General features: G+C 30.9%; 1 protein-coding gene across 1 annotated transcript; it reads right to left on the bottom strand.

The window, feature by feature from the left end:
- Window positions 1-3,796: 3,796 nt before the first annotated feature.
- On the bottom strand, window positions 3,797-99,045 carry LOC142222165 (Y+L amino acid transporter 2). The gene is made up of 10 exons (XM_075292164.1): window positions 98,674-99,045; window positions 59,146-59,630; window positions 36,380-36,626; window positions 24,013-24,086; window positions 23,750-23,895; window positions 15,249-15,463; window positions 14,960-15,189; window positions 14,642-14,894; window positions 14,379-14,440; window positions 3,797-4,143 (listed from the first exon to the last, which is right to left on the bottom strand). The coding sequence occupies exons 2-10, from the start codon at window positions 59,416-59,418 to the stop codon at window positions 4,141-4,143; spliced, it is 1,503 nt and encodes a 500-aa protein (XP_075148279.1). The 5' UTR covers window positions 59,419-59,630; window positions 98,674-99,045; the 3' UTR covers window positions 3,797-4,140.
- Window positions 99,046-144,179: the final 45,134 nt, after the last annotated feature.

Consider the following 144,179-nt stretch of genomic DNA (forward strand, 5'->3'; position numbering starts at 1 on the left):
ACTGTTTTTACTTTGAAGTACCTGGCACAATTTGGATTTTGAAATTGGAATTAATTTGTACATAAATACCTTTATTAATATATCGCAAAAAGATAATAAAAACTCGATGAATGAGATGTGTATCCAATTTTAATTTTATTGATCCTAGATATAAAGCCAGGGAGGTCCGTAAAAATTGTCTTTATTTTAAAGAAGCCGCATCTTTGGCTCGGAATCAATACCAAAATCCTTAAGGAAAGGTCAAAATCTTTGGATCCAAGTAAACTTTTTTTTGAGTGTACGGAAATAAATAAATTACGACTATATAAAAATTGCAACTAACTGGAGCACAGGTACCAGTTCTGTGATAGGTCCGTCAGTGGCAATTAGCACCAATATCCCGTAGGGTTATTTTAACTACACATGAAGTTTTTTTGATCAATTTTTTTTTACTTTTTAACTTTTTGTTTCAGATTAAAAACGGAATAAGTGTTAATAAAATGGTACAAAATATTTAAATTTTGTCAAAAAAAAAAAAAAGCAAAAACCCATTATAAAAAATTGCGAATTTTTGAAAATAGTTGAGAAACGTTTGACATATAATAAAAAAGCATTATATTATAAAGTCGATTTCCGACTAAATAAAGTATATATATTCTTGATCAGGGAGAAATTCTCTGTTGTAATCCCGCTACTGCCTTCAATAATGTCGCTTTCGTCCTGAAATTTGGCACAGATTAGTTTTTTGTTTGCAGGCAGGTCAATTTCGAAAATTGTTCCTATAGGTCCATGTTTTGGTATAAGCCCCCATATAGACCGATTTCCCGATTTTGCTTCTTGGGCGTCTAGACACTGTATTTTCTATACGATTTGCCTGAAATTGAAAATCTAGAGGTATTTTAGGACCACAAATTGGTACGTAGAAAATGGTGTGTATCGGTCCATGTTTTGAAATAGCCCCCATATAGACCGATCTCCCGATTGTACTTCTTAAGCTTCTAGCAACTTGCCTGAAATTTGATATCTAGAGGTTTTTAGGACCATAAGTAGTTGTTCCGAATATATTGTGTATCTGTACAGATTTTTATATATTTCCTTATAGGCTCGCCCTCCGATTCGGGTTGTAGATTCTGTACACACAAAAAAATTTTTTTCTGATTCAATCACGAAATTAATTGATCCAATTAATTTTTTAATTGAAAGGTCTTCAATCACAGAAATGATAGTATCAATTAAAAAAAATTAATTGACAGTCAATTAAAAAATTAATTGATCCAATTAAATATTTAATTGATACTATTAATTCGTGTGATTGATTTTTATTTCAATTAAAATATTTGTTGAATCAATTAAGTTTTTAATTGAATATTTTTTAAAACTCAATTAAGATTTTAATTGGAAAAATTTTCGTGAAATTTTTTTCTGTGTAGGTTTTTCAGAACCACAAATTCCTCTAAATTCCTCTAAAATTCAAACAAAAATGGTTGTCATAAATCCAGAATCAGATCTGGTCTTCATACACCCAAAAAATTTTTTTCTGATTCAATCACGAAATTAATTGATCCAATTAATTTTTTAATTGAAATGTCTTTAATCACGAAAATGATAGTATCAATCACAGTTTTAATTGTGCATAGAAAAAATTCTTGATTAAAAAATTAATTGATTTTATTAGCAAATTTCAATTATTTTTTTAATTGATTCATTTAAAAATTTAATTGATGTTGATTGCAAAACTCAATTAATTTTTTTATTAAAAAAGGTAACTATTTTCAATTACTTTCTGAATTGGCTTAGAGTTTTTATTTCGATAAACAATTGATTGTTAGAAATACATTTTTAATTAAAAATTAAAAAAAAATTCATCATTTTTTTTTTACTGACTTAGTCTTCCGAGTTTGATTAAAAAGTTAATTTTATCAATTAATTTGTTAATTAAAAATTTTAAAATTTTCAATCATTGTTTCTTATCTTAATGTTTCTATCTTGATTAAAAAGTTAATTGTATTAATTAATTTATTAATTGGAAAAATTTTCAACCTCAATTAACTTTTTAATTGGAAATATTTTGGTGATGTTTTTTCTGCACACAAAAAAAATTCACGAACATTTTTCCAATTACAATTTTAATTGAATTTTAAAAAATATTCAATTAAAAATTTTATTGATTCACAAAATTTTTTAATTGAAACAAAAATCAATCACAAAAATAATAGTATCAATTAATTTTTTAATTGGATCAATTAACTTTTTAATTGACCTTCAATTAATTTTTTAATTGATACTATCATTTCTGTGATTGAAGACATTTCAATTAAAAATTAATTGGATCAATTAATTTCGTGATTGAATCAGAAAAAAAAATTTTGTGTGTGTGTAGGTAGAAGTTTAAATTTATCTTCGAACTGATCTGCTTAGGAGAATATCTGTCATCAACCGCCCCTGAAATTCTATATATGATCAAGTAACCTGCTACGACGAAGGGTTTTCAAAGCAAGCTATTACATTTGATTCATGGTGGTGGGTATTTAAGATTCGGCCCGGCCGAACTTTCTGCTGTATATACTTGTTTATTAAATATTTTGTTATGCCCAATTAAAACTGTGATTGATATTATAATATCGCGATTGAAGACATTTCAATTAAAAGTTAATTGAATCAATTAATTTGGTGATTGAATCACACACAAATTTTTTTCCTGATTTCATCACGAAATTAATTGATCCAATTAATTTTTTAATTGAAATGTCTTCAATCACAGAAATGATAGTATCAATTGAAAAATTAACTGAAAGTCTATTAAAAAATTAATTGATTCAATTAAAAAATTAATTGATACTTTTAATATTTGTAATTGATTTTTGTTTCCATTAAACAAATTGTTGAATCAATTAAATTTTTAATTGAATATTTTATAAAACTCAACTAAGATTTTAATTGGAGAAAATTTCGTGAAATTTGTTTCTATGCAGAAGAACAATGTTGTATACCATTACATGTACTACGGTATGCTAAATGTACTTCGTACAACAGCAGTCTCGAATCCGAATCATTGATGATAAATGCATTACAATCATTAGTGAAATTGTTTAAATTGTAGATTTTTGTTGTGAATTTCTAAAGAATTTAATTAAATCAATAAATTCTTTAATAGAACGTTATTTTTTTTTTAATTAAATTAAAACTTTGGTTGGAAAAATGTTTGTAATATTTTTTTTTTTTTTGTATAAATTCTTTCATATATCCTTTGGAGATTTTCTTTATGTATTGTTATCTCTTATATAAATTTCAAACATTATATTAGATTTAATTTAAATGAAAATTTTAACAAATACATTGATAATTATTATGGTTGATGAATTAATAACCACATAGGTTTCAATTGTGTTTTTATTTTATTCAATGATGCCAAATTTAAGGTATCTGTGGTAATTGAAAGATATGTTTATTTTTTTCGTTTGAAGACCAGATGAAGCTTTGATGGGGCTAGCTGAAGGTGTGTATATATTTTTTTATTTTGGAAAGATTTCTATGGTCCATTAAATAGGTGTATATTTCATTACAAATCCTTGTTTTTAGTATTTTTTTTTTTGTTTAAATGAATTAGTTTTTAATTTTATTTTCTGTTGAAATTGGCAGTTAAAATCAGCTTTCTGCTTAAGCTTTGAGATAAAAAATAATATTTTTTTTAAATTCAAAAACTCACCATTCTTGCTAGGATAGTTAACTAACTTTACTTAAAGTTTTTGGCTACCGTAGCTTTTAAATAAATAAAAGAAAATCATAAAGTTAGCAAATAAATAATTACACACAAACATTAATTTTTCTTAAGGATCAGATTTCTTTTTTTTCTTTTCTTTCAAATCATGAAAAATAATATTCATTATTTTTTCTATAAAACAATAAAAAATCTTAGTTTTTAACGTTAAAAAAAAAAAACTATATATAAATGCCATTTGTATTGAAAGCAGTTTATCTTCGTCATCTCCTTGTTTGAAATTTATTCGATTTTAGGATCCTTTAACTCTTAATCTCTCTGCTCTGCTGTTTTGTTCTGGATCTAGCTGTCGTTTATTTTTCATCTTCTTTTCTGTTTTTACACCTGAGCTGGTTTAGTCTTGCCAAGGACCATTAGAACTTTCTGTAGAAACCTTGTTAGACTTACTAAATTTGTTTAAATAAAAATAAAAAAATATATAAATTAGTATTAATATAGGGGTTCAAGTGTTATTTTTTCTAAGACTAGATAGAACATGCACCATTCCATTAGGATTACAAAAAAAATATATTTTTTTTAATTTTAACAGTAGTGTGGAAAAAATTTTGATTTTTTTTTGGCTTACACTAAGAGTTACAAAAATGTTTACTATTACGAAAATAAATCCCAGAATCACATATTTAAAACTCATGTTTTCTTTAAATAAAATATAATGCCCCATCTTTTGTGCTATCTGATAAAATAGTCTTGGTTTACGACACAAAAGCAAGAAAAATCAATAAGGTAAAATCCAGTGTATTCTGCAAAGTCTCTTGTAGAGTTTTGACTAATGGCGTTTTCTTTTCTTGTAAAAAATGCACACTTTTTTTTGCATTTTGCCCGGAAAATGTACTCTTTAGGTTCTTTTCTAAAAAAAACAGGCAAAAGTGCGAAAAGGCTTCGAATTCTGTTGTGAAAATAGCGCCACGCATAGAGGCAAATTACGGGCATTTTCAGCACTGCCAACAAATGAGAGTGCTGCGATTGCCCTGTTTCCTTCTTTGAATTCTTTTCTGCCCGCTGAAATGATAGCATTTTTTTAGGTTTCTGGTAACATTTTAAAAATGCGCATTCTGTACAGACAAAATGAAGGCAAAGCACTTTTTTCAGAAAAGAAAACACCATAAGTTTTGTTCTTTTTTACCCATTTTTGTTGTCTTTAAGTGTGTTTTACTAAAAGCTTCCCGTTTTATAGTAGACCGCCTAAAGGCGGGTTTGGGCATTGGAGGATTAAGCTTCGTAAAAAAATCTGTTAAGTTTCCAATAGATGGCGTTTATGAGTCCAATCGGGTTCCGCTAAATGGCTTTCGATAGACGTTATTTCACTGCAAAGGAATTTTTATATAAAAACTAGCGTAACCCGGCCCGCTTCGCTGCGCCTCCCGAAGCATATTTTCGTTTACTTAGTCAACCATATTCTTCGATCTGAAAACAAATTCGAAAAGATTTGAATTCTTTTAAAGGACAGGGTCAGGGGAAGTCTGGCACAAAAACTGAAGTACTGATTAATCACTCCGTGGTTTCCGCACACGTGTCCCGTACATTTCAAAAAAATCGGACTACTTGCTTTTTCATTTATATATGCAGATGTAAAACGGTCCGGCTTAACAAACGTCGGGTAGGGGGTGTTCCCTTTCAACCAAATGTTTATGTTTTATTTGTTCTGTATTCAAATGGTTGGACACGCTTCTATATTTCCTGTGAATCTCAAGCGTGATTTGTCAATGGGAGGTATACTTTTCCTCAACATACAATCCAATAAATCGGAAAAAGAAAAAGTACTTAAAAATTTACCATATTAACATTTTTAAATTGTTGGACACGGAGAACATGCCTTTCCTAAACATATACACCCTCTACGTTGCCTGCCAACTTCATGTAAATTTAAGCTTTTACTTAAAAAAGTCTGGCAGAAGCCTGTGGAAAAATCATAAAATTATGTACCGAGTTCCCATTTATCGACAATCCTCTACTTTCTATTTTCAAAAAATCCGGCAAAATGGCACCCCCCCCTCCTTCCCACCTCTCCGACCAGATAGCGTAAATTCACGTACCCTATATTTATTTCAAAAAACTACACTAATAGAAAAAATTGCGTTTCACAATCGTGAACGGACGTTGTCAAAATGAAACGGAAACGTTCACAAAAAATCAAAACGGAATGTTCACGATTTCGTCCACGGGCGTTCACGATTTCATGAACGGCATTCGTTTTTCTTTGTCATGGAATGTCTTAAAATAATCGTTAGACGTTGTTATGTCAACTCCGCCGTTGGTGCAATGTGCTGAGGCGACTGTTAACGTGTATCGTGCAGGCAACACAGGTTCGAGTCACGGTAGGGGAAATCTTTTTTTAATTTTGTTTATAAATTCGTAACCATTACGTTTTCAGATCATGAACGCTGCACGGATGAAAAAGACTGTTTTTCATATGTTTGGCTATAAACATTATATGTTTGGAACACAAATTTTTAAACACAATATTTTTGAGTGCAAGCATATAATGGTCATAAACTAGCATAACATGTTTGGGACATATATGTTAATATGTTAGAACATATTATGTTTGGGACATAAAATGTTTGTAAATATAATATGCTTGGATGCAAACATATATTAATTTAGAAATAGCCTATAAACATATATGTGTTTAGTAGCTTGGAGCGCTATTTAACAGGGAGCGATATTGAATTAAGTTGGTGGTTGTTGCTTGTTATTACAAAATTAACATTTTATTTTTCCTTGGGTAATTGATCAGCTACTTCTTTGATCCTTACAAATGTTTGGGAGTATATGTTACAGAAGCGATTTTTTGTAAGGGTGTGGTTGTTGTTTTGAAAATTTATGGTGTCATTTTTACGTTGTCAGATTGTCCCCATCTGTTCTCAGTTTGACAACACATGTGTGTTGATTCACTTTCATGAACGGATCGTTTCAAAATGACCACGCCGTTCATGATTTTTTCTATGGGTGTACCCACTTCACTATTCCCCTTCCCCAACCAGACATCGAAAAATCATGTTCCCTGCATAAATTCAATCATCTCTCAATTTCAAGTATATCGTTTAGATTTTGCTCTATTTTTTGTAAAGGAACGTCACTTTCTCCGCAAATTCCAAATTCCAAATCTGTAAACTTTCCTTCAAGTTTCATAGTATGGGGCAAATAGAATGTTCCCATTCAAATACCTACAAATTAAGTACATCCTTCCCCTACGGCCTCGGTAAATTTCAAGTAAACTTGAGAATTCACTTTTTTTTTAGTTTTAGAGGAGGCCTCCCCCCGTCCCAATATCGAAAAATGATATAGCGTATATTGTGTAAACGTCCCAGAAAATCTCAAACAAATTATAAGCCCAATTTTTAAACAGCAGGGCAAGGGGATACCCCTCTTCCCTTCCGAATACCACAAAATCAGATAACCATTGTAATAATATAACCTACCCCGCATCTTCTGTAAATTTCAAGTAAATTGGAAAACTTTAATTGTTTCATAGTATGTACTTGAGGAGAAAGAAGGTCTCCCTATGCCCTTGTATTTTCCCCCGAGCAAATATTAAAAAATTATATACCTCATATAAATTTCATAATCTCCCCCAAATTTCTCCGTAAAATTTCAGTAAGTCGACAAATTTTAGTTTTTTCACTGTATTTTAAAAAAGACGGACAAAGGGTGGCACCCTCCTCGACTAAATATCGAAAAAAGTAGCAGTTCTTTGCCTAGACGCCCCCTTGACCTTCCCTGAAAATTTCAACCAAATAGGATAGTTTTGTTTCGATTTTCAAAAAGTCGGACAAAGGGGAGGCCCCCTCCTCGACCAAATATCGAAAAATAAAGTAGCGGGTCTTTGTCTAGACATCACCCCAAACCTTCCTTGGAAAAATCACCCAAATCGGAGAACTTTGGTCCAATTTTGAAAAAGTAGGGCAAGGGGAATGTCCCCCTCCCCCATCAGATATCAAAAAATGAGGTACCCTTGTTTTGTTTTTTTTTTTACTGTACTTTAAAAAAAATCGTATAAAGGGGTGGTCCACCTCCTCGACCAAATATCGAAAAATAAAGTAGCGGGTTTTTGTCTAGGCATCACCCCAAACCTTCCTTGGAAAATGCACCCAAATCGGATAACTTTGGCCCAAATTAGAAAAAGTCGGGCAAGTGGGATGTCCCCCTCCCCCATCATATATCAAAAAATGAGGTACCCTTGTTTTGTTTTTTTTACTGTACTTTAAACAAAAATCGTATAAAGGGGTGGTCCACCTCCGTGACCAAATATCGAAAAATAAAGTAGCGGGTTTTTGTCTAGGCATCACCCCAAACCTTCCTTGGAAAATTCACCCAAATCGGAGAACTTTGGCCCAAATTAGAAAAAGTCGGGCAAGTGGGATGTCCCCCTCCCCCATCAGATATCAAAAAATGAGGTACCCTTGTTTTGTTTTTTTACTGTACTTTAAACAAAAATCGTATAAAGGGGTGGTCCACCTCCGCGACCAAATATCGAAAAATAAAGTAGCGGGTTTTTGTCTAGGCATCACCCCAAACCTTCCTTGGAAAATTCACCCAAATCGGAGAACTTTGGCCCAAATTAGAAAAAGTCGGGCAAGTGGGATGTCCCCTCCCCCATCAGATACTAAAAAATGAGGTACCCTATTTTCATCACATGAATACGTTCTCATGTGAAAAATTAAAATTATTTTATAACAAAAGCAACTGCGATGAATTCAAATTATAAATGTTTGTAATGTGCGCTGTATGCCGCTTTTCCGTTGAAACTTTTCTAGAATTTTCTTTGCTACAAACCTCACAGAGCCCAAGAGTTATTGCGTCAGGAAGGAAAACCCGACTTATTTTTATATATTAGATTTCATTCCAAAGCATTTTTCATCGAACATTTCATTCCAAAGTGGTTTAGGTAAACATTTTTATTGCAGTAAAGAGAAATCCATTATATTTCCAATATATCCGTTCAGATTCCGTTAGACCCTAGACAATAGCGGAGAGAAAATATGTTGTATTTTACAGTTTTGCTTCGTTGAGGGCGAAAACGCAAGCCAGGCGCAACAAAATCGATCCATTTCTGAAGCGGTTGGTGAGGGACAGTGTTTCAAGCAGTGATACTTTGGCCAACTAATGTCTTTTTGCTTTTTTGTGCCACTTTTTTGTCCGTATGTGCCACTTTTTATTTACATTTAATTATACTGTAATATTTTTAGTAAATTTTGATCCGAGAAATCTGAATGAAATTACAAATAAGATCGAAGTCTTAACAAATAATCCAGTTCAATACTACACAGAAAAAAAATTCACGAAAATTTTTCCAATTAAAGCCTTAATTGAGTTTTAAAAAATATTCAATTAAAAATTTAATTGATTCAACAAATTTTTAATTGAAACAAAAAGCAATCACACAAAAAATTAATAGTATCAATTAATTTTTTAATTGACTTTCAATTAATTTTTTAATTGATTCAATTAATTTTTTATTTCTGTGGTTGAAAACATTTCAATTAAAAATTAATTGGATCAATTAATTTCGTGATTGAAGACAAAAAAATATTTTTTCTGTGTATATTTTTGAGCAGTTTTCCCTTTTTTACTTTTTTTTAAACAAAATATATCACTTGCGTCAGCGTCAAGCGAAAATAGTCGTGGCCAAAAAGTGGTGAACGAAGAAAATGTGTAACATACGTATAGCGTTTTTTTTTCTTCCGCACCCTTAAAAAACCAATCACTAAACTGAAAGAAAAGCTACTTTAGTACAAAATGACTTATTATTAAAACCATCGAGAACCATCGGACCTTATTGGACTTATAAAACATGAGATAATAGCGCCATCTATTGGGGACATAATGGATTTTTTGTTTACTACACCCGAAATAATTGAATGAAATTTTCTATCAAAATTCCTTTGCAATGTATTTTCTATGAAAAATTATTTGGAATTACTTTCCTATTAAATTTTCTATGAGAATTTCTATGCAATAAAAAAATTATATGAAATTGTTTTTGCGTTGAAATTTTCTATAAAAATTCCTTTCCAATTAAATTTTTTTTGTAAAAATTTCTTCGTAAAGAAATTTTCCAATGAATTTTTCTATAACAATCTCTTGCAAAGAAAATTTCTATGAAAAAGTTTTTGCGATGATAAACATTACTTTGCAATTATTTTTAAAATAAAAATTCCTTTGCTAAGAAATTTCCTAATAAAGTATTCTATGAAAATCCCTTGCAACGAAAATAGCTATGAAAATGTTTTACGCATAAATTTTATATTAAAAAACTCATTTGCAATTATACTTTTAAGCAAATGCTTTTGCAATGAAATTTTCTATGAAGATGCCGGGATTTTCTTTTTCAATAAAAATTCCTTTGCAATGAAATTTTTTTTATGAAAATTCCTATGCAATGAAATTGTCTATGAAAATACCTTGAAAACCTTTTGTGCATAAATTTTCTTTTAAAAATTTATTTGCAATTATATTTTTTTATAAAAATTATTTTGCAATGAATTTTTCTATGTAAATGCCGGGATTTTCTCTTTCTATAAAAATTCCTTTGCAGTGAAATTTTCTGTGAAAATACCTTGCAACGAAAATTTTTGTGAAAAAACTTTTTCGATGAAGTTTTCTATAAAAATTCCTTTGCAATAATTTTTCATTGAAAATTCCTTTGCAAAAAATGTACCAATGAAATTTTCTATGAACATCCCTTGCAAAGAAAATTTTTATGGAAATATTTTTACGATGAAAATTTTGATAAAAATTCCTTTGTAATTAAATTTTTATGAAGATTCGTTTGCAAAAAAAAAATCTATGGAAATTCCTTGCAACAAAAATTTCTATGAAAAATGTTTTTCGATGAAATTTTCTGTGAAAATCCCTTGCAAGAAAAATGTCAGTGAACAATATTTTGCCATGAAATTTTTCTGCAACAATTTCTTTGCGATTAAATTTTTTATGAAAATTCCTTTGTAAAAAATTTTTTATGAAAATCCCTTGCAATGAAAATTTCTATAAAAAGCTTCTCGTTGAAATTTCTATGAATTTCTACGAAAATTTCTATGAAAAAGCTTCTCGTTAAAATTTTCTATAAAAATCTTTTATTCATAAATTTTCTTTAAAAAATTCATTTGCAATTATATTTTTTATGAAAATTCTTTTGCAATGAATTTTTCTATGTAAATGCCGGGATTTTCTTTTTCTATAAAAATTCCTTTTTCCATTTTCTATGAAAATACTTTGCAACGAAAATTTTTATGAAAAAGCTTTTTCGATTAAGTTTTCTATAAAAAATCCTTTGCAATAATTTTTCATTGAAAATTACTTTGCAAAAACGTACCAATGAAATTTTCTATGAAAATCCCTTGCAAAGAAAATTTTTATGGAAATGTTTTTACGATGAAAATTTCGATAAAAATTCCTTTGTAATTAAATTTTTATGAATATTCGTTTGCAAAAAAAAAAAATTCTTTGGAAATCCCTTGCAACAAAAATTTCTATGAAAAATGTTTTTCGATGAAATTTTCTGTGAAAATCCCTTGTAACAAAAATGTCAATGAACAATATTTTGCCATGAAATTGTCTACAACAATTTCTTTGCGATTAAATTTTTTATCAAAATTCCTTTGTAAAAAATTTTTTATGAAAATCCCTTGCAACGAAAAAGCTTCTCGTTAAAATGTTCTTAAAAAAATTCATTTCCAATTATATTTTTTATAAAAATTCTTTTGCAATGAAATTTTCTATGAATATGCGGGATTATCTTTTTCTATAAAAATTCCTTTGTAGTGAAATTTTCTGTGAAAATACCTTGCAACGAAAATTTTTATGAAAAAGCTTTTTTGATTAAGTTTTCTATAAAAATTCCTTTGCAATAATTTTTCTTTGAAAATTCCTTTGCAAAAAATGTATCAATGAAATTTTCTATGAAAATCCCTTGCAGATAACATTTTTATGGAAATGTTTTTACGATGAAAATTTCGATAAAAATTTCTTTGTAATTAAATTTTTATGAAGATTTGATTGCAAAAACCAAAAATTCTGTGGAAATCCCTTGCAACAAAAATTTCTATGAAAAATGTTTTTCGATGAAATTTTCTGTGAAAATCCCTTGCAACAAAAATGTCAATGAACAATATTTTGCCATGAAATTGTCTACAACAATTTCTTTGCGATTAAATTTTTTATCAAAATTCCTTTGTAAAAAATGTTTTTATGAAAATCCCTTGCAACGAAAATTTCTATAAAAAGCTTCTCGTTGAAATTTCTATGAATTTCTTCGAAAATTTCTATGAAAAAGCTTCTCGTTAAAATTTTCTATAAAAATCTTTTGTGCATAAATTTTCTTTAAAAAATTAATTTACAATTACATTTTTTATAAAAATTCTTTTGCAATGAAATTTTCTATGAATATGCGAGATTTTCTTTTTCTATAAAAATTCCTTTGCAGTGAAATTTTCTGTGAAAATACCTTGCAACGGAAATTTTTATGAAGAAGCTTTTTCGATGAAGTTTTCTATAAAAATTCCTTTGCAATAATTTTTCTTTGAAAAGTCCTTTGCAAAAAATGTACCAATGAAATTTTCTATGAAAATCCCTTGCAAAGAAAATTTTTATGGAAATGTTTTTACAATGAAAATTCGATAAATATTCCTTTGCAAATAAATTTTTATGAAGATTCGTTTGCAAAAAAAAAAAAACAAAAAACAATCTATGGAAATCCCTTGCAACAAAAATTTCTATGAAAAATGTTTTTCGATGAAATTTTCTGTGAAAATCCCTTGCAACAAAAATGTCAATGAACATTTTTTTCCGATGACATTTTTTACAACAATTTCTTTGCGATTAAATTTTTTATAAAAATTTCTTTGTAAAAAAAATTTTATGAAAATCCCTTGCAACGAAAATTTCTATGAAAAAGCTTCTCCTTAAAATTTTCTATAAAAATCTTTTGTGCATAAATTTTCTTTGAAATATTCATTTGCAATTATATTTTTTATAAAAATTCTTTCGCAATGAAATTTTCTATGAATATGCGGTATTTTCATTTTCTATAAAAATTCCTTTGCAGTGACATTTTCTGTGAAAATACCGTGCAACGAAAACTTCTACGACAAAGTTTTCTATAAAAATTCCTTTGAAATAATTTTTCGTGGAAAATTCCTTTGCAATAAATTTACCAATGAAATTTTCTATGAAAATCCCTTGCAAAGAAAATGTTATTTTTATATGAAAATTCCCTTGTAAAGATTTTTTTATGAAAATCCCTTGCAACGAAAATGTCTATGAAAAAGATTTTGCGGTGAAGATTTTTATGAAAATTCCTTTGCAATTATTTTTTTTTTTAGGAAAATTCCCTTGCAATGAAATTTTCTATGAAAAACCTTTGCAACGAAAATTTCTATGAAAAAGTTTTTCCGATTAAATTTTCTAAAAAAAATTCCTTTGCAATTAAATATTTTATGAAATATCCTTTGCAAAGAATTTTTTCAATGAATCTTTTTCCAAATAAAATTTTCTGTGAAAATCCCTTGCAACGAAATTTTTATGAAAATGTGTTTGCGATAAAATTTTCTATAAATATTATTTTGTAATTATTTTTTTTATGAATATTCCCTTGCAAAGAAAGTTTCCAATGAAATTTTCTATTAAAATCCTTTGCAACGAAAATTTCTATGAAAAAGTTTTTGTAATGAAATTTTCTATTAAAATTCCTTTGGAAAGAATATTTTTTATGAAAAATCCCTTTCAACGAAAATGTCTATGCGATGAAATTTTCTATAAATATTATTATGCAATTAAAGTTTTTATGGTTATTACCTTGCAAAGAAAGTTTAAAATACTTTGCAATGAAAATTTCTATGAAAAAGTTTTTGTGATGAAAATTGGTGCTGTTAATCCATTGGGATAGTAATTCGCATGGAAAATGGAATTTTCGTTTTATATTTTATCGAATGGAGTTTTTATCCAAAAAGTCATTTAAATTGGATTTTCATCAAAAATTTAATTGAAATGGAATTTTTATAAACAAAAGAAAATATCACATTAAAAAATATTAACAAAACCCTTTATTCAAATATTTTTTGTTTAATAAAAAAAAAAAAAAATTACAAAAATTAATGGTATACATTTTTTAATTTGATCAATTAAATTTATAATTAACATTAACATCATTTTTTTAAGTGAAGAAATTTCAATTAAAAATTATTTGTATCAATTAATTTCGTAATTGAAGACAAAAACTATTTTTTTCTGTGGTCAAAATTTCATTGCATAGGAATGTTCATCGAACATTTTATTACAGCGGAATTTTCGTCGAAAATTTTATTGAAGAGGAATTGTTATCAAAAATGTCATTGAAATGGAATTTATGTTTTAATTATATCGAATTGTAATATATAAATATTTCCTTGAATTTGTGATTCTGAAATCTATTTCAAACCGAAATCTTTTTGAACCGCAATTGTTTCTAATTTTCTAAATAATGAGACATGAATTTTTGTTCAACCAAATTTGTGCAAATGAAATTGGATCTAACGAAACAAGTGCTTCATTAAAAATTGATGGAGCAGGCATAAAAATTGGAAAAAGAAAACATAAAAATATTGTTTGTATAAAAATAAACAAAAATAAAGAAAATAAAAACCTTTGAGGAACTCTTTGGTCGTACAACCATCATCATTTTCTGTAATGCTTGAGTAAATCCACCTATAAAATTGAATAAAATTTAAATGAGAAATATCATAGAAACATAAGAGAAACATATAATAGGGTGGGGTTTAAAGGGGATGATAGAAATTTTTATTTGAGTAAAAAAAAGCTCATGGATATGTGAATGAAGTTTTCTTCAGTTATTGCTATAAAAAAACATCGAAGGATCTTGCTCCCTCTAGAGGATCATCAACTTACCCATAGTTTTCTGGAACCACATTGGTTTATTTTTCCACGCAATGAATACTAAGTAGACAGGTACACTTGATAAAATCATCAAAATACCATAACCCGTCTCCACGGGGCTGGCATACATGGGTACAATTGTAACAAAGAGGGTGGCCAAAAGGTAAACAATAGGGAAGATCATAGGGACACGAATGGGACGTGGCAAATTGGGTTGAGCCCAACGCAACCAGGGTAGACATAGGACCGCAACACCAATACTTAACTGGAATAGAAAGAAATTTTCATATAAACATGTTCAGATTCCTCTGAACTCCTCGCCTAACTTACCCAAGTAGCAAAACCAACATAATTGATCAAGGCAAAGATATCGGATACCGTCAAATATAACATGGACAATAGGGCCATGGCTAAAACAGCAGGTGTTGGTGTAAATCTTTGGATTTGAATCATGGTTAGAATTTCAGGCATTTGACCTTCGTTGGCGCCAGCATAGAACAAACGTGACGATGTCAAGAGAATACCATTGACAGCTCCAAAAGTAGAAAGGGCCACAAATACTGTAAATACAAAAGATGTGAGTCAATTTTATTTGAAATTTTTTGGTGGCACTTCTTACCAGGTATTGTCCATGCAATGACACCAAATGCTCTTTCCGCATAAGTTACAGCTACAGCTTGTGAGCCCAAAACCTCATCAGGCGATAGAATTGTATAGAATGAAATATTCGCGAAGACATATACAGCTGTTACTAAGATACATGAAATGGCAATAGCGCGGGGCAAATTTTTCACAGGGTCCTTTAATTCTTCAATAATGAAATTTAGGTAGTTCCTGTAAAACAAAGAGAAAAAATTGATTGATTTACAATGAAGTTTTGCATAATATTAGCGAGTTATTATATCTACTCCGGCGGAGTTACAAGCAGTGACTGACAGAATTATCCCTTGGTTGACGGTGATATATAAAGGATGTATAAACTTAGCATATATTCCTGAAAAGTGGAGGGAAACAATAGTCGTTTTCATACCTAAAGCAGGAAAAGCCTCTCACTCGAGTGCGAAGGATTTCCGACCAATCAGCTTATCATCATTTCTACTTAAGACTCTGGAGAGGACTAGCATCGATTCAAGTTTGTTCTCGAAACGACAGCATGCATACTCGAAGGGCAGATCTACTGAGACCGCATTACATGAACTAGTCAGCTTTATTGAAGGCTCACTATCTGTCAAAGAATACACAATCGTGGCTTTTCTAGACATCGAAGGGGCGTTCAATAATGTCCATCCGAGCTCGATATTAAATGGACTGACAACTCTGAATGTTGATCCATGTATACTTAGGCTATTAGACAAACTTCTAATGAAGTGACGTATTTCAGCCACACTAGGACAAGCAAACATACAAAGGTATGTGAACGGAGGCACTCCCCAAGGAGGAGTTCTATCACTTCTTCTTTGGAATGTTGCTATAAATAACCTTCTGGTTACCCTAGAAAAAGAAAGGATAAAAGTGGTGGCATACGCAGATGATGTGGCTCTAGCAGTCAGGGGAAAATTCCCATCCCCAATCAGAGATATTATTCAGAGGGCCCTCCGGATGACTGAGAAATGGGCGAAAGGCAATGGTCTTGGGGTAAATCCTTCAAAGACTGAACTAGCCATGTACTACCAAGATCGAAAAACTCCCACGGCTAGGCCTATTTCCTTAGGGGGCATTGAAATTCCCTTTGGTGAGTGTGTAAAATACCTTGGCGTTATTTTGGACAGGAAGCTGAACTTTAAGCTTAATATTGAAGAAAGGGCGAGCTGCAACAACGGCTATGCGGTTGCGCGAGCTATCGCTGTGGTCGGAAAAAAGTTACGGTCACAGTTCGGTCCTCAAACTAATGCCAGATGTGCCTAAGTACACGCAAAGAAAAAAAACGTTTGGAAAACGTGTACCGAAAACGTTTTTCTTTTGTTAGAGTTTTTTTGAATTGCTTCGAAAATTTTAAACTTTTATCATAAAAAAAATTCGTTTGTTACAAAATTTTTATTTTTTCAATAAAAAGGTTATTTTTGAAACAACAACACATCCATTTCGTTTATATCAAACACTGTTCTTTTCTGACTTTAGGTCTTTAATAAGACACATTTTACAGTTCAACATTTAATATACTACAATGTAATGTTGAACATTTTTTCGGAATCTTCCGAACATATCTGGAATATATGTAAAGAAAAAAAAAAAAACTTTGGTCGAAGTAGGGATCGAACCCACGACCCTTGGCATGCAAGTCGGACGTAGCAACCACTGCACCACGGTGCCAAACTAAATATTTGTTTCTCTTAAATGAACTTTGTTTATTCGGTTCGTGGGCGCCGCAAGCTATGCTATATAAATATAACTTATATGGATATTTATCTATTGATGGCCATAACAGGTACATAGGTCAGTGGTTAGTGTGTTGGCTTACAAAGTGCATGGTCCGCGGTTCGATTCTCCGTCCAGGCGAAAGGTAAAAAAAATTTAAAAATTTATAAAATCGTATAATTTCTTCTACATTGTTGGTATTACAGGAAAAGGTGTTAAGAACTAAAAACATCGTGGATGTGAGAAAGATGTGAGGGAAAATGCAATTAGAGGGAAATGCAATTTTTTTTTGAGTTTGTCCTTATGAAATTTTTTACATCCTGGAAAAGAATAAACGTTTATCACAAAAAGTATATACTTTTCTCCCAAATACACATCCTTACAGCGAAAAGCAAATGAGAAACGAACTTTGTTTGTCTAAAATTTCGTTTGGGAGGAAAGAATTATTTTTTTGCGTGTATGATTATGGACTGATATGGACCACTTTTGGCATGGTTGTTAAATATCATATACTACCACCACGTACCAAATTTCAAGCAGATCGGATGAATTTTGCTTCTCCAAAAGGCACCGGAGGTCAAATCTGGGGATCGGTTTATATGGGAGCTATGTATAATTATGGGCTGATAGGAACCAATTCCTGCATGGTTGTTGGATACCATATACTAACACCACGTACCAAATTTCAACTGAATCAGATGAATTTTGGTCTTCCAAGAGACTCCGGAGGTCAAATCTGGTGATCGGTTTATATGGGGGCTATATATAATTATGGACCGATATGGACCAATTTTGGCATGGTTGTCAGTGCTGCCGCTAGTGAAAAATTGAGTGAAGTAGATTTTGGAAAAAAGTGGAGTAGATTGAATAAAATTGAAGTTCATTTTATTATACCCTCCGCCATAGGATGGGGGTATATTAACTTTGTCATTCCGTTTGTAACACATTGAAATATTGCTGTAAGACCCCATAAAGTATATTCTGGGTCATGGTGAAATTCTGAGTCGATCTGAGCATGTCCGTCCGTCTGTTGAAATCACGCTAACTTCCGAACGAAATAAGCTATCGACTTGAAACTTGGCACAAGTATTTGTTATTGATGTAGGTCGGATGGTATTGCAAATGGGTCATATCGGTCCACTTTTACGTATAGTCCCCATATAAACGGAACCCCAAATTTGGCTTGCGGGGACTCTAAGAGAAGCTAATTTCATCCGATCCGGCTGAAATTTGGTACATGGTGTTAGTATATGGTCTCTAACAACCATCAGTGCTGCCGATCCATATTTTCCCGAAATTACAAATCCAAAGGTTTCTAAGGACCACAAACAGGTGTGCCGAATATGGTGTGTATGGTTTGCTATAGTCCCCATATAGCCCGATCTCCCGATATTACTTCTTAAGCTTCTAGAAACTGTAGTTTTTATTCAATTTCTTGAAATTTGAAATCTAGAGGTTTTTAAGGACCATAAATAAGTGTTCCGAATAAATAGTGTATCGGTATAGATTTTGATATATCCCTCTTATAAACCCGCTCTCCTAGTTGGGGTCTAAATTCTGTTGGGTTTTCAGAACCACAACTAGGTGTGCTGAATTTTGTGTATCGGTTCATATTTTTGGCATATCACCCATATAAACTGATTTGCCTATTTAACTCCTTGGGCTTATATAAATCGTAGTTTTTATCCGATTTGCCTGAAATTGTAACCTATTTAGTTTTTATCGCCCCATTTGGTAAGGCCTCCATATAGATCGATTTCACTTCTTGAGGGTATATAAGGCACACCGATCATGAAAGTTGCTTGAAAGTAAAATTTCCAAATCTATAGATTTTAGATTTCAAATTAAGACATTATTTAATCATTTCTATATATTATCATTCTATACATTATCAAGTAACCCGCTATATAGTATCAAGTAACACGCTACGACGAAGAGTTTTCAAAGGCAACTGTTATATTTGATTCATGGTGGTGGGTATATAAGATTCGGCCTAGCCGAACTTACTACTGTATATACTTGTTTAGATTTGTCTTTGGATTTGAGCCACTATTTTATGATTCCAATATGAAACTAATTATTTCCGTACAGAATTTTTAACAACATACACCCAGAGAAGGAATATGATCACCCCAGACATGTTTTAAGAGCAAAATGGTATTTTTGTACGGAAACATGTAACATTTTTATCGCAACCATGTTATTTTCTAAGAAATTATGTATCTGATTTCGGCAACCACGTACATCCTGGGCGAGAAAACAACATTTTTGCGACAATCATGTTCCATGTTGTCCGTCTAAAAATAACTTTATCATTAACTTTATCATTTCGTTTGTAACACATCAAAATATTGGTCTAAGAACCCATAAAATATATATATATTCTGGGTCAATCTAGCGATGTCAGTGGCTTTTCTCGTCATTTCTTAGTTCAGCCTCCTGTCCAACATAACCCCTAGGCATTTTGCACACTCGCCAACGGGAATTTCGATACCACCTAAGAAAATGGGCTTGATTGCGGGAAAACTTTCTGCAGAAACTGACAGCGACTGCATTCCTTTTATCGAGGAGCCAAACTAAATAAAAAAAATGTTCATAATTTCTTCTATTCAAAATTAGGTTTTCTACAGTAGGTTTACGACTTTTGCGAGATACGTATTATACCGTCGCAAAAGTCACAGTTTGTGACAGGCCAACCGTGGCCACCATATAAACCGATCCCCAAATTTTATTTCTTGAGCCTCCTGGATAAGCAAATTTCATCTGATCCGGCTAAAATTTGGCACTAATCTCGCAAACATTGGTCCATATCGGTCCATCTCTATATATAACCTCCATATAAACCGACCCTCATATTTCACATCGGGCTCTCTAATTACCGCGAAAAAAATGGTTCAAATCGGTTAGTTTATTTATAGACTTCTCTAATTATCCCGGTCAAGAACAATGTTACGAAGTATTAATATACCTTGTCATTGGCAAGTGTTACCACAACCTAAGCAATGCGATTGTGGATGACGGCCTTTAGTAGAAGCAATCCATGGTGGAGTGTACATAAGATTCGGCCTGGCCCAAATTACGGCCATATATATTAGCTTTTTAATTGATTACGTTTTCAACTCCATTCAATTTTGACAACCGTAAGATATATTTATATATGTAACTTCATTACACTTTGAGTATTAAACTTCACAATTCAATTAAAGAAAAACATTTATCTATATCATTAAAAAAATCCTGAAAATAGCATTCTAAGTTCCCGTAGCAAGCATAAAGAATATCATTCAATTACCAATTGAATTTGATTAACTTCAAATGCCACTTTCACGTCTTCTTTCCCAGAATCTAAAATTGACTACAGCCAACACCAAATCCTATTATTTTCCTACGTCAATTCCATGATTTCCTTAGAGGTGGACAAGTGGAAGCCATGGAGTAGTAGCAAGGCAACAAGTCGTATTAAAACAATCCCAGTTAACAATGTGCTCTGCAGTCCAGTTCAACGTTCAGAACCAAAAGTAAATTGTACGTGGTATAAAGAGTATTGTGTTATTCAATCCTAAGAGTACACTACAAAAAATTTTTGGGAGTCAATGACTGATTAGGTAAACCCAAAACCAAATTATCGATCTACTTGAGAATAATCAATATAGAAATCTAAATATCCATTCCTCGGAATTTAGAGTATACTAGGCTTCACTATTATGGGAATTATGCTTTAAAATATTTCAACGAAAAGGGATTTTGTGAGAGTATAATGTCCTGTGGTCTATACACCTGACATTATTTTGAAAACGTCGTACTTTTTTTTTGTACGACTGAATAACTAACAAAGCCTTGCAACCGTTTTTGTAGCAAACTTTTTGATATATCTAAATATTATATAAGCAACTATTTCTATATAAAATGTTGACAAAATTTTCTATAGAAACAAAATTTTGACAAAATTTTCTATGGAAATAAAATTTTTACAAAATTTTCTATAGAAATAAAATTTTGACAAAATTTTCTATAGAAATACAAATTTGACAAAATTTTCTATAGAAATAAAATTTTCTCAAAATTTTCTATAGAAATAAAATGTTTTGACAAAATTTTCTATAGAAATAAAATTTTTTGACAAAATTTTCTATAGAAATAAAATCTTGACAAAATTTTCTATAGAAATACAATTTCGACAACATTTTCTATAGAAATAAAATTTTGACAAAATTTTCTACAGAAATAAATTTTTTACAAATATGTCTATAAAAACAAAAGTTTGACAAAATTTTCTATAGAAATAAAATGTTTTGACAAAATTTGTTTTGATAAAATTTAGACAAAATTTTCTATGGAACTAACATTTTGACAAAATTTTCTATAGAAATAAAATTTTGACAAAATTTTCTATTGAAATAAAATTTTGACAAAATTTCCTATTGAATTAAATGTTTTAACAAATATTTCTATACAAATAAAGTTTTGACAAAATTTTCTATAGAAACTAAATTTTAACAAATTTTCTATAGAAATAATTTTTTTACAAATATATCTATAAACACAAAATTTTGACAAAATGTTCTATAGAAATAAAATGTTTTCACAAAATTTTCTATACAAATAAAATGTTTTGACAAAATTTTCTATTGAATTATATGTTTTGACAAATATTACTATACAAATAAAGTTTTGACAAAACTTTCTATAGAAATAAAATGTTGACAATTTTCGTTAAAAGTAAAATTTTTCAAAATTTTCTGTTGACATAAAATTTTGATAAAATAAAATAAATAAAATTTTGACAAAGTTTTCTATGGAAATAAAATTTTGACAAAATTTTCTATAGAAATAAAATTTTGACAACATTTTCTATATAAATAAAATATTCACAAAATTTTCTATAATAATAAAATTTTGATAAAATTTTCCTTAAAACAAGGAAATAAAATTTTGACAAAATTTTCTATAGGAATAAAATTTTGACAAAATGTTCTATAGGAATAAAATATTGGCAAAATTTTCTATAGAAAAAAAATTGACAAAATTTTCTATAGAAATAAAATTTTGAGAAAATTTTCTATAGAAAAAAATTGTTGACAAAATTTTCTATTGAAATAAATCTTGACAAAATTTTCTATAGAAATAAAATTTTGAGATAATTTTCTATAGAAATAAAATTTTGACAAAATTTTCTATAGAAATTTCTATAGAAATATAGAACAGGAAAAAATTTGACAAAATTTTCTATAGAAATAAAATTTTGACATAATTTTCTTTAGAAATAAAATGTTGACAAAATTTTCTATAGACATAAAATTTTGACAAAATTTTCTATAAAAATAAAATTTTGACAACATTTTCTATAGAGATAAAATATTGACAAAATTTTCTATAGAAATAAAATTTTGACAAAATTTTCTATAGAAATAAAATTTAGACAAAATTTCCTATAGAAATAAAATTTAGACAAAATTTCCTATAGAAATAAAATTTTGACAAAATTTTCTATAGAAATAAAATTTTGATAAAACTTTCCTTAAAACAAGGTTAGGTTAGGTGGCAGGCCGATGTATCAGGCTCACTTAGACTATTCAATCCATGGTGATACCACATTGGAGAACTTAAAACAAACATTTTGACAAAATTTTCTATAAAACTAAAATGTTCACAAAATTTTCTATAGAAATAAATTGTTTGACAAATATTTCTATTGAAATAAAATTTTGATGCGATTTTCTATAGAACTAAAATTTTGAAAAAAAAAAAATACTATAGAACTAAAATGTTGACAAAATTTTCTATAGAAATAAATTGTTTGGCAAATAGTTCTATAGAAATAAAATTTTGACAAAATTTTCTATAGAAATAAATAGAAATAAAATGTTCACAAAATTTTCTATAGAAATAAATTGTTTGACAAATATTTCTATTGAAATAAAATTTTGATACAATTTTCTATAGAACTAAATTTTTGAAAAAAAAATCTATAGAACTAAAATTTTGACAAATATCTCTATAGAAACAAAATTTTCTATAGAAATAAATTTGTTACAAATATAACTTATCTATGAACACAAAATTTTGAAAAAATTGTCTATAGAAATAAAATGTTCTGACAAAGTTTTCTATTGAATTAAATGTCTTGACAAATATTTCTATAGAAAAAAAAATGTTGACAAAATTTTCTATAGAAATAAAATTTTGAGAAAATTTTCTATAAAAAAAATTGATAAAATTTTCTATAGAAATAAAATTTTGGCAAAATTTTCAATAGAAATAAAATTTTGTCAAAATTTTCGATAGAAATAAAATTTTGACAAAATGTTCTATAGGAATAAAATATTGACAAAATTTTCTATAGAAACCAAAATTGACAAAATTTTCTATAGAAATAAAATTTTGACAAAATTTTCTATAGAAATAAAATTTTGAGATAATTTTCTATAGAAATAAATTTTTGACAAAATTTTCTATAGAAATAAAATTTTGACAAAATTTTCCATAGAAATAAAATTTTTACAAATATTTCTGTAGAACAAAAAAAAAAATTGACAAAATTTTCTATATTTCAAAATTTCCTATAGAAGTAAAATATTGACAAAATTTTCTATAGAAATAACATTTTGACAAAATTTTCTTTATAAATAAATGTCAAAGTTAATATACTCCCCCATACTATGGTGGAAGGCAAGTCATGAACGCGTAATTCCTTTACTACTTTCACTCTCATGTTAAATATCAATTTCATAATATCAAAATTTTTGTTTCTGTCAGTGTACTTACCATCCATTGTAGGCAAAAAGGCCAGAGTAAAATGATAACGCAAGAGATGTGACACGAGTATCTGTATTCTCAAATGTAAAATACTCGGTGTGACCCAAGTACAATTGGTAGATGCCAGATGCAATGATGATAAACAAGGCCAACAGCTATTAGCCAAGATTTAAAAATAAACAAAGATAAATAGCGAGAGAGAAAGAAAGAGAAATAAAAAAAAATCAGTTAAACAAATTCTGTATGGTATTTCAAGCTTAAATCAAACCTACTTTAGCGTATGTGAAAATATCCTGCACAGCGGTAGCCCATTTAACGTCCCAACAGTTAACAAAAGTCAGGACCACTGAAATGAAATACAATAAAAAAGTTAAGATTTTGTATTAGAAGTTAGATAAGAAAAACTTAATACCCAAGATGATAGTGATGCGAAGACAATGCTATAAATAAACATTAGTATTGGTTAAGATAAATTGAAGATTTAGGGAAGAATAACGAATATTAATGTTACGGAAATGAAAATGCTTGAAGAGTTAAACAATTGTTCACTCAAAAAAAGTTTACTTGGATTTAAAGATTTTGACCTTCCCTTAAGGATTTTGGTATTGACTCCGAGCCAAAGATGCGGCTTCTTTAAAATAATGAAACTTTTTAGCAACCTATCTGGCTTTAAATCTAGGACCAATAAAATTAAAATTAGGATACAGATCTTTTTTATCAAATTTTTATTCTCTTTTCGCGGTTTATTAATAAAGGTACTCAAGTACAAACAAATGCCAGATTAAAAATCCAAATTATAAGGGATACTTCAAAGTAAAAAATGTTTTCTTAATTCCAAAAAAAACTTTAAACCAAACACGCTAAATCCTCAAAATAAGTCTTAGCCTATATTTGAAGCGTTTTTATCTTAAATCGAAAGTTTCTAAAGTTAATTTAACGACAATTTCTTTAAATAAAAAATGTGTTCCTTTAATTTAAGGAAAATTAGCCTTTGGATCCAAGTAAACTTTTTTTTAAGTGTTGGAGCCAAAGAAGTAAAATGGGAGATCGATCTATATGGGAGCTATAACAAAACATGGATCGATTCTCGTCATATTCGCAATACCGATTTATAAACCAACCTATACTTTTTAAAATATTGAGGTGTCTACATGCTTAAATCCTGCATCGATATATCCTATCTTCGAACTTAAATTTCACCACGATAGGTTTATTATTGAAGGCTATAGGATGCTTTCAATAGACAGACACGCATATAGACCGACATCTTTATATCGTCTTAGAATTTCTCTCAGGTTGGCTGATAAGTCCCCGGTCTGACACATAGATGACGTCGCTAGTATTAAATGCATATTATTTTTATATAGTACCAATCTTCAAATGATTCGTGTCAAAATTTGACGTCTGTAAGTCAATTAGTTTGCGAGATAGAGCGTCTTTTGTGAAGCAACTTTTGTTATTGTGAAAAAAAAATGGAAAAAAGGAATTTCGTGTTTTGATAAAATACTGTTTTCTGAAGGGAAAAAATACGGTGGAAGCAAAAACTTGGCTTGATAATGAGTTTCCGGACTCTGCCCCAGGGAAATCAACAATAATTGATTGGTATGCAAAATTCAAGCGTGGTGAAATGAGCACGGAGGACGGTGAACGCAGTGGACGCCCGAAAGAGGTGGTTACCGACGAAAACATCAATAAAAATCCACAAAATGATTTTGAATGACTGTAAAATGAAGTTGATCGAGATAGCAGAGGCCTTAAAGATATCAAAGGAACGTGTTGGTCATATCATTCATCAATATTTGGATATGCGGAAGCTCTGTGCAAAATGGGTGCCGCGCGAGCTCACATTTGACCAAAAACAACAACGTGTTGATGATTCTGAGCGGTGTTTGCAGCTGTTAACTCGTAAAACACCCGAGTTTTTCCGTCGATATGTGACAATGGATGAAACATGGCTCCATCACTACACTCCTGAGACCAATCGACAGTCGGCTGAGTGGACAGCGACCGGTGAACCGTCTCCGAAGCGTGGAAAGGCTCAAAAGTTCGCTGGCAATGTAATGGCCTCTGTTTTTTGGGATGCGCATGGAATAATTTTTATCGATTATCTTGAGAAGGGAAAAACCATCAACAGTGACTATTATATGGCGTTATTGGAGCGTTTGAAGAAGAAAAAAGTGTTGTTCCACCCAGGGCTGTGGAGTCGGAGCCGGAGTCGGAGTCTTGGAGTCGGAGTCTGAAGATTTTGCTGGAGTCGGAGTCGGAGCCGGAGTCGTATAAATTTTGCTCGACTCCGACTCCGGCGAAACAAAATTTCAAAAATACTTCATATCAATAAAATTGTAACAAAAGAAATATTTTGACAAGTTAGATTCGATTGGTGTTTTTAATCGAACAACGAAAAACAAAGTACTGGATTTCAGGCCATTCAAATTGTATTTATACGGGAGAAATTTCACGGTGATTAATTTTTAACCCTATATACTCTTGATAAAGGCACAATTTAAGGCAATTGTAGAACCTAACGTTCTGAATTTTTGGCAGGCATGTTGAGTTCAAAGATTGGTCATACTGAACAATTTTGTGATATAGCATCTACATAAAAACCCATCTCCGATTTGCTTTAAGAAATCTGATTAGCCCGAAATTTTGATTTTTGTATATTTTTATACCCACCACCATAGAATGGTGACGGGGGTATAATAAGTTAGTCATTCCGTGTGTAACACATCGAAATATCGATTTCCGACTATATAAAGTATATACATTCTTGATCAGGGAGAAATTCTATGACGATATAACCAAGTCCGTCTGTCTGTTGTAATCACGCTACAGCCTTCTATAATGAAGCAATCGTGCTGAAATTTTGCACAAACTCGTCTTTTCTCTGCAGGCAGGTCAAGTTCGAAGATGGGATATATCGGTCCAGGTTTTGATATAGTCCCCATATAAACCGAACTCCCGATTTGGGGTCTTGGGCTTATAAAAACCGTAGTTTTTATCCAATTTGCCTGAAATTTGAAATTTAGAGGTATTTTTGAACCATAAAGAGGTGCGCCAAAAATGGTGAGTATCGGTCCATGTTTTCGTATAGCCCCCATATAGACCGATATCTAGATTTTATTACATGGTCTTTTAGAATCCGTAGTTTTTATCCAATTTGAAATCTAGAGGTATTTTAGGACCATAAAGAGGTATACCAAAAATGGTGAGTATCGGTTCATGTTTTGGTATGGCACCCATATAGACCGATCTCCCGGTTTCACTTCTCGGACTTCTAGAATCCGTAGTTTTTATCCAATTTGCACTAAATTTGAAATCTAGAATTATTTTACGAAGAGGTGCGCCGAAAATGGAGAGTATCGGTCAATGTTTTAGTATAGGCCCATATAGACCGACCTCCCGATTTTACTTTTTGGACTTGTCCAATTTGCCTGAAATTGAAATGATTTTATTGTTTGGGATTTTTGAAACCGTAGTTTTTATCCAATTGTCCTGAAATTTTAAATCTAAAAATATTTTAGGACCGTTAAGAGGTGTGCCGAAAACGGTGATTATCGGTCCATGTTTTAGTATAGCACCCTTAATACCGATCTATCGATTTAACTCCGTGGGTTTCTAGAAACCGTAGTTTTTATCGGATTTGCCTGAAATTGTATTGTAGACTCACAAAAACGTGTATCGGATATAAAGGGTGATTTGTTAAGAGCTTGATAACTTTTTTTTAAAAAAAAACGCATAAAATTTGCAAAATCTCATCGGTTCTTTATTTGAAACGTTAGATTGGTCCATGACATTTACTTTTTGAAGATAACTTCATTTAAATGTTGACCGCGGCTGCGTCTTAGGTGGTCCATTCGGAAAGTCCAATTTTGGGCAACTTTTTCGAGCATTTCGGCCGGAATAGCCCGAATTTCTTCGGAAATGTTGTCTTCCAAAGCTGGAATAGTTGCTGGCTTATTTCTGTAGACTTTAGACTTGACGTAGCCCCACAAAAAATAGTCTAAAGGCGTCAAATCGCATGATCTTGGTGGCCAACTTACCGGTCCTTTTCTTGAGATGAATTGTTCTCCGAAGTTTTCCCTCAAAATGGCCATAGAATCGCGAGCTGTGTGGCATGTAGCGCCATCTTGTTGAAACCACATGTCAACCAAGTTCAGTTCTTCCATTTTTGGCAACAAAAAGTTTGTTAGCATCGAACGATAGCGATCGCCATTCACCGTAACGTTGCGTCCAACAGCATCTTTGAAAAAATACGGTCCAATGATTCCACCAGCGTACAAACCACACCAAACAGTGCATTTTTCGAGATGCATGGGCAGTTCTTGAACGGCTTCTGGTTGCTCTTCACTCCAAATGCGGCAATTTTGCTTATTTACGTAGCCATTCAACCAGAAATGAGCCTCATCGCTGAACAAAATTTGTCGATAAAAAAGCGGATTTTCTGCCAACTTTTCTAGGGCCCATTCACTGAAAATTCGACGTTGTGGCTCGTTAGTAAGTCTATTCATGATGAAATGTCAAAGCATACTGAGCATCTTTCTCTTTGACACCATGTCTGAAATCCCACGTGATCTGTCAAATACTAATGCATGAAAATCCTAACCTCAAAAGAATCACCCTTTAGTTTTTATCGGCCCGTATGGTAAGGCCTCCATATAGACCAATTTCACTTCTTGAGTGTATAGAAGGCGCACTAATCATGAAAATTGCTTGAAACTAAATGTAAAATTTCCAGATTTTACTTCTCGTAATCATTTAAATAATGGGGGTGAAAATCTACAGATTTTAGATCTCCAATCAAGACGTTATTTCATCATTTGCTTGCACACTTAAAAGATATGTTAATGATTCCTCTAAAACTCACAAAACAAAAATGGTTCTTATAAATCCAAAATCTGATATAGTCTTCAAAGGTAAAATCTTTAAATTTACTTTCGGGAAGTGTACTAATTGAACGGTTCTGCTTGGGAGAATATCTGTCATCAAACCCCCCTGAAATTTTAAAGGAAACTATAATATTTGATTCATGGTGGTGGGTGATTCATGGGTGGGTATTCGGCCCGGCCGAACTTACTGCTGTAAATACTTGTTCTTTTTTATATAGATTTATTTTTTATAAAATGCCTACATAGACCAATACCAAGATTTTTTAAACATCTGGAAGCCTAATTATTTTTTGAAATTTTGTGTTTTTATAAATTCATATTCTGCACTCAAAAAAAGTGAACTCTCTATTTCACTAAAGCCAATTTAACTTTGTTTTAGTTCATGGAATTATTATATATGGAGAAAGTTTCGTTTACAATAATAATTTTTTGCGTACGTTAGTTAAATGAACTAAAAAACGGAAAAAATTATACACAAATGAAGTAAAAAGTTTAACTAAATTCGAACTTCTCACCAAATAGTTCATTGTTTCTTAAAATTTGTAAATTTTACTACAAATTCGTCCCTCATGAACTTCGTATGTCACTAAAGACATTCTTGCAATTTTGAACTCCATTTTTTTCTTTCAAACTACAAAATTTTCTTTAACAAGTGGAAAAAAATAATTATGTCTAATAAATTTTCTTGAATTTGTCGAAAAATATTGACTTATTTTTATACCCTTCACCACTACTGTGGTACAGGGTATAATAAGTTTGTGCATTTGTATGTAACGCCAAGAAGGAGTAATCATAGACCAACCTTTTAGTATACGGATCGGCTTAGAATTAAATTCTGAGTCGATTTAGCGATGTCCGTCTGTCTGTCTGTCCGTCTGTCTGTCTGTCCGTCTGTCTGTCTGTCTGTTGATGTATTTTTGTGTGCAAAGTAGAGCTCGCAGTTTTAGTCCGATTGTCCTAAAATTTGGTACAGGGTCCTGTTTCGGCTCAAAGACGATCCCTATTGATTTTGGAAAAAATCGGTTCAGATTTAGATATAGCTGCCATATATATTTTTCACCGATCTGGTCATAATTGGCGTGTATATCAACCGATCTTCCTCAAATTCCGTACATCCGAATATTTTATGAGTCTCGAAAAACTTGCAAAATATCAGCAAAATCGGTTCAGATTTAGATATAGCTCCCATATATAGCTTTCGCCCGATTTACACTCATTTGCCCACAGAGGCCAATTTTTTGCTCCGATTTAGTTGAAATTTTGCATAGGGAGTAGAATTAGCGTTGTAACTATGCTTGCCAAATTTGCTTGAAATCGGTTCAGATTTGGATATATCTCCCATATAAAGCTTTCGCCCGATTTACACTCATATGACCACAGAGGCCAATTTTTAACTCCGATTTAGTTGAAATTTTGGACAGGGAGTAGAATTAGCATTGTTGCTATGCGTGCCAAATTTGGTTGAAATCGGTTCATATTTAGATATATCTCCCATATATAGCTTTCGCCCGATTTACACTCATATGACCACAGAGGCCAATTTTTAACTCCGATTTAGTTGAAATTTTGCACAGGGAGTAGAATTAGCATTGTAGCTATGCGTGCCAAATTTGGTTGAAATCGGTTCAGATTTAGATATAGCTCCCATATATATGTTTTTCTGATTTAGACAAAAATGGTCAAAATACCAACATTTTCCTTGTAAAATCGCCACTGCTTAGCCGAAAAGTTGTAAAAATGACTCTAATTTTCCTAAACTTCTAATACATATATATCGAGCGATAAATCATAAATAAACTTTTTCGAAGTTTCCTTAAAATTGCTTCAGATTTAAACGTTTCCCATATTTTTTTACTAACATTGTGTTCCACCCTAGTACATTAGCCGACTTAAATTTTGAGTCTATAGATTTTGTTGAATTCTATCAAATTCTTCCAGATCGAGTGATATTTAAATTTATGTATTTGGGACAAACCTTTATATATAGCCCCAACACATTTGACGGATGGGATATGGTATCGAAAATTTAGATCTACAAAGTGGTGCAGGGTATAATATAGTCGGCCCCGCCCGACTTTAGACTTTCCTTACTGGTTTTGATATCGGCGTGAATTCAGCGTTTGTAATACTGTTTAGTTAAAATTTTCTAAAAATATTAAAAATTTTCTAAAATTAACTAAATGTTTTCTTCCTGGTGGGTTCACTGTTTTTTCAGTGTGGAGATTGTTGTTATCTACCCATACTTTGATCTCTATATAGTATTGTGTCGTATTTTAATGTATTGGCCTGAAATTAAAATTTTGAGTTCTTTACATTCCTAAAATGTCGTCGAGTCATATCAAAAATTAAAATTAGAGTTCTTTTGGACATATAAACACATAGGGCAACATAGAATACTTATATTTGTCTATTTTTGGAACACTACACCTTAAAATTATAATTGGAATACTGTTAAAATGATATTTAGGTGCACCACCTGGAGTCGACTCCGGAGTCGGAGTCGGAGTCGAGGCTTATAAGAAATGCTGGAGTCGGAGTCGGAGCCGGAGTCGAGCAAAATTGACTCGACTCCACAGCCCTGGTTCCACCAAGACAACGCACCGTGCCACAAGTCATTGAGAACGATGGCAAAAATTCATGGATTGGGCTTCGAATTGCTTCCCCACCCACCGTATTCTCCAGATCTGGCCCCCAGCGACTTTTTCTTGTTCTCAGGCCTCAAAAGGATGCTCGCAGGAAAAAATTTGGCTGCAATTAAGAGGTGATCGCCGAAACTGAGGCCTATTTTGAGGCAAAACCGAAGTAGTACTACCAAAATGGTATCAAAAAATTTGAAGGTCGTTATAATCGTTGTATCGTTCTTGAAGGGAACTATGTTGAATAATAAAAATGAATTTTGAAAAAAAAATGAGTTTTTCTTTGTTAGACCGGGGACTTGTCAGCCAACCTGTTAGTTTATATAGGAATTTAATATGTCGTTTTTTCCCTTCACCATAGTATGGGGGCTCCACAAAAATTTTCATTCCAGTGGTAAAACAACGAAATATTGGTCTCGGACTCCATATATTCTTTGCCGAGGTGAAACTCTGAGTCGATCTTTTAGTTATAGCTCCCATATAAACGCATTTCATGATTTCACTTTTGAAGTCTTCTAGAAGAGCAAATTTCATCCGACCCGGTTGAAATTTGGTTAGTGATTTCAGTATACCTCCATATTTCCGTCTTTCTGTTGTAATCACGGTAAAACCTTTAATAATAAATTTTTGTCTGCAAGCAGGCCTAGTTCGAAGATGGCTATATCGCCATTTTTTAATATAGCCTCCACCTAAACCGATCTCTAACAGGTTGGCTGATAAGTCCCCGGTCTGACACATAGATGGCGTTGCTAGTATTAAATGCATATTATTTTTATATAGTACCAACCTTCAAATGATTCGTGTCAAAATTTGACGTCTGTAAGTCAATTAGTTTGTGAGATAGAGCGTCTTTTGTGAAGCAACTTTTGTTATTGTGAAACAAATGGAAAAACAGGAATTTCGTGTTTTGATAAAATACTGTTTTCTGAAGGCAAAAAATACGGTGGAAGCAAAAACTTGGCTTGATAATGAGTTTCCGGACTCTGCCCCAGGGAAATCAACAATAATTGATTGGTATGCAAAATTCAAGCCTGGTGAAATGAGCACGGAGGACGGTGAACGCAGTGGACGCCCGGAAGAGGTGGTTACCGACGAAAACATCAAAAAAATCCACAAAATTATTTTGAATGACCGTAAAATGAAGTTGATCGAGATAGCAGAGACCTTAAAGCTATCAAAGAAATGTGTTGATCATTTCATTCATCAATATTTGGATATGCGGAAGCTCAGTGCAAAATGGGTGCCGCGCGAGCTCACATTTGACCAAAAACAACAGCGTGTTGATGATTCTGAGCGGTGTTTGCAGCTGTTAACTCGTAATACACCCGAGTTTTTCCGTCGATATGTGACAATGGATGAAACATGGCTCCATCACTACACTGCTAAGTCCAATCGTCAGTCGGCTGAGTGGACTGCGACCGGTGAACCGTCTCCGAAACGTGGAAAGACGCAAAAGTCCACTGGCAAAGTAATGGCCTCTGTTTTTTGGGATGCGCATGGAATAATTTTTATCGATTATCTTGAGAAGGGAAAAACCATCAACAGTGACTATTATATGGCGTTATTGGAGCGCTTGAAGGTCGAATTCGCGACAAAACGTCCCCATATGAAGAAGAAAAAAGTGTTGTTCCACCTAGACAACGCACCGTGCCACCAGTCATTGAGAACGAATGCAAAAATTCATGAATTGGGCTTCGAATTGCTTCCCCACACACCGTATTCTCAAGATCTGGCCCCAGCGACTATTTCTTGTTCTCACACCTCAAAAGGATGCTCGCAGGGAAAAAATTTGGCTGCAATGAAGAGGTGATCGCCGAAACTTAGGCCTATTTTGAGGCAAAACCGAAGGAGTACTACCAAAATGGTATCAAAAAATTGGAAGGTCGTTATAATCGTTGTATCGCTTTTGAAGGGAACTACATATGTTGAATAATAACAAGTATATACGGCCGTAAGTTCGGCCAGGCCGAATCTTATGTACCCTCCACCATGGATTGCGAAGAAACTTCTACGAAAGACTGTCATCGACAACGAATTACTTGGGTTGTGGTATTTTAAAACTTCTTAACATCGTTTTCTAAATTGTGAGTTAGTCCGTACGTGGTATGTATTAGACAATACGTAGAGAGCCAGAATTGAAATATGGGGGTCGCATATATGGGTGATATATGCAATTATGAACTTGATATGGACCAATTTTTGTGTGATTGGGGATCGATTTATCTGATGGCTATATATAACTATAGACCGATATGGACCTAGTTAGGCATGTTTGTTAACGGCCATATACTAGCACAATGTACAAAATTTCAACTGACTCGTATGAAATTTGCTCCTCCAAGAGGCTCCAAAACCAAATCTCGGGATCGGTTTATATGGGGGCTATATATGATTATGGACTGATATGGACCACTTTTGGCATGGTGGTTAAATATCATATACTACCACCACGTACCAAATTTCAACCAGATCGGATGAATTTTGCTTCTCCAAAAGGCACCAGAGGTCAAATCTGGGGATCGGTTTATATGGGGGCTATATATAGTTATGGACTGATATAAACCAATTCCTGCATGGTTGTTGGATACCATATACTAACACCACGTACCAAATTTCAACCGACACGGATGAATTTTGCTCTTCCAAGAGGCTCCGGAGGTCAAATCTGGGGATCGGTTTATATGAGGGCTATATATAATTATGGACCGATTTCGACCAATTGTTGCATGGGTGTTTGAGGCCATATATTAACACCACGTATCAAATTTCAACTGAATCAGATGAATTTTGGTCTTCCAAGAGGCTCCGGAGGTCAAATCTGGTGATCGGTTTATATGGGGGCTATATATAATTATGGACCGATGTGGACCACTTTTTGCATGGTCATTAGAGACCATATACTAACACCATGTACCAAATTTCAGCCAGATCGAAGGAAATTTGCTTCTCTTAGAGGCTCCGCAAGCCAAATCGGGGGATCGGTTTATATGGGGGCTATATGTAATTATGGACCGATGTGGACCAATTTTTGCATGGTTGTTAGAGACCACATACCAACACCATGTACCAAATTTCAGCCGGATCGGATGAAATTTGCTTCTCTTAGAGCGATCGCAAGCCAAATTTGGGGGTGCGTTTATATGGGGGCTATACGTAAAAGTGGACCGATATGGCCCAGTTGCAATACTATCCGACCTACATCGATAGCAAGTACTTGTGCCAAGTTTCAAGTCGATAGCTTGTTTCGTTCGGAAGTTAGCGTGATTTCAACAGACGGACGGACATGCTCAGATCGCCTCATAATTTCACCACGACCCAGAATATATATACTTTATGGGGTCTTAGAGCAATATTTCGATGTGTTACAAACGGAATGACAAAGTTAATATACCCCCATCCTATGGTGGAGGGTATAAAAAAGTGTTGTTCCACCAAGACAACGCACCGTGCCGCAAGTCATTGAGAGCGATGGCAAAAATTCATGAATTGGGCTTCGAATTGCTTCCCCACCCACCATATTCTCCAGATCTGGCCACCAGCGACTTTTTCTTGTTCTCAGACCAAAAGGATGCTCGTAGGGAAAAAATTTGGCTGCAATGAAGAGGTGATCGCCGAAACTGAGGCCTATTTTGAGGCAAAACCGAAGGAGTACTACCAAAATGGTATCAAAAAATTGGAAGGTCGTTATAATCATTACATCGCTCGTGAAGGGAACTATGTTTAATAATAACAAGTATGTACGGCCGTAAGTTCGACCAGGCCGAATCTTATGTACCCTCCACCATGGATTGCGTAGAAACTTCTACGAAAGACTGTCATCGACAACGAATTACTTGGGTTGTGGTATTTTAAAACTTCTTAATATCGTTTTCTAAATTGTGAGTTAGTCCGTACGTGGTATGTATTAGACAATACGTAGAGAGCCAGAATTGAAATATGAGGGTCCTAGTTAGGCATGGTTGTTAACGGTCATATACTAGCACAACTGACTCGTATGAAATTTGCTCCTCCAAGAGGCTCCAAAACCAAATCTCGGGATCGGTTTATATGGGGGCTATATATGATTATGGACTGATATGGACCACTTTTGGCATGGTTGTTAAATATCATATACTACCACCACGTACCAAATTTCAACCAGATCGGATGAATTTTGCTTCTCCAAAAGGCACCGGATCGGTATATATGGGGGCTATATATAATTATGGACTGATATGAACTAATTCCTGCATTGTTGTTGGATACCATATACTAACTTCAGGTACCAAATTTCAACCGAATCGGATGAATTTTGCTCTTCCAAGAGGTTCCGGAGGTCAAATCTGGGGATCGGTTTATATGAGGGCTATATATAATTATAGGAAGGTCGTATAATCGTTGTATCGTTGTATCTTGAAGGGAACTATGAATAATAAAAACTAATTTTGACAAAAAATGTGTTTTTCTTTGTTAGACCGGGGACTTATCAGCCAACCTGTTATGTTAGACAGACACGCAGGTAGACTGACATCGTTCTCTATGATTATAGTTAAGATACAAAAAGTCAACAAACTTAAAGACGATTTCATTAATTTTAAAGAAGCTGACCTCAAACAAAATTTTCTTTCATGTAAAGATACCCAATTTTTAAGTCGAATCACTTAAGGATAAAACGACTGCATTGAAAAGTTTATCGACTTTTGGACGAGGAAAGAAATATTATGTTAAAGAAATACATCTCCTATGTTAAGAAAAATTCGCATTCGTATTTTAAGGACGAGAAATATTGCCAATTCGTTTGCACTTGATCATCGAAATGATGTGTTTGACCAGTTTTTCCAAAAAAAAAAAAAATATTCCTATATTATAGGTGATGACATTTACGCTCAAAAATGGAATGGTAATGCATTTTGTCCATGCACATAACCCGTGCCATTATCGGAAGCACAAATTTCCAGAGAACATGGAACATTTATTTAAAATAAATAAACAATGCCTGCTGCCTGAAGATTCGATTAAATCTTAATGGGGTCATTGTCAATGCAACATAATTCAAAAAAATTGTATTTAAGAGATTATTTAACAAATTTTGTTTTTATTCTTTTTATGATTATTAAATTTTATTAATAACTTACATATACAACATACAGCCAATAATCTTGAAGCATCTTCGGGTGGTGTACATTCCGGAAAGAATGGTTTCAGCACATAGACACTAAATGTGAGAGCCACAATTGCCTGCGAACAAGGTCTCACGATCATGCATTCGATCCACAAACGTATGAAGGCCATAAATGGTCCAAATGTTTCCATAATATAAGCATAATCAGCACCAGACTTGGTAATCATTGTACCCAATTCGGCATAGCAGTAAGCACCAACCTAAGAAGAGGAAGAGAAGCAAAGAAAAACAGATTGAAAATTAGATCACAATGGAATGGTTCAACAATTTGCATACTAAAGATAGTAATTTAATTAAGTGAAGTCGGAGAGTGGGTAATGCACTATATCGGCTCATGGTCATACGGTTATCAGAAAAAAGTTAACGTAAACTTTAAACCTACTATTACCATACAAATTCATTCGATAAACTATCTGTAAATTGTTATGAATATGGGCATATATGTTCTTATAAACTGGTGGCTTTCGTTGCAAGTACAAATTTTTGTCCCAAAAATATTTTTTTGTCAAATATAAACATGCTTCCTAAATTGGGATACATAATTTCCGAGACATTTCCATGGTTGCTGCAAACGTGTTATATGTTCCCCGTACGGAATGCATCATACTCTTGAAACAGTTTTGAGAAGTAACTGCTTTAGATGCGTCTCCTACGCTCTTTCTCCTTTACATACCTCTACAATTGAAATTTCAAGCAAAGTTAATAAAAATTGCTGCTTCCATGGAAATTACATATCAAGAAGTCAAATTGGTATATATGGGTCCTACGTTAGGTTTGGAATGGTGACAGACCGATATTTTAGACTTATTATTGTAATACCACAGGTGGTGAATCAGGGATCCAGAGCGGTCCATTTTTTTCTCTCCGCACCGCTCCCGCTCCGGAGAAAAACTAAATAGCTCCGCTCCACGCTCTGCTCCGAGAAAAAAATCCGTTGTCATATGAATCTAAATCTGGCAAAAGAATCTAAATCTGGAACTATATCTAAATATTAAACAATTTTGACCAAATATGGTATACATAGTAAGAATGACAATTCTACTATCTATGCAACATTTCACGTAAATCTGAGTAAAACTATGGTCGCTGTGGTTATAAGAGAATTAAATATGTCTTTTTTCAATTCACCATAGTATGGGGGTTACACAAACTTTTTCATTCCATTGGTAAAGCAACGAAATATTGGTCTCGGAGCCACCGTGGTGCAATGGTTAGCATGCCACAACGTCGTGGGTTCGATTCCTGCTTCTACCGAACACCAAAAAAAGTTTTTCAGCGGTGGATTATCCCACCTCAGTAATGCTGGTGGCATTTCTGAGGGTTTCAAAGCTTCTCTAAGTGGTTTCACTGCAATGTGGAACGCCGATCGTACTCGGCTATAAAAAGGAGGTCCCTTATCATTGAGCTTAACATGGAATCGGGCAGCACTCAGTGATAAGAGAGAAGTTCATCAATGTGGTATCACAATGGACTGAATAGTCTAAGTGAGCTGATACACCGGGCTGCCACCTAACCTAACCTAAGGGTCGATGGTCGCCCCGCTTGTATTCATCGACAGTGGGATCTAAATAAATTCCCAATATTATCGGTAAAATGTCCTAAAGGCTGTATTGAAGCCCTAGGAAGGCAAACATTTGTGTAGTAGATCGTGGAAATTCCGATAGGACTCAGTACATTTGCATTCAGCACGCATCTATCACGAATGGCGTAAAAAGGTGGTTCGTCACTTCATTTGTACCGCAAAATAGCCATCAACTTCTGCGGATCAATCCGCTGCCATTTTGCGTCTAAGTCATTTTGAAAAGTAAGTTTGGCACAAACATATTTCAATGTGTTGATCATCTCAAGACGGCGCTTCGCCGGAAGCGTACTTTCAAACGGCCGACAAAGTCAATTCCAATAAATTTAAACTAATTCTAACATTTGATGTTTTTCAGGCGGTGATACCCGGCTTGCATAAAAAAAGGTCCTGGGTTCAATTTCATTTTCGATCGAACCCCAAAAAGTTAGGTATGGTGGTAGCCCAATATTGCAGGCTCATATAGACTGTTAAGCCCATTGTGGTACCACAGTGAAACTATTTAGCTTTGAAACAATCAGAAATGTCACCAGCATAACTGGGAGAGGATAATCCACCGCAGAAAAATTTTTTGGTTAGGTCGAAACTTCGATTGAACCCATGACCCTTTGCGCCACGGTTTCCCGAGGATTCCGGATGATGATATGAACTTTGCTCTATTCGATTAAATGGACAATATGTTCGTTTTTAACGACATCAATGTACCTTTGATAGAACAGCATTTTTCTATACCAACCTCCAAGAGTTGATCAAAATATTTTATTTTTTAATTTGATAGATTTTTGTTATAAATTTTTGGTAGATTATTTTTAACTCATGTGACGTTACACACAAAAAATTTTTTTTCTGATTCAATCACGAAATTAATTGATCCAATTAATTTTTTAATTGAAATGTCTTCAATCACGAAAATGATAGTATCAATCACAGTTTTAATTGGGCATAGAAAAAAGTCTTGATTAAAAAATTAATTGATTTCATTACCAAATTTCAATTAATTTTTTAATTGATTCAATTAAAAATTTAATTGATGTTGATTGCAAAACTCAATTAATTTATTAATTAAAAAAAGGTAACTATTTTCAATTACCTTTTGAATTGGCTTAGAATTTTTATTTGGATTAACAATTGATTGTTTGAAAAAAAATTTTAATTAAAAATTTAAAAAAATGTTAATCACTTTTTTAACTGACTTAGTCTTCCGAATATGATTAAAAGTTTATTGTATCAATTAACTTTTTAATTAAAAATTTTTAAAGTTTCAATCATTGACTTAATTAACTTAATGTTTCTATCTTGATTAAAAAGTTAATTGTACCAATTAATTTATCAATTGAAAAAAATTTCAACTTCAATTAACTTTTTAATTGGAAATATTTTGGTGATATTTTTTTCTGTGTACGTTACGTTAGGTGGCAGCCTATCAGGCTCACTTAGACTATTCAGTCCATTGTGTAACCACATTGGTGAACTTCTCCCTTATCACTGAGTGCTGCCCGATTCTATGTTAAGCTCAATGATAAGGGACCTCCTTTTTATAGCCGAGTCCGAACGGCGTTCCACATTGAAACCACTTAGAGAAGCTTTGAAACCCTCAGAAATGTCACCAGCATTACTGAGGTGGGATAATCCACCGCTGAAAAACTTTTTGGTGTTCGGTCGAAGAAGGGTCGAACCCACGACCTTGTGTATGCAAGGCGGGCATGCTAACCATTGCACCACGTAACGTAACATAACGTAACTCATGTGACGACAGTGGCCTCGGACCAGCATGCTTTACATATGGAATCACAAAATTAGTATAATGGAGGGTATTAAAAGTAAATAAAATGTTTTAATTATACCCTCCACCATAGGATGGGGGTATATTAACTTTGTCATTCCGTTTGTTACACATCGAAATATTGCTCTAAGACCCCATAAAGTATATATATTCTGGGTCGTGGTGAAATTCTGAGTCGATCTGAGCATGTCCGTCAGTCCGTCCGTCCGTCTATTGAAATCACGCTAACTTATGAATGAAACAAGCTATCGACTTGAAACTTGGCACAAGTAGTCGTTATTGATGTAGGTCGGATGGTACTGCAAATGGGCCATATCGGTCCACTTTTACGTATAGCCCCCATATAAACGGACCCCAAATTTGGCTTGCGATTGCTCTAAGAGAAGCAAATTTCATCCGATCCGGCTGAAATTTGGTACATGGTGTTAGTATATGGTCTCCAACAACCATGCAAAAATTGGTACACATAGGTCCATAATTATATATAGCCCCCATATAAACCGATCCCCCGATTTGGCTTTCGGAGCCTCTAAGAGAAGCCAATTTCATCCGATCCGGCTGAAATTTGGTACATGGTGTTAGTATATGGTCTCTAATGACCATGCAAAAATTGGTCCACATCGGTCCATAATTATATATAGCCCCAATATAAACCGATCACCAGATTTGACCTCCGGAGCCTCTTCGAGGAGCAAAAGTCATCCGATCCGATTGAAATTTGGAACGTGGTGTTAGTATATGGTCTCTAACAACCATGCAAGAATTGGTCCATATCGGTCCATAATTATATATAGCCCCCATATAAATCGATCCCCAGATTTGTCCTCTGGAGTCTCTTGCAGGAGCTAAATTCATCCGATCCGGCTGAAATTTGAACATGGTGTTAGAATGTGATCTCTAACAAACACGCAAGAATTGGTCCATATCGGTCCAAAATTATATATATAGCTCCCATATAAACCGTTCCCCAGATTTGATCTCCGGAGCCTCTTGGAGGAGCAAAATTCATCCGATCTGGTTGAAATTTGGTACGTGGTGCTAGTATATGATATTCAACAACCATGCCAAAAGTGGTCCATATCAGTCCATAATCATATATAGCCCCCATATAAACCGATCCCGAGGTTTGTTTTGGAGCCTCTTGGAGGAGCAAATTTCATCCGAGTCAGTTGAAATTTAGTACATTGTGCTAGTATATGGCCGTTAACAACCATACCTAACTAGGTCCATATCGGTCTATAGTTATATATAGCCCTCAGATAAATCGATCCCCAATCACACAAAATTTGGTCCATATCAAGTTCATAATTGTATGTAGCCCCCATATAAGCGACCCCCATATTTAAATTCTGGCTCTCTACGTACCGTGCAAAAGTCCATATCGATTCGTAATTATTTGTTGACCTATACATACCTTTTTTGTCTAATATATACAACGTATGGACTAACTCCCAATTTAGAAAACGATGTTAAGAAGTTTTAAGATGCCACAACCCAAGTAATTCGATTGTGAATGGCAGTCTTTCGTAGAAGTTTCTACGCAATCCATGGTGGAGGGTATATAAGATTCGACCTGGCCGAACTTACGGCCGTATATACTTGTTTTTTTTCTTATTATTTTCTAAGAAATCCCAAATACTGAAGTAAGCTTGAAATGTGACGAACTAATGCAATGTATGCTTAAATGAATCTTATTCAGGCTATTTCTTCTGATTCGATTTTGATCCACTCCCGAAGCCAAAGGGAACATTTTCATTGCTATTTTTGGTGACATTTTTTGTATTTAAACTTAGTATGGTATTGCAATTAACTGACTATTCAAGGAAGCCTAAAATAATCAACCCTCCTCAAATGAAAAAGCATTTTCTCCCCTGTTTTTGAGAAAGCTTTAAAAATATCCATAAAATGCAAATTCAATGACTTCATACGGTCATTATTAAATTTCTAAACGTTTCTTCACACCTACTCCATTCTTCCAATACAGAATTTTTCTCACCTTCATTAACATCTGCAGGCAGGAATTTTTGAAATATTTTACCCATTGAATGAATGCTTCAAAGAATACCAATCTCTCCCATTAAGAGTGATATGTTATTGACATATCGGTAATGGGAAACCGGAAATAGGATCATTGATAAATTATGGTCGGTAGTTTAACGTTCATATTTAAAATCAATAAAAATAGAAGAAAAAACACTGAGAAAATTCTTAACACGTTCCTGATATATTCTGTCTACCCCAGATGATATTTTGTACAGGCTATTTTGTCAATGATGATAGTGACAACGATGATGCCATGTCAATTCTTTCATAAACATTGACTTTTAATGTCAATGATTGTGATGGGGCCTATGAAGGAAAACAGAACCCATTCAATGGCATGTGCAAAAAAAAAAAAAACCAAGAACTTCACTCAAATTGCACTCTTACTTGAGGTTTGAATATTCCTTTAGTTGTTCGGTTGTCTGTTCTTTCCCCCATAAAAGGAGTGGGAGTCTAAGTATGACAACCATGTTGGGAATAGTAATAAGACGTCAGAAGTCTTCAGTTGTTTTGTATGGTAGTTATGACTTTCAATTCAATATCGACACCAAAGGAATTTCCAAGTAATTTCATTAGTGACAGTGGTGGCTGTTGTAGATAGACATGCCATATGGACCTGGCCACAAGTGCTTGGGTCTTGGAGCTTGAAAAATGTGATGCTATGCCGTACAAGATTTTCGTTTATAAAGACAGAAAATATTTATGTTAAATTGCTTTATTAAATTACAAAAAGATAAATGAGGAAATACATTTTACTAGGACACGGGAAAAGGAAGGAACATTTCTTAGATTGGGTTAGGTCATAATGGGGAGTCAGTTAATGATGCATCCACAGGAAAAACAGCTTGCCCGGATCTCAAGATGTGTTTGCACTAATGATTTGATTTGATCAGACAAAAATTCTGCCAACATTTTTCTAATTGAAATTTTAATTAAATTTAAAAAAAATATATTCAATTAAACATTTAATTGATTCAATAAATTTTTAAATTACAATAAAAATAAATCACAAAATTGATTATGTCAACTAATTTTTAATTGGACCAATTAATTTTTTAATTGACGATTGTGAATGTTACCATAATTTCTGTTACTGAAAAAATTTTAGTTAAACATTTTATTTCTATAGGAAATTTCGTCAAAATTTCATTTCTATAGGAAATTTTGTCAAAATTTCATTTCCATAGGAAATTATGGTCAAAATTTCATTTCCATAAGAAATTTTGTCAAAATTTGATTTCTATAAGAAATTTTCTCAAAATTTGATTTCTATATGACATTTTGTCAAAATTTCTTTTCTTTGGGATATTTTGTCAAAATTTCATTTGTTTAGGAAGATTTCACAAAACTTCATTTCTATAGGAAATTTTCTCAAAAATTAATTTCTATAGGAAATTTTGCCAACATTTCATTTCTATAGGAAATTTTGTCAAAATTTCAGTTCTATAGGAAATTTTGTCAAAATTTCAATTCTATAGGAAATTTTGTCAAAATTTCATTTCTATAGGAATTTTTGTCAAAATTTCATTTCTATATGAAATTTTGTCAACATTTCATTTCTATATGAAATTTTGTCCAAATTTCATTTCAATATGAAATTTTGTCCAAATTTCATTTCTATATGACATTTTGTCCAAATTTCATTCCTATAGGAAATTTTGTCAAAATTTCATTTCAATGGGAAATTTTCACAAAATTTCATTTATATAAGAAATTTTGTCAAAATTTCATTTCTATAGGAAATTTTGTCAAAATTTCATTGCTATAGAAAATTTCCTCTAAATTTCGTTTCTATAGGAAATTTTCTCTAAATTTCATTTCTATAAGAAATTTTCACAAAATTTCGCTTCTATAGGAAATTTTGTCAAAATTTCATTAGTATCGAAAATTTTGTCAAAATTTAATTTCTATAGTATATTTTTCAAGATTTCATTTTTATAGGAAATTTAGTCAAAATTTCATTTCTATAGGAATTTTTGTCAAAATTTCATTTCTATAGGAATTTTCCACAAACTTTCATTTCTATAAGAAATTTTGTCAAAATTTCAGTTCAATAGAAAACTTGGTCAAGATTTCATTTCAATAGGAAATTTGCACAAAATTTCATTTCTATAAGAAATTTTCTCTAAATTTTATTTCTATAGGAAATTTTGTCAAAATTTCATTTCTATATAACATTTTCTCAAAATTTTATTTTTATAAGAAATTATCTATAAATTTTATTTCTATAGGAAATTTTGTTAAAATTTCATTTCTATAGGAAATTTTGTCAAAATTTCATTTCTATAGAAAATTTTGTCCAAAATTTCATTTCTATAGGAAATTTTGTCAAAATTTCATTTCTATAAGAAATTTTCACAAAATTTCATATCTATAGGAAATTTTGTCCAAATTTCATTCCTATAGGAAATTTTGTGAAAATTTCATTTCAATGGGAAATTTTGTCAAAATTTCATTTCAATAGGAAATTTTGTCAAAATTTCATTTTTATAGGAAATTTTGTTGAAATTACAGTTCTATAGGAAATTTTGTCAAAATTTCATTTCTATAGGAATTTTTGTCAAAATTTCTATGGGAAATTTTGTCAAAATTTCATTTCCACAGGAAATTTTGTCAAAATTTAATTTCAATGGGAAATTTTGTCAAAATTTAATTTCAATAGGAAATTTTGTCAAAATTTCATTTCTATAGGAAATTTTGTCAAAATTTCAGTTCTATAGGAAATTTTGTCAAAATTTCAGTTCTATAGGAAATTTTGTCAAAATTTCATTTCTATAAAAAAGTTTCCCTAAATTTCATTTCTATAAGAAATGTTCACAAAATTTCACTACATAGGAAATTTTCACAAACTTTTATTTCATAGGAAATTTTCACATAATTTTATTTCTATATAAAATTTTCTCAAAATTTCATATCTATAAAAAATTTTGTCTAAATTTCATTTCTATAAGAAATGTTCACAAAATTTCACTACATAGGAAATTTTCACAAAATTTCATTTCATAAGAAATTTTCACAAAATTACATTTCCATAGGAAATTTTGTTAAAATTTCATTTCTATAGGAAATTTTGTCTAGATTTTATTTATATAGGAAATTTTGTCAAAATTGGTGTTCTATAGGAAATTGTGTCAAAATTTCAGTTCTATAGGTAATTTTGTCAACATTTCATTTCTATAGGAAATTATTGTCAAAATTTCATTTCTATATGAAATTTTATCCAAACTTCATTCATATAGGAAATTTTGTCAAAATTTCATTTCAATAGGAAATTTTGTCAAAATTTCATTTCAATAGGAAATTTTGTCAAAATTTCATTTCAATAGGAAATTTTGTCAAAATTTCAGTTCTATAGGAAATTTTGTCAAAATTTTAGTTCTATAGGAAATTTTGTCAAAATTTCATTTCTATAGGAATTTTTGTCAAAATTTCATTTCTATGGGAAATTTTGTCAAAATTTAATTTCCATTGGAAATTTTGTCAAAATTTCATTTCAATAGGAAATTTTGTCAAAATTTCAGTTCTATAGGAAATTTTGTCAAAATTGCATTTCAATAGGAAATTTTGTCAAAATTTCATTTCAATAGGAAATTTTGTCAAAATTTCATTTCAATAGGAAATTTTGTCAAAATTTCATTTCTATAAAAAATTTTGTCAAAATTTTATTTCTATAGGAAATTTTCTCTAAATTTCATTTCTATAAAAAATTTTCCCTAAATTTCATTTCTATAAGAAATGTTCACAAAATTTCACTACATAGGAAATTTTTCAAAATTTCATTTCTATACGAAATTTTGTAAAATTTCATTAGTATCGAAAATTTTGTCAAAATTTAATTTCTATAGTATATTTTTCAAGATTTCATTTTTATAGGAAATTTAGTCAAAATTTCATTTCTATAGGAATTTTTGTCAAAATTTCATTTCTATAGGAATTTTCCACAAACTTTCATTTCTATAAGAAATTTTGTCAAAATTTCATTTCAATAGGAAATTTTCACAAAATTTCATTTCTATAAGAAATTTTGTCCAAATTTTATTTCTATAGGAAATTTTGTTAAAATTTCATTTCTATAGGAAATTTTGTCAAAATTTCATTTCTATAGGAAATTTTGTCCAAAATTTCATTTCTATAGGAAATTTTGTCAAAATTTCATTTCTATAAGAAATTTTCACAAAATTTCATTTCTATAGGAAATTTTGTCAAAATTTCATTTCAATAGGAAATTTTGTCAAAATTTCAGTTCTATAGGAAATTTTGTCAAAATTTCATTTCAATAGGAAATTTTGTCAAAATTTCAGTTCTATAGGAAATTTTGTCAAAATTTTAGTTCTATAGGAAATTTTGTCAAAATTTCATTTCTATAGGAATTTTTGTCAAAATTTCATTTCTATGGGAAATTTTGTCAAAATTTAATTTCCATTGGAAATTTTGTCAAAATTTCATTTCTATAGGAAATTTTGTCCAAATTTCATTCCTATAGGAAATTTTGTCAAAATTTCATTTCATAGGAAATTTTCACAAAATTTCATTTCCATAGGAAATTTTGTTAAAATTTCATTTCTATAGGAAATTTTGTCTAAATTTTATTTATATAGGAAATTTTGTCAAAATTGGAGTTCTATAGGAAATTTTGTCAAAATTTCAGTTCTATAGGTAATTTTGTCAAAATTTCATTTCTATAGGAAATTATGTTCAAAATTTCATTTCTATATGAAATTTTGTCAAAATTTAATTTCCATTGGAAATTTTGTCAAAATTTCAGTTCTATCGGAAATTTTGTCAAAATTTCATTTCAATAGGAAATTTTGTCAAAATTTCATTTCAATAGGAAATTTTGTCAAAATTTCATTTCAATAGGAAATTTTGTCAAAATTTCATTTCAATAGGAAATTTTGTCAAAATTTCATTTCAATAGGAAATTTTGTCAAAATTTCATTTCAATAGGAAATTTTGTCAAAATTTCATTTCAATAGGTAATTTTGTCAAAATTTCATTTCAATAGGAAATTTTGTCAAAATTTCATTTCTATAGGAAATTTTGTCAAAATTTCATTTCTATAAAAAATTTTGTCAAAATTTTATTTCTATAGGAAATTTTCTCTAAATTTCATTTCTATAAAACATTTTCCCTAAATTTCATTTCTATAAGAAATGTTCACAAAATTTCACTACATAGGAAATTTTCACAGAATTTTATTTCATAGGAAATTTTCACATATTTTCATTTCTATATAAAATTTTCTCAAAATTTCATATCTATAAAAAATTTGGTCTAAATTTCATTTCTATAAGAAATGTTCACAAAATTTCACTACATAGGAAATTTTCACAAAATTTCATTTCATAGGAAATTTTCACAAAATTTCATTTCTATAGGAAATTATGGTCAAAATTTCATTTCTATATGAAATTTTGTACAAATTGGGAGCCACCGTGGTGCAATGGTTAGCATGCCCGCCTTGCATACACAAGGTCGTGTGTTCGATTCCTGCTACGACCGAACACCAAAAAGTTTTTCAGCGGTGGATTATCCCACCTCAGTAATGCTGGTGACATTTCTGAGGGTTTCAAAGCTTCTCTAAGTGGTTTCACTAGAATGTGGAACGCCGTTCGGACTCGGCTATAAAAAGGAGGTCCCTTGTCATTGAGTTTAACATGGAATCGGGCAGCACTCAGTGATAAGAGAGAAGTTCACCTCTGTGGTATCACAATGGACTGAATAGTCTAAGTGAGCCTGATACATCGGGCTGCCACATAACCTAACCTAACCTAACCTTGTACAAATTTCATTCCTATAGGAAATTTTGTCAAAATTTCATTTCAATAGGAAATTTTGTTAAAATTTCATTTCTATACGTACTTTTGTCAAAATTTTATTTCTATAAAAAATTTTGTCAAAACTTAATTTCTAAATTTCGTTTCTATAAGAAATTTTCACAAAATTTCATTTCTATAGGAAATTTTCACAAAATTTCATTTCTATAGAAAATTTTGTCAAAATTTCATTTCTGTAGGAAATTTTGTCAAAATTTTTTGTCTATAAAAAATTTTATCAAAATTTAATTTCTAAGGAAATTTTGTCAAAATTTCATTTTTATAAAAAATTTTGTCAAAGTTTAATTTCTATAGGAAATTGTGTCAAACTAAAGGGTGATACGGTCAAAATTTGGTCAATATAAACTTGACGTATTTCTTTCAATTTTGCATTTTAAAAACCGGAACACCCCTCATTTTGAAGGTGTGTGTGTAGAATGTTGCTCCTATTTTGATTTTGGAATTCACTCTTCAATTGTCAAAATGCAGTCCAAGCAAGAAGAGCAGCGTATCAAAATTTTGCTCGCGCATCGCGAAAATCCGAGCTACTCGCACGCAAAGCTGGCAAAATCGCTAAAAGTTGCCAAATCAACCGTTACAAATGTAATTAAAGTGTTTGGGGAACGTTTGTGGACAGCCAGGAAGTCTGGATCGGGGGGAAATCGAAAACCGGAAGCCTCTGAGACGACAAAGAGAGTTGCCGGTAGTTTCAAGCGACACCCTAACCTCTCTCCGAGATGCCGCAAATAAGCTGGGTGTATCGTCTACAACCGTCCATCGAGCCAAAAAACGAGCCGGACAATCGACTTACAAGAAGGTAGTGACCCCAAATCGCGATGATAAACAAAATACGACGGCCAAAGCACGATCCCGGAGGCTGTACACGACGATGCAGACGAAGTTTGACTGTGGTACGCTGCCAACAACGTGCAGGTGATTCCCAAGGTTAGGTTAGGTTAGGTTAGGTTAAAGTGGCAGCCCGATTAAATTTCAGGCTCACTTAGACTATTCAGTCCATTGTGATACCACATTTACCTAAAAGTACCTATTACATATGGGCACTTCTAGTCTTAACCACTGAACCTTCTCTATTATTTACTTTTGTGGAACCAACCAGATTGCTCCAAAAACATTAACAAACTGCTTAAGTTAACGTTTTCCAGGTCAGCCAGTAATCTAAAGCTATATGCTCCTAAAATTCGCTTACGCCCTACACAAAAAGCAGGACACTCACACAAGAGGTGTTTAATTGATTCCTTTTCCTCCACGTCATGACAGCTTATACAATAGTCATTATACTTCGCACCTATAGTTTTTGCAAATTCGCCTATCAGGCAGCGACCCGTTATAGCAGATATTAGGAGTGCTATCTGACGCCTTGAGAACACTAGCATATCTAGTGTGCGGTTTAAGTTTAAATGGGGCCATATTTGCTTGGTGTCGTTACAACCCTTGCAATTTTCCCATCGAATATTGGCCATCATAACAGCCTTCTCACGCAGTAAGAGCTTGCAGGTGGCCAGAGGCATACCAACAGATTCTAGTTCCCCTGGAATATGTAAGGTAGTTCCTAGCCTTGCTAACACATCTGCTTCACAGTTCCCCGGTATGTTCCTATGACCAGGCACCCATATTAGGTGAATATTGTACTGCTCAGCCATCTCGTTGAGAGATTTGCGGCAGTCTATGGCCGTTTTGAGTTAAGGAACACAGAGTCCAAGGATTTTATTGCAGGTTGACTGTCTGAGTATATATTAATGCCAATATTTGTTGGAACATTACTTCTCAGCCAATTCACCACCTCTCTTATTGCCAATATTTCAGCCTGAAAAACACTACAGTGATTAGGTAATCTTTTCGCTATTCGAATTTCCAGATCTTTAGAATATACTCCGAACCCCACTTGTCCATTCAATTTGGAGCCATCAGTATAGAAATCTATATATCTTTTATTCCCCGGGGTCTGTGTACACCACGCCTCACTGTTGGGAATTAGAGTTTCAAACTTTTTGTCGAAAAGTGGTTTTGCCAGGGTGTAATCCACTACGTTAGGCACATCTGGCATTACTTTGAGGACCGAACTATGACCGTACATTTTTTCCGACCACAGCGATAGCTCGCGCAACCTCACAGCCGTTGTTGCAGCTGACTGTTTGGCCAAAATGTCTAAAGGCAATAGATGTAGCATGACATTAAAGGAGTCTGTTCCTGTCTTACTAAATGCGCCTGAGATACATAAGCTCGCCATACGCTGAACTTTATCTAAACAAGTCGGTTTCTGAAGTGCCGGCCACCAGACTACAACACCATATAGCATTATAGGTCTAACCACTGCCGTGTATAGCCAATGCACAATTTTTGGTCTTAGTCCCCACTTTCTCCCTATTGCCTTTTTGCACGAGTACAAAGCTACCGTGGCTTTTCTCGCCCTCTCTTCAATATTAAGCCTAAAATTCAGCTTCCTGTCCAAAATAACGCCAAGGTATTTTGCACACTCACCAAAGGGAATTTCAGTACCCCCTAAGGAAATGGGCCTAACCGTGGGAGTTTTGCGATCTTTGCAGTACATGACTATTTCTGTCTTTGCTGGATTTACACCAAGACCATTATCTTTCGCCCATTTCTCAGTCATCCGGAGAGCTCTCTGTATAATATCTCTGATTGTGGATGGGAATCAGTGTTGCCAACTCCCCAAGGTCAAAAAGCACCAAAAAATATAATATTAATTCTAACATACCACCTTCCACCACAAAATCGAAAATGAAATGCTCTACTAAAAAAAAAAAAAAAAATCCTTCCGAAGACGTATTATAGAACTTTTGTGAATTGAATTTCAAGAAGTTAAGGTGGGTATTAAGATCGAGTTTAGCCGCTACAATTGTCATTTTCTTTCACAATTACTTTTCTTTAATAATAAATCATTTTAAGGAATACAAACTTTGTGAAAATTTGCTTTTGGCTATTCCCCATCAAGTTATAATAAACTTTGCAGCAAATATGCATAATTTTATGCCCATTTTTAGTGATATAGTTTTCACTTTAGCGGCAAAACTCAAACTTAGTACTCACCATTATGAATCGCTATTCAAGTATACACCTTGATCAGTTTTAATGCTTTCGTCCATTTCATTTTGATAAGTGATGTTTTTCAACTTTCAAAATATTTATATTTGGAAGGAGTCTATTGCTTATTTCAGTTGTGCGTGCTTTTGTGGATTTAATACAAACGTTTTTAATGACATCTTTACCAAATTCAAAAATTCGACACTCATCGCTCGACTTTCCTACAGAATACCCTAAATAACAATATTAATTAAAGAATAATCAATACCAACTTCATAACAATCAAATTCTATATTTGGCAATAATTTTCATTAGACTTTCCAGAGCCGAAGATCTTGAAAGTCTAATCAAAATTTTTGTATCAATTAAACTTAATACTGTTCAAAATAAAAAAAGCACCAAAAGCACTAAATGAAAATGCCAGAAAGCACCAAGTTGGTGCTTTTTTTGAAAAGGCACCAAAAAGGCAATTTGGTGCTTTTTAGAAATCAAAAAGCACTAAATTTGGTGCTAAAAGCACCAAATTGGCAACACTGATGGGAATTTTCCCCTGACTGCTAGCGCCACATCATCTGCGTATGCCACCACTTTTATCCTTTCTTTTTCTAGAGAAACCAGAAGGCTGTTTATAGCAACATTCCAAAGAAGAGGTGATAGAACTCCTCCTTGGGGAGTGCCTCTGTTCACGTACCTTTGTATGTTTGCTTGCCCTAGTGTGGCTGAAATACGTCTCTTTATTAGAAGTTCGTCTAACAGCCTAAGTATACCTGGATCAACATTCAGAGTCGTCAGTCCATTTAATATCGAGCTCGGATGGGCATTATTGAACGCCCCTTCGATGTCTAGAAACGCCACGATTGTGTATTCTTTGACAGATAGTGAGCTTTCAATAAAGCTGACCAGTTCATGCAATGCGGTCTCAGTAGACCTGCCCTTCGAGTATGCATGCTGTCGTTTCGAGAGCAAACTTGAATCCACGCTAGTTCTAAGATACATGTCTATCATCCTCTCCAGGGTCTTAAGTAGGAATGAGGATAAACTGATTGGTCGGAAATCCTTCGCACTCGAGTGAGAGGCTTTTCCTGCTTTAGGTATGAAGACGACTTTTGTTTCCCTCCACTTTTCTGGAATATATGCTAAGTTTACACATTGTTTATATATCACCGTCAACCAGGGGATAATTCTTTCAGCCACTGCCTGTAACTCCGCCGGAGTAATTCCATCAGGTCCGGGGGATTTGAATGGTCCAAAGCTATTTAAAGCCCATTTTATTCTAGATTCCGACACAATTTCCTCGATAGGAAGTGATCGCCGAGCCTCTGTTACACCGCCGGAACATGGTTCAACCGTCTGATTTCCAGGGAAGTGTGTGTCCAAAAGTACCTCCAACGTCTCCTCACTGGACGTTGTCCAATTTCCCTCCGATGTTTTGATGAAACCTGGAGCGGTGTTAGTGGATGCTAGTACCTTCCGTAGTCTGGAAGCCTCTGACGTATTCTCAATACTGCTACAGTAATCATCCCAAGAGTTTTGTTGATACCTTCTCAGTTCTAGTTTATATTCTCTCAGATTCATCTTGTAAGTGTCCCAATCCTCCGGAGCTCTTGTGGACTTTGCTTTGTTAAAGAGCTTCCTGCAGGATTTCCTCATATTATTCCCAAGGACAAGAACGCTCCCAACACGCCAGAGCTCCGCCCAATTGAGAAATACTGGGCTATTGTCAAGCGGAACCTAAAGAAGACCAAAAAAAAAAAATCCTAAGGACGAGCAGCAGTTCCAGGCAATCTGGCTTTCTGCGGCGAAGAAGGTGGACAAGGTGGATGTACAAAATCTGATGGCAGGTGTCAAGCGTGAGGCCCGGCAATTCGGATTTGGAAAAGCGAAAGCCTAACTGAATATTTTTCCTGAATTTTATACTAATTGAACTTGAAAAAGAAATTTAATTTGATTTTTTAAATAAACGATTTCACCGATTTACACGCGTTTTCCCTTGACCAAATTTTGACCGTATCACCCTTTAACATTTCTATAGGAAATTTTGTCAAAATTTCACTTCTATAGGAATTTTCCACAAAATTTCATTTCTGTTGGGATTTTTTACAACATTTCTTTTTTGTTGGGATTTTTCACAACATTTCATTTCTATAAGAAATTTTGTCAAAATTTCATTTCTATAGGAAATAGGAAATTTTCATAAAATTTCAATTTTATAGGAAAATTTGTCGAAATTTCATTTCTATAGGAAATTTTGTCAAAATTTCATTTCTATAGGAATTTTCCACAAAATTTCATTTCTGTTGGGAGTTTTCACAAAATTTCATTTTTGTTGGGATTTTTCACAAAATTTCATTTCTATAGGAAATTTTGTCAAAATTTCATTTCTATAGGAAATTTTGTAAAAATTTCAGTTCTATAGGGAATTTTGTCAAAATTTCAGTTCTATAGTCAGTTTGTCAAAATATAATATTCTTACTTTATATGAATCTTGGCAATTACATTTTCAACAATCACAGTTATCTCTTTCAGCAATAAAATTATTATTTAATTTTCAATATTAAGAAAACACCACCTGAGTTGTAAAGTCAAGCATATCGATTACAACACTAAACCCGTTTGAAGCTAATAATAAAATCGTAGGAATTTAAAATGCGTATTAAAAATTAAAAATGTAAATAAGAAAATAAATAATAGTAGGTAAAATGTTCAATGGGCACTAATAAATAGCAAGACGACGACTTTAAGTTCTATTCACCGACCAATGGCTATATGTACATAGGTTCTTTTCATAAGCAAATCGCCTCCGTATTATCCCCAATGTCATGGATTAGAAACGACTACAAGTTTTGCATCTGTAAGATTGCAATTACTTGAGACGTAGTGTTTACGCTCATGACCGGCACTAACAGCACTCCCTTTTCTTCAGAGTGTAAACGTGGTTTGATTCATTCTAGATGGGTGGTGGGCATATTTTGTCTATAAATATGAATTTTAATGTCACCTGTTGCTACAGAGTTTATATGATTGTCCACTACCTTGTCCAAAAGCTTTTAAAATGTATCTGCTATAGTAGAGAAAATTCAGTGTTTACAATAGTTTGAAAGGGTTTTTTTTTTCTAACACGAGATTGGAGGCATGACTGCGGAAATCATATGATTTTTTTGTTCTTGGGATTGTCGTATTGGATCCACTCTTCATCGCACCAAAAACGATGTAATGCAAAAAAATTTTTCATTGTTGCCTTTGGAGCAGATTTTCGTCAGCTTTCCTGCAAATGCTGTTTTTTGGGTACGAAACTTGACATATTGACAGCCAGAGCAAACTATCTTCCAAATCACACATATAGAATATGAAAGCTATGGAATTAGGTTATGACGTGTATATAGTTTCTTAATGCATTAAATATCAGTCATCCTGCTTATAGGAAACAGTAGATATTTCCAACTACAGTTCATTGTTTTCTGTAAATGAAGTTTATTTAAATCTGCTTGTGTGTGGACTACTGTCTGGTCTATAAATGTTAACCAAACACCTAACCTCTTTTTAAGCGTAAACTACGCTACTGTTTTTGGCCTGTAAATTACGCTATAGTTTTTGCCCCTTTCATTCAATATTTACACATGGCAATGTAGTCGTACGACAAAAAATAATAAATTGATGTAGGCAAACGAATAGAGGATAAACCCTTTTAAAGCTAAGCAAACAAAACCAGCGTCAGCTCTGGAGAAGCTTTTCGCATCGAAGTGGAATAAGAATATAGATAAAAATGCATCAAGAACAAGAAATTTCTATTGATACGACAATCAAGTATGTAAATAACAATTGCATAAGGCTACAAATTATTCAGAAAATTAGATTGTGCGGAAACTAGTTTCAATTTGTCTTGATAACACAATATAGCATTTGAGTTAAGGTATAAATTTACCTTATTTATGTAAATATGAAATATTATTTATGTAAATATGAAAATCTATAAAATTATCGGTATTCAATTACAACCAAGTATTTAAAATATTTACAATATATTCTGGAATAAGTTTATTTTCTAGAGTTTTTTAAACACCACCCACAGAAGTCACTTGAACGTTACTTGTACTTGCTGTAAAAATTCCCAATCGAAGACAGAAGACAGGTATTAGGAAATCAGTGAGGGAAGAAGTCAGGTATATTTTAGTCTACATCTATATTATTTCAATATAAATTTTTGCAAAATTTTATTTCTATAGAAAATTTGGCAAAATTTTATTTTTATAGAAACTTTTATCAAAATTTTATTTCTAAAGGAAATTTTGTCAAAATTTTATTTCTAAAGGAAATTTTGTCAAAATTTTATTTCTATGGAAAATTTTGTCAAAATTTTGTTTCTATAGAAAATTTTGTCAAAATCTTATTTCTATAGAAAATTATGTCAAAATTTTATTTCTATAGAAAATTTTTTCACAATTTTATTTCTATAGAAAATTTTGTCAAAATTTTATTTCTATAGAATTTTTTTTTTCAAAATTTTATTGCTATATAAAAAATTTTGTCAAAATTTTATTTCTATAGGAAATTTTGTCAAAATTTGATTTCTTTAGGAAATTTTGTCAAAATTTTATTTCTATAGGAAATGTTGTCAAAATTTTATTTCTATAGCAAATTTTATCAAAATTTTATTTCTATAGAAAATTTTGTCAACATTTTATTTCTATAGAAAATTTTTTCAAAATTTTATTTCTATAGAAAATTTTTTCAAAATTTTATTGCTATATAAAAAATTTTGTCAAAATTTTATTTCTATAGGAAATTTTGTCAAAATTTGATTTCTTTAGGACATTTTGTCAAAATTTTATTTCTATAGGAAATGTTGTCAAAATTTTATTTCTATAGCAAATTTTATCAAAATTTTATTTCTATAGAAAATTTTTACAAAATTGTATTTCTATATAAAATTTTGTCAACATTTTATTTCTATAGAAAATTTTTACAAAATTTTATTTCTATATAAAATTTTGTCAAAATTTTATATCTATAGAAAATTTTTTCAAAATTTTATTTCTATAGAAAATTTTGTCAAAATTTTATTTCTATAGAGAATTTAGTCATAATTTTATCTATATATAGAAAATTTTATCATACTTTATTTCTATAGAAAATTTTTTCAAAATTTTATTTCTATAGAAAATTTTGTCAAAATTTTATTTCTATAGAAAATTTTTACAAAATTTTATTTCTATAGAAAATTTTTTCAAAATTTTATTGCTATATAAAAAATTTTGTCAAAATTTTAATTCTATAGGAAGTTTTGTAAAAATTTGATTTCTTTAGGAAATTTTGTCAAAATTTTATTTCTATAGAAAATGTTGTCAAAATTTTATTTCTATAGCAAATTTTATCAAAATTTTATTTCCATAGAAAATTTTGTCAAAATTTTATTTCTACAAAAATTTTTGTCAAAATTTTATTTCTATAGAAAAATGTTTGTTAAAATTCCATTTCTATTAAAAAAATGTTTGTTAAAATTTCATTTCTATAGGAAACTTTTTCAAAATTTTATTTCTGTAGAAAATTTTGTCAAATTGTTATTTCTATAGAAAATTTTGTCAAAATTTTATTTCTATAGAAAATTTTGTCAAATTTTTATTTCTATAGAAAATTTTGTCAAAATTTTATTTCTATAGAAAATTTTGTCAGAATTTTATTTCTGTAGAATATTTTGTCAACACTTTTCTATATTTCTATAGGAAATTTTGTCAGAATTTTATTTCTATAGAAAATGTTGTCAAAATTTTATTTCTATAGAAAATTTTGTCAAAATTTTATTTCTATAGGAAATTTTGTCAAAATTTTATTTCTATAGGAAATGTTGTCAAAATTTTATTTCTAAAGGAAATTTTGTCAAAATCTTATTTCTATAGGAAATTTTGTCAAAATTTTATTTCTATAGAAAAATTTGTCAAAATTTTATTTCTATAGAAAATTTTGTCAAAATTTTATTTCTCTAGGAAATGTTGTCAAAATTTTATTTCTAAAAGAAATTTTGTCAAAATCTTATTTCCATAAGAAATTTTGTCAAAATTTTATTACAATAAAAAATTTAGTCAATATTTTATTTCTATAGAAAATTTTGTCAAAATTTTATTTCTGTAGAATATTTTGTCAACACTTTTCTATATTTCTATAGGAAATTTTGTCAGAATTTTATTTCTATAGAAAATGTTGTCAAAATTTTATTTCTATAGAAAATTTTGTCAAAATTTTATTTCTATAGGAAATTTTGTCAAAATTTTATTTCTATAGGAAATGTTGTCAAAATTTTATTTCTAAAGGAAAATTTGTCAAAATCTTATTTCTATAGGAAATTTTGTCAAAATCTTATTTCTATAGAAAAATTTGTCAAAATTTTATTTCTATAGAAAATTTTGTCAAAATTTTATTTCTCTTGGAAATGTTGTCAAAATTTTATTTCTAAAGGAAATTTTGTCAAAATCTTATTTCCATAAGAAATTTTGTCAAAATTTTATTTCTATAGAAAATTTTTTCAAAATTTTATTTCTATGGAAAATTTTGTCAAAATTTTATTTCTATAGAGAATTTAGTCATAATTTTATTTATATAGAAAATTTTATCATACTTTATTTCTATAGAAAATTTTGTCAAAATTTTATTTCTATAGAAAATTTTGTCAAAATTTTATTGCTATAGAAAATTTTTACAAAATTTTATTTCTATATCAAATTTTTTCAAAATTTTATTTCTATAGAAAATTTTTTCAAAATTTTATTGCTATATAAAAAATTTTGTCAAAATTTTATTTCTATAGAAAATTTTGTAAAAATTTGATTTCTTTAGGAAATTTTGTCAAGATTTTATTTCTATAGGAAATGTTGTCAAAATTTTATTTCTATAGCAAATTTTATCAAAATTTTATTTCTATAGAAAATTTTGTCAAAATTTTATTTCTACAAAAATTTTTGTCAAAATTTTATTTCTATAGAAAAATGTTTGTTAAAATTTCATTTCTATCAAAAAAATGTTTGTTAAAATTTCATTTCTATAGGAAACTTTTTCAAAATTTTATTTCTATAGAAAATTTTGTGAAATTGTTATTTCTATAGAAAATTTTGTCAAAATTTTATTTCTATAGAAAATTTTGTCAAATTTTTATTTCTATAGAAAATTTTGTCAAAATTTTATTTCTATAGAAAATTTTGTCAGAATTTTATTTCTTAGAAAATTTTGTTAAAATTTTATTTCTATAGAATTTTTTTTCAAAATTTTATTACAATAAAAAATTTAGTCAATATTTTATTTCTATAGAAAATTTTGTCAAAATTGTATTTCTGTAGAATATTTTGTCAACACTTTTCTATATTTCTATAGGAAATTTCTATAGGAAATTTTGTCAGAATTTTATTTCTATAGAAAATGTTGTCAAAATTTTATTTCTATAGAAAATTTTGTCAAAATTTTATTTCTATAGAAAATTTTGTCAAAATTTTATTTCTATAGGAAATGTTGTCAAAATTTTATTTCTAAAGGAAATTTTGTCAAAATCTTATTTCTATAGGAAATTTTGTCAAAATCTTATTTCTATAGAAAAATTTTTCAAAATTTTATTTCTATAGAAAATTTTGTCAAAATTTTATTTCTATAGGAAATGTTGTCAAAATTTTATTTCTAAAGGAAATTTTGTCAAAATCTTATTTCCATAGGAAATTTTGTCAAAATCTTATTTCTATAGAAAAATTTGTCAAAATTTTATTTCTATAGAAAAATTTGTAAAAATTTTATTTCTATAGAAAATGTTGTAAAACTTTTATTTCTATAGAAAATTTTGTCAAAATTTTATTTCTATAGAAAATTTTGTCAAAATTTTATTTCTATTGAAAATTTGATCAAAATTTTATTTCAATAGAAATTTTTGGCAAAATTTTATTTCAATAGAAATTTTTGGCAAAATTTTATTTCAATAGAAATTTTTGGGAAAATTTTATTTCTATAGGAAATTTTGCCAAACTTTTATTTCTATAGAAAATTTTGTCAAAATTGTATTTCTAAAGAAAATTTTGTCAAAATTTTATTTATATAAAAAATTTTGTCAAAATTTTATTTCTATAGAAAATTTTGTTAATATTTTATTTCTATAGAAAATTTTGTCAAATTTTTTTTATAGATAATTTTGTCAGAATTTTATTTCTATAAAAAATTTTGTTGAAATTTTATTTATGCCAAAAAAAAAAATTATGAATTTGAGGTGATTCTAAAATCTTTGGTCTACATAGTGGTGGAGGGTATAGTAAAACCGGTGCCGCTTGACTTTAGACTTTCCTTATTTGCAAAAATTTGGTTTCGGTTAATCGAAAACATTTTGTTCGTGTTTTGGTTTTTTGTTTTTTTTTTTTTTTTTTTGAAAACCAAAAATGTTTTACATTACAAAAAGGCCATATTTCACTTACCATTGAGAATAAGCCGGAGACAACCCAAACAATTAGGGCCAAATTCACACTGCCCGTATACATAAGGACACCGGTTGGTGAGACAAAAATACCGGAACCAATAATAGAGCCCACAATAACCGTACAGCCATTGATGAGACTCATTTTTGCCTTGAGTGTTACCTCACCACCACCATCCTCCGCTTCCACCTTGGCCGCTGATTCGCCATTACCATTAACAACGGAACTTTTTCTCGAAGAATTTTTCCGATTTAAAGATTCAGTCTCAGTCATGATGTGTGATGTGAAGTGTTCTGATTTAGATGGGTGTGCGCGATTATTCAATCTGATGTGTGAAGACTAGTCTTCCCTTTAATCTCTTGGAAAGATCACGCACTTAATAATTGAAACAAATTATTATTATTCACCACTGACCGTTTTGGTCTACACACCGAATCGGTCTCTATCTTCTTTACAGATTATGTAGATGATTGTGCTTTGTGTTCCTAAAACGAAAGAAAAAAATAACGCAAATTAGAAATGAAAAGATTAGCGTGTGAGCTAAACTAAGATGTCTGAAGAGTAAATATTTACTAAATGCTTAAATGAATGATTTTTGTATGGACGGCATGGAAATGTTTACTCTACACTGGAGGCTAACCATAATATCAAAGGGTAATAAAAATAGTACAAAAATTTTAACTTATTGCATAATGTTTGAGGGAAATTCTCGAACACTAAAATAATTTAAAAATTGATACAATAAATAAATTCCTTCGGCAGTACAGACATTTCTACATATTACTACTATTATTGTTATTTTTTTAATATTATATTTTATGCATTAAATTTCAATCATTGCCGAACTCGGCATGCCATATGATCACCCCTTTTAACCGCATATGACTCATTCCATAAAGTCAATGACAAATGTCGAAAACAAGCTAAAATTAAAACAAACATGAGCGATAATGACGTTCATTAAAAGATTTACAAGCATTTTATTTAAGAGAAAGTACAAATAATGCTGTATGAAATTACTTAGCGTAGTCAACTTTTTATAGCAATATTGCAATGAAAACTAAATTGATATTGTTCTACAAAAAGCTATTAAAAATGTAAACTAATATAAACTAAATATAACACTAGTTTACACTGAAAATGTACACTTTTCTTATGTGTTTTGATCTGCTGAATTAAACAAAAAAATGTTAAAAAAATTTTTAAGCAACAGTTTTTGAGGTATCCCGGTAATTTTAGTTTTTCGCTCTTTGTATACCCTCCACCATAGGATGGGAGTATATTAACTTTGTCATTCCGTTTGTAACACATCGAAATATTGCTCTAAGACCTTATAAAGTATATATATTCTGGGTCGTGGTGAAATTCTGAGTCGATCTGAGGATGCCCGTCCGTCTGTTGAAATCACGCTAACTTCCGAACGAAACAAGCTATCGACTTGAAATTTGGCACAAGTAGTTGTTATTGATGTAGGTCGGATGGTATTGCAAATGGGCCATATCGGTTCACTTTTACGTATAGCCCCCATATAAACGAACCCCCAGATTTGGCTTGCAGAGCTTCTAAGAGAAACACATTTCATCCGATCTGCCTGAAATTTGGTACGTGGTGTTAGTACACTGAAACAAAGCATGTCCGATTCCAAAGATTTTGTCTTTACTTTAAAAAATTTGGTATTGATTCCGAGCCAAAGAAGCGGAGAATACAAGTAAGGATACTTTTAAGACACAATTCTCTTTTAAATTTAGGTTTTGTGTACTTGCTTCTAGGAAGCAAATTTTAAATTTTTCGATTTCTCAGCTTTTTTTCTTCATATGCTATCAAAGTCCTTTAAAAACGAGTTAACGACAACTTTGTTTTCCAAATTAAGACTCGACTTCCAGTAGGAATTATTCTATGTTTCAAGTAAAAAACTTCTTTAAAATAAAGTTTTGAAAAACATGTCCTATATTTGAACGATTTTTTGCTTTATAGTCAGGAGGCAAAAAGACAACAAACTTAAAGACAATTTCATTAAATTTAAAGGATTTTTCTGAATTATTAAAGTCAAGTTGACCTTAGCCCAAACATTTTTATACCCTCCACCATAGGATGGGGGTATATTAACTTTGTCATTCCGTTTGTAACACATCGAAATATTGCTCTAAGACCCCATAAAGTATATATATTCTGGGTCGTGGTGAAATTCTGAGTCGATCTAAGCATGTCCGCCCGTCCGTCCGTCTGTTGAAATCACGTTAACTTCCGAACGAAACAAGCTATCGACTTGAAATTTGGCACAAGTAGCTGTTATTGAGGTCCACTTTTACGTATAGCCCCCATATAAACGGACCCCAAAATTTGGCGAGAAGAATTAGAGAAGCTAATTTCATCCGATCCGGCTGAAATTTTGTAAATGGTGTTAGTATATGGTTTCTAACAACCATGCAAAAATTGGTCCACATCTGTCCATAATTATATATAGCCCCCATATAAACCGATCCCCCGATTTGGCTTTCGGAGCCTCTAAGAGAAGCAAATTTCATCCGATCCGGCTGAAATTTGGTACATGGTGTAAGTATATGGTCCCTAACAACTGTGCAAAAATTGGTCCACATCGGTCCATAACTATATAGAGCCCCCATATAAACAGAGCCGCAGATTTGGCTTGCGGAGCTTCTAAGAGAAGAAAATTTCATCCGATCCGGCTGAAATGTGGTACATGGTGTAAGTATATGGTCCCTAACAACAAAATTGGTCCACATCGGTCCATAATTATATAGAGCCCCCATATAAACAGAGCCGCAGATTTTGGCTTGCGGTGCCTCTAAGATAAGCAAGTTTCATCCGATCCGGCTGAAACTTGTTACATGGTATAAGTATATGGTCTCTAACAACCATGCAAAAATTGGTTCACATCGGTACATAATTATATACAGCCCTCGTATAAACCGATCCCCAGATTTGGCTTGCGGAGCCTCATGGATGAGCAAAATTTATTCCATGCGGTTGCAATTTGGTACGTGGTGTTAGCAGATGGTCTCTGACAACCATGTAGCAATTGGTCCATATCGGTCCATAATTATATGTATGTGGTATATGGTCTCTGATTACCATGCAAAAATTGGTCCATACCGGTCTTAATTATATATAACCCCCATTTATATATAACTAGGTTAGGTTAGGTTAGGTGGCAGCCCGATGTATCAAGCTCACTTAGACTATTCAGTCCATTGTGATACCACATTGGTGAACTTCTCTCTTATCACTGAGTGCTGCCCGATTCCATGTTAAGCTCAATGACAAGGGACCTCCTTTTTATAGCCGAGTCCGAACGGCGTTCCATATTCCAGTGAAACCACTTAGAGAAGCTTTGAAACCCTCAGAAATGTCACCAGCATTACTGAGGTGGGATAATCCACCGCTGAAAAACTTTTTGGTGTTCGGTCGAAGCAGGAATCGAACCCATTGCACCATGCTAACCATTGCACCACGTTGTAATTATATGTAGCCCCCATATAAACCGATCCCCAGATTTTAATTCCGGAGCTCCTTGGAAGAGCAAAATTCACCCGATCCGGTTGAAATTTGGTACGTGGTGTTATAATATGGTCTCTGATAACCAAACAAAAATGGTCCATACCGGTCTTAATTATATATAAGCCCCATTTATATATAAATAACAACCATGCCAAAATTGGTCCATATCGGCCTATAGTTATATATAGCCGATCCCCAAAAATAATCTACCAAAATTTTATTTCTATAGAAAATTTTGTCAAAATTTTATTACTATAGAAAATGTCAAAATTTTATTACTTTAGAAAATTTTGTCAAAATTTTATTACTATAGAAAATTTCGCCAAAAATTTATTACTTTACAAAATTGTGTCAAGATTTTATTTCTATAGAAAATGTTGTCAAAATTTTATTTCTATACAAAATTTTGTCAAATTTTATTGCTATAGAAAATATTGTCAAAACTTTATTTCTATAGAAAATTTTGTCAAAATTTTATTTCTATAGAAAATTTTGTCAAACTGAATTTTGTCAAACGTATTTAATCGGCCTTTTTTGTTTTATATATATTTTATATATACCCTGTATGGACTAACTTACAATTGAGAACACGGTGTTAAGAATTTTACGATACCGTGCCATCGGCAAGTGTTACCGCTACCCAAGTAATTCGATTGTAGATGACAGTCTTTAGTAAAAGTTTCTATGCAATCCATGGTGGAGGGTACATAAGATTCGGCCTGGCCGAACTTACGGCTGTATATACTTGTTTTTCATTATTTTTGTTTCCCAGCAAAAAAATTGGAAGTTGTTGGCGCGTCTATAAAATCACTTCTAAAAAGCCAATCAATTTTTTATAGCTCGCTTTTTTCATATTTTTATTGGGTAATTTTAACTTTTTTGTTTCGAATCGGTTAAAAATAGAATAATAATTAATAAAAGGATACAAATTATCTAAATTTTGTCGAAAAAAAATGCTAAATCCATTTTAGAAAAATTTCGTATTTTTGAAAATATTTGAGGTCAAACGTTTCGGACAAGCGTTAGAATGCATTAAAACTCGTAATAAATTATAAAAATTATTTATTTCTTATTTAATAATATACAATTTTTTAATTAACATCCAAAACGCTGAATTCGGTTCACATCTTAAGAAGTGGTGCAAATTTAGTGCAACGGCTGTTGAAATGGTGGTCATCCGTCTTATGACAAGCCCATTCCAGCAAAAAAATTTGGAAGTTTTTCCAAAGGCACAACTTTGAAAGCACTTCCAGAAGATGCACTCCCAATGGGGCCACCGTGGTGCAATGGTTAGCATGCCCGCCGTGCATACACAAGGTCGTGGGTTCGATTCCTGCTACCACCGAACACCAAAAAGTTTTTCAGCGGTGGATTATCCCACCTCAGTAATGCTGGTGACATTTCTGAGGGTTTCAAAACTTCTCTAAGTGGTTTCACTGCAAGGTGGAACGCCGTTCGGACTCGGCTATAAAAAGGAGGTCCCTTGTCAATGAGCTTAACATGGAATCGGGCAGCACTCAGTGATAAGAGAGAAGTTCACCACTGTGGTATCACAATGGACTGAATAGTCTAAGTGAGCCTGATACATCGGGCTGCCACATAACCTAACTTAACCTACACTCAAAAAAAGTGAACCCTATATTTCACTAAAGCTGATTTAATTCTCTTTTAGTTCATGGAATTATTACGTTTTAAGAAAGTTTCCATGCCATTAACAATTTTTTGCGTACGTAAGATAACTTAACTAAAGCAGAAGAAAAAATTATACACAATTGAAGTATAAAGATGAACTAAATTCGTGTCTCCCACAAAATAGTTCAGAATTCCTTAATATTTGTAAATTTTACCAATAATGCGTCCATCATGAACTTCGTATGGCACTAAAGACATTTTTGCAATTTTGAACTCCAATTTTTTCCTTCAAACTACGAAATTTTCTTTAATAAGTGAAAAATAATAATTTTTTCTGATAAATCTTCTCAAATTTGTCGAAAATTTTTTACTTGTTTTTGCGAAATCGGAGCGACATCTGCGTTTATAATACTGTTTAGTTAAAATTTTCTACAATTAACTAAAATTTTCTTTCCTGGTGGGTTCACTGTTTTTTCAGTGTAATGATGTTCTTTATTTTAACTACCCAGGAAGTTCTTTTAATTCAATTTTGTATAACTTGGATTTTTTCTTTGATACTTTTAATGGGTAATTTATTTTTTTTTTTGTTTCAAATAGGTTCAAAACAGAGTAAGAATTCATAAAATGGTACAAATCATTTAAATTTTGTCGAAAAAAATGCTAAATCCAATCTGAAAAAATAGTGAATTTTTGAAAATATTTGAGGTTAAACGTTTTCGAGAAGCGTTAGAATCCATTAAAAATTATAAAAAATTATAAAAATTATTTATTTGACAAAATATCACAGAATTTTTAAATTTACATCCAAAACATTGAATTCGGATCACACCTAAAGAAGTGATGCAAATTCAGTGCAACGGCTGTTGAAATGAAGGACTTCCGTCCTTGTTAAATTCATGATAAATTCATCGCTTCTGCGTCAATTTTGCACCACTTCCGGATCCAAAAATTACATTTTCATTACCTTTTTGGCGACGGCTTTTTTTGCTGGGATGTTAAATTCATCGCTTCTGCGCCGATTTTGCACCACTTCCAGAACATTTTGATTACTTTTTTGCTGGAAATGCCATACACTTGAACTATACAATGAGTAAATATTGACTAATATGAAAGATAATGTAACCTAAATTCTTAAGTTTGGACAATATTTTTAATGAAAAAATTTCAGTTACAAAAATGAAAACAATGTTCTTTATTTTTTTTATTTTATGCCTACACGCTCACAAAAAATCGCTTCAGTAACATATACTCCCAAACATATTTTGCTTCAAGCATATACATTTTTGGCTATTGCCCAAACATTTATATGTTTGATCTCTTCCAATATATAATATGTTTGAAAGCATATTGGTCTAAACAATATATGTTTGGGTAGTCAATTTCCAAACATTTTGTATTTTTGCATCCAAATTCAATAATGTTGTCTTCCAAAAAACAATATGTTATTATGTGAACATATAATATGTTTGGAAGCATTTTGCACCCAAAAATATTATATGCATAAAAAAAAATCCTCCCAAACAATATTGTGCTCAAAATTTTATTTATTTATTTATATATTTACAATCGTAATGAATTATGAAAATAAACAGGTAATATAGGTGCTAACAACATAGGTTTTCGACCTGAATGCTCAAAATTTTGTTTCTGCCCAATTGTATATTCCCCCACATCTTTCTCACTTCCACGAGATTTTTTAGTTCTTAGCACCTTTTTCTGTAATACAAACATTGTAGAAGAAATTATTCAATTGTATGTTTTTTTTTATTTTTTAATTTTACCTTTTGCCGGACGGGGATTCGAACAGCGGACCACACAGTTTGTAAGGATTAAAGAAGTAGCTGATCAATTGCCCAAGGAAAAATAAAATGTTAATTTTGTAATAACAAGCAACAACCACCAACTTAATTCAATATCGCTCCCTGTTAAATAGCGCTCCAAGCTACTAAACACATATATGTTTATAGGCTATTTCTAAATTAATATATGTTTGCATCCAAGCATATTATATTTAAAAACATTTTATGTCCCAAACATAATATGTTCTAACATATTAACATATACGTCCCAAACATGTTATGCTAGATTATGAACATTATATGCTTGCACTCAAAAATATTGTGTTTAAAAATTTGTGTTCCAAACATATAATGTTTATAGCCAAACATATGAAAAACAGTCTTTTTCATCCGTGTATACGAATTTCAAGATGCATGAATTCTTGATAACTTTTACAAATATTAGGAAAATCTGAACTATTTCGTGGGAACAATTAAAATTTAACTTGGGTAAAACTTTTTTAGCTTTTTTAGTTACAAAAATGATAAAAATGAAGAAAATTTTCTCATATTAGGAAAATTTTATCCAAAACTTTATAATTTCCATGAAGTAAAATACATTTAAATTGGCTTTAGTGACCCCTTTTTCTGAGTGTACTTTATGGATCATGCAATAATTTCAAGCATTGTTTAACATTTGGGAAATTGAATGCGAAAAAATATTTATGTTATGTCTAGAATATTTTTAATTTCACAGTTTGCTTTCTCTGTAATTAATCTCTATTTTATTGAAATATTTTTTATAGGAAATACACATTTAAATAAAAAAACAAATCTAAACTTTCTTTTAGTATACTATAAACAGGTGGGTGTTATAATCCCTAGATATCACATTGCCTCTAGTTAATTATTCAACCAATTGGGGGCCACTTAATTCCTCCACTTCTCCTCCCCCTCAAAAAAATGAAGTGTGATTTATATATGCTAATTTGCCGTTTTTGTTGTCATTGTATAAAATAAAATTCACAGTACATTAATATTAAAAGAATAATTGGGGTAAGAATATTAATTAATTCCATCGTTTTTTGTTTCACTTTGTTCTGGTAATACAAGAGTATTACGAAAATCTCCACATATGGTCGATAAAAACGTGATATGATCGCTTCACACTATCATCATATGGCTTATAGTTGTGATTTGTTGATTCTATTGTTTTTTTTTTTGTTTTAGAAACAGATGTTTAATAATACTATAATAAATAATTTCAGTTTCCACATTACATGAATTCCCAACGATTGGTTTGCCCCTTCTATGAGACAGCACGTGAGAGATTAAAGTAACAGGTGGCTTTTTACCTGCTACGTTAATATTTCATTCATGAATTAATGACTAACATATTTCCTTATTATAGAATACACCCAGAAAAAAAGTGACCCCTTCTTAAAGTTAAAATGAACTCATTGAACTTCGTATAGCGCCAAAGACATTTTTATACCCTCCACCATAGGTATATTAACTTTGTCATTCCGTTTGTAACACATAGAAATATTGCTCTAAGACCCCATAAAGTATTTATATTCTGGGTCGTGGTGAAATTCTGAGTCTATCTAAGCATGTCGGTCCGTCTGTTGAAATCACGCTAACTTCCGAACGAAACAAGCTAAGAAGTTGTTATTGAAGTAGGTCAGATGGTATTGCAAATGGGTCATATTGGACCACTTTTACGTATAGCCTCCATATAAACCGACCCCCAGATTTGGCTTGCGGAGCCTCTTAGTGACGCAAATTTCATCCGATCCGGTTGAAATTTGGTACGTGGTGTTAGTATATGGTCTCTAACAACCATGCAAAAATTGGTCCATATCGGTTCATAATTATATATAGCCCCCATATAAAACGATCCGCAGATGTGACCTCCGGACCCTCTTGGAGGAGCAAATTTCATCCGATCTGGCTGAAATTTGGAAAGTGGTGTAAGTATATAGTCTCTAATAACCATGCAAAAATTGGTCCATATCGGTTCATAATTATATATAGCCCCCATAAAAACCTGTTCCCAGATTAGACCTCCGGAGCCTTTTAGAGAATCAAAATTAATCCGATCCGGTTGCAATTTGGGACGTGGTGTTAGTATATGGTCCTTAACAACCATGTAAAAATTGGTTCATATCGATCCCCAATCACACAAAAATTGGTCAATATCGTTCCAAATCATGGTTGCCACTCGAGCCAAAAATAATCTACCAAGATTTTATTTCTATAGAAAATTTTGCCAAAATTTTATTTCTATCGAAAATTTCGACAACATTTTTTTTTCTATAGAAAATATTATTTCTATCGAAAATTTCGACAAAATATTTTTTCTATAGAAATTTTTGTCAAAATTTTATTTCTATAGAAAATTTTGTCAAAATTTTATATCTATAGAAAATTTTGTCAAAATTTTATTTCTACAGGAAATTTTGTCAAAATTTTACTTCTAAAAAAATTTACCAAACTTGTATTTCTATAAAAAATTTTGTTTAAATTTTATTTCTATATAAAAGTTTATTTATTTCTATTTTATTTCTATAGAAAATTTCACCAAATTTTTATTTCTATAAAAAATTTTACCAAATTTTTATTTCTATAGAAAATTTTGTCAAATTTTATTTCTATAAAAAATTTTGTCAAAATTTTATTTCTTTAGAAAATGTTGTAAAAATTTTATTTCTATAGAAAATTTTGTCAACATTTTATTTCTATAGAAAATTTTGTGAAAATTGAAAAAATTGTCAAAATTTTATTTCTATAGAAACTTTTGTCAAAATTTTATTTCTATAGAAATCTTGTCAAAATTTTATATTTGTAGAAACTTTTGTCAACATTTTATTTCCATAGATAATTTTATCAAAATTTTATTTCTATAGAAAGTGTTGTCAAAATTTTAGTTCTATAGAAAATGTTGTCAAAATGTGATTTCTATAGAGAATTTTGTCAAAATTTTATTTCTATAGAAAATTTTGTAAAAATTTTATTTCTATAGAGAATTTTGTCAAAGTTTTATTTCTATAGAAAATTATTTATTTCTATAGAGAATTTTGTCAAAGTTTTATTTCTATAGAAAATTTTGTCAAAATTTTAGTTCTAAGAAAAATTTTGTCAAAATTTTATTTCTAAAGAAAATTTCGTCAAATTTTATCTTTAAACAAATTTTGTCAAAAGTTTATTTCTGTAGAAAATTTTGTCAAAATTTTAGTTCTATGAAAAATTTTTCAAAATTTTAGTTCTATGAAAAATTTTTCAAAATTTTATTTCTAAAGAAAATTTCGTCAAATTTTATTTCTATAGAAAATTTTGTCAAAAGTTTATTTCTATAGAAATCTTGTCAAAATTTTATATTTGTAGAAACTTTTGTCAACATTTTATTTCCATAGATAATTTTATCAAAATTTTATTTCTATAGAAAGTGTTGTCAAAATTTTAGTTCTATAGAAAATGTTGTCAAAATGTGATTTCTATAGAGAATTGTGCCAAAATTTTATTCTTAAAGAAAATTTTGTCAAAATTTGATTTCTCTAGAAAATTTTGTCAAAATTTTATTTATATAGAAAATTTTGTCAAAATTTTACTTCTTAAAAAAAATTTACCAAATTTGTATTTCTATAAACAATTTTGTTTAAATTTTATTTCTATCGAAAATTTCGGCAAATTTTTTTTTCTATAAAAACTTTTGTCAAAATTTTATTTCTATACAAAAGTTTATTTTATTTCTACAGACAATTTTACCAAATTTTTATTTCTGTAGAAAATTTTACCAAATCTTTATTTCTATAGAAAATTTTGTCAAATTTTATTTCTATAAAAATTTTTGTCAAAATTTTATTTCTTTAGAAAATGTTGTCAAAATTTTATTTCTACAGAAAATTTTGTCAACATTTTATTTCTATAGAAAATTTTGTCAAAATTGAAAAAAATTGTCAAAATTTTATTTTTATAGAAACTTTTGTCAAAATTTTATTTCCATAGAAAATCTTGTCAAAATTTTATATTTGTAGAAACTTTTGTCAACATTTTATTTCTATAGATAATTTTATCAAAATTTTATTTCTATAGAAAGTGATGTCAAAATTGTAGTTCTATACAAAATGTTGTCAAAATGTGGTTTCTATAGAGAATTTTGTCAAAATTTGATTTCTATTGAAAATTTTGTCAAAATTTGATTTCTATAGAGAATTTTGTCAAAGTTTTATTTCTATAGAAAATTTTTTATTTCTACAGAAAATTTTGTCAAAATTTTATTTCTATGAAAAATTTTGTCAAAATTTTAGTTCTATGAAAAACTTTGTCAAAATTTTATTTATAAAGAAAATTTTGTCAAGTTTTATTTCCATAGAAAATTTTGTAAAAAGTTTATTTCTGTAGAAAATTTTGTCAAAATTTTATTTCTATAGAAAATTTTGTCAACATTTTATTTCTATAGACAATTGTGCCAAAATTTTATTCTTAAAGAAAATTTTGTCAAAATTTGATTTCTATAGAAAATTTTGCCAAAATTTTATTTCTATATAAAAGTTTATCAAAATTTTATTTCTATAGACAATTTTACCAAATTTTTATTTCTATAGAAAATTTTACCAAATTTTTATTTCTATAGAATATTTTGTCAAATTGTATTTCTATAAAAAATTTTGTCAACATTTTATTTCTTTAGAAAATATTGTTAAAATTTTATTTCTATAGAAAATTTTGTCAACATTTTATTTCTATAGAAAATTTTGTCAAAATTGAAAAAAATTGTCAAAATTTTATTTCTATAGAAACTTTTTTCAAAATTTTATTTCTATAGAAAATCTTGTCAAAATTTTATATTTGTAGAAACTTTTGTCAACATTTTATTTCTATAGATAATTTTATCAAAATTTTATTTTTGTCAAAATTTTAGTTCTATAGAAAATGTCGTCAAAATGTGATTTCTATAGAGAATTTTGTCAAAATTTTATTTCTATAGAAAATTTTGTAAAAATTTGATTTCTATAGAGAATTTTGTCAAAGTTTTATTTCTATAGAAATTTTTTTATTTCTACAGAAAATTTTGTCAAAATTTTATTTCTATGAAAAATTTTGTCAAAATTTTAGTTCTATGAAAAATTTTGTCAAAATTTTATTTCTAAAGAAAATTTTGTCAAACTTTTATTTCTATAGAAAATTTTGTCAAAAGTTTATTTCTGTAGAAAATTTTGTCAAAATTTTATTTCTATAGAAAATTTTGTCAAAATTTTATTTACATAGAAAATGTTGTCAAAATTTTATTTCTATAGAAAATTTTGTCAATATTTTATTTCTATAGAAAATTTTGTCAAAATTTTATTTCTATAGAAAATTTTGACAAAATTTTATTTCTATAGAAAATTTTGTCAAAATTTTATTTCTGTAGAAAAGTTTGTCAAAATTTTATTACTATAAAAAAATTTGTCAAAATTGTATTTCTATAGAAAATTTTGTAAAAATGTTATTTCTATAGAAAATTTTGTCACAATTTTATTTTTATAGAAAATTTTCTAAGTGGTTTCACAGCAATGTGGAACGCCGTTCGGACTCGGCTATAAAAAGGAGGTCCCTTGTCATTGAGCTTAACATGGAATCGGGCAGCACTCAGTGATAAGAGAGAAGTTCACCAATGTGGTATCACAATGGACTGAATAGTCTAAGTGTGCCTGATACATCGGGCTGCCACCTAACCTTACCTTACCTTACCTTATTTCTATAGATAATTGTGCCAAAATTTTATTCTTAAAGAAAATTTTGTCAAAATTTGATTTCTATAGAAAATTTTGTCAAAATTTGATTTCTATAGAAAATTTTGTCAACATTTTATTTCTATAGACAATTTTGGCAATATTTTATTCCTATAGAAAATTTGGTCAAAATTTTATTTCTATAGAAAATGTTGTCAAAATTTGATTTCTTTAGAAAATTTTGTCAGAATTTTATTTCTATAGGAAATTTTGTCAAAATTTTATTTCCATACGAAATTTCGTTAAAATTTTATTTCTGTTTACTACTTTGTAGTACAACTTTGCAATAGCAAAATGTCAGAATTTACGCCATCTTGTTTGAGTGCGCCTCTCTTGATGCTTGTTACCATTAAGCCAAACGGTTCGGTTCGATATTTTACCATATAGTTGGAATTTTAGGTAATATGGTTTACCATTTGGCCTTGTTTGAAAATACTCCTGTTTTTGTTATATTAAAAATCGAATTAATCGTTTTTATATATTTCCCGTTCCTTGTTTTTATATTTTTTTACCAAGTTGTTCCAGTTTGAAATTCTATTTAATTGTTCGTATTTGATTTATGTCCTATCAATTCGGAAAATTTTGTTTCCGGAAACCACAAACATTTTGGATACTATGGAGTCAATGCCTTTTTAAGGTCAATAACCACTACAATTTAACATATATTCCAACAATTGTTTTTTTTTTCTATTAAATGGAGGCAATGATAGGAAATCTCAGAAATTTGTAACAAACATTACATCAGTTTCAATCAATGTAGAGACAGACATATATGAAGTATTCTTAGCGTACTGGTCAATCCAACGATGCTATGGTAAAGTAAATGTGAAAATTATAGCAGAAGTAGAAACAATTTTGCGTTGATTTAATAAATTTCTTAAACACTTTCTCCTGACAAAAACCTCCCTAGGCTAAATTGCTCTTAAGATGGTGTCGGTAAAGTGCGTATTTTTTAAATTGTATTAATTAAAGTGTAAAACAATATAGATTGTTTAAATCAATTTGTTAATAATTCGATTTAGATGTAATTGATGGGGAAATTGAATGATAGGAATGGTGGCTTACAGTGTTAATTGATATGGAATAAATTAAATTGAAATATGTACGTAGAAACTTATAACTTAAGAGTAAAAAGAATAGTTCATTGAGAAATATTACAGATAAAAGTTGGATGAAATCAACTAAAGTAAAACCTTTCATGAGTGGACATTCACGATTGCCTAATTTTTTTCACATTTGAGAAGTGGTCATTTATGAGAGTACTTTTACAGCCATTTTCATGTAGCTCCGTTAGGCTTTAACTGCCAGTTAACAGAAAGCAAATTGCAAATATCTTCTCTCCGGTTAACTTTAACTGAAGAATTTTCAGCAGTTAAGTTCCTAAGTGGCATATGAAATATATAAGCAACATGACAGATATGTCCATGGTAATGTATAAAAGTTCGTTAGTTAACGTAGCACTAACGGAGCTTTATGAAAATGGGGGTTAATGTGATAATATAGCAAGTGTCTCACGTAAATTGTTCAGTGTTGAGGGGTATAGTGTTTTCAGAGATTCCACGTTTGATAAGCTTCATTGTACATGACTCCTATATAGGATTTTAGTGGCAGGTTGATATTGAAAACTAAGTACATTGGAATACCGCATTAAGTAAAAACGGCAAGGACTCATTAAGGGAATTTTAATGTGTCTCTAAGCTTTAATCTTTGCTTTAAACATTTTTTCTTCGTTAAATTTGAAATTAGATTTTGTGAAATTGACGTCCCTCCATTAACGTCAATGCTTTAAAGCAAGGCATTTGTTATACCCTCCATCATAGGATGGGGGTATATTAACTTTGTCATTCCGTTTGTAACACATCGAAATATTGCTCTAAGACCCCATAAAGTATATATATTCTGGGTCGTGGTGAAATTCTGAGTCGATCTAAACATGTCCGTCCGTCCGTCCGTCTGTTGAAATCACGCTAATTTCCGAACGAAACAAGCTATCGACTTGAAACTTGGCACAAGTAGTTGTTATCGATGTAGGTCGGATGGTATTGAAAATGGGCCATATCGGTCCACTTTTACGTATAGCCCCCATATAAAGGGACCCTCAGATTTTGCTTGTGGAGCCTCTAACAGAAGCATATTTCATCCGATCCGGCTGAAATTTGGTACATGGTATTGGTATATGGTCTCTAACAACCATGCAAAAATTGGTCCACATCGGTCCATAATTATATATAGCCCCCATATAAACCGATCCCCAGATTTGGCTTGCGGAGCCTAAAAGAGAAGCAAATTTCATCCGATCCGGCTGAAATTTGGTACATGGTGTTGGTATATGGTCTCTAACAACCATGCAAAAATTGGTCCACATCGGTTCATAATTATATATAGCCCCCATATAAAGGGACCCTCAGATTTGGCTTGTGAAGCCTCTAACAGAAGCATATTTCATCCGATCCGGCTGAAATTTGGTACATGGTGTTGGTATATGGTCTCTAACAACCATGCAAAAATTGGTCCACATCGGTCCATAATTATATATAGCCCCCATATAAACCGATCCCCAGATTTGGCTTGCGGAGCCTAAAAGAGAAGCAAATTTCATCCAAGCCGGTTGTAATTTGGAACATGGTGTTAGTATATGATCTTTAACAACCGTGCCAGAATTGGTCCATATCGGTCCATAATTATATATAGCCCCCATATAAAACGTTCTCCAGATTTGACCTCCGGAGCCTCTTGGGAGGAGCAAAATTCATCCGATCCGGTTCAAATTAGGAACGTGGTGTTAGTATATGGTCGCTAACAACCATACCAAAATTAGTCCAATTCATAATCATGTGGCAACCATGAGCCAAAAATAATCTACCTAAATTTTATTTCTATAGAAAATTTAGTCAAAATTTTATTTCTATAGAAAATGTTGTTAAAATTTTATTTCTGTAGAAATTTTTGCCAAAATTTTCTTTCTATAGAAAATTTTGTCAACATTTTTATTTCTATAGAAAATTTTGTGAAAATTTTATTTCTATAGAAAATTTTGTTAAAATTTTATTTCTGTAGAAAATTTTGTCAAAATTTTATGTCTACTTTGTCAAACTGAATTATATACGTATTGGATCGATCTTTTTTGATTTAATATATACCACGTATGGACTTACATACAATTTAGAACATGGTGTTAGGAGGTTTTAAGATACCTTGCCATCGGCAAGCGTTATCGCAACTTAAGTAATTCGATTGTGGATGGCAGTGTTTAGAAGAAGTTTATACGCAATCCATGATGGAGGGTACATAAGCTTCGGCCTGGCCGAACTTACGGCCGTATATACTTGTTTTTTTTTTCATAAAGTAAATAAGAAACATTGACACAGAACCTATATGAGGCAGGACCCCAAAAATTATATGGAAAACGACACACCAAATTTGTATGATTTTTGAATAGCAACTTCATTTTATTTTTGGGGCCCGTTTGCAATAAATCCCAATTTCACTTTTAGAATGGGCTTTGTATTCTAGTTTTTTTGCATTCTGGGATTTGAAAATGGTGGAAACTATATACACATTTCTTGTTATGAATAGCTTTATAACGCATCTGAAAGCCCGACCAAAGGCCGACTTTCAGACTTTCTCCTACGGAAAGTGTCCAAAGTGGATTCCTAAGATATTCGTATTGAGTAACACATATTTCATTAATTTTTCTCTTAAAACTTCATATTTTTTATATCAGTTGGGGTGTATTGCCACATGGCCTTTTAAATCAAAAGAAGCAAGTATATACGGTCGTAAGTTCGGCCAGGCCGAATCTTATGTACCATCCACCATGGACTGCGTAGAAACTTCTGCGAAAGACTGTCATCCACAATCGAATTACCTGCGTAGTGGTAATACTTACCGATGGCAAGGTATCTTAAAACTTCCTAACATCGTTTTCTAAATTGTGAGTTAGTCCATACGTGGTATATATTAGACAAAAAAAGTTATGTATAGGTAAGGCTACAAATAATTACGAATCAATATTGACTTTTGCACGGTACGTGGAGAACCAGAATTGAAATATGGGGGTCGCTTATATGGGGGCTACAATTATGAACTTGATATGGACCAATTTTTGTGTGATTGGGGATCGATTTATCTGAGGGCTATATATAACTACACGCAAAAAAATAATTCTTTCCTTCCAAACGAAATTTTAGACAAACAAACTTCGTTTCACATTTGCTTTTCGTTGAAAGGAAGTGTATTTGGAAGAAAAGTATAAACTTTTTGTGATAAACGTTTATTCTTTTCCAGGATGTAAAAACAATTTCATAAATACTACCTCAAAAAAAATTTTTTCTAGCTAATTGAATTTTCCCTCACATCTTTCTCATTTCCACGAAGTTTTTTAGTTATTAACACCTTTTTCTGTAATACAAACAATGTAGAAGAAATTATACGATTTTATAAATTTTAAAATTTTTTTACCTTTCGCCTGGACGGAGAATCGAACCGCGGACCATGCAATTTGTAAGCCAACACACTATCCACTGAGCTACACAGTCTCACATAAGTTTACATACCCTTGAGGTTTTTACCTTATAACTAAACATGTTTCTTGTTGTTGTTTATAATCCAGACTAAAAACATCTTCTTGAAAATGGACAAATACTTTGTTTTTTCAAATTAATTTACAAAATCTAAAGCATATATATGCATATTTTATTATATTTTAATAATTAAAGAAAATACAATTTCTTAAACCGTATGTAAACTTGTGTAAGACTGTGTATGTAGCCGTTATTGTCATCAATAGACAATTACCCATATAAGTTATATTTATATAGTAGCTTGCGGCGCCCACGAGCCGATTAAACAAAGTTTATTTAACAGAAAAATACATTTAGTTGGGCACCGTGGAGCAGTGGTTGCTACGTCCGACTTGCATGCCAAGGGTCGTGGGTTCGATCCCTGCTTCGACCAAAGTTTTTTTTTTGGCGATAAAAATGTATACTTTTCGAACCAATTCAAAAAACTCTAACAAAAGAAAAACGTTTTCGGTACACGTTTTCCAAACGTTTTTTTCTTTGCGTGTATAGACCGATATGGACCTAGTTAGGCATGGTTGTTAACGGCCATATACTAGCACAATGTACCAAATTTCAACTGACTCGAATGAATTTTGCTCTTCCAATGGGGCTCCGGAGGTTAAATCTGGGGATCGGTTTATATGGGGGCTATATATAATTATGGACCGATGTGCACTAATTTTTGCATGGTTATTAGAAACCATATACTAACACCATGTACCAAATTTCAGCCGGATCGGATGAAATTTGCTTCTCTTAGAGGCTCCGCAAGCCAAATCGGGGGATCGGTTTATATGGGGGCTATATATAATTATGGACCGATGTGGACCAATTTTTGTATAGTTGTTAGAGACCATATGCTTACACCATGTACCAAATTTCAGCCGGATCGGATGAAATTTGCTTCTCTTAGAGGATCCGCCGGATCGGATGAAATTTGCTTCTCTTAGAGGATCCGCAAGCCAAATCTGGGGATCGGTTTATATACGGGCTATATATAATTATGGATCGATGTGGACCAATATTTGCATGATTTTTAGAGACCATATACTAACACCATGTACCAAATTTCAGCCGGATAGGATGAAATTTGCTTCTCTTAGAAGCTCCGCCAGATAAATCAGGGGGATCGGTTTATATGGGGCCTATATATAATTATGGGCCGATGTGGACCAATTTCTGCATGGTTATTACAGACCATATACTAACACCATGTACCAAATTTCAGCCGGATCGGATGAAATTTGCTTCTCTTAGAGGCTCCGCAAGCCAAATCGGGGATCGGTTTATATGGGGGCTATATATAATTATGGACCGATGTGGACCAGTTTTTGCATGGTTGTTAGAGATCATATACTAACACCATGTACCAAATTTCAGCCGGATAAGATGAAATTTGCTTCTCTTAGAGGATTCGCAAGCCTAATCTGGGGATCGGTTTATATACGGGCTATATATAATTATGGGTCGATGTGGACCAATTTTTGCATGGTTGTTAGAGATCATATACTAACACCATGTACCAAATTTCAGCCGGATAAGATGAAATTTGCTTCTCTTATAGGATTGGCAAGCCAAATCTGGGGGTCCGTTTATATGGGGGCTATACGTAAAAGTGGACCGATATGGACCATTTGCAATACCATCCGACCTACATCAATAACAACTACTTGTGCCAAATTTCAAGTCGATAGCTTGTTTCGTTCGGAAGTTAGCGTGATTTCAACAGACGGACATGCTGAGATCGACTCAGAATTTCACCACGACCCACTTTATGGGGTCTTAGAGCAATATTTCGATGTGTTAGAAACGGAATGACAAAGTTAATATACCCCCCATCCTATGGTGGAGGGTATAAAAACGAGCCCTAATTTTATTTTGGGTCGATTTTCATGCCTCAGTTACATTTTGATGGGGCACATTTTCATGTTTATAGTTTTCATATTCGTTATGAAGCATCACCCCACATTTGCGGCCCTTTTCATTTGGATTTCAGTGCTTATTTTCCCGGGGGCCAATTTTCATATCGTCGCCTGTTTCATTTGAGTTTTGGAACTCATTGTCCTATCGCGAGCATAAGTTTCTTTTCATGGATACTGGGCTTAGCCATCGATGTTAAGACATGACCGGGGTAATCATGAGGCTCTTTTCCCTTGGGATTTTCGTAGGGAATCCGCTTTTCATCACCAGTTACGATGCGATGCAAAAAACCTTTCTTTTGTTTCCTTTGGTACAGCTATTCGTAAACGGAAAATTCACGTAGTATGTCTCTTGACTTCAGCAAAAAAAAATGGAAGAAATGGAATTGGAAAAATATTTGATGTCAAATGTTAAAGACAAGCGTTGGAATGCATTAAAATAATAAAAAAAAAATATAAAAATGTTTTATTTGGCAAAATATTACAAAACACTGAATTCGGATTACACATTAAGCACCCAGCAAAAAAAAAACGTCACCAAAAAAGTAGTGAAAATGTTATTTTAGGATGCGGAAGTGGTGCAAAATTGGCGCAGAAGCGATGAATTTAAAATGGGCTTGTCATAGGACGGATGTCCACCTTTTCTACAGCCTTTGCACTGGGTGTGATCTGAATTCAGTGTTTTTAGGGTGTGATCTGAATTCAGTGTTTTGGATGTGAATTAAAAAATTTTGTGATATTTTTCCAAATAAATAATTTTTATAATTTTTTTATGATTTTTTGGATGTGAATTAAAAAATTTTGTGATATTTTTCCAAATAAATAATTTTTATAATTTTTAATGCATTCTAACGCTTGTCTGACACGTTTGACCTCAAATATTTTCAAAAATTCGCAATTTTTCTACAATGGATTTAGCATTTTTATCACCAATTTGATTTTACTAATTTCCATTTTATTAATTCTTATTCTGTTTTTAACTTATTTGAAACAAAAAAGGTTAAAATTACTTATTAAATATATGAAAAAAGTGAGTTATAAAAAATTGTATTAAAATAACTTCCGGTGTAGTTAAAATAAATAACATCTTTGGGAGGACATTTTTTTTGGAAGTGCTTTTAAAGTTGTGCCTGTAGAAGAACTTCCAAATTTTTTTTTGCTGGGAAATGATGCAAATTCTGTGTAACGGTGCAATTTTGCAATTTCCGGTTCCAAGAAAACATTTTCACTATTTTTTTGAAGACGTTTTTTTTTGCTGAGTAATGAAGAGTCTAGCGAGAATGCAATAGACAGACGGACTTGTTTATACCGCCTTAGAATATCTGTCAAATTCTTCATATAGTCGAAAATCTATATTTCGATGTGTTCCAAAGGGAATGACACACTAAAACTTCGGGAAGTATAACTAAGCCACATTTTAATAACATTCATTTGTAATCACAAAAAAAAAATAAATAAATTGTACAACTTTTATAAATTTTGTCGGAAAAAGTGATGCAAACTCAGTGCAATGGCTGTTGAAATGGAGGACTTCCGTCCTATGACAAGCCCATGTTAAATTCATCGCTGCTGCGTCAATTTTGCACCACTTCCGGATCCTAAAAGAACATTTTCACTGCTTTTTTGGCGACGCTTTTTTTGCTGGGTTATAATTCCCTGTTCCACGGTGTGGCGCAGGCTATACAAATTATTGAAGCAAAGATTATAAAGTTTATTTTGTTTAGTTTTTTTTTTTTAAATTTAAAGAAAAATATTTTTGAGGAAATTGTGGGGAATATTTTTGGGAAAGTAGGCAATTTTTTTTTTTGTCCTTGTATGGTAAAACGAAAATTTTCCCTGGCAACACTGTGTTGCCCCTCATCTGCGTACATTACTGACAATTGGAATATAGATACTATGATATTTTGGATATTTCTACCACTGCATTGCACAGAAAAAAAAATTCACGAAAATTTTTCCAATTAAAGTTGTAATTGAGTTTTAAAAAATATTCAATTAAAAATTTAATTGATTCAACAAATTTTTTAATTGAAACAAAAATCAATCACAAAAATTAATAGTATCAATTAATTTTTTAATTGACCTTCAATAAATTTTTTAATTGATACTATCATTTCTGTGTTTGAAGACATTTCAATCAAAAAATTAATTGGATCAATTAATTTCGTGATTGAACCAGAAAAATTTTTTTTTGTGTGTGTGGATTTCGATCAAATCTGGCCTTCTCTTTTCGGATCATTTCTGGTGTTGTTACTACTTTTTTCTTAAACTTTTTGGACGCAAATCAACGTTGCCAGTATCACGGTAACGAGCAATGCTACGAAAAACAAAAGATTTATTCACATTTAAATGCTGGAGGGCTCTAACGATGGCCACTTGTGGATTTTAATTCAAATACAAAGCAAATACACTATCATACTTGAATTGCATCACGAATACTTTGATTTCTGTATACAATACATCACTATATCTTTTTAAGGTTGTAAACAATAAAATGAACTATCACTGAAATAAATATGTCTGCTGTCAGGCGAGCGGTTTAGAAATGATAGCAAGCTGCAGTTGGATGCAATATATCATCACCACACTGCATACTTCAGGTTAAACTTTTTGCCGTCTTAACTTGATTCAAACCCATTTTTTCTAAAATACTCTCTGCCTATTCTTCTTAAAACAATTCGACTTTGACAATGAGTATCCATTTATCTTAGAAAACCTTATAAACGACTTATAAATTGACAATGCTTCAGTGTAATTACACATTCATTAGGTGTGCAGCGAAAACCTCCACATTTTTACTGAAACTTATGATGGAAATCAACGTAGTGTTGTTGTTCATATTCGTACGCACTAATTACGAGAGTCATCATCCTCAACTGATAATAGAATGACTTGCCTCTGGTACCAAATGAATGTGAAATTTAGTTCAAGAATTTCAAGATAATTGCAAATAACAATCATTTAAGATGAGGTAGGTCAGTTAAAAAAAAAAAAACAACAACAAAACAAAAAAAAAAAAAGATTCCGTAATGCTTACTTTCTCAAATTAGAAGAAGACATATCTACTACAAGTTTTTGTAGCTTTATTAAATGGAGCAAAAGACAACGTTATATGGCATTAATTTAGAGGTATTACCTTGATATCAGCATTTTATTATCTCAAGAAATATTTATGTTTAAAGTTTAAGTTTATCATATGAATCTAAGACTTAGGGAGGCGTCTTAAAATTATATGCAAATTTCTTTAAAACTTTTTTTTACGTGTTTCAATTTCCTTTCTCATTCCACCTTAATATTCATTTAATCAGTAATTTACTTTAATGAGAAATTACATGCAGTTATTTATGTTTATAAAGATCTTTGACATTTTCGAGAGATAAGTGCATACATGGAAATTTTGAGTGTATCTTTCCTGTTCGTTGACTTTCTACACTTATAGAAAGTAACAGCGGAAAGTTATGCTCTTGAAATTTTTAGCTAACAAACAATAATTTTGAATATTGCTAGAGGTGGTTTATGCGTTCCTGGGGACAAAAATAACACAGCAAAAAAATTTGGACGTTCTTCCAAAGGCACAATTTAAAAAAGCACTTCCAGAAGATGTACTTCCAATGATGTTCTTTATTTTAACTACCCAGGAAGTTCTTTTAATTCAATTTTTTTAAACCTTGGGTTTTTCATACTTTTAATGGGTAATTTTAACTTTTTTTGTTTCAAATAGGTTAAACACAGACTTAGAATTCATAAAATGGTACAAATCATTTAAATTTTGTCGGAAAAAATGCTAAATCCATTTTGAAAAAATTGCGAATTTTTGAAAATATTTGATGCCAAACGTTCCACACAAGCGTAAGAATGCATTAAAACTCATAAAAAAAATTTAAAAATTATTTATTTGTAAAATATCACAAAATTTCTTAATTCACATCCAAAACATTGAATTCGGATCACACCTAAAGAAGTGATGCAAACTCAGTGCAACGGCTGTTGAAATGGAGGACTTCCGTCCTATGACAAGCCCATGTTAAATTCATCGCTTCTGCGTAAATTTTGCACCACTTCCGAACATTTTCATTATTTTTTTGGCGACGCTTTTTTGCTGGGTATATGTATTTCGATCTGGGCAAAAATTGCCAAAATACCCACAGTTTCCATGAAAAATCGCCACTGCTAAGTCTAAAACATACAAATTGATTCCAATTTTCCTATACTTCTAATACAGATCTATCGACCGATAAATCATAAATACACTTTTGCGAAGTTGCCTCAAAATTGGTTCCGATTTAAATGTTTCCCATTATTTTATACCCTCCACCAAAGGATGGAGGGGGGGGTATATTAACTTTGTCATTCCGTTTGTAACACATCGAAATATTGCTCTAAGAACCCATAAAGTATATATATTCTGGGTCGTGGTGAAATTCTGAGTTGGGCTAAGCATGTCCGTCCTACCGTCCTTCCGTCCGTTCGTCCGTCCGTCTGTTGAAATCACGCTAACTTCCGAACGAAACAAGCTATCGACTTGAAACTTGGCACAAGTAGTTGTTATTGATGTAGGTCGGATGGTATTGCAAATGGACCATATCGGTCCACTTTTACGTATAGCCCCCATATAAACGGACCCACCAGATTTGGCTTGCGGAGCCTCTAAGAGAAGCATATTTCATTCGATCCGGCTGAAATATGGTACATGATGTTGGCATATGGGCTCTAACAACCATGCAAAAATTGGTCAACATCAGTTCATAATTTGGTCCACATCGATCCATAATTATATATAGCCCCCATATAAACCGATCCCCAGATTTAGCTTGCGGAGTCTGTAAGAGAACATGGTGTTAGTATATGGTCTCTAACAACAATGCCAGAACTGGTCCATATCGGTCCATAATTATATATAGCCCTCATATAAACCGTTCTCCAGATTTGACCTCCGGAGCCTCTTGGAGGAGAAAAATTCATCCGATCCGGTTCAAATTTGGAACATGGTGTTAGTATATGGGCGCTAACAACCATACTAAAATTGGTCAATATCGGTCTATAGTTATATATAGCCGATCCCCAATCACTCAAAAACTGGTCCACATCGGTTCATAATCATGGTCGCCACTCGAGCCAAAAATAATCTACCAAAATTTTATTTCTATAGAAAATTTTGTCAAAATTTTATTTCTATAGAAAATTTTGTTAAAATTTTATTTCTATAGAAAATGTTGTTAAAATTTTTATTTCTATAGACTATTTTGTCAAAATTTTATTTCTATAGAAATTTTTGTCAAACTGAATTATATACGTATTTAAAAAAAAAAGAAAATTTTGTTAAAATTTTTACTTCTATAGAAAATATTGTTAAAATTTTATTTCTATAGACAATTTTGTCAAAACTTTTTGTCTATTGAAAATTTTGTCAAAATTTTATTTATTATAGACAATTCTGTCAAAATTTTATTTATATAGAAAATTTTGTTAAAATTTTATTTCTTTAGAAAATGTTGTTAAAATTTTATTTCAATAGAAAATTGTGGCAAAATGTTATTTCCATAGAAATTTTTATCAAACTGAATTATATACGTATTTAATCGGCCTTTTTATACCCTCCACCATAGGATGGGGGTATATTAACTTTGTCATTCCGTTTGTAACATATCGAAATATTGCTCTAAGACCCCATAAATTATATATATTCTGGGTAGTGGTGAAATTCTGAGTCGATCTGAGCATGTCCGTCCGTCTGTCGAAATCACGCTAACTTCCGAACGAAAACAGGCTATCGACTTGAAACTTGGCACAAGTAGTTGTTATTGATGTAGGTCGGATGGTATTGCAAATGGGCCATATCGGTCCACTTTTACGTATAGCCCCCATATAAACGGGCCCCTCAAATTTTGCTTGCGATTGCTCTAAGAGAAGCAAATTTCATCCGATCCGGCTGAAATTTTGTACATGGTGTTAGTATATGGTCTCTAACAACCATGTAGAAATTGGTCCATATCGGTCCATAATTACATATCACCCCCATATAAACTGATCCCCCGATTTGGCTTGCGGAGCCTCTAAGAGAAGAAAATTTCATCCGATCCGGTTGAAATTTGGTACATGGTGTTAGTATATGGTCTCTAACAACCATGCAAAAATTGGTACACATCGGTTCATAATTATATATAAGCTCCATATAAACCGATCACCAGATTTGACCTCTGGAGCCTCTTGGAAGACAAAAGTTTTTCTTATTCAGTTGAAATTTGGTACGTGGTGTTAATATATGGCATCAAACACCCATGCAAAAATTGGTCGAAATCGGCCAATAATTATATATAGGCCCCATATAAACCGATCCCCATATTTGACCTCCGGAGCTCCTTGGAAGAGCAAAATTCATCCGATCTGGTTGAAATATGGTACGTGGTAGTATATGATATTTAACAACCTTGCCAAAAGTGGTCCATATCAGTCCATAATCATATATAGCCCCTATATAAACCGATCCCGAGATTTGGTTTTGGAGCCTCTTGGAGGAGCAAATTTCATCCGTGTCAGTTGAAATTTGGTACATTGTGCTAGTATATGGCCGTTAACAACCATGCCTAACTAGGTCCATATCAGTGTATAGTTATATATAGCCCTCAGATAAATCGAACCCCAATCACACAAAAATTGGTCCATATCAAGTTCATAATTCTATATAGCCCCGACATAAGCGACCCCCATATTTCAATTCTGGCTCTCTACGTACCGTGCAAAAGTCCATGTCGATTCGTAATTATTTGTAGACTTACTTATACATACCTTTTTTGTCTAATATATACCACGTATGGACTAACTCACAATTTAGAAAACGATGTTAAGAAGTTTTAAGATACCACAATCCAAGTAATTCGATTGTGGATGACAGTCTTTCGTAGAAGTTTCTACGCAATCCATGGTGGAGGGTACATAAGATTCGGCCTGGCCGAACTTACGGCCGTATATACTTGTTTTAATTTAATATATACCACGAGGTTATAAGATACCTTACCATCGACCGCTACCCAAGTAATTCGGATGGATGACAGTCTTTAGAAGAAGTTTCTACGCAATCCATGGTGGAGGGTACATAAGCTTTGTCCTGGCTGAACTTACGGCCGTATATTCTTGTTTAGTAATATTCTATTCCATCCCAGGACATTAGCCGAATTAAATTTTAAGTATATAGATTTTGTAGAAGTCTAAAAATTTTGTCTAGATTGGGTAAGATGTAAATATATGTATAGGGCAACATAAACCTTTGTATATAGCACCCAACACATTTGACGGATTTGATATGGTATCGAAAATGCGAATCTATAAAGTAGTGCAGGGTATAATATAGTCGGCCCCGTCCGACTTTAGACTTTCCTAACTTGTTTTTATTAAATTTAGGATACACATTTCGGAAATTTGCATCCCTTTGTTAAAGCTGTATGTCTTTGAACTAAGGCAAATTTGCCTTAAAGTAAAGAAACACATTTATGGAAATCATTCTTTATCGAATTTTCATTCTCTTTTCGCGGCCATTTCCTTACAAACAAATTACACTAAAAAAAAAAACAAAATCTATGGGATACTTTTAAGTAAGAAATGTTTTCTTAATTTTGAAAAAGATGCTAAATCCTATAAAAAAGTCTTAGCCTATATTTGAGGAGTTTAATATTGTGTAAATTGCGTATCCTAAATATAATATTTGATATTAAGTCAATATATGCTTTTCAATGTGGGCGTTAAATACAAATGCATAAACTTATTTGAACGCTTGTTTTATATATCAGGCTAACATTAAAATGATTGTATACTAGTGTAATTATGACTGTTATTACCGGCGATGATAATTACATTATGTATTTTTTTTTTTAATTTTAATAAGAAAATTCAATCTATTGCAATGAGAAATATAATTTGTTGTCTTAATAATTACTGTGGTAAATGTAAAATTATTTGATTTTTTTTGTATTTTTCAGTCTGTTTACATTTGAAAAGAAAAATCATATTGAGCTGCAAGACGCTATTAAAAAAAAAAGATTTCATCATAACTACTTGGCAATGGATTCTGACCAATAAACACAAACAATCCCTCAAACCAAAGCAAATGTGAAAGGTAATTCTATAATATGTAGCAGACAACTTAACATTTATTTTTGTTTTTATTTTGCCTTTTTAAAGTTTCACGTAATTAACCATCAGAACAACACCATGAAGATAATGTTTTTTGTTGTTGTTATACTTTTTAAAGAAAAAAACAAAAAAGAGGTAATGAACTCAAACTTTTGCTCTGACAACAAAATTCTCAGTAGTGTCAGCAACATAACTCTATAGGGTCTATAAAAATGTAGCATATTTTACTACACAATGATTGACCTAAATTTGACCTTATTTTAGGTTTCTTTGTACAGGCCACAATTTTATTAAAGAATTAATGCAATATCAGAGTTAACCCAAATTGCTTTTTCTGACGGGGGTAAAAGTTATTCTTGTTGTATGGACAAAAAAAAAATCACTTTGCTTCAGTTCTTTTGTGTTGGTCTATTTGATACAGTAGAGAAAAAGGTGTTACGATTGTGCTTCGATTCATTTCATAGCTAATTACACAGCTTTTACTTTAACGAGGTACGAATGATAAAATAGTGAAATAAATTTTATGTACAAGTTTGCTAATTTATTTTAGTAAATACTTGAAAAAAAACAACTAAAACGTTTGGAAAACGGTTATGGCAAACGTTGTTATACCCTCCACCATAGGATGGGGGGTATATTAACTTTGTCATTCCGTTTGTAATACATCGAAATATTGCTCCAAGACCCAATAAAGTATATATAAAGGGTGATACGGTCAAAATTTGGTCAAGGGAAAACGCGTGTAAATCGGTGAAATCATTTATGTAAAAAATCAAATTAAATTTCCTTTTCAAGTTCAATTAGTATAAAATTCAGGAAAAATATTCAGTTAGGCTTTCGCTTTTCCAAATCTGAATTGCCGGGCCTTACGCTTGACACCTGCCATCAGATTTTGTACAGCCACCTTGTCCACCTTCTTCGCCGCAGAAAGCCAGTTTGCCTTGAACTGCGGCTCGTCCTTAGCAGTTTTTTGGTCTTCTTTAGGTTCCGCTTGACAATAGCCCAGTATTTCTCAATTGGGCGGAGCTCTGGCGTGTTGGGAGGAGGGTTCTTGTCCTTGGGAACCACCTGCACGTTGTTGGCGGCGTACCACTCCATGGCCTTTTTACCGTAATGGCAAGATGCCAAATCCGGCCAAAACAGTACGGAACAACCGTGTTTCTTCAGGAAAGGCAGCAGACGTTTATTCAAACACTCTTTCACGTAAATTTCTTGGTTGACAGACCCGGAAGCTATGAAAATGCTGCTTTTCAAGCCACAGGTACAGATGGCTTGCCAAACCAGATATTTCTTTGCGAACTTGACAGTTTTATGTGCTTGAAAATATCTGCTACCTTTCCCCTTCCTTTTGCCGTAAAACTCCTGTCCCGGAAGCTGCTTGTAGTCGGCTTTGGCGTAGGTTTCGTCGTCCATTACCACGCAGTCAAACTTCGTCAGCATCGTCGTGTACAGCCTCCGGGATCGCACTTTGGCCGTCGTATTTTGTTTATCATCGCGATTTGGAGTCACTACCTTCTTGTAAGTCGATAGCCCGGCTCGTTTTTTGGCTCGATGGACGGTTGTAGACGATACACCCAGCTTATTTGCGGCATCTCGGAGAGAGAGGTTAGGGTTTCGCTTGAAACTACCGGCAACTCTCTTTGTCGTCTCAGCGGCTTCCGGTTTTCGATTTCCCCCCGATCCAGACTTCCTGGCTGTCGACAAACGTTCCCCAACGCTTACATTTGTAACGGTTGATTTGGCAACTTTTAGCGATTTTGCCAGCTTTGCGTGCGAGTAGCTCGGATTTTCGCGATGCGCGAGCAAAATTTTGATACGCTGCTCTTCTTGCTTGGACGACATTTTGACAACTGAAGAGTGAATTTCAAAATCAAAATAGGAGCAACATTCTACACACACACTCCTTCAAAATGAGGGGTGTTCAGGTTTTTTAAATGCAAAATTGAAAGAAATACGTCAAGTTTATATTGACCAAATTTTGACCGTATCACCCTTTATTCTGGGTCGTGGTGAAATTCTGAGTCGATCTAAACATGTCCGTCCGTCCGTCTGTTCAAATCACGCTAACTTCCGAACGAACAACAAGTACAAGTAGTTGTTATTGATGTAGGTCGGATGGCCCCCATATAAACGGGCCCAAAATTTGGCTTGCGGAGCCTCTAAGAGAAACAAATTTCATCCGATCTGACTGAAATTTGGTACATAGTTTTGGTATATGGTCTCTAACAATCATGCAAAAATTGGTCCACATCGGTCCATAATTATATAACATATTATAGCCCCCATAGGTTATAGGTTAGGTGGTAGCCTGATGCATCAGGCTCACTTAGACTATTCAGTCCATTGTGATACCACATTGGTGAACTTCTCTCTTATCACTGAGTGCTGCCCGATTCCATGTTAAGCTCAATGACAATGGACCTCCTTTTTATAGCCAAGTCCGAACGGCGTTCCACATTGCAGTGAAACCAATTAGAGAAGCTTTCAAATCCTCAGAAATGTCACCAGCATTACTGAGGTGGGATAATCCACCGCTGAAAAACTTTTTGGTGTTCGGTCGAAGCAGGAATCGAATCCACGACCTTGTGTATGCAAGGCGGGCATGCTAACTATTGCACCACGGTGGCCCCCATATAAACCGATCCCCAGATTTGGCTTGCAGAGCCTCAAAATCATGCAAAAATTGGTCCACATCGGTCCACAATTATATATAGCCCCCATATAAAACGATCCCTAGATTTGGCTTGCGGAGCCTCAAAGAAAAGCAAATTTAATTCGATGCGGCTGAAATTTGGAACATGGTGTTGGTATATAGTCTGTAACAACCATGCAAAAATTGGTCTATATCGGTTCATAATTATATATAGCCCCCATATAAACCGATCCCCAGATTTGACCTCCGGTGCCTTTTGGAGAAGCAAAATTCATCCGATCTGGTTGAAATTTGGTACGCGGTGGTAGTATATGATATTTAACAACCATGCCAAAAGTGGTCCATATCAGTCCATAATCATATATAGCCCCCATATAAACCGACCCGAGAATTGGTTTTGGAATCTCCTGGAGGAGCAAATTTCATCCGAGTCAGTTGAAATTTGGTACATTCTGCTAGTATACGGCCGTTAACAACCATGCCTAACTAGGTCCATATCGGTCTATAGTTATATATAGCCATCAGATAAATCGATCCCCAATCACACACAAATTGGTCCATATCAACTTCACACTTGTATATAGCCCCCATATAAGCGACCCCCATATTTCAATTCTGGCTCTCTACGTATCGTGCACAAAGTCCATATCGATTCGTAATTATTTGTAGACTTAACTATACATAACTTTTTTGTCTAATATATACCACGTATGGACTAACATACAATTGAGAAAACGGTGTTAAGAAGTTTTAAGATACCATAACCAAAGTAATTCGATTGTGGATGATAGTCTTTCGTAGAAGTTTCTACACAATCCATGGTGGAGGGTACATAAGATTCGGCCTGGCCGAACTTACGGCCGTATATACTTGTTCACGATTACTTTTCTTAAGTAAGGACTACAAACTTTGTGAAAATTTGCTTTGGGCTATTCCCCATCAATTTATAATAATATTTGCAACAAATATGTATAATTTTATTCCTTTTTTTACTGATTTAGTTTTCACTTAAGCGATTTTAGCGACTAAACTCGAACTTAATACCCACATGCAAAACAATTTTTTCTGATTCAATCACGAAATTTGTTGATCCAATTAATTTTTAATTGAAATGTCTTCAATCACAGAAATGATAGTATCAATTAAAAAATTAATTGAAGGTCAATTAAAAAGTTAATTGATCCAATTAAAAAATTAATTGATACTATTATTTTTGTGATTGATTTTTTTTTTCAATTAAAAAATTTGTTGAATCAATTAAATTTTTAATTGAATATTTTTTAAAAATCAATTAACATTTTAATTGGAAAAATGTTCGTGAAATTTTTTTGTGTGCACCTTAAAGGAAACACGAGAAAAAATTGTCCGTCAAAATAGTACGCATTTGGTTCAATAAAATTTATTACAAATCTAAAAAAAAAAAAGAGTTCAGGTTTCATTGGAAATATGAAAACAATTCGATTACTTCGTTTCTGTCTCAAATAATTTTTGTAAACAAGTGTCTTTTGTTATTGTTTTGTTATTGGTGTTGTTATTAGTGGGCATTTATAAAAAAAAGTGAAATGATTAATAACAAAAACAAAGCCATTAGTTTCAATACAAAAACCAATCGATGTCTAACGTAAACATACGACGTCATATTTTTTGGGAAAGCTCACTAGCATGTATTAAAACAAAAAAACGCAAACTTGGAAAATATTGGCTGGCCAAATATTAACTCTGGCTGGGTTGGTTGTAATGGATACCGCAACTAGAATATGTTCGGGTTATTTTTGTTGTTGTTTTATTCGAGCATTTTATTGTCCTGCCTTTATTTTGCTATGACTAACATAAACTTTTCATCATATCCAGTTCAAGGATACTGCGTAGCCCTTCCGCCAGGGTTCAACAAACTTGTAATAACTTTTACATAATAACACACTGACCATGTTGTGAGGTTGGAATGCCACAAATGTGTGTGTGAGTGTGTAGAGATTTCATTCACTAGACAACTCTAAACATGTATGTGGCAGGGATGATAAATGATGTTGACGAAAAAGTACTAAAAATGTATTAAAAAATTACTTTTCAAAGCCAAAAGGTGCTAAAATTACATACAATTACCAATTTAGACAAGACTATTGTAAAAGTATACGTATATTTCAATCTGGACCGATTTGGAATTTTTTTAAAGATTTTTTATAAAACCTTATTTTTTTGAAAATTTTATTTCTGTTGAAAATTTTATTTCTATAGTCAAATTTGTCAAAATTGTATTTCTATAGAAAATTTTGTCAAAATTTTATTTCCATAGAAAATGTCAAAATTTTATTTGACAAAGTTTATTTCCATAGTAAATTTGGTCAAAATTTTATTTCTATAGTAAATTTTGTCAAAATTTTATGTCTACAGTAAATCTTGTCAAACTAGAAATTTTTGTCAAAATTTTATTTCCATAGAAAATGTCAAAATTTTATTTCTATAGTAAAATTTGTCAACACTTTATTTCTATAGAAAACTTTGTCAAAATTTTATTTCTATAGAAAATTTGTCAAAAATTTATTTCTATAAAAAATTCTGTCAAAATTTTATTTTTATCGAAAACTTTGTCAAAATTTTATTTCTATAGAATATTTTATCAAAATTTTATTTCTATAGAAAATTTTGTCAAAATTTAATTTCCATATATAATTTTGTCAAAATTTTATATCTATAGAAAATTTTATTAAAATGTTATTTCTATAGAAAATTTTGCCAAAATTTTATTTCTATAGAATATTTTGGCAAAATTTTATTTCTATGGAATATATCAAAATTTTATTTCTATAGAAAATTTTATTAAAATGTTATTTCTAGAGAAAATTTTGCCAAAATTTTATTTCTATAGAATATTTTGGCAAAATTTTATTTCTATGGAATATATCAAAATTTTATTTCTATAGAAAATTTTATTAAAATGTTATTTATATGTTATATATGTTTATAAAATGTTATATAGAAAATTTTGTCAACATTTTATTTCTATAGAAAATTTTGTCAAAATTTTATTTTTATAGAAAATTTTGTCAAAATTGAATTTCCATAGATAATTTTGTCAAAATTTTATTTCTATAGAAAATTTTATTAAAATGTTATTTTTATAGAAAATTTTGCCAAAATTTTATTTCTATAGATAATTTTGTCAAAATTTTATTTCTATAGAAAATTTTATCAAAATGTTATTTCTATAGAAAATTTTATCAAAATTTTATTTCTGTAGAAAATTTTGTCAACTATTTTATTTCTATGGAAAATATCAAAATTTTATTTCTATAGAAAATTTTATTAAAATGTTATTTCTATAGAAAATTTTGCCAAAATTTTATTTCTATAGAATATTTTGTCAAAATGTTATTTCTATAGAAAATTTTATCAAAATGTTATTTCTATAGAAAATTTTATCAAACTTTTATTTCCAAATATTTTATTTATTGAATCGCTTCCTCAGGGGTATGTATAGTATCGACAACACAAAAAATACTTAAAGCTACTGTAGATTCACTACACTCGTCAGCTGTCTGTATTGCACTCAGCTGACGAGTGTAGTGAATCTACAGTAGCTTTAAGTATTTTTTGTGTTGTCGATACTATACATACCCCTGAGGAAGTGATTCAAAATCGAAATCGCGAAATATTGGGAACAATAAATAAAATATTTAAAAACAAGACCTCGAGCTTGAAGAAACATTAATTTATAATTCTAACAAAAGGTCGACCAAAAATCAAATAAAAACTAATAAATTTTATTTCTATCGAAAATTTTGTCAACCATTTTACTTCTATGGAAAATGTCAAAATTTTATTTCTATCGAAAATTTTATCCAAATTTTTTTTTCTAGAGAATATTTTGTCAAAATTTTGTTTCTATAGAAAATTTTATCAACATTTTATTTCCATTGAAAATTTTGTAAAAATTTTATTTCCGTAGAAAATTTTGTCAAAATTTTATTTCTATAGAAAATTTTGTCAAAATTTTATTTCCATAGAAAATTTTGCCAAAATTTTATTTCTATAGTAAAATTTGTCAAACTTTTATTTCTATAGAAAATTTTGTGAAAATTTTATTTCTATAGACAATTTTGTCAAAATTTGATTTTTATAGAAAATTTTGTCAAAATTTTATTTCTATAGAAAATTTTGTCAAAATTTTATTTCTATAGAAAATTTTGTCAAAATTTTATTTCTTTAGAAAATTTTGTCAACATTTTATTTCTATAGAAAATTATGTCAACAATTTATTTCTATAAAAATTTTATTTCCATAGAAAATGTCAAAATTTTATTGCTATAGTAAATTTTAGAAAAATTTTATGTCTATAGAAAATTTTGTAAAAATTTTATGTCTAGAAAATTTTGTAAAAATTTTATGTCTATAGAAAATTTTGTCAAAAATTTATTTCCATAGATAATTTTGTCAAAATTTTATTTCTATAGAAAATTTTATGAAAATGTTATTTCTATAGAAAATTTTGCCAAAATTTTATTTCTATATAATATTTTGTCAAAATTTTATTTCTATAGAAAATTATGTCAAAATTTTATTTCTATGGAAAATTTTGTCAAAATCTTATTTCTAAAGACAATTTCGTCAAAATTTTATTTCTATAGAAAATTTTGTCAAAATTTTATTTCCATAGAAAATTTTGTCAAAATTTTATTTCTATAGTAAAATTTGTCAAAATTTTATTTCTTTAGAAAATTTTGTCAATATTTTATTTCTATAGAAAATTTTGTCAAAATTTTATTTGCATAGAATAGTTTGTCAAAATCTTATTTCTAAAGACAATTTCGTCAAAATTTTATTTCTATAGAAAATTTTGTCAACATTTTATTTCTATAGAAAATTATGTCAACAATTTATTTCTATAAAAATTTTATTTCCATAGAAAATGTCAAAATTTTATTGCTATAGTAAATTTTGGAAAAATTTTATGTCTATAGAAAATTTTGTAAAAATTTTATGTCTAGAAAATTTTGTAAAAATTTTATGTCTATAGAAAATTTTGTCAAAAATTTATTTCCATAGATAATTTTGTCAAAATTTTATTTCTATAGAAATTTTATTAAAATGTTATTTCTATAGAAAATTTTGCCAAAATTTTATTTCTATAGAATATTTTGTCAAAATTTTATTTCTATAGAAAATTTTGTCAAAATCTTATTTCTAAAGACAATTTCTTCAAAATTTTATTTCTATAGAAAATTTTGTCAAAATTTTATTTCCATAGAAAATTTTGTCAAAATTTTATTTCTATAGTAAAATTTGTCAAAATTTTATTTCTTTAGAAAATTTTGTCAATATTTTATTTCTATAGAAAATTTTGTCAAAATTTTATTTGCATAGAATAGTTTGTCAAAATTTTATTCCTATAGAAATTTTTGTCAAAATTTTATTTCCATAGAAAATGTTGTCAAAATTTTATTTCTATAAAAATTTTATTTCCATAGAAAATGTCAAAATTTTATTGCTATAGTAAATTTTGTGAAAATTTTGTGTCTATAGAAAATTTTGTAAAAATTTTATGTCTATAGAAAATTTTGGAAACATGTTTATATCTATAGAAAATTTTGTCAAAATTTTATTTCCATAGAATTTTTTTTTAATTTTATTTCTATGGTAAAATTTGTCTAAAGTTTATTTCTAAGGAAAGTTTTTCAAAATTTTATTTCTACAGAAAATTTTGTAAAAATTTTATTTCTATAGTAAATTTTATCAAAATTTTATTTCTATAGAAAATTTTGTTAATATTTTATTTCTATAGAAAATTTTTTCAAAATTTTATATCTTTAGAAAATTTTGTCAAAATTTTATATCTTTAGAAAATTTTGTCAAAATTATATTTTTATAGAAAATTTTGTCAAAATTTTATTTCCATAGAAAATGTCAAAATTTTATTTTTATAGAAAATTTTGTCAAGATTTTATTTCCATAGAAAATGTCAAAATTGTATTGCTATTGTAAATTTTGTCAAAATGTTATGTCTATATAAAAATTTTATCAAAATTGTATTTCTATAGAAAATTTTGTCAAAACTTTATTTCCATAGAAATTTTTGTCAACATGTTATTTCTTTAGAAAATTTTGTCAATATTTTATTTCTATAGAAAATTTTGTCAAAATTTTATTTGCATAGAATAGTTTGTCAAAATCTTATTTCTAAAGACAATTTCGTCAAAATTTTATTTCTATACAAAATTTTGTCAAAATTTTATTTCTTTAGAAAATTTTGTCAACATTTTATTTCTATAGAAAATTATGTCAACAATTTATTTCTATAAAAATTTTATTTCCATAGAAAATGTCAAAATTTTATTGCTATAGTAAATTTTGGAAAAATTTTATGTCTATAGAAAATTTTAAAAAAATTTTATGTCTAGAAAATTTTGTAAAAATTTTATGTCTATAGAAAATTTTGTCAAAAATTTATTTCCATAGATAATTTTGTCAAAATTTTATTTCTATAGAAATTTTATTAAAATGTTATTTCTATAGAAAATTTTGCCAAAATTTTATTTCTATAGAATATTTTGTCAAAATTTTATTTCTGTAGAAAATTTTGTCAAAATCTTATTTCTAAAGACAATTTCGTCAAAATTTTATTTCTATAGAAAATTTTGTCAAAATTTTATTTCCATAGAAAATTTTGTCAAAATTTTATTTCTATAGTAAAATTTGTCAAAATTTTATTTCTTTAGAAAATTTTGTCAAAATTTTATTTCTATAGAAAATTTTGTCAAAATCTTATTTGCATAGAATAGTTTGTCAAAATTTTATTTCTATAGAAATTTTTGTCAAAATTTTATTTCCATAGAAAATTTTGTCAAAATTTTATTTCTATAAAAATTTTATTTCCATAGAGAATGTCAAAATTTTATGTCTATAGAAAATTTTGTAAAAATTTTATGTCTATAGAAAATTTTGGAAACATGTTTATATCTATAGAAAATTTTGTCAACATTTTATTTCCATAGAATTTTTTTTTAATTTTATTTCTATGGTAAAATTTGTCTAAATTTTATTTCTAAGGAAAATTTTTCAAAATTTTATTTCTACAGAAAATTTTGTAAAAATTTTATTTCTATGGTAAATTTTATCTAAATCTATAGAAAATTTTGTTAATATTTTATTTCTATAGTAAATTTTATCTAAATCTATAGAAAATTTTGTTAATATTTTATTTCTATAGAAAATTTTGTCAAAATTTTATTTCCATAGAAAATGTCAAAATTTTATTTTTATAGAAAATTTTGTCAAGATTTTATTTCCATAGAAAATGTCAAAATTTTATTGCTATTGTAAATTTTGTCAAAATGTTATGTCTATATAAAAATTATATCAAAATTGTATTTCTATAGAAAATTTTGTCAAAACTTTATTTCCATAGAAATTTTTGTCAACATGTTATTTCTATAGAAAATTTTGTCAAAATCTTATTTCTATTGAAAATTTTGTCAAAATTTTATTTCTATAGAAAATTTTGTCAAAATTATATTTCTATAGAAACGAATTTAAACAAATTTTTAACAAAACGAGTCAAAATTCTAAAATAATTAAAAGTTGATAAACTTTTCCCATAGCCGACATGGTCAATTTGGCTCATTACTTGATCGATATCTCGGCTCTAACCATACAAAATTTCAAATATTAGTGATCTAGTTTGCTATTTGTGTTTTCTTACCCTTTTTTTGCAGTCAGATATTTTTGATCCCTTTTTATGTAGGTACATGAAAGAGTGGTCCGATCGAAACCAAATTTCGCGTATTTCTTAGTTTTGACCATCAACAAAGCCCTTCAAAGTTTCGCTTTCCTACACACACACCAAAGACAATTTGTGTATGTGTAGGAAATTAATTCATCCAATTCTTTGTTTAATTGAAATGTGAATGAATTATAGTTTCAATCACAGTTTTAATTTATATTTTATTAAAAAATTAATTGATTTGATTTGAAAATTTCTATTAATTTTTTAATTGATTCAATTAAAATTTTAATTGAAGTCGATTGCAAAAATAAATTAATTTTTTAATTGATTCAATCAATAATTTAATTGATGTCGATTGGAAAACTCGACTTTTAATAAAATCAGTTAAATAATTAATTGAGGTTTGCAATTGAAATTAATTAAATTGTTTAATCAAATTTTTAATTGGAATTTATTATTCCGCCAAAATTTTCACTCACTTTCTTAGTTTGAATAAAAAATAATTGTATTTTTTAATTAAAGACGTAACTATTTTCATTTACTGTGTTTTTATTTTGATTAAAAAAATTTATTGTATCAATAAATTTGTTTATTAAAAATAAAAAAAACAATCATTTTTTTAACTTCCTAATTTGATTAAAACGTTAATTTTATCAATTAATCTTTTGATTAAAAATTTAAAAATTTTCAATCATTAACCTAATTGACTTAATGTTTCTTCTTCGATTCAAAATTTAATTGTATCAATTAATTTTTTAATTGAACAAGTATTCATCTTCAATTAACTTTTTATTTGGAAATATATTGGTGAGATTTTTTTCTGGGTACGATGCCTCCTTCTGTTATGTTTGTTCATTCGTTGTATGGGATCGAAGCACTGTGCGTCGTCTAAAGGAAAGGGTTTCTCATACCTCAGCAAAAATTCGTATGCTTAATTTAGCCGAAGCGGGTTTTTACTTACTTTTAGAAGTATTGAATAGACTTTGTATTGAAATTTGTATTTAAACTTTTTCCATAGAGGTTGATAACAAAGTGAGACCATACTAAACCCAACCCAACTCGCAAACATTTCGTATGATTTTATTGCCAAAACATTTCATTTATGCTTATTCTGCGAAACACAATTTCCAAAAAGTTCATAGCCCTACAAAAAAAAAAAAAAAAAACACGAATGATCCAACCACAAATGAAAATATAGATTTACTTTAGAAAATTTGTGTAAAAATATTTTACGATACAAATGTATCACTGCATGAAAAAAGTGGCAAATTTATGCCCAATGTGACACAACGATAAACACGTGCTAAAATATGGCTCGGGTGTATCTTTAATTTTCAAAACAATGCTGACACAAATATCATATTTCCTTGGGTAAAAAATTAATATTGCTATTTTATTGAACATGGTTGTATTTATATCAAATTTGGAGTGTTGAATATATATTTTTTTCTCCAATCATTAGTTAATGATCAAACTATAAGGAATATGAATATTCAGACATTTTCTTAAAGCAGTTTGATATTTGCATATACGACACGATATTTTAGTTATTTTTATCCGTACGAAAAGTTCAAATATTTTTTTTACTGTCCCCATACGGTAGCATTTAATTTATATCAAATCTTAGGTAGGCCTGGATGGCGAGTTTTATGGATATTGATTCAAATCCATCCATAATCAAAGCACTCACCAGCACACACGATTTCATTTATCTTCTCAGGAGAAAATAATAAAATATTCTTATTTTTTATTTTTTAAATTTATTTTTTAATTTTTAAATTTAAATTTAAAATGTTGCCTTTAAATTGGTACAAAAGAATATAGCAATATAAATTAACTACCTTTTATTGGTATATGCCTACGGCTTAAATCATCAAGTACACTTTCTTCAATCACTGTTTGATTTTATGCACAATGTCGTTATTTTCAAAAACTTTTTTTTTTGGTTTGAAAAGGTACCAAATGAAAATCACGTTTTTGTTCTAAAATGATTTTTTTGTATTCAAAACTTAAAACACAACAACATTAACTATCACGTTTGAATAGAAGATAATGATGAAAAGAAGTTTTCTCATTCCAAAAAACCACTTTTATAAAGTAAATGCTGCATAAACCGGCGCGTGTACAGCAACCAACAATGATCTATGTAGTAAGTAGAAATTTCTTCACGCGCTCGTTAGAAAATTTCTGCTGTTCCAGTAGGAAACGCAAAACTCACTGAAATAGAACTTTCAACGCAAACGTTTTCTCATTGTTGCTGCTTGGTTGGAATGCTAGTGCTCAACGCTTGTTGTGTTGAGTTGTAAGGTTGTACCTTGTCTGTTTGAGTTGTATGTCGAATACGGTTGGTCAAGTACGAGTATTGTAAAATTTTTCCATAAAGAAAGAAAATGTGGAAGATTTCCGTTGGCAAACGACTTGGTTTTTATATACAAGATGGTTGATATGTAATGCGACAAAGTAAATTTTTATACCCACCCAAAATTTTGTCAAAATTTATTGCTATAGAAAATGTTGTCAACATTTTATTTCTATAGAAAATTTTATCAAAATTTAATTTCTATAGAAAATTTTGTCAAAATTTTATTTCTATAGAAAATTTTGTCAAAATTTTATTTCTATAGAAAATTTTTTAAAAATATTTTTTCTATAGAAAATGTTGTCAAAATGTTATTTCTATAGAAAATTTTGTCAAAATGTTATTTCTATAGAAAATGTTGTCAAAATTTTATTTCTATAAAAAATTTCGTCAAAATTGTATTTTATAGAAAATTTTGTAAAAATATTATTTCTATAGAAAATTTTGTCAAAATTTTATTTCTATAGAAAATAATGTCAAAATTTGATTTCTATAGAAAATTTTGTCAAAATTTTATTTCTATTTCTATAGTCAAAATTCTATTTCTGTAGAATATTATGTAAAAATTTTATTTCTATAGAAAATTTTGTCAAAATTTGATTTCTATAGCAAATTTTGTCAAAATTTGATTTCTATAGCAAATTTTGTCAAAATTTTATTTCTATAAAAAATTTTGTCAAAATTTTATTTCTATAGAAAATTTTGTCAAATTTTTATTTCTATAGAAAATTTTGTCAAAATTTTATTTCTATAGATAATTTTGTCAATATTTTATTTCTATAGAAAATTTTGTCAAAAATTTATTTCTATAGAAAATTTTGTCAAAATTTTTTTTGTTGTCAAAATTTTATCTAAATTTTATTTCTATAGAAATATTTTGTCAAAATTTCATTTCTATACATTTTTTTCAAAATTTTATATCTATAGAAAAATTTTGTCAAAATTTTATTTCTATAGAAAATTTTGTTAAAATTTTATTTCTATAGAAAATTTTGTTAAAATTTTATTTCTATAGAAAATTTTGTCAAAATTTTATTTCTATAGAAAATTTTGTCAAAATTTTATTTCTATAGAAAATTTTGTCATAATTTTATTTATATAGAAAATTTTGTCAAAATTTTTGTTGTTGTCAAAATTTTATCTAAATTTTATTTCTATAGAAAATTTTGTTATAATTTTCTATAGAATATTTTGTCAAAATTTCATTTCTATACATTTTTTTTTCAAAATTTTATATCTATAGAAAAATTTTGTCAAAATTTTATTTCTATAGAAAATTTTGTTAAAATTTTATTTCTATAGAAAATTTTGTTAAAATTTTATTTCTATAGAAAATTTTGTCAAAATTTTTTTTCTATAGAAAATTTTGTCAAAATTTTATTTCTATAGAAAATTTTGTCATAATTTTATTTATATAGAAAATTTTGTCAAAATTTTATTTCTATAGAAAATTTTTTTAAAATATTTTTTCTATAGAAAATTTTGTCAAAATATTATTTCTATAGAAAATTTGGTCGAAACTTTATTTCTATAGAAAATTTCGTCAAAATTTTATTTCTATAGAAAATTTTGTCAAAATTTTATTTCTATAGAAAATTTTGTCAATATTTTATTTCTATAGAAAATTTTGTCAAAATTTTATTTCTATAGAAAATTTTGTTAATATTTTATTTCTATTGATAATTTTGTCAATATTTTATTTCTATAGAACATTTTGTCAAAATTTTATTTCTATAGAAAATTTTGTCAAAATTTTGTTTCTATAGAAAATTTCGTCAAAATTTTATTTCTATAGAAAATTTTGTCAAAATTTTATTTCTATAGAAAATTTTGTGAATATTTTATTTCTATAGAAAATTTTGTCAAAATTTTATTTCTATAGAAAATTTTGTCAATATTTTATTTCTATAGAAATTTTTGTTAAAAGTTTATTTCTATAGAAAATTATGTCAAAATTTTATTTCTATAGAAAATTTGGTCAAACTTTTATTACTATAGAAAATTTTGTCAAAATTTTATTTCTATAGAAAATTTTGTCAAAATTTTATTTCGATAGAAAATTTTGTCAAAATTTTATATTTATAGATAATTTTGTCAACCTTTTATTTCTATAGAAAATTTTGTCAATATGTTATTTCGATAGAATTTTTTTTTAATTTATATTTTTTTTTTTAGAAAAATTTGTCAAAATTTTATTTCTATAGAAAATTTTGACAAAATTTTATTTATATAGAAAATTTTGTCAAAATTTTAGAACATTTTGTTAAAATTTAATTTCTATAGGAAATTTTGTCAAAATGTAATTTCTATAGAAAAGTTTGTCAAAATTTCTTTTCAATAGAAAATTGTGTCAAAATTTAATTTCAATAGAAAATTTTGTCAAAATTGTATTTCTATAGAAAATGTTGTCAAAATTTTATTTCTATAGAAAATTTTGTCAAAATTTTATTTCTATGGAAAATTTTTTCAAAATTTTATTTCCATAGAAAATTTTGCCAAAAATTTATTTCTATAGAAAATTTTGTCAAAATTTTTTTTGTTGTCAAAATTTTATTTCTATAAAAAATTTTGTCAAAATTTTATTTCTATAGAAAATTTTATCAAAATTTAATTTCTATAGAAAATTTTGTCAAAATTGTATTTCTAACGAATTGGTTTTATATACAGGGTGGTTGATATGTAATGCGACAAAGTAAAGTTTTATACCCCCCACCATAGAATGGTGGAGCTTTTCATTCCGTTGATATATATTCTTGATCAGGCCGATATAACGATGACCGTCCGCCTAACAGCCTTTATTGATGAAATTTTGCATAGACTCAACTTTTGCCTACAGGTACGTCATGTAGCTTTATCTGATTTGCCTGAAAGTTGAACCACAAATATGTGTGCCGAGTAAGGTATGTATCGGTCCATGTTTAAGTAAAGCCCCCCATATAGACCGATCTCCGATTTTACTTCATGGGCTTGTAGAAACCGTAGTTTTTATCTGATTTTCCTAAAATTTAATATCTAGAGGTATTTTAGGACCACAAATAGGTGTGTATCGGTCCCTTTTTTGGTATACCCCTTATACCCCCTCAGATCGTGTATTTTCCGGAGTATTTGGTGGCAGTTATGAGCCAAATTGTCAGCCAAAATAATATATCAAAATTTGTAGAAAAAAAAAAATCTTATTTTGTCAAAATTTTATTTCTATAACAAATTTTGTAAAACTTTTATCTGTACGGAAAAATTTGTCAACATTTTATTTCTATAGAAAATGTTGTCAAAATTTTATTTCTATTGAAATTTTATTTCTGTAAAAAGTTTTATCAAAATTGTATTTCTATAGAAAAATTTGTTAAAATTTTAGATATTTTGTTAAAATTTTATTTTTATAGAAAATTTAGTCAAAATTTTAATTCTATAGAAAAGTTGCCAAAATTTCTTTTCAATAGAAAATTTTGTAAAAACTTTATTTCCATAGAAAATTTTGTCAAAATTTTATTTCTATAGAAAATTTTGTCAAAATTTTATTTCTATAGAAAATTTTGCAAAATTTAATTTCAATAGAAAATTTTGTCAAAATTTTATTTTTATAGAAAATTTTCTCAACATTTTATTTCTATAGAAAATTTTGTTATAATTTTATTTCTATATAAAAATTTGTCAAAATTTAATTTCTATTGATTTTTTTTTCAAAATTTTATTTCAATAGAAAATTTTGTCACAATTTTATTACACATATTATTTGCTTGTCAAAATTTTATTTCTATAGAAATTTTTTTTAATTAATTTTTTTTTTAGAAAGTTTTGTCAAAATTTTATTTCTATAATAAATTTTGTCAAAATTTTATTTCTATAGAAAACTTTGTTAAAATTTTATTTCTATAGAAAATGTTGTCAAAACTTTATTTCTATAGAAAATTTTGTCAAAATTTTATTTCTATAGAAAATTTTGTTAAAATTTTATTTCTATAGAGAATTTTGTTTCTATAGAAAATTTTGTTAAAAATTTATTTCTATAGAAAATTTTGTCAAAATTTTATTTCTATAGAAAATTTTGTTAAAATTTCATTTCTATAGAAAATTATGTCAAAATTTCATTTCTATAGAAAATTTTGTCAAAATTTTATTTCTATAGAAAAAGTGTACTTAAATATTTTACATTTTCCATCTCTGTTGTGATAGGCTCGTTTCGAACATGTTTGATTTGGGGGCTTGTTTGTGCCAAGTTATCTTTCGCATTTAATAAAATAAATAAAACTGGTTTTAATATCAAGCCACCACCAACATAAACTTTGAAATGAAATAGGTTTAAATCAACGTGCAGAGTATTTAGAATTTACAAATTCTAATGAATTTGTGTTGTTGTTGGGGATTTTTTTTCTATCTTTCATTCGACGGAATTTTAGCATATAATATGGGTGTTTACACCAAGGAGCGGACCAATAGAGAAGCTTGATGTTAAGATTGCAGCATATAACATTGACCTAATCTAGCATATTTTAGCTTCAATTTGTTTGTATAGGTTCCATGTTTTTCAGATTTATTGTGGGATACAAATCTCTCAAACCAAGAACATCCCTTAAATAATGTAAGCGAAAAAGGCGGGCAAAGCTTTTGTTGTGAACTCATTATTTACTCGTACCACCTTTCTTCAGTGGTGGTTTGATTATTTGGACAAATTAAATTCAGCTGAGATTTAAATTCATGAACCCTCGAATTTAAACTAATATAGAGTCACCAATATTACCAATACAAGTTTAGCGGGCAATTTTGAAATATCTTCATTGAAGCTTGTGTCGTCACTCTGTTTTGATGTTACCTGTTATCTATTCTGGTTTGTTTTAATCGATAGAAGAACATCGTCTATGACAATATGACATACATGGGCAAACATCTTTGAGATACATATTCCGATTATATTGAACTTTAAAAGAGCAATAGAATCATTACCACGTGGTTCATTGATTTGGGGAAATGAAATGGCAGTTTATTTATCAGAGAGTGAATAAAACAAAATCACTGCCATATCTCATAACACAGGCCATGAAACAGACGAAATTAATTTTCCTACAATTTCCTTACCGTTTGAAAATTGTTTGTTTACATTTCCAAAGTTTGGAGGTGTTTACATTCGTTCGGATATTCTGGGAAATGTTCAGACATAAAGGTGGGTTATATGTGGAGATCAGAATGATTCGTATGCGGGATAAAATACGGTATTCTTTGAAATGTTTGAGAATTTGAATTGTTTGAATTGTGCATCCTAAATTAAATTTTAGGATGCACAATTTACAAAATATTGTGCACAAATTTCGTAAATATAATAACATTTGAATGAAAATAAAGTTTGGTTGAATTTTGTATACCCACCACCGTAGAATGCTAATGGGTGGTATAATAAGTTTGTAAATCTTTATATAAAATTATATTAAATCTTTATTTATGAGGTGGATGCTTCTTATTTGCCCATTCTAATATACCACTATGTTCGGATACGCTGTTCAAAGTAAAATTTTACTTTTTCAATACTTTGCAATCAATCGGGAATTTAATGATGTGCCCCAGATACATATTTTATTTATTCAATGCTAAAATTTATATACTCCCCGAAACGTTAATATCAATGAATGACCATGTATTTTCAATATCGTCATAGAAGAATTTCATGGTGTTGGCAAGCAGGTGGAGGTAGGAGAATTTAAAATTTTCTGATTAATGGTTAGTAGTTGAGACGATTAAAAATGATTGTAAGAAATCAAATCTTTTACAATATTTTTTTTGTGATTTGTAACAGTAGGATTTAAAATACACGGTTCATAAGATCGAAAACGAATAATGTAAGACCAGTCACTGTGCACTATGGGCGGAAATTGAAAATTTGCGGCAAAAATTATTTACCATCAATCTAGTATCGCCAAACATGGTATATCGATATATCTTATCAAAATCAAATGTTACCAACAAAAAGGGAGTCAATCCCCCTTATTCCAGGTGCGTTACTATAGAGGGGTCGAAATTGTAATTCCGCTTGGAATACTATAGAATATACTCTTAGATGGAGTTTAATTTATATTTGCTTATTTTCCTTTTTAAGAAAGTGCCTTATCCCCAGAACTTGATGTAAATAGTACAAACCAGTTGTCATTTTATTAAATTAATTTTATTAATTAAAATTAAACAAATATTAACCATCAAAATCACATTCTTCGGTATCTAACTCTAATTCCGTCCCACTGTGTTTGTTGTTCGCAGGATTCCGGTCGCAATTATTAACCGCTTTTGATAAAATTTGGTACAACATGTTTTCTTGGTCAAAGGACAAACACGGTTGAATTTCGAAAAAAATGGATCAAAGTTACATATAGCCTCCATATATATGTATCGCCCGATTTCGACAAATTAGACCATACTGCGCTTATTTACTTCCCGATTGTCTTCAAATTTAACACAAAATAATTTTTTATAGTACCCTTAAAGTGTGCAAAATTTCATCAAATTCGGTTCAGATTTAGATATAGCTACCATATATATGTATCGCCCGATTTTCCCAAATTTGACTATAAAACCCTTACATTTATTTTAGTATGGGCAAGTTTGGGCAGACAAACTTTACAGCACGTAAAAGTATACTTCCTCACGAACAATAATAAGCAAAAATTTTCATTAACAATCGTTAACATTTCTAGTTCTATTCCTCGCAAATATACGTATGTGTTACAATTTTCACATATAAACCGCACTTTTGAATCCATAAATTCAAGTTAAAAAAAAATATTTTGTAAAGTCTTTACAACATTTTGAACTACTAAACCTCCTCTTAGAATCTACATTTAAAAGTTTCCTTTATTCACTTTTATTGCGAAAAAAAATTAAGCACGACATTTTTCAATTTTTGTTCGCCTTGATTAAACGCAACTGGCTTAAATTTTGATAATCATTGGCAGCCTTTTTCTGCTGAACAGGGTTGCCAAGTTTTAAATTAACTTTCGATTTTTACTTTCCAAGATGTTCTATAGTAATATCAATTGGAATATCCAATAATTTTTCATTTTGAAAATTTGACTTTTTGCCGCAGTTTTGCGATTTCCGCCCATAGTGCAATGAAGAGATTAAAGACGTATCTTAGAAATTCGACTAGCGAGAGTAGACTCAATGGATTGACATTAATTTCGGTTCATCGCCGAATAAATGTGCCGACTAAAGAAGTCATTGATTTATTTGCTGCCCCAAAAGCCCGTCGGCTCAATTTAATATTATAAAAATAAAATTTTCTACACATGGGATTATATGAATATAAACCGCACTTTGAATCCATAAATTCAAGTTCAAAAACAAAAATATTTTGTAAAGTCTTTACAACATTTTGAACAACTAAACCTCCTCTTAGAATCTACATTTAAAAATTTTCTTTATTCACTTTTATTGCGAAAAAAAATTAATCACGAAATTTTTCAATTTTTGTTCGCCTTGATTAAACGCAACTGGCATAAATTTTGGTAAACATTGGCAGCCTTTTTCTCGTGAACAGGGTTGCCAAGTTTTAAATTAACTTTCTATTTTTACTTTCCAAGATGTTCTATAGTAATTTCAATTGGAATATCCAATAATTTTTCATTTTGAAAATTTGACTTTTTGCCGCTGTTTTACGATTTCCGACCATAGTGCTGTGGTGTAATGGTTAGCATGGCCGCCTTGCATACCCAGGGTCGTGGGTTCGAACCCAATTTCGACCAAACACCTAACAGTTTTTCAGCGGTGGATTATCCCACCTCAGTAATGCTGGTGACATTTCTGAGGGTTTCAAAGCTTCTCTAAGTGGTTTCACTGCAATGTGGAATGCCGTTCGAACTCGGCTATAAAAAGGAGGTCCCTTGTCATTGAGCTTAACATGGAATCGGGCAGCACTCAGTGATAAGAGAGAAGTTCACCACTGTGGTATCACAATGGACTGAATAGTCTAAGTGAGCCTGATACATCGGGCTGCCACCTAACCTAAGGGATAGAATTGCTAATTTCTACTAATTTCTTTTTTTTTCATAAAACTTATCCAAAATTTATCGGGGATTTTCGTGTGAAATTTTAATTTAGATTTGGAATTTTTGAGGATGATAGCGTCCTTATTTGGGCACATGAGCCAGAAAGATACTGGCACCACTGGCAATGGAATCGTTTTGTCCTTATACACGGACGAATAAGACTGTTTTTCATATGTTTGGGTGTAAAAATTACATGTTTGGAATTAAAATTGTTTAACACAATATTTTTAAGTGCAAGCATATAATGTTCATAAACTAGCATAACATGTTTGGGACATATATGTTAATATGTTACAATATGTTATGTTTGGGACATAAAATGTTTGTAAATATAATATGCTTAGATGCAAACATGTATTAATTTGAAAATAGCCTACAAACATATATGTTCCACTAGGGTGGAACACAATGTTAGTAAAAAACCAGTAAGGAAAGTCTAAATTCGGGCGGGCCGACTATATTATACCCTGCACCACTTTGTAGATCTAAATTTTCGATACCATATCACATCCGTCAAATGTGTTGGGGGCTATATATAAAGGTTTGTCCCAAATACATACATTTAAATATCACTCGATCTGGACAGAATTTGATAGACTTCTACAAAATCTATAGACTCAAAATTTAAGTCGGCTAATGCACTAGGGTGGAACACAATGTTAGTAAAAAAATATGGGAAACATTTAAATCTGGAGCAATTTTAAGAAAACTTCGCAAAAGTTTATTTATGATTTATCGCTCGATATATATGCATTAGAAGTTTAGGAAAATTAGAGTCATTTTTACAACTTTTCGACTAAGCAGTGGCGATTTTCAAGGAAAATGTTGGTATTTTGACCATTTTTGTCGAAATCAGAAAAATATATATATGGGAGCTATATCTAAATCTGAACCGATTTCAACCAAATTTGGCACGCATAGCAACAATGCTAATTCTACTCCCTGTGTAAAATTTCAACTAAATCGGAGTTAAAAATTGGCCTCTACGGTCATATGAGTGTAAATCGGCCGAAAGCTATATATGAGAGATATATCTAAATCTGAACCGATTTCAACCAAATTTGGCACGCATAGCTACAATGCTAATTATACTCCCTGTGCAAAATTTCAACTAAATCGGAGCAAAAAATTGGCCTCTGTGGTCATTTGAGTGTAAATCGGGTGAAAGCTATATATGGGAGCTATATCTAAATCTGAACCGATTTCAACCAAATTTGACACGCATAGCTACAATGCTAATTCTACTCCCTGTGCAAAATTTCAACTAAATCGGAGCAAAAAATTGGCCTCTGTGGGCAAATGAGTGTAAATCGGGCGAAAGCTATATATGGGAGCTATATCTAAATCTGAACCGATTTGGCTGATATTTTGCAAGTTTTTCGAGACTCATAAAATATTCGGATGTACGGAATTTCAGGAAGATCGGTTGATATACACGCCAATTATGACCAGATCGGTGAAAAATATATATGGCAGCTATATCTAAATCTGAACCGATTTTTTCCAAAATCAATAGGGACCGTCTTTGAGCCGAAACAGGACCCTATACCAAATTTTAGGACAATCGGACTAAAACTGCGAGCTGTACTTTGCACACAAAAATACATCAACAGACAGACAGACGGACAGACAGACAGACAGACAGACAGACAGACGGACATCGCTAAATCGACTCAGAATTTAATTCTAAGACGATCGGTATACTAAACGATAGGTCTCAGACTTTTCCTTCTTGGCGTTACATACAAATGCACAAACTTATTATACCCTGTACCACACACAAAAAATTTTTTTCTGGTTCAATCACGAAATTAATTGATCCAATTAATTGTTTAATTGAAATGTCTTCAATCACAGAAATGATAGTATAGATTAAAAAATTAATTGAAGGTCAATTAAAAAATTAATTGATCCAATTAAAAAATTAATTGATACTATTAATTTTTGTGATTGATTTTTGTTTCAATTAAAAAATTTGTTGAATCAATTAAATTTTTAATTGAATATTTTTTAAAACTCAATTAAAATTTTAATTGGAAAAAATTGCGTGAAATTTTTTTCTGTGCACAGTAGTGGTGAAGGGTATAAATATGGGAAACATTAAAATCTGAAGCAATTTTGAGGAAACGTCGCAAAATTTTATTTATGATTTATCGCTCGATATATATGTATTAGAAGTTTGGGAAAATTAGAGACATTTTTACAACTTTTCGACTAAGCAGTGGCGATTTTACAAGGAAAATGTTGGTATTTTGACCATTTTTGTCCAAATAGGAAAAACATATATATGGGAGCTATATTCTAAATCTGAACCGATTTCAACCAAATTTGGCACGCATAGCAACAATGCTAATTCCACCCCCTGTGCAAAATTTCAATTAAATCGGAGTAAAAGATTGGCCACTGTGGTCATATGAGTGTAAATCGGGCGAATGATATATATGGGAGCTATATCTAAATCTGAACCGATTTCAACCAAATTTGACACGCATAGCTACAATGCTAATTCTACTCCCTGTGCAAAATTTCAACTAAATCTGAGCAAAAAATTTGCCTCTGTGGTCATATGAGTGTAAATCGGGCGAAAGCTATATATGGGAGCTATATCTAAATCTGAACCGATTTCAAATTTGGCACGCATAGCTACAATGCTAATTCTACTCCCTGTGCAAAATTTCAATTAAATCGGAGTAAAAGATTGGCCACCGCATATCGGGCGAAAAATATATATGGGAGCTATATCTAAATCTGAACCGATTTCTTCCAAAATCAATAGGGTTCTACTCTGAGCCAAAACACACACTTGCGCCAAGTTTGAAGTCGATTGGACTAAAACTGCGACCTAGACTTTGATTACTAAAATGTGTTCACGGACAGACGGACATGGCTATATCGACTCAGGAGCCCACCCTGAGCATTTTTGTCAAAGACACCATGTGTCTATCTCGTCTCCTTCTGGGTGTTGCAAACTTATGCACTAACTTAATACCCTGTTCCACAGTGTGGCGCAGGGTATAAAAATTGTTGAATCAATTTTTAATTGAATATTATTTAAAAATTCAATTACCATTGCAATTTCTATAGAAAATATTTTGGTAGAAATTTTTGTGTAAGTATATTTACATGAAAAAATACCTTTGTTTGACTAATGTCTTAGCTTTAATAATTTTGAAAAATTCTTAAAAAAAAAATTGAAATTGTCTTTAAATTTGTTGACTTGACTACAAAGCAAAAAAGCGTTCAAAAATAGGAGATGTATGTATTTAAAAAAATTATTTTAAAGGATTTTTTACTTGAAACAATCCATAATTTCTACGTGAAGCCGAGCCAGAATTTGAAGTGGAAAATAATGTAATCGGCAGTGGAACAAAATTGATGAAAGATCGCGGGGTGGTCAAAAGCAGAAATGTTTGTGGAACTATTAACAATTTTATATTGCTTGGGTTTTTCCTATTATTCCGGCAACAAGGATACCGCGAAGAAAAAATTGTACGATTTATTGATATTCAGCTTTGCCTTCGAGATTGAGACATGACCGAGCTAAGGAAAGTTTTTTGGAATGCAAAAAACTGCGATGCAAAAACTTTCCTTTCCGATGCAAAATTCGACTTTCTATATCTGTTGGTTTCAACTTGTACGTTATCCAAATTCCTTGCTGTTGAAGCATCTTGAAAACCCCATAAAGACGATTACAGTTTACCTTCGGGCTTATACGCGTAAATGCACGATGTTATATACTCGTTTCTAAACAACACGATAGTATTTTTGTAGCATTTTGTTCGTCCAATCGACACGAGTCTTTTTTTGAGCGATTAACATTAATTGGGATCCAAAGGCGAATATTTTTTTTTTCAAATTTGCATGTAATATTGAACTTATGCTGGTCTCAATAATGCCTAAGGTTCTCTCAATCACACTATAGGTAACAAAACAATCTTGCGATATCAGTTGGCGCACAGCACCAATGGTTTCCGGAACAACACCTGGTTTTGGACTACCTTCACGAAATTGGTCTTGAAATTATCTACGACCTCGGTTGAATTCACCATACCATCGATAAACATGGGTCCATGACGGAGCTTCATCGCCGAAAATTGAATTAAGTTTATCGATGCACTGTTAATAAGTTAATCCAAAAAACTAATTGCACGAAAATGCTCACGATTTAATACCATTTTTTGGGCGAAATGAATCTTTTAAGTTGATGTTACCAACATAAAAATCGCACTCAGTTGGCAGATTGCAACACTGGGGATGCCCAATCCCGCCAAATAAAAGGCAACTCTAGTAGTAACTTACAAACATCATATGCGTTTACTTCAAAATATTATGTTAAAAATTCATCCCAAACACAATCCTGAAAACATTCTTTTAGTGTCTCGCATAAAACAGTTACAGTTTTTTCTGTGTAATTTAAAATCCTCATACGAAAGTATTATTTCTTTGTATGTACAATTCCAACTTTCAAGTCATATATATAATATTTTAGTTTATTAATTCATTTGAAATTTCTACAGTTAGATATTTCCCCTGAAATTCCTCTCATAGTGACTTAAGTTAAATTATTCACCATAATTCAATTACGAGCAATTTGCTATGCCTGAGTCTGAGATAACACCCAAGACGCATGATCAGTGTTAAAGTGAATATGTCATTGTACGTAGATCGTAACATAACAATTACCAGAGCAACTTTTCTGTAATGATAATGTACAACAATGGATAAATGAGATTGGAGCAACAATAATGATGATGGACGGACGGACAGACCGACAGACAGACAGATAGATTTTTAAAATTGTTCATTCTTGTCTCCAAGACATATTTTTGGGGTCAAAAAAATGTATCTTAGCTAGCCTCCGTCCGAGCTGCATTTTCAAAGAAAATTTTACTTGGAGAATTCGATTTATGCTTCACAAATTGCAATGCATCTAACAAAAGGTTGATTAATAGCTACTCTGAACGATGAATGCTATTCAATGTATATCAAATGGCCAGACTAACTTTACGAAAAAGCAATGAACGCATTTCCAAGTAATTTTAATAGATACTATGAAATGCTGACATGCGAGTAATTCTTTAGTATGTATTTTATAATGCGGATATGATTAATTAAATCGTGAATTAGATTTGAATGATGTTTGAATCTAACGTATTTGATCTAACAGCAGAAACTCTGCATAAAATCGAATGTGCTGCTGTTTGCAACTAATGGCGAATTGTTTTGCCAATCTGAAGTTCTGCTATCGTTTCAGCCGAAGAATGAAATGCAAGCGGTGATTTACCTCTTCTCAGTACATTCAATGAAACTACTGAGTTCTTTATAGATTCTCAAGTGGTTTCATAAATTGACTATATGTATACCTTTGGGTTTCTACTAAAGGGTGATTTGTTAAGAGCTTGATAACTTTTTTTAAAAAAAAAACGCATAAAATTTGCAAAATCTCATCGGTTCTTTATTTGAAACGTTAGATTGGTCCATGACATTTACTTTTTGAAGATAATTTCATTTAAATGTTGACCGCGGCTGCGTCTTAGGTGGTCCATTCGGAAAGTCCAATTTTGGGCAACTTTTTCGAGCATTTCGGCCGGAATAGCCCGAATTTCTTCGGAAATGTTGTCTTCCAAAGCTGGAATAGTTGCTGGCTTATTTCTGTCGACTTTAGACTTGACGTAGCCCCACAAAAAATAGTCTAAAGGCGTCAAATCGCATGATCTTGGTGGCCAACTTACCGGTCCATTTCTTGAGATGAATTGTTCTCCGAAGTTTTCCCTCAAAATGGCCATAGAATCGCGAGCTGTGTGGCATGTAGCGCCATCTTGTTGAAACCACATGTCAACCAAGTTCAGTTCTTCCATTTTTGGCAACAAAAAGTTTGTTAACATCGAACGATAGCGATCGCCATTCACCGTAACGTTGCGTCCAACAGCATCTTTGAAAAAATACGGTCCAATGATTCCACCAGCGTACAAACCACACCAAACAGTGCATTTTTCGGGATGCATGGGCAGTTCTTGAACGGCTTCTGGTTGCTCTTCACTCCAAATGCGGCAATTTTGCTTATTTACGTAGCCATTCAACCAGAAATGAGCCTCATCGCTGAACAAAATTTGTCGATAAAAAAGCGGATTTTCTGCCAACTTTTCTAGGGCCCATTCACTGAAAATTCGACGTTGTGGCTCGTTAGTAAGTCTATTCATGATGAAATGTCAAAGCATACTGAGCATCTTTCTCTTTGACACCATGTCTGAAATCCCACGTGATCTGTCAAATACTAATGCATGAAAATCCTAACCTCAAAAGAATCACCCTTTACGATTGCCACTCATTTTTTACCTAGAAACTACCCAATTTCAAAAATCTTATTTTGAAATTCAATGATAAAATTTTTATGGTTAGTGTGAAACATTTTTGAATAAAAAATTTTGTTAACATTTTGACTTATATAGAACATTTTGCCAAATTGTAACTTTTTTAGAAAATTTCCTCAAAATTTTATTTCTATAGAAAATTTTGTCAAAATTTTATTTCCATAGAAAATTTTGGCAAAATGTTATTTCTTATATTACATGTTAGCCTGATACCGAAACAGGCAATTGACGTCCAAATGCATTATATCTAATTATACAATTATTTTTCGAGCTTTATGGACAGATATAGATTAAGGAACATGTTTAATAGAGCCATTGAAAAGAAAACGCCAGATACCAATCTATACACGCCTGGACTGTACATGTTTCGGTTCGGGCGAATGAACCTTTCCACAGCCTTTTAGTATAGATCTGGCTGTCCATAAAGCTCGAAAAATAATTGTATAATTAGATATAATGAATTTGGACGTCAATTGCCTGTTTCGGTATAAGGCTAACATGTAATATAATAAGCAACGATGAGCCCGTCGTAAAACTAGGAAAAACACGACTAATGTACGCGTTAGAATTGTTGTTGTATCCTGGAAACCAGTTTCTGTTAATTGTCATATGTTGTAGTTGACTGTAGAAACAATAAGCATTGTTCGACTGTTCACCACTTAGGTGAATTCTAACAAATAAGCTTTCTAAAAATAAATTTCGTGTTGTTGCATTACTATGTAACAAAACGAAATAAAAATAAGATTAAGGGACTTGTAAGTTATATGAAAAGATGATGTACAGTGGGAGAAAAGATGATTCAATTTGTAAGAGGAAATTTCCCAAATGTTTTCTCCATAAGGAGTTAGCATAAAGGGCCCAAAATTGAGTTATCTCTCCCAGCCAGATCTATACTAAAAGGCTGTGGAAAGGTTCATTCGCCCGAACCGAAACATGTACAGTCCAGGCGTGTATAGATTTGTATCTGGCGTTTTCTTTTCAATGGCTCCATTAACCATGTTCCTTAATCTATATCTGTCCATAAAGCTCGAAAAATAATTGTATAATTAGATAAAATGTTATTTCTATAGAAAATTTACTCAACATTTTAGTTCTATAGGAAATATTGTGAAAATTTATGGTCTCAAAATTTTATTTCTGTAGAAAATTTACTCAAAAATTTATTGTGCGAAAATTTACACAAATTTTTAATTTTTAATTTCAATAGAAAATTTTGTCACAATTTTATTTCTATAAAAAAATTACTCAATATTTTAGTTCTATAGGAAATATTGTAAAAATTTATTTTTATAGAAAATTTTCTCAAAATTTTATTGTATAGCAAATTTTGTCAAAATTTTATTTCTATAGAAAATTTTGTCAAAAGTTTATCTCTATAGACCATTTTGTTAAAATTTTATTTCTACTCGTTTTGTTTTGTTATTGTTGGTTTCTTTCTTTAATCATTGTTGTTGTTTTTGATTTCAGCTTAAAACAATGCATTGACTAAACTACAAGTGTAGCTTAACCAACAGAGGAAAATAATGTTTGTCAAATTTATATGGGCAAAGCCCTACATACTGCAAGATGGTTGGATGGACGCACGTTTCGGAATTATCACATTCCTCATCAGCATCCTCTACTTGCAGCAAAACTCTCAACCAATTATCAGAATAAATTCAGGCAGTTCAATAAACCCAAGGTGAACCACACTTGAACCTTCCGACAAAAGTTTATGTTAGCCGGCTTATGCCGAAATAAATTCATACAAACATTTCTCTTTTCCTTTGCCACCATCAAATCATCGATTTGAGTGCAGTTGGCTGGGTTTATTTTGATTGTGCTTCCTCTTTTTTTCATTCGTTTTGTTGTTATTGTTGGTTTCTTTCTTTAATCATTGTTGTTGTTTTTGATTTCAGCTTAAAACCATGCATTGACTAGACTACAGTTTCTATAAAAAAATTTTAAAAATTTTATTTCTATAGAAAATTGTGTCAACATTTTATTTTTATAGAAAATTTGTCAAAATTTTATTTCTACCAAAAATGTTCTCAAAATTTTATTTCTATAAAAAATTTTCTCAACCCTTATTTCCATAGAAAAATTTCTAATTTTTTTTCTATAGAAAAATTTCTCAAAATTTTATTTATATAGAAAATAAATTTTCACAAAGTTTTATTTCTGTAGAAATTTTTTCAAATACTATTACTATAGAAAATTTTTTCAAAATTTTATTTCTATGGAAAATTTTCTCAAAATTTTATTTCTATAAAACATTTTCTCAAAATTTTATTTCTATAGAACATTTTCCCAAAATTTTATTTTGTCAAAATTTTACTTCTGCAGAAAATTTTGTCAAAATTTTATTTCTATAAAAATTTTTGTAAAAATTTTATTTTTATAGAAAATTTTGTCAAAATTTTACTTCTATAGAAAATGTTGTCAAAATGTGTTACTTCTATAGAAAATTAAGCCAAAATTTTATTTCTATAGAAAATTTTGTGAAAATTTTATTTCTATAGAAAATTTTGTCAAAATTTTATTTCTATAGAAAATTTTAGATATAATGCATTTGGACGTCAATTGCCTGTTTCGGTATCAGGCTAACATGAAATATAATGAAAATTTTGTTAAAATTTTATTTCTATAGAAAATTTTGTCAAAATTTTATTTCTATAGAAAATTTTATCAAACTATTACTTCTATACAAAATTTTTTCAAAATTTTATTTCTGTAGAAAATTTTGTCAAAATTTTATTTCTATAGAAAATTTTGTCAAAATTTTATTTCTATAGAAAATTTTGTCAAAATTTTATTTCTATACAAAATTTTGTCAAAATTTTATTTCCATAGAAAATTTTGTCAAAGTTTTATTTCTATAGAAAATTTTGTCAAAATTGTATTTCTAAAGAAAATTGTGTCAAAATTTTATTTCTATAGAAAATGTTTTCAAAATTTTATTTCTATAGAAAATTTTGTCAAAATTTTATATCTATATAAAATTTTGTCAAAATTTTATTTCTATAGAAAATTTTTTTAAAATTTTATTTCTATAGAAAACTTTGTCAAAATTTTATTTCTATAGAAAATTTTGTCAAAGTTTTATTTCTATAGAAAATTTTGTCAAAATTGTATTTCTAAAGAAAATTTTGGCAAAATTTTATTTCCATACAAAATTTTGTCAAAATTTTATTTTCATAAAAAATTTGTCAAATTTTTATTGCTATAGAATATTTTGGCAAAATTGTATTTCTACAGAAAATTTTGTCAAAATTTTATTTCGATAGAAAATTTTGTCAAAGTTTTATTTGTATAGAAAATTTTGTCAAAATTGTATTTCTAAAGAAAATTTTGTCAAAATGTTATTTCTATAGAAAATTTAGCCAAAATTTTATTTCTATAGAAAATTTTGTCAAAATTTTATTTCTATAGAAAATTTTGTCAAAATTTTATTTCTATCGAAAATTTTGTCAAAATTTTATTTTTATAGACAATTTTGTCAAAATTTTATTTCTATAGAAAATTTTTTCAAAATTTTAGTTCTATAGAAATTTTTGTCAAAATTTTATTCTATAGAAAATTTTGTCAAAATTTTATTTCCATAGGAAATTTTGTCAAAATTTTATTTCTATAGAAAATTTTATCAAACTATTACTTCTATACAAAATTTTTTCAAAATTTTATTTCTGTAGAAAATTTTGTCAAAATTTTATTTCTATAGAAAATTTTGTCAAAATTTTATTTCTATAGAAAATTTTGTCAAAATTTTATTTCTATAGAAAATTTTGTCAAAATTTTATTTCCATAAAAAATTTTGTCAAAATTTTATTTCTATAGAAAATTTTGTCAAAATTTTATTTCTATAGAAAATTTTGTCAAAATTTTATTTCTATAGAAAATTTTGTCAAAATTTTATTTCTATCGAAAATTTTGTCAAAATTTTATTTCTATCGAAAATTTTGTCAAAATTTTATTTCTATAGAAAATTTTGTAAAAATTTTATTTCTATAGAAAATTTTGTCAAAATTTTATTTCTATAGAAAATTTTGTCAAAATTTTATTTCTATAGAAAATTTTGTTAAAATTTTATTTCTATAGAAAATGTTGTCAAAATTTTATTTCTATAGAAAATTTTGTCAAAATTTTATTTCTATAGAAAATTTTGTCAAAATTTTATTTTGTGAAAATTTTATTTTTATCGAAAATTTTGTGTTTATTTTATTTTTATAGAAAATTTTGTAAAAATTTTATTTCTATAGGGAATGTTGTCAAAATGTTTTACTTCTATAGAAAATTTTATTTCTATAGAAAATTTTTTCAAAATTTTATTTCTATAGAAAATTTTGTCAAAGTTTTATTTATATAGAAAATTTTGTCAAAATTGTATTTCTAAAGAAAATTTTGGCAAAATTTTATTTCCATAAAAAATTTTGTCAAAATTTTATTTTCATAAAAAATTTGTCAAAATTTTATTGCTGTAGAATATTTTGGCAAAATTGTATTTCTACAGAAAATTTTGTCAACATTTTAGTTCTATAGAAAATTTTGTCAAAGTTTTAGTTCTATAGAAAATTTTGTCAAAATTGTATTTCTAAAGAAAATTTTGTCAAAATGTTATTTCTATAGAAAATTTAGCCAACATTTTATTTCTATAGAAAATTTTGTCAAAATTTTATTTCTATAGACAATTTTGTCAAAATTTTATTTTTATAGAATATTTTGTCAAAATTTTATTTCTATAGAAAATTTTTTCAAAATTTTAGTTCTATAGAAAATTTTGTCAAAATTTTAGTTCTATAGAAAATTTTGTCAAAATTGTATTCTATAGAAAATTTTGTCAAAATTTTATTTCCATAGGAAATTTTGTCAAAATTCTATTTCTATAGACAATTTTGTCAAAATTTTATTTTTATAGAATATTTTGTCAAAATTTTATTCCTATAAAAATTTTTGTAAACATTTTATTTCCATAGAAAATGTTGTCAAAAATTTATTTCTATAGAAAGGTTAAAGTGGCAGCCCGATTAAGATTCAGGCTCATTTAGACTATTCAGTCCATTGTGATAATTTCTATAGAAAATTTTGTAAAAATTTTATTTCCATAAAAAATTTGGTCAAAATTTTATTTCCATAAAAAATTTTGTCAAAATTTTATTTCTATAGAAAATTTTGTCAAAATTTTATTTCTATAGAAAATTTTGTTAAAATTTTATTTCTATAGAAAATTTTGTCAAAATTTTATTTCTATAGAAAATTTTGTCAAAATTTTATTTTGTGAAAATTTTATTTTTATAGAAAATTTTGTGTTTATTTCTATAGGGAATGTTGTCAAAATGTTTTACTTCTACAGAAAATTTAGCCAAAATTTTATTTCTATAGAAAGTGTCAAAATTTTATTTCTGTGGAAAATTTTGTCAAAAAGTTATTTCTAAGGAAAATTTTGTCAAAATTTTATTTCTATAGAAAATTTTATCAAACTATTACTTGTATAGAAAATTTTGTCAAAATTTTACTTCTATAGAAAATTTTGTCAAAGTTTTATTTCTATAGAAAATTTTGTCAAAATTGTATTTCTAAAGAAAATTTTGTCAAAATTTTATTTCTATAGAAAATTTTGTCAAAATTTTATTTCTATATAAAATTTTGTCAAAGTTTTATATCTATAGAAAATTTTGTCAAAATTTTATTTCTATAGAAAATTTTGTCAAAATTTTATTTCTATAGAAAATTTTATCAAACTATTATTTCTATAGAAAATTTTTTCAAAACTTTATTTCGGTAGAAAATTTTGTCAACATTTTATTTCTATAGAAAATTTTGTTAAAATTTTATTTCTATAGAAAATTTTGTCAAAATTTTATTTCTATAGAAAATTTTGTTAAAATTTTATTTCTATAGAAAATTTGTCAAAATTTTATTTTGTGAAAATTTTATTTTATAGAAAATTTTGTGTTTATTTTATTTTTATAGAAAATTTTGTAAAAATTTTATTTCTATAGGGAATGTTGTCAAAATGTTTTACTTCTTTAGAAAATTTAGCCAAAATTTTATTTCTATAGAAAGTGTCAAAATTTTATTTCTGTGGAAAATTTTGTCAAAAAAAGTTATTTCTAAGGAAAATTTTGTCAAAATTTTATTTCTATAGATAATTTTGTCAAAATTTTATTTCTATAGAAAATTTTGTCAAAATTTTATTTCTATAGAAAATTTTGTCAAAATTTTATTTCTATAGAAAATTTTGTCAAAATTTTATTTCTATAGAAAATTTTGTCAAAATTTTATTTCTATAGAAAATTTGGTGAAAATTTTATTTTGTGAAAATTTTACTTTTATAGAAAATTTTGTGTTTATTTTATTTTTATAGAAAATTTTGTAAAAATTTTATTTCTATAGGGAATGTTGTCAAAATGTTTTACTTCTATAGAAAATTATCCAAACATTTATTTCTATAGAAAGTGTCAAAATTTTATTTCTGTGGAAAATTTTGTCAAAATGTTATTTCTAAGGAAAATTTTGTCAACATTTTATTTCTATAGAAAATTTTGTCAAAATTTTATTTCTATAGAAAATTTTGTCAAAATTTTATTTCTATAGAAAATTTTGTCAAAATTTTATTTCTATAGAAAATTTTGTCAAAATTTTATTTCTATAGAAAATTTTGTCAAAATTTTATTTCTATAGAAAAATTTGTCAAAATTTTATTTCTATAGAAAATGTTGTCAAAATTTTATTTTGTGAAAATTTTACTTTTATAGAAAATTTTGTGTTTATTTTATTTTTATAGAAAATTTTGTAAAAATTTTATTTCTATAGGGAATGTTGTCAAAATGTTTTACTTCTATAGAAAATTTAGCCAAACATTTATTTCTATAGAAAGTGTCAAAATTTTATTTCTGTGGAAAATTTTGTCAAAATGTTATTTCTATAGAAAATTTTGTCAAAATTTTATTTCTATAGAAAATTTTGTCAAAATTTTATGTCTATTGAAAACGTTGTCAAAATTTTATTTCTATAGAAAATTTTGTCAAAATTTTATTTCTCGTATTAGAATTCAAAAAATAAGTCATTTTAAACCGAAATAGTTACAATTATTTTTTTGCACATCAGCTATTGTTTTCTAGTGATTTACCGTTTATTATCGAGTAATCGTCATCACTTACACTGAAAAAAATATTTACGTGATATTATAGATTACGTAACTTCAATTTTAGGATGTGCAATTTTCAAAATATTAAAGACAAATTTCTTTAAAATAATGAAATTTTAATTAAAATGAAGTTTATAATCGTAACTTCAAATTTTTTTATTAAATTTACGACACCAATTTTTGGAAATTTGCGTCCATATGTTAGAGTAGTATTTCTTTAAAAGAAAAGAGAATGAAAATTCGATAAATGAAATTCACATAGGTCCCTAAAAATGTCTTCATTTTAAAGAATTCGCACATTTGGATAGGAATCAATACCAAAATCATTAAGGGAAAATCAAAATCTTTGAATCCAAGTAAACTTTTGTTTGAGTGTATGTACACGAATACCAAATTTGTGGCGAGGCGGCGGAAGAGCGACATAAGTTAAAAGGTGAGAGGGAAGCGAACACTGTTTTTGCTTGGATCCTATGGGATTTCAAAAACTTCATTGCACCGACAATACTGTTGAAATTTCAATACCATGCTAATTCTGATCAGTTTGTTGCTTGATCAGGTTACATTCATAAATAAGAATTTATTGTTTTATTTATAGCTAAGTATCTCCATAAATTGGCATAACTTTATCGCAAAGTATTTTATATCTTTGCATATAACTTTCAAACAAATTATTTGATACTCATTAAATAATCGTCAATACATTATTTTGTCTTTAAGAGGTCAATAAACCACTTACCACATTTCTTCAAACCCGTAAAATAACTTGTTATTGACCTTGAAAGGACATTGGTTTATTGGTTTTAAGAGGATTGCTAAGGAAAGCCTTTTGTTCAGTGTGAAGTAGATCGGTAAGCACTTAAAAGGTATTGTCAATATCGCACTGGTTTAGCTTTTCCTTTTTCATTTTTTATAAAAAAAACTAAAATCACACAAAAGAGAATAAAAACTCTTGTGTCGATAAACATCAGGATTTAATATAAATTTCTAATTGCAATTTCTGTGTTTAAATTAATAGAACTTGCTTTTTATTTTTGTTAGTTGTCTAGTTGCTGTAAATAAATAAGTTTTTATATCATCATTAGAAAATTGCATTCAATAACCGGCTTTGAGCGTCCAGCTTGTATGTAAATAAATTCAAAAAGATATATTCTCGCCTGAATGCATTCTTATGGAAATCTTAGCGCCAGTATTGTTAACAACCATCTGTTGTCACTCTTATTTTAACAGTCAATTTACCAAAGACGTCAATGATACATATATACCATACAACGAAGTTTGTTATTTATCCTTTCATTTATTCATTGCAAATGACTATATGTCCTTTTAGAAGAGAGATAATAAAAAATATATTTTATTAATGTCAGTATACTGATAAAAATATTGACGTAATATAAAAGATTGTACAACCTAATGCCCTGTTCCTGTATATCGAACGAAAGCTTTTTTTCGGATTCCAAACGAAAAAAAAATGATTTTGGTTTCTCTATTTCGAAAGGCCCATGACTTCATATTTCGTTGTCGAGTAATAAACGAACAAAATGTGTCAAGAAACAAGTAAAAATCTGTTAACATTTGAATGAATTCTCAGGCGAAAAATATATAAACTAACTCATATGAAAATTGAAATAAATTCTACTCTATATTTTGAGATTTCCACAAAGCGTTGTTAAAACCAGTAAAATTTAATACCCTCTTATACTTTTTAACTTCATAAAATATTTGAGACTTAAAAAAACGAAAATTTCATTGGGCTGTGGAAATCTTCGCAAACAATAATAAAATTTAACAAGAAACAAATAATTTTTTGCAATACAAATAAGTTAAATTTAGCGTTATTTTAATAACGGAAATATTTTTTTGTGTATTTTGTCAAAATTTTATTTCAATAGAAAATTTTGTCAAAATTTTATTTCTATAAAAAATATTGTCAAAATTTGATTTCTATAAAAAAAATTGTCAAAATTCGCCAAAATTTTGTCAACATTTTATTTCTATAGAAAATTTTATCAAACTATTATTTCTATAGAACATTTTGCCAAAATTTTATTTCTATAGAAAATTTTGCCCAAATTTTAATTCTATAGAAAAATTTCTATTTCTCAAAATTTTATTTCTATAGAATTTTTTTTTCAATTTTGTCAAAATCTTATTTCAGTAGAAAATTTTGTCAAAATTTTATTTCTATAGAAAATTTTGTCAAAATCTCATTTCAATAGAAAATTTTGTCAAAATTTTATTTCTATAGAAAATTTTATCAAACTATTATTTCTATAGAAAATTTTGTCAAAATTTTATTTCTATAGAAAATTTTGTCAAAGTTTTATATGTATAGAAAATTTTGTCAAAATTGTATTTCTAAAGAAAATTTTGTCAAAATCTCATTTCAATAGAAAATTTTGTCAAAATTTTATTTCCATACAAAATTTTGTCAAAATTTTATTTCTATAGAAAATTTTGTCAAAATTTTATTTCAATAGAAAATTTTGTCAAAGTTTTATTTCTATAGAAAATTTTGTCAAAATTTTATTTCTATAGAAAATTTTGTCAAAATCTTATTTCAATAGAAAATTTTGTCAAAATTTTATTTCTATAGAAAATTTTATCAAACTATTACTTCTATAGACAATTTTGTCAAAATTTTATTTCTATAGAAAATTTTGTCAAAATTGTGTTTCTAAAGAAAATTTTGTCAAAATTTTATTTCCATGCAAAATTTTGTCAAAAATTTATGGAATCGGGCAGCACTCAGTGATAACAGAGAATTTCACCACTGAGGTATCACAATGAACTGAATAGTCTAAGTGAGCCTGATACATCGGGCTGTCACATAACCTATTTAACCTAACCTAAGTCGTCGTTAACACGTTTTTAGAGGACTTGTATAGCACCTGAAGAAAAAGGCTGAAAAAAGGAATAAATTAAAATTTGTTTCCTAGAATCAAGTACGCAAAACTTAAATATAAACAAGTATATATGGTTGTAAGTTCGGCCAGGCCGAATCTTATGTACCCTCCACCATGGATTGCGTAGAAACTTCTACGAAAGACGGTTATCCACAATCGAATTACTTGGGTTGTGGTATCTTAAATCGTTTTCTAAATTGTGAGTTAGTCCATACGTGGTATATATTAGACAAAAAAGGTATGTGTAGGTAAGTCTACAAATAATTACGAATCGGTATGGACTTTTGCACGGTACGTAGAGAGCCAGAATTGAAATATGGGGGTCGCTTATATCGGGGCTATATACAATTATGAACTTGATATGGACCAATTTTTGTGTGATTGCACGCTCACAAAAAATCGCTTCTGTAACATATACTCCCAAACATATTTTGCTTCAAGCATATACATTTTTGGGTATTGCCCAAACATTTATATGTTTGATCTCTTCCAATATATAATATGTTTGAAAGCATATTGGTCTAAACAATATATGTTTGGGTAGTCTAAGTTCCAAACATTTTGTATTTTTGCATCCAAATTCAATAATGTTGTCTTCCAAAAAACAATATGTTATTATGTGAACATATAATATGTTTGGAAGCATTTTGCACCCAAAAATATTATATGCTTAAAAAAAATTCTCCCAAACAATATTGTTCTCAAAATTTTATTTATTATGAATTATGAAAATAAACTGGTAATATAGGTGCTAACAACATAGGTTTTCGACCTGAATGCTCAAAATTTTGTTTCTGCCCAATTGTATATTCCCCGACATCTTTCTTACTTCCACGAGATGTTTTAGTTCTTAGCACCATTTTCTGTAATACAAACATTGTAGAAGAAATTATTCAATTGTATGATTTTTTTTATTTTAATTTTACCTTTTGCCGGACGGGGATTCGAACAGCGGACCACACAGTTTGTAAGGATCAAAGAAGTAGCTGATAAATTGCCCAAGGAAAAATAAAATGTTAATTTTGTAATAACAAGCAACAACCACCAACTTAATTCAATATCGCTCCCTGTTAAAAAGCGCTCCAAGCTACTAAACACATATATGTTTATAGGCTATTTCTAAATTAATATATGTTTGCATCCAAGCATATTATATTTACAAACATTTTATGTCCCAAACATAATATGTTCTAACATATTAACATATATGTCCCAAACATGTTATGCTAGTTTATGAACATTATATGCTTGCACTCAATAATATTGTGTTAAAAAATGTGTGCTCCAAACATATAATGTTTATAGCCAAACATATGAAAAACAGTATTTTTCATCCGTGTGGGGATCGATTTATCTGAGGGCTATATATAACTATAGACCGATATGGACCTAGTTAGGCATGGTTGTTAACGGCCATATACTAGCACAATCTACCAAATTTCAACTGACTCGGATGAAATTTGCTCCTCCAAGAGGCTCCAAAACCAAATCTGGGGATCGGTTTATATGGGGGTTATATATGATTATGAACTGATATGAACCACTTTTGGCATGGTTGTTAAATATCATATACTATCACCACGTACCAAATTTCAACCAGATCGAATGAATTTTGCTTCTCCAAATGCACCTGAGGTCAAATCTGGGGATCGGTTTATATGGGGGTTATATATAATTATAGACTGATATGGACCGATTCCTGCATGGTTGTTGGATACCAAATACTAACATCACGTACCAAATTTCAACCGAATCGGATGAATTTTGCTCTTCCAAGAGGCTCCGGAGGTCAAATCTGGGGATCGGTTTATATGGGGGCTATATATAATTATGGACCGATTTCGACCAATTTTTGCATGGGTGTTTGAGGCCATATGTTAACACCACATACCAAATATCAGCTGAATCAGATGAATTTTGGCTCCGGAGGTCAAATCTGGTGATCGGTTTATATGGGGGCTATATATAATTATGGACCGATTTCGACCAATTTTTGCATGGGTGTTTGAGGCCACATATTAACACCACGTACCAAATATCAACTGAATCAGATGAATTTTAGTCTTCCAAAAGGCTCCGGAGGTCAAATCTGGTGATCGATTTATATGGGGGCTATATATAATTATGCACCGATTTGGGCCAATTTTTGCATGGTTATTAGAGACCATATACTAACACAATGTACCAAATTTCAGCCGGATCGGATAAAATTTTCTTCTCTTAGAGGCTCCGAAATCTGGGGATCGGTTTATATGGGGGCTATATATAATTATGGACCGATGTGGACCAATTTTTGCATGGTTGTTAGAGACCATATAATAACATCACCAAACTAACATACCAAATTTCAACCGAATCGGATGAATTTTGCTCTTCCAAGGGGCTACGGAGGTCAACTCTGGGGATCGGTTTATATGGGGGTTATATATAATTATAGAATTATAGGTTTATATGGGGGCTATATATAATTATGGACCGACTTCGACCAATTTTTGCATGGGTGTTTGAGGCCATATGTTAACACCATATACCAAATATCAACTGAATCAGATGAATTTCGGCTCCGGAGGTCAAATCTGGTGATCGGTTTATATGGGGGCTATATATAATTATGGACCGATTTCGACCAATTTTTGCATGGGTGTTTGAGGCCACATATTAACACCACGTACCAAATATCAACTGAATCAGATGAATTTTAGTCTTCCAAAAGGCTCCGGAGGTCAAATCTGGTGATCGATTTATATGGGGGCTATATATAATTATGCACCGAATTTTTGCATGGTCATTAGAGACCATATACTAACACAATGTACCAAATTTCAGCCGGATCGGATGAAATTTTCTTCTCTTAGAGGCTCCGAAATCTGGGGATCGGTTTATATGGGGGCTATATATAATTATGGACCGATGTGGACCAATTTTTGCATGGTTGTTAGAGACCATATAATAACACCATGTACCAAATTTCAGCCGGATCGTTCGGAAGTTAGCGTGATTTCAATAGACGGACGGACGGACATGCTCAGATCGTGTTACAAACGGAATGACAAAGTTAATACACCCCCATCCTATGGTGGAGGGTATAAAAATATTTCCGCTACTGTGACTCAAACCTGTGTTTTCTGCACCATACACATTAACAGTCGCCTTAGCACATTGCACCACCGAGGGAGTTGCCATAATAACGTCTAACTATTATTTTAAGACTTTTCATAGCCAAAGTGCATCCTAATCGGAATGCAATGAGATGATAATCCAGTTTTTGTCACATTTTATATTATTTAATGGACGACTTTTATATTCACTCCCCCACAGCTGATATATAAAATCAGTAAAAATAAATACGTAAAAGCCTTTCGTTTAGATCTATTTCACACATACCATATTGTTACTTACTACGCAGTCGGATTAATGACTTACATTAATTCTCTAATGTCCTGTTTACGATTTGCATCTATATTATTTCTATTGTGCCAACAATCATGACGTATGAATGAATTGTTTGGGGGCCCAATGTAAAAGAGAGTTACACATATACACAAATAACGTTGTGACGTATTTTAGCTTTGTTGTACATCTCCACCCATCCACAAATACACACACGTGGTACTTAGGAAATTGGGTATGAGTTGGTGTACACAAAAAACAGAGGGGGCTCCTAATGGGTGTAACACATATGTGTTTGTGGTATTACTGAGATGGGTGGTGGTGACCCTCTTCATTTCATGTGCAGACATTTCTTGTGCTGTCTTCCTCCACAAGCAGACTGTTTTTTAATTGAAAGAACCTTCAATTGGGGACATATGATTATGAAAATTCGATAGAAAATCAAAATGACTAATGTTAGTAATTTGATGAATGAATTTGGACATGCAAATGGATATATTGTAAATAACTATTTTTTTCATTTATATTTAATGCTTTTACACAGATAACTTCTTTTATTTGGTTAATGCTAAAATAAACACGTGCTTTCCTTTGTATACTTACAAATACAAATGGTACAGGTATAAGCAGCTATGGTATTTATGCACTTCTTAGGGAACTTATTTACATAACTTAAGTAAAACACATTCTTTTAAATTCTCTGGACATTTGGAAAAATTTTTAAATATCCAATTAGTTTTTTTTTATTATTTTATGAAAGAAATTATCCCGATAAAATTTTCTCACTGTTGGAATTTTCTTTAACACCTTTTCTTTATGTATGCCGCCGAAATACTAACACTCCTTGTATCAAAAACCTTCTCATTTCCATTCTCGATGTTGTATCACCACTACAGATATAGAAATGATGCCGTTTATATTGGGAAGAGGGGGAGAGGTTTGTCACACATCTACAGCACAGAATCCAATCTATGAGTATTTCTCTTACTCTTCGAATCTCTCATTTGTACAACTTATCTCATGTCTCTTCTCTTCGAGAGTATATAACCTATCTATCAAAGACATGATGTCTATGTATCTTTATACTCAGTTGGCATGCTGGGAAAGTGACATTTTCAGAATACACTTGGAGTATTTGTCTTTGGTTTGTGTTAGGGAATGTTTCACCTGTTAACGAATCATATATTAGTGTGGGCGACATTCGTGATGCAATGGTACACAGAAAAAAATATCACCAAAATATATAAAATACCCGAAACCACCCCTAGTGAATTAGTAACCATTGTTTGTGGGGTATCAATGGTATAGGTTTGGGGAAAACCACATTTCCTTATACAAAAACACATTAAGGGGTACATGGTTATGGAAGATTTATCACAATCTGAATAGAAATGTCTGATATTAGGGGCTATAGTTGATTCTGAACCTACAGAGTTAGTATGTCACTGATATTGAGTCCATTATTCAAAAAAATAGAAATCGCTCAATTAGTGTGGGCAATAAATCAAAATTGCAATAGATTTATGTAAGAGCTACATGTAAGCCTAAATATGAACCGGTTTGGATGATATTTTCCAGATTTGGTTGATACCACAGACGGTTACTTGTGATAAATTAGAGTCAGATCGGGTACTAAATAAGGTTATTATGGTCAGAAATACAGTTGTAAGGGTCAAAAACGGGCAATTCATATATATGGGAGCCATATACCGATTTGAATGATATTTTGCACATAACAGGTTGGCTAATAAGTCCCCGGTCTAACAAAGAAAAACACATTTTTTTTTTTCGAAATTCGTTTTTATTATTCAACATAGTTCCCTTCAAGAGCGATACAACGATTATAACGACCTTCCAATTTCTTGATACCATTTTGGTGGTACTCCTTCGGGTTTGCCTCAAAATAGGCTTCAGTTTCGGCGATCACCTCTTCATTGCAGCCAAATTTTTTCCCTGCGAGCATCCTTTTGAGGTCTGAGAACAAGAAAAAGTCGCTAGGGGCCAGATCTGGAGAATATGGTGGGTGGGGAAGCAATTCGAAGCCCAATTCATAAATTTTTGCCATCGTTCCCAATGACTTGTGGCATGGTGCGTTGTCTTGGTGGAACAACACTTTTTTCTTCTTCATATGGGGCCGTTATGCCGCGATTTCGACCTTCAAACGCTCAAATAACGCCATATAATAGTCGCTGTTGATGGTTTTTCCCTTCTCAAGATAATCGATAAAAATTATTCCATGCGCATCCCAAAAAACAGAGGCCATTACTTTGCCAGCGAACTTTTGAGTCTTTCCACATTTCGGAGACGGTTCACCGGTCGCTGTCCACTCAGCCGACTGTCGATTGGACTCAGGAGTGTAGTAATGGAGCCATGTTTCATCCATTGTCACATATCGACGGAAAAACTCGGGTGTATTACGAGTTAACAGCTGCAAATACCGCTCAGAATCATCAACACGTTCTTGTTTTTGGTCAAATGTGAGCTCGCGCGGCACCCATTTTGCACAGAGTTTCCGCATATCCAAATATTGATGAATGATATGACCAACACGTTCCTTTGATATCTTTAAGGACTCTGCTATTTCGATCAACTTCATTTTACGATCATTCAAAATCATTTTGTGGATTTTTTTGATGTTTTCGTGGGTAACCACCTCTTTCGGGCGTCCACTGCGTTCACCGTCCTCCGTGCTCATTTCATCACGCTTGAATTTTGCATACCAATCAATTATTGTTGATTTCCCTGGGGCAGAGTCCGGAAACTCATTATCAAGCCAAGTTCTTGCTTCCACCGTATTTTTTCCCTTCAGAAAACAGTATTTTATCAAAACACGAAATTCCTTTTTTTCCATTTTTTTCACAATAACAAAAGTTGCTTCACAAAAGACGCTCTATCTCACAAACTAATTGACTTACAGACGTCAAATTTTGACACGAATCATCTGAAGGTTGGTACTATATACAAATAATATGCATTTAATACTAGCGACGCCATATATGTGTCAGACCGGGGACTTATCAGCCAACCTGTTATAGTTAGCACTATAGTAGATTTTATGAATCGGAAGAGGATCCAAGAGACAAAGCCAAATGAGACCTGTAGCTTGCGCCATTGTGTTGGGTACAATGTGCTGCGTAAGGATCGCACTAGGAATGGAGGTGGTGGCCTGGCTTTCATATTACACCGTTCCGTGCAGTATAGGCCTATCTCGCTTGTGCTAGATATTAGTGATCCCTAATGGGGGTAGCAGTCAAGTCAGGGGCTGCCGAGATAGAGATATACAATGTGTATATACCGCCGCACAGTGGGTTAGAGTAGCATGTTTTCTTGGATCAAATCAGGGAAGCTATGTTAGGATAATTTTTCTTTATTTTTCAGTTAATACCATTAAAATAAGTTAAAAAAATGTTTTCTAAGTATATTTGAGTATATTTTATTAAGTAATGCCAAATATCAGTGTAGGTATATAGTGCAAGGATTACAGTATGAGAACTTAAACATTTTATATATCTTAAAGTTAATCATCCACATCATCATCATCATCATTATCGTTATCATCATCATCATCATCATTATCATCCGCAGCATCAGCAACTTCAACATCATTGAAATAGTTATTGTTCGGAGCTGCAGGTACAATTAAATTAATTGCCTCCTCTGGCAAGCTTTGAACCTTCTTTGCAGGCAATTTTCGCATGCTTGAAATAATTGGGTCAGAGGTTATCAAAAACATATTAAAAATGCCTTGGTTTGATTTTTCGCGACTGCACTTTCGGGAATGAAACTCCCTATATTTTTTAAAGTCTTTATTTCGAGCTTCTTGCGCTTCTTCTGATAACTGCCCAATAGGTAAAAGGGCATTTGACACAATTTCGGGTCCGTGAATAAAAAACTTGTGCAAAGTGGTAGGCATATTGTACCAAGGATACGTTTCAACAAAAAGTCGTCCTGTATTGTGTGCATATATTTTAAATTTTTCATTATTAATTTCATGGCCACTGGATACAGCAATAATCAACACGTGCATTTTTTTTTATTAAATTAACATCTATTTTTGTTATTTCGGCAGATTTTTCAGCGTTTTGGAAAAAACTTCTTGCCGTATTCCCATCATTCGGAAACACGAATACGGTCAACTATTAATCCCATATTCTCTTTAAATTTTTTCTGAATTTCTTTTTTTTGTTTCAGCTACTGTTCTTTTTTCAGAATCAGTTGTAGCCTGCCACTTTTGTAAACGCATTTTATATGCAACGTGCAAAACACATTCAAAAAATCTAATCCAGCCATGAAGAATGGAAAGGCCAAATTTTAAATTGTCTACATGTACAGGTCTTTGGATCATGGCTTCTATATTATTAAAATCCTTACTTGTAGCGCCACATAAGTAACACTTTTGTGTTGATGTGGTTTCTGTTAAGGCATTGCAAACTTTTCCATCTACCATTGCCAAAATTAATTTGTGGGAAACATGTACAACTTTCTCACCAATCTTGACAGTTGAAGAGGTTAAATTCTGTATTTCCTCTTCAACTCTTTTGTTTTCACTAATTGACACATATGCGGTTTCTTTGACAAATTCAATTTTCAAGGGTCTGCAAAATCTAGTTGAAGACGGCCGTGGATTTTGCCAATTACCTTCTCCTCAAACATAATCCTAACCCAGCAAAAACTCTCATTACCCGGTAATCTTGTAGGTAAGCCTATTTAAAAATTAATAACCACTTATTAATTGGCATCGCTTCGGATTACATTTACATACGCATGTCCTAGGAGGGAAGTACTTCTTCCCAGGCATACTATCGGCCATAAAATAAGTAGTGCATTTAAAGCATATAATCACCTAATATGTAATGACTTATTCGTAGATACACCAAAACTTGCAAAATAGCCACTTATTGTCTCAGGCAACCAAATCTCGAAAATATTCATTTCTATCGCCGATTACAATGGATCAAAATATGGCGAATGGTGCTGTAATAGGAGAACTACTTGAATAGAGACGAATATTGTATAAATAAACAAAAATTCTAATAAATAATCTAAATAAGATTACACTCAAATTAATTTCACACTTAAAATAGAAATAAATGTAGGTTGTTTAAGGTAGTTGGATTCGTGAATTACGATACAATATATCCAATAGCCAATTCACATAAGGTTCGAAATCTACTAAAAGTGGATTTTAAGTCTCTTTTTTATAAGGCAAATGACATTTGAAATTTAGTTTAAACGCATTTTGGAAGTGTAATGTGAATGAGGTATAAGAAAGCATTTATTTAAAGCATAATATGATAATGTCATTAAACACAATTATTATGAAATATTTGTGATAAAAAATTCCTAACGGAAAAATCTTCAGAATTACCGTTACATTACATATTCTTTTTGATTTTTTATGTAAGTGCTCGATTATGTGAATAATTATATTAACTACAACTGCCTAAAAATTTGAGAATAACAATTCGAAAATTACCGAGAAGTATTTATTTTTGTCATTACAAGTTAGTCATTATAACTCGCCGCAATGTAATGCAACGTGTAATGACAGCTTTACTCCTGGTAATGTCAATTGTAATGAGATGTGGTTACCTAGTTTTTGCTGGGAAGTGGTACAATTGTGGTTAAAAAAACTGATGAATCACTAGCATCCGATCCATGAAAGGCTTGTTTGTATGAGCTATGGCCAGAGCTTCCATCAAAGCCCCATTTTGAATATAATACTACATTCGAGTTCGTAATGCCTAATGAGTCAATAACAGTTTCTTGAAGTTCTATTAGTCGCTCCGCTGTGTGATTAAGAAGACTTTGTAAAGTTACTTCAACGGAGGTCTGGCTTATTTTAAAGCTGGTCGATTCTGGGTAAGTTTTTTGTTTTTCAGTTTGAATATTGTTGTAGGAGGGAAATATTTGAGGAGCAGCTTGTCTAACAACATTGTATTGATTTCGTGTTAGTTTAGCTTCTACAAAAACAGCCAAAGCTTTTGTATTCGATATTTTCAAGGAGGGAAGTGGTTGTTTCATTTTTTTTTTAAATTTATTCCCTTGCAACACAACACAAACAGCTCGCAACACTTTTGATTCCTCGACATAACCTTCGCTTTGTAATTTAAACTGTGAAGCATAAAGTAACTCTGGCATTGACATGGTGTCTCTTACAATCTTTGTTTTTTTTATATTTACTCCAACCACTGGACTCGGTAAAACTAACTTCTTTTCGACCACGTTTTGCAGTCGGGGCAAGAGTAAAACCAATAGAGGATTCCAACCAAATTTTATTTTGAGTAATAAACCTCATTTGAATTCTATGCGCTCTATTCCACCTAGATTTAAATTCGTAAAAGAAAACACGAATTCTTTTATTTAAATCACACATATTATCCTCAGAGCAGTTGGTGCGTTTTTTGATTTCTTCAGCTAAAAATGTCATCTTGTCATTCATTGTTTGAGCGCTTGAATTCATCATAATATCAAATAAGCTTCGACGAGTATAAAAAACAACGTTCGAACTTGTATCTATAAAAAAAATAATGCTAATAAAAAAAAAAAAAAACATTTCAAAAATCCCTTTTACCCGATTACTTGAAATTGCACAACACAATCACTATTTGTCAAAACAAAGATTATTATTATTAAAATAAACAAAAACAAAATATTATTGTAACAAAGAATATTATTAAAAGAAACAAAAATAACAACATTAATATACGGAAAAGAAGAGCACAAATAAATAGAAAAAATTAACATGAACAACAACAACACACAACAACAGCACCAGTCGCGATATCAATGTGACTTTTAGCTAATTTGACTGCTGCAACACTTGTATTAAACAATGCATGGCTTCTAAAAAGCACAAAAGGGCAGCATAAAATTTTGCAATATAACACAGATTTATGCCCTCTTTAATATAAACTACAAATTATGACACGAATGTGGACGAATAATAACTATATATCCATTTAAAATATAAAAATATTAATTTTTTGGCATTTTCAATATAAATAATTACATCTAAATCACTTCCACACACAATTTGAGACACAAATGTTAACGACGTACAGTCGAAGCTCTGTTTAACGAACGATATATTGTCAGGCCCTTTCGTTATTTAGAAAAATTCGTTAAATCGAACGGGAATATTAAATGTTAAGATTCAAGATTCGCTGTCTCATGTCCCATGTCAATGTTTGTGTGCTCTAACTTCTTAGACGAATTGCCTAATTTGTTTCCAGTCCAGTCCCCATTTTCAAGATGGACCAGGCATAGGTAGTGTTGATAGTAACATCTTCCTAAAACGTAGTGTATGTACCATTACTCTGCTGCTCTTGTCGACATAGAAGTACTCTCAATGCTAGGTTACCATTTCGACCGAACACCAAAAAAGTTTTTTGGCGGCAGTTTATCCCTCTCAGTAATGATGTTAACATGCCTGAGTATTTCATAGTCTCTCTTCAGCTATAAGAATGAGGTTCCTTGTCATTGTGCTAAATGTGGAATCGGGTAGCACTCATTAATAAGAGAACAATTCACCATTTGTCCATCTGGCGATCCTACGGAAATTTGGTGCATATTTCCAATAACGGACCTATCACAGGACTAGTACCATTGCTCCAGTTTGTCGCAGTTTTTCATATAATTTATTATTGATTACTATACTCTCTTGGTTTTTAAAATTTTTGGATCTAGACATTTACCTATGGGTCAACATATTCCAAAAGATTTACTTTCTGGTGCATTTGGTCAAAATAATACCGGTTCCAGACTGGTTCATGAGGACCTGTCTAGTCCTACTAAGTTCTCCCAGGTCATGTCCTTTGGAATGAGTCCAAGCCGTGTTCTGCAGTGTAAATGTACCCCCTCAATGATAAACTCGTGTTAAAGTGACTGGTCCCTTCCATACTTTTCGAGCAGAAGCTTTCCTGTAGCGAAGCTGCAACTCTATCTAGCCTAACTTTACCTACACTCAAAAAAAAAAAGTTTACTTCGATCCAAAGATTTTGACCTTTCCTTAAGGATTTTGGTATTGGTTCCGAGCCAAAGATGCGGCTTCTTTAAAATAAAGAAATTTTTTAGCGACATATCTGGCTTTAAATCTAGGATTAATAAAATTAAAATTAGGATACAGATCTCATTTATCAAATATTCATTCTCTTTTCGCGGTTTATTAATAAAGGCACTCACGTACAAACAAATGTCACTTTAAAAATGCAAATTATAACGGATACTTCAAATTAAAAAATGTTTTCTTAATTCCAAAAAACCTTTAAACCAAAGACGCTAAATCCTCAAAATAAGTTTTAGTCTATATTTGAAGCGTTTTTATCTTAAATCTAAAGTTTCAATATTTCAGTTAATTTAAAAAATGTGTTTCTTTACTCTAAGCAAAATTAGCCTTAGTTTAAATACATGCGACTTTAACGGAGGGACGCAAATTTACAAAATTTGTGTCCTAAATTTAATGAAAAAAATTACAATTTCATTGTTTTAATGAAATATATCCTTAATATTTTGTAAATTTCGCATCCTAAAATTTAGCATGCGTAATCTTTAATATAACGTAACTATTTTTTTCAGTGTAGTTACCCGGCCATTGATTATGTGTTTCCAAACAGTTGATGGAATCTAAATATCTTGGGAATGCCGTACTTTGTGGATTTTCGAAGGACTTAAGCCATTCTCACACTGAAAAAAATATTGTCGTGAGGTCAAAGATTTCATGTCTTTAAAATACGAATGCAAATTTTGCTTAGCAAATAAGACGCATTTCTCTAATATAAAGTTTTTTTCCTTGTCCAAAAGCCGATAAACTTTTCAATAAAGTCGTATTGTCCTTATAATTAAGTGATTTCACTTAAAAATTGGTATCATAACATGAAAGAAAAAATGTTTGGGCTAAGGTCAACTTGACTTTAATAATTCAGAAAAATTCTTTAAATTTAATGAAATTGTCTTTAAATATGTTGTCTTTTTGCATCTTGACTACAAAGGAAAAAATCGGTCAAATATAGGACATGTTTTTCAACACTTTATTTTAAAGACGTCTTTTACTTGAAACATACCATAATTTCTACTGGAAGTCGAGCCTTAATTTGAAAAATAAAGTTGTCGTTAACTCGTTTTTAAAGGACTTTGATGGCATATGAAGAAAAAAAGCTGAAAAAGCGAAAAATTAAAATTTGCTTCCTAGAAGTAAGTACACAAAACCCAAATTTAAAAGGGAATTGTGTCTTAAAAGTATCCTTACTTATATTCTCCGCTTCTTTGGCTCGGAATCAATCCCAAAATTTTTAAAGTAAAGACAAAATCTTTGGAACCGGGCATATTTTTTTTTCAGTGCATAATCGTCAAATATTGCTGATTTTTTGTTGTTTATTTTTTTAAGATTAAAAGCATTTTCGTTAAATCGAACGTACATTTTGGTCAACCGTTCGTTATTTAGAATACTCAATGTTAAGAATTTGGACGTTCGTTAAATTGGATTTTCGCTAAATGGGATATTCGTTAAACAGAGCTTCCACTGTATTTGCAAAATAACCTGAACTTGATGGTTCCATTGGAAAATGTTTAACTTTTACAATACTTTTTAAAATAAATAAAATTTTTAACGGGAACGTTTTCACTTTTTTTCAGCCTTTTTTGCACAAAAATTTCTATGAAGTTTGACTTTGAAGTTTCACTACAAAAACACCAGACCACTTGTGACATTTATTTTAACGACAAGTGATGTAGAATTTTATATACTGTAACCGGGTGCAAAAAATTTTAACGATACTTAAATTTTTTTTTTAATTAATCCAAGAAAACTGGATATTCTAACCCTGTGTGCGCCGGTTGGTAGATATGCTCCAGGTTATAGCCCAATCATTGAGTGGCTGTTGTGCGGGCATAACCGATAGGTTTTAGGAGACTTTAGTGCCCACCACGAACTTTGGCATTCTCTCCTGGGTAATGACCAGAGAGGCATAGCTTTGGCAGAACAGATAGATGACTCCACATTTTGCACGGTGAACGAAGAGGCCCCCACGATAATTATGGGTGATTGCAGCAGTGCGCCAGATTTATCCTTAGCATCGCCTGGTCTAATAAATGACGTTTTCTGCCAACCCGTCATTTCATTGCGTTCAGACCATCTCCCCATAATTCTCCCTCCGATTTCATAACCTCTAAACCAAAAGAAAGCCAACTGGGAAGGCTTCAGAGAATATACAGATCGCCGCTTCAGTCAGCTCCCGTCTCCCTTTCATGTTCATGTTGCCCAGAGGGCGTTCCGGGACATCATCAACGAAGCAGCCGCTCACTTCATTCCAGCTTGTCGAATTGCCAAAGTGTGGCCTCACTTCCCAGCTGAAGCGGCGAGCCTCACAGACGGCGTGATGAACGCAGTCGTGTTAACTCTGCTGACTCTAGAATCAGGGAACTGAATCTAGAGGTTAGTAAGATAGTCGACGAGCACAAGCGGAACACATGGTTAGAGCACCTGAAGCAATGTAACCTAGGTACAGGAACAGGTACATTGTGGTCAACAGTGAGAGCCCTCTCGAACCCCGCTACAAGGGATGATGGGATTTCAGTCACCTTTGGCGACGTGCCTGTGACTGATCCGAAGACATGCGCCAAATACTTCAACCGACAGTTTGTCGAGCATCCCGAGCGAAAAGGAGAGCCACTCGTCGCATACGTGGTCTCCGAGCCGATGACACACCACAATTTACCGCAGCCGAAGTTACCAATGTCATCAACAGCGCGAAACCATCCAAGGCGCTGGGCCCCGACGGAATTTCAATGCTAATGCTGAAGCATCTGGGAATACTGGGAGTTGAGTACCTGACCAGACTCCTCAATTTGTCCTTGGAATCACTCATTATACCCGACCTCTGGAAGATGGGAAGGGTGATTCCACTACTGAAGCCAAGCAAAGATTCGAGTAAAAGTGAATCGTACAGCCTGATATCTTTTCTCTCGCCAGTAGCCAAGACACTTGAGGCACTACTCCTCCCCAGCCTTGTGGAGAATTTTCCAGCTGCCCACTATCAACATGGATTCCGTAAGGTACACAGTACGACGACAGACTTATATGCCATTTCGACGCATATCAATAGGGGACTTAATCAGCCCAAGCCGTCTCATACGACGGTCCTCGTGGCGCTTTACCTATCGAAAGCATTCGATACAGTCAACCATGCCACATTATTCGAAGGCATCGAGAATACGTCCCTACCTGCAGGAACGAAGCGTTAGGTTCTGAATTATATGTGTGGACGCCAGTCGTACGTGGAATTCAGGGACAAGAAGTCAAAACCCCAAGAGTTAAACAGGGAGATCATCAGGGTGCGGTGATATCTCCGGCACTGTTTAACCTCTATCTGTCCTCGATTCCACCCCCTCCTGACGGTGTCGAGATTGTATCATATGCGAACGACTGTACAATCATGACATGATGATGACATATGCGATCGTTTAAACGTCTACGTAGCTGATCTTACCAGTTATTTCACAATTAGAAATCTGAGGATATCTACCACCAAATCCTCGGGGGAAGTGCGTAGGCAGTTGAATGTTAGAATGAATGAATGTTGAATGTCAGGCAGTAAACTACCCCAAGATACTCGGGGTAAAATTCGACAGCCTTTTCAGATCATCTGGCCATACCAACGCTACATGTAATAAGCTCCGCGTTCCTCAAGTCACTTGCCGGCAGTGCTTGGGGTGCGGACAAAGAAACCTTGTTAACTATTTTTAAGGCAATTGGCCGGTCAGTGGTAAACTATGCAGCTCCAGTGTGGACACCGCAGACCAGTGACACACAGTGGATTAACATACAGACCTGCCAGAACGCTACCCTTAGAACTGCGACTGGGTGTCTCCGCAGCACAACCCTGGATCACCGTTATTTGGAGACAAAGATCATCCCTGTGCGAAGACACAATTACATGTTGTCAAAGCAGTATCTCCTGTAGTCATCCAAACCACCATCTCATGGACACACAACCACCACCCAGGAACGTAAAGGTTGATATACATCATCTAGAGCGCGAGATCCAGCGCTAAAAAAGAGAGCCTCTAGAGCAAGTAGCGTACCAGGCAGGTTTTAACAGGATTCATGAGGATACTGTAGCTGAAGCGGTGAGAAGCTACAAGGTTAATTCTGTTCTCGGAGTCCGTCCACCGCCCATAGCACCGGAGTAAAGAGACCTCCCACGGCAGACTAGGGTAGTTTTAGCCCAATTAAGATCAGGCAAGTGCAGCCGCCTCAATTCCTACTTATCAGTGATTGATAGCAGCGTAGCTGACGTATGTCCAATTTGTAACAAAGGGCCACACGACACGCGTCATCTTTTCTCTTGCCCTGCTAAACCAACCCGACTTACCACCAGATTATTCTGGACGCACCCCACCTTAGTCGCAGAGTTCCTCGATCTGGCCACAAGCTGAAGTACCAGAGCGTATAACATAAAAATGGATGAAATCACAATAAGCTGTTACAACAACAAATAATAAAGGGTGATACGGTCAAAATTTGGTCAATATAAACTTGACGTATTTCTTTCAATTTTGCATTTAAAAAAACCTGAACACCCCTCATTTTGAAGGTGTGTGTGTGTAGAATGTTGCTCCTATTTTGATTTTGGAATTCACTCTTCAGTTGTCAAAATGCCGTCCAAGCAAGAAGAGCAGCGTATCAAAATTTTGCTCGCGCATCGCGAAAATCCGAGCTACTCGCACGCAAAGCTGGCAAAATCGCTAAAAGTTGCCAAATCAACCGTTACAAATGTAAACGTTGGGGAACGTTTGTCGACAGCCAGGAAGTCTGGATCGGGGGGAAATCGAAAACCGGAAGCCGCTGAGACGACAAAGAGAGTTGTCGGTAGTTTCAAGCGAAACCCTATCCTCTCTCTCCGAGATGCCGCAAATAAGCTGGGTGTATCGTCTACAACCGTGCATCGAGCCAAAAAACGAGACGGACTATCGACTTTCAAGAAGGTAGTGAAGCGCGATCCCGGAGGCTGTACACAACGATGCTGACGAAGTTTGACTGCGTGGTAATGGGCGACGAAACCTACCTCAAAGCCGACTACAAGCAGCTTCCGGGACAGGAGTTTTATACGGCAAAAGGAAGGGGAAAGGTAGCAGATATTTTCAAGCACATAAAGCTGTCAAGTTCGCAAAGAAATATCTGGTTTGGCAAGCCATCTGTACCTGTGGCTTGAAAAGCAGCATTTTCATAGCTTCCGGGACTGTCAACCAAGAAATTGACGTGAAAGAGTGTTTGAATAAACGTCTGCTGCATTTCCTGAAGAAACACAGTTGTTCCGTACTGTTTTGGCCGGATTTGGCATCTTGCCATCACGGTAAAAAGGCCATGGAGTGGTACGCCGCCAACAACGTGCAGGTGGTTCCCAAGGACAAGAACCCTCCCAACACGCCAGAGCTCCGCCCAATTGAGAAATACTGGGCTATTGATACTAAACTGCTAAGGACTAGCAGCAGTTCAAGGCAAACTGGCTTTCTGCGGCGACGAAGGTGGACAAGGTGGCTGTACAAAATCTGATGGCAGGTGTCAAGCGTGAGGCCCGGCAATTCGGATTTGGAAAAGCGAAAGCCTAACTGAATATTTTTCCTGAATTTTATACTAATTGAACTTGAAAAAGAAATTTAATTTGATTTTTTAAATAAACGATTTCACCGATTTACACGCGTTTTCCCTTGACTAAATTTTGACCGTATCACCCTTTAGTACGAATGAACTAAAATATTTTTCTATGCCAAGTGTTATTCGTATGTATGATAAGCATTCTATAATAAAGTAAGTCAAAATTATCATTTTATAAGAAATTTTACTAAATTTGAGGAAACTTGGTTTTAGTTCAGTTTTTGTTTATTTTTACGAATGCTTTGTTATCAGTGAATAAAATTTTCTTGTTCAGTAATAAATTCTTATACCCAGTATTAGAAAAATTCCATGCCTTACTCTAGTTAATGAGCTATTCCTAACTACTTTCAGTTTAGGATTCTTTTTTACTTTAACAAGTAAATTTTACTATTTCACACAAAAATTTAACTTAATGTAAATAAAATGGCTAAACTAAATTGATGAACATTTTTTTCCTTTAGTTTCGAAGGCACTTTTCTGGGTGTACGAAATCGCTTTTAATCGATTCAATATTCAGTTTTCCACCTCAATAGAAAAATGGTATATTGATCTCTTTATCGAAGAGCTCGCACTTATAAATAAGCTTTCCTTTCAACGGGTCGTTTTGTCGTCTGGGATGGTTTGAAAATTATAAGTTTTGGGACATGTACTTGAAATTTAGGATCGTTTCCTTCTGTTTCTCAATTATTTTCGTTGCTGTTGTTCTCTTCATCTTCTATATCCAACATCATATTAAATGTTTTGTTTTTGTTATTTTTATTTCTTTGATTCCTGTATCTGCATTCAGAAGCACGAATTGTCCGTTGATTATTATATTTTTGAAAATCTTCGTCTGTAGACCAAAACAAAAAAAAAGTTAAAATTCCTTTTTACCATTTAGAGAAGTGGTTGAGGGTTTAGTTTTTGTTTGTGTCGAATTTTCAGGTTTTGAATTTCATGGTTTTATTGTTTATTTTTTCTTTTGGTTGTTGTTCTCAAACATTTGGACATTGTTGTTGCCGTCCTCATCCTTAAGTTTTCTAAAGTGTCCATACGTGTGTGTGTGTGTGTGTGTGTGTGTGTGTGTGCAGTTTTGATAAGGTTGTTAGACGACTGTGAGGACTTCGTGATTTCAATGTGAACAAGGTCAGCTTTCGGTGGTTGGAGGTTTGTTTGAGGCCATTGAACATTTACTCATCTTCTCTCCCTGTATCACACTCTCCTCTTCCTCTGCTCTGTAAAGGTCGTTATAAATGCGCAAGGCATAACATTGAATAGAACAAGAAGAAGAGGAGAATATTAATGCATGCTTATGCTTTGACAGCATAAAAAATTTACAGCCAGTGTTGTAAAGTGGTGTTTTATGGTTTTAATAGGGTGTGCTTTAATTTTTGGTAAAAACTTGAAGGAATATCAACTTGTTGATGAATTGGGTACCAGAAAAATCAAACTTTATAGAAACTTCATCTTTTGCCATTTTTCCACAGAGACATCATTACATCCATGTACCATCATATTTTTGTTTACTACATTAAGAGAGGGCTATAGGTGAATGCATCAAAACCTCCCAGCCAAGCTCTTCCAGTTAGTGCCGAGTCATGAACGATGTGTGTGGTCTAGCCTTGTCAGACGAATCTCTGATAAGTCCCCGGTCTGATACACAGATGGCGTCGCTAGTATTAAATGCATATTATTTTTATATAGTACCAACCTTCAAATGATTCGTGTCAAAATTTGACGTCTGTAAGTCAATTAGTTTGTGAGATAGAGCGTCTTTTGTGAAGCAACTTTTGTTATTGTGAAAAAAATGAATTTCGTGTTTTGATAAAATACTGTTTTCTGAAGGGAAAAAATACGGTGGAAGCAAAAACTTGGCTTAATAATGTGTTTCCGGACTCTGCCCCGGTAAAATCAACAATAATTGATTGGTATGCAAAATTCAAGCGTGGTGAAATGAGCACGGAGGACGGTGAACGCCCGAAAGAGGTGGTTACCGACGAAAACATCAAAAAAATCCACACAATGATTTTGAATGACCGTAAAATTAAGTTGATCGAAATAGCAGAGGCCTTAAAGGTATCAAAGGAACGTGTTGGTCATATCATTCATCAATATTTGGATATGCGGAAGCTCTGTGCAAAATGAGTGCCGCGCGAGCTCACATTTGACCAAAAACAACAACGTGTTGATGATTCTGGGCGGTGTTTGCAGCTGTTAACTCGTAATACACCCGAGTTTTTCCGTCGATATATGACAATGGATGAAACATGACTCCATCACTACACTCCTGAGTCCAATCGACAGTCGGCTGATTGGAAAGCGACCGGTGAACCGTCTCCGAAGCGTGGAAAGACTCAGAAGTCCACTGGCAAAGTAATGGCCTCTGTTTTTTGGGATGCGCATGGAATAATTTTTATCGATTATCTTGAGAAGGGAAAAACCATCAACAGTGGTTATTATGGCGTTATTGGAGCGTTTGAAGGTCGAAATCGCGGCAAAACGGTCTCATATGAAGAAGAAAAAAGTGTTGTCCCACCAAGACAACGCACCGTGCCACAAGTCATTGAGAACGATGGCAAAAATTCGTGAATTGGGCTTCGAATTGCTTCCTCACCCACCGTATTCTCCACATCTGGCCCCCAGCGACTTTTTCTTGTTCTCAGACCTCAAAAGGATGCTCGCAGGAAAAAAAATTTGGCTGCAATGAAGTGGTGATCGCCGAAACTGAGGCCTATTTTGAGGCAAAACCGAAGGAGTACTACCAAACTGGTATCAAAAAATTGGAAGGTCGTTATAATCGTTGTATCGCTCTTGAAGGGAACTATGTTGAATAATAAAAACGAATTTTGACAAAAAACTGTGTGTTAGACCGGGGACTTATCAGCCAACCTGTTATAGCAACAAATTTAAATACGAAACATGTTAGTTTTTACAATAAGGGAAATCTCAAGGACATGATTTGTGTCATAAATTTAATGAAAACAAGTATATACAGCAGTAAGTTCGGCCGGGCCGAATCTTAAATACCCACCACCATGAACCAAATATTATCCTTTGAAATTTCAGGAGGGCGTGAGGACTTGAAGACACTTCCCGAAGATAAATTTAAAGATTTCACCTATGAGGACTATATAAGATTCTGGATTTATAAGAAAATACCTCTAGATTTCCAATTTCAGGCAAATTGGATAAAAACTTCGGATTCTAGAAGCCGAAGAAGTAAAATCGTGATATCGGTCTATATGGGGGCTATACCAAAACATTGACCGATACTCACCATTTGTGGCACACCTCTTTATGGTCCTAAAATACCTATAAATTACGGATTATATAAACCCAAGATGTAAAATCGGGAGATCGGTCTATATGGGGGCTATACCAAAACATGGAGCGATACGGACCATTTTCGGCACACCTTTTGATAGTCCTCAAGTACCTCTAGATTTTCAATTTCAGGCAAATTGGATAAAAACTATACAGAAAAAAATTTCACGAAAAATGTTCCAATTAAAATTTTAATTGAGTTTTAAAAAATATT

Source organism: Haematobia irritans, chromosome 1, assembly GCF_050003625.1.
Source record: "Haematobia irritans isolate KBUSLIRL chromosome 1, ASM5000362v1, whole genome shotgun sequence".
Lineage (NCBI taxonomy): Eukaryota > Metazoa > Arthropoda > Insecta > Diptera > Muscidae > Haematobia > Haematobia irritans.

Bases quoted from the DNA above. Each gene is read 5' to 3' on its own strand.
- LOC142222165 (XM_075292164.1), bottom strand. From the start codon at position 59,418: ATGACTGAGACTGAATCTTTAAATCGGAAAAATTCTTCGAGAAAAAGT. The intron at 15,190-15,248 runs GTAAGAAGTGCC...TTGTATTTACAG, and splicing joins CATTGCATGGACAATACCTG to TATTTGTGGCCCTTTCTACT. The intron at 14,441-14,641 runs GTAAGTTGATGA...TCAATTTTATAG, and splicing joins GTGGTTCCAGAAAACTATGG to GTGGATTTACTCAAGCATTA.